We start from the raw sequence: 109,593 nt of genomic DNA on the forward strand, positions 1-109,593 counted from the left end.
GGCACCGCCGCGGGCCGTGGGCGAGAGCCTGCGCTGCCGCAGCGTGCGTGTGCCCGCGGCGGCCGTGAGGCGAGGATGGTGACGGGCGGGAGAAGTCCCGGCAGAGGTCTCCCACCGGCGGCGAAGCCTCCCTCTCGTCTCCTTTCCCCACCGTCCCTTCCGCACGGCCGCCCACCCCGCGGGGCTGAGGCGCTGGGGAGCATGCGGCGGCGGCGGGGACCTGTTGTGTAGGGGAGGCGGGGGTTAAGCGCGGCGGCGCGGAGCGTGAGGCGGGGGAGCGGCTCTGCGGGGAGGGGGCAGAGGATGAGGACCTGCTCTCCGGGCGCTGGTGTCTGTCGGGGACCGGCTCTGCCCTGCGCTGCCTCGGGCTCGGGAGACTCCCCTGCGGCGGAGCCGTGACGGGGCAGGCGGGCCCGCGGCGGCGAGACCCGCGACCCCGGCTGTGCGGCGAGCGGCGGCCGCTTCGCGCTGAACTAACTGCGGCTGCAGGGAGAAGAGCGCTTGAAGTGTCTCGGAAGCTGGAGTTGCAGCCTGGCTCCTTCCCCCACCCTCCCCCTTTTTTGTCGTTTTTTCCTCCTCCTTGCTGATCTGTTCCGCGCGTCTCTTGAGGGAACGTTTTAGGAATGGTCATTTTTAGCAGCGAAATCTGCTGCGAGAAGGAGGATTATAACAAATCTCTATGAATGCTAGACTCGATTGCTAAACCTTGCCTTGGCCAACCTTCTGACCCTCGGAGAGCTCTCTCAGGGTGCGCGTGGGAAGGAAAGAACAATCTTCCCATTTGAAAATAAACTTGGAAAAAAAAAAAAAAGACTAATTTTTTTTGGACAGACTAACTGCTTTATAATTTTTTTTATTTCCTTTTTCTTGTTTTGTGATAAGTTGTTTTAAAAAGGATTGTCTTGGTGGTTTTGTAACTGATGGAGGAAGCTGAAGGAAGGATCCCTCTCAAGCGTTTCTGATGTGACAGCTTTGGTTTCGGAGGAGTTAAGTGGTGTTTGCATGATACACCTATTGCTAGCCTGGTAGAGACTCTTTTTTCATCTTTTTATTTGCTTTTTTTAATTAACTGGGGCTGGTGGAGAGGGCTGTCTTGGGCAGAAGACTGTTTGCACACGTTTATATATTGTATATATATTTTTGGTGGGGTTCTCCCCACACTTTACTCTCCCTTGATGACTCCTGGAGGTAGTAGTGGGCCCATGAAAGACTGTGAATACAGTCAGATCAGCACACACAGCTCTTCGTCTCCCATGGAGTCTCCCCATAAGAAAAAGAAATCGGTTCCCAAGAGAAAATGGGAGGTTTTTCCTGGAAGAAACAAATTCTTCTGCAATGGGAGGATCATGATGGCTCGACAGACTGGAGTCTTCTATCTGACTCTTGTTCTCATCTTGGTCACCAGTGGACTCTTCTTTGCATTTGAGTAAGTGACATTAAAGTCTTTGTATCTTCCTTATCTTTCTCTAGTTACCTGTTTTCTGGCTGAAAGGAAACTAATCATGTTTATCCAGATACCATGGAGAATGCTGACTGAATTCAGCTAATGTTGGTTTATATAATTGAAAATATTATCTGGTAAAATGCTGGGGGCATAGGATCCAGTTTTGGTTATCACACTGTGGAAAACTGATGTTTGTGGATTAAGGTTGTAGGGTTTTCATGCCACAGGTTTCCAGCTCTTGCTGATGTTGCAAGAAGAGTGTAAAACAGCAGGTTAGGGATGGTCAGGAAGTTATGTAGCTTCTTGTCTGTGAGTAACTCTGCTGAGAATCAAAACTGGCAGGTGCAAAAGTACTGACCTTTTGTAGCAGAAAATGCAAGGAAAGCGGTATCTTTCATCAGTTCATGGGTTAGGCATGGTTTTAACTTAGAATGAAAAACAAAACGCAGTAAAAACTAAAACCGAAAAGGAGAGCATATACCTAGCATGTGCAGTTTTGCGTATACCTAGCTTTCCACCGCTAGGTAACAGCATTACTTTCTGTTTGTGATGGTAACTTGTACGTGAGTTTGGTCTTAGTTTAAGCTGTATCTGTTTTGGAAGTTTTGGTTTTTCTTTAAGCAAGGTTTTGATGTCCTCCTAGGGTGTTTTTCTCTGTTGCTCTGAATCTTAAGGAGTCCTTTTCATTTATATAAAGTGGACACACAGTGACAGCAGATCAGATATACTGATTTTTGCACTTATGTTGGAATGGTTAAATGAAATATGTATGGCAAGAAAGAATTAGGCACATGATATGAACAATATGGTTCAACTTAACTTACTTTGTTTAAAGCACAGAGTTCCCAGATGCTCACACTGCTAAAACACTGGCTATAGTAATAATTGAATTATTTTTAAAGTGTTAATGCTATTTTACCTGTTCTAAACTATAGTAGCTTGGCTTGTGGTAGGAAAAAAAAAGTCTTCAAATTATGTATTACAGCTCTTACTATTTTCTTGACTAGAAACTATTATGTATAAGTAAGCTTCAGTGCTGCTTTCAGAAATTCTGTTCACTTTGATGAGTGATAAAGTTGAATGACAAAGGTCATTCATTACTTGGTGTCTTCCAGGAAGATGACAGTGATGTTAGCAAACCCTAAATTGTACCAGTTAAATGTAGACCATGTTAGCATACTGGTAGTAGTAAAGAAGGTAAAAATGCTCAGCAGGTGACCAGTTGCTAAATGTATCTGTGAGCTCAGCAAACGAATTGTCTTCAGTGGGCTTCAGGTTACTTTAGAGTGATGTTTTAATTATAAATCTTATGCAGATATTACAAAGCTGCTTGAATATGCTTTGAGTAGCTGAAATAACAGTCAATACGATATCCATATACTGCTAATGTGTTTACTTTACTGGTTTTAAAGGGGTATTAAAGGTGTAACCTGATAGTATTGCATCAAGACTGCGTGCTACTCTATTCTGTGTGTCATGATTAGGCTTAATTTTGGAAAGCTTTTGTGTGGGGGCTGATATCTGCATCTCTGTGCAGCCTCATCACCTTCAGCAGAGCCTCTGAAGGGAAGCGCTGGAATGCCTGCAAATACCAGAATGTAAACGTGGGATCAAAACTGTAATGTTTTATAATCATGATTGTGAAACTTATTTAGCTACAATTTATAGCTTATTTATATGTCTTAACACTTGGTTGCTTCAGAGAGAAATACTCTCTGCAGCTGCATGATTCAGAACTGCTAAAGCAGGATGAGCTTCTAGCAGTTCATCACCTTCCAATTTCATTACTACTGTGAGTTATGTGTTCCTACCAAAGTTGAACATTACAGCTTCTGTCATGTCTTTGAGCTTATTTGGAGTGATGGATGACATCTTTAGTCAAGCTGCAGCATTTTTTTATATATAATTGGTGCTTATTCTAACTGGCAGTCTTGAAGCAGGGAAAAATCTTCGGCTTTATATAACTATATAAATTCTGTGTGTGTGTGTACTGGTCTTGAGTCATTCTTGTATCACTTGCACTCTCCTTTTAAGGAAAATCAAAGTAGAGGGTGGCAATGATAATTCATTTTTATAATAATAAGGTAGACTTTGCTTTTTAAAAAGTACTTGCACTGGAAAATTATTATTCATTCTCCGGAGGCTAATTAAAAAAACAAACCCTAAGACTATGAGAATGGTGTTGAGCACGTTTGTGACGTTTGAACCGCAGAAGGCTGTTGATTTTACAATGAAAAGATATTTACAATGAAAACAGGTCATCTCTGACTAAAAGGTGTTCTTTTGAAGCATTTTCTAAGTAGTAATCTAAAGTTACTATTTATTGATCACTTGATGGCATCTCGAGGAGTTAGTGTCACTTCCATTATTTGGCTGACTTGGTTATGGTGCTCCTCATTAACCACCAGAATGACAGAAATGTGTTTCAGTCCTTTGTGTACAGGTGGGTCAAAGTGATTTTTAAATGGGCATGTGCTCAGAGTGTCTCAACTGTAAGGTCAAACTGTCACTGACGAGGAAGGACACCCTGTATGTTCTTGCAATTGTTTGGTCTTTTTGCTGCAGTTGAAATAAATGATTTTATTCCTTTGGTTTTGGAAACCGAAAAATAGGTATTCATCAAGTTCCAAGTCATTCCCCGGTTGCAGCCTGTGAAGTAGCGGTGTAGGAAAGATAGGACTTTGACGGTTAATTCCTGGGGAAGCATCGTTCTAACATAAACAGGTGTCTTTTACTCTTTTGGCTTCATTCATTCTTCCAACATGATTTCACCCCCGACCCTCCTTCTTTTATTTTACTGTTGACACCCGTTCATCCAGAGCTGTATCTCATGTGCTGTGGAATCCTGTCCAGGGGAGAAATACATCTCTCTGAATCAACAAATCCTAACTCTCAAAAAGTAAACATATGTCATACATCTTGACCTGTATAGCTTTTGACATTGAACCATACCTTTGCAATCTTTTGTATTTCTGCTTCTGTTCTTTTTTTTCCCCTGCCTACTCTTTCCAGTACCTGCTGTTGGTTGGTTTTATTCCTTTCTCTCTGTTGACTTTTATCTCTCATATACTCCAAATACATCACTATTTCTCCCTTTTTTCACTGTTCTTTTTCATTTTCAAAGAGGTAAGCCAGAATTTACTGAAAAGAAAAACAACGATCTAGGAGCTTTCAAGCAGATAAAATATTTATAATTCCTGCCTCCCTGCCCTTCCAAAAGTAAAGAATGGAAATAACAAAGAGTTTTATTTTTGTAACTTATCTATTAAATGTAACATGAATTATTGCAAGAACTTCTGGGTCCCAAGAGGGATGGTATTTGACTGGTAAATTGGTAAATTTGGGATTGAGGTATTTGAGGTATTCTTAAAAATGCCTATTTCGAAATGCTCAAGATGAGGCACCACGAATTACTTATTTTGTCTTTAAAATTTAGCTATGTTATTTTATTTTGGAAATATATTTCCTAACTCTAACCTTATGATATTTAGCCTTTTTTCTTTTTTTTCTTGCAAATTTGGCTTTGTGTTGCACTTCCCTTTTTTCCTTTGCCTTGCCCCGTTACACAGACATACATATTTTTTTAAACTATTCAGTGCTCATGTAAAAGTAGTGGCATGAAAGCTTGGAAAACAAATTCCCTTCCCTAGAGCAAAGACAACATCCATAACTGAAGGGCAGATCTCACTGCTGTACTTAGCCAGTTCAACCACTGTATTTACATAATTTAAGTCCTTTATTGGTGCAATAAAGAGAGGCAAAACTGAGGCACTTCATACTGCTTTTATGCAGCTAGGTATGCATAGTCAAAAGAGAAAAGAACTCTTTATGCCCATGGTCATTTGGAGTACTATTTTTGTAGGTTACAGTAAAGCAAAATGGAGGCTGAATGACATATTTATCACAGCAGGATATGTAAAACAAACATCTTGTTGTTAAATGGCAAATCTTAGATGAAATGCACAAGCTTCGCAGGTTCCAGAGCTGTGGTAGATGAGTTTGGCTGCATTACTACTGTGAGTTAACGCTGCTTCTGTGTGCCAGCTCCCTTTTTCTTGGACCTCATGGTGCAGGTAGCAGGAGAGAACATGTCTACACCTGAGCTGCTTCAGGTCAGGCAGGCAAATTGAATTTCCCATAAAAGGTAGGTTTAAGTGAAGATGCCAACTGAACTGAATTGACTCGGGCACAGTCATGTTTTCTTCTACCAATTCAGTTGCAGGGTGAGTGGTTCTGGAAGAAGGTTAGAGCAGATGGTGGGATGCCAGAAGGGCTGATGCAGTGCAGCTTTTTTCTCTCTAAATGTGAGTCAGAGCCCTATCACTTCTGATACCATTTGACACTCGCAGTGATTCAACAAACTGGAGGGTTTGGGTTGTTGGTTTTTTTAGCTGGTTAACACTTAATTTTTGTGTAATTGCAGTGTCTTTCAAAAAGGGATGCTGGAAAATTATTTAAACTGAGACTGTTCATGTGCATGTGCATACAAATCACTGCTTTCTATCTGCTCTTGCAGTCACTGGCAACTTGCTCCTTGCCTCCCACCCTGAAAACCAGTGTGACTGGAGAACATTTATGAGTCACACTATTGGATGCAGTGTAGATTGTTCAATATTGAACTTCTATACCACACACTATGGCGAAGTGGTGTAACTCGCTGCTCACTGTGACAAACCTCTATGTGTAAACGATTATGTCAGTAAGCTGAGCATCTTCACTGTGGTATCAACAATCATCATCATCCTATGGCAAATGTTCTGTGCTCTTGAAAGAGGTGGATTCTTAATGTGAGGTCCTATGCCAATTAGGTGGAATGTTCTTAATCTGATAAACCTCCTTTATCTTTCTTCCTCTGCTCTTAGGACAAGTAGCTTACTTGCATCTTTTGATGTCCTTAAAACTACGAGTTCCTTAGCAGGAAGCACTACCAATATGACTTCAGGTATTAAAGGGTGCTAGAAACATTTCCTGCTGAACATGTCAAAATGGATTTCAAAGCAAAAATTGTGGCATGTAAACTGGAATGATCATTTAACAAGAGAACCATGTCCTTTTCTACATGAAAGGCAGTAGCTGCCTAATAGTGCAAGTGGTGTAGGCAAGTGCACTGATGAATAGGTGTTTCCCCCCACCCCCCAGTTTTCTTTGTTTAAAAAAATTCTGTCATTAACATTAAACCAGAGCAGTGTTTCTCATTTTGCCATATTATACATCTCTGACAGTTTAGTGAAAAAGACATGGAATGCAGCAGTTCTAATTTTCAGGGTTTACTTTTTGTATTGAATTTATATAGATGTACCAAATAATATGGTAAATTCCTGAGGGATGGCATGCATTCCAACCAGATGTTGTTTATTCTTTGCACTTTAATTACCCAGAAAATGTTAGCTGTAGCATCTAATATCTTTCAGGTACAAAGTATATCTAATATTTTTCTCCTTTGTTAAGAGACTTTCCTCTGTCACAAAAAAAAAATTACATAATCCATCTCTTCTAAGTTTCCCAGTTATCTGTGCATGTCTGCTGAAGTTTCTCCCTGGCCAAAAGGATACAGTTTTGTACTACCCTAACATAAAGTAGCACTTCACTGAGCAGATACCTCAGTTTAAACTTTTAAACCTGCTTTGAATGAATTGCATGATATGAATTGAAATTGTTTCACCCAGAGATGTACCAGTAACATTTGATATTAGGTCATGCATCTCTACTTTTCAAGGCTAAGTCTATTTATGTGGAAATGGATAATGACTAAATGCTTCAGTTTTTCAGGGTGAAATTCTGTGAGGATAACCTCTTTTGCTTTTGGAAGTCAAACCTTCTTTAGTTCTCCTGAAACTGCAGAGGCTTTTTATGGTTTTGTAACACTTCACTTGTTTTCCAAAATAAATGTTAAAGAGTTTTTTTCCCAGTGTTGTTTTGTTTTGGGTTTTTTGTTTGTTTGGTTGAGGTTTTTTTAATTCAGCTTAGTTGATGGCCTTTATCTGCTGTTTCATGGAGAAGACAAGTTTTGAACACGATTTTTTGTCTTTTAATTTCCTGCTTTCTTCCCTATAGTTCTACTGGTATTTCCACTTCTCTTTTCTTTTTTCTTTTCTTTTCTTTTCTTTTCTTTTCTTTTCTTTTCTTTTCTTTTCTTTTCTTTTCTTTTCTTTTCTTTTCTTTTCTTTTCTTTTCTTTTCTTTTCTTTTCTTTTCTTTTCTTTTTTCTTTTCTTTTCTTTTCTTTTCTTTTCTTTTCTTTTCTTTTCTTTTCTTTTCTTTTCTTTTCTTTTCTTTTCTTTTCTTTTCTTTTCTTTCTTTTCTTTCTTTTCTTTTCTTTTCTTTTCCTTTCTTTTCTTTTCCTTTCTTTTCCTTTCCTTTTCCTTTTCTCTTCCTTTTCTTTTCTTTTTCTCTTCTCTTCTCTTCTCTTCTCTTCTCTTCTCTTCTCTTCTCTTCTCTTCTCTTCTCATTTTCTTTTCTTTGTTTTCTTTTCTTTTTTTCCTTTTTTTTTTTTTTTTTTTCAGAGGTGGGGGCCAATGGAAATAGGGAGTGTAATAGTGCAAGAAGTGATGTTGGCTTCTCAGATACCATGTCCTCTCAGGACCTGGAGGAAATCCCTGTGCAGTTTTGGCCCATTGGTACGTGCACATCTTCAGAGTGAGATGTGAATGTTCGTGCTCTTCTTTGCTTGATGTCATTCTGACCCCTTGGAGAAAGAGAGGAAATGTCATCACAGCCTGCTGGGTGATGGTTTTCTATGGTCATCGTAGCTCAGCATGGTTCTTGTAGATAAGTGTAGATTCTCACTTGGGATGTTTGATATCCTTTCCAGAGTGGGGAAAAAAGAAATTTTCAAAGTTTGTTTATTATCTATATAAATATCTTCAAATATTTGCAAATGCTAATGAATAATATTTATCTACATCTTCATTCTCCAGAACATGAGGTTAGACTTGTGATTTTGTGACACTTGTTTGATAAAATCTTAATTTGTCACTTAAAGGTTTGTGGTTTCTATTGTTGATATAATCTGTATAATATGCCTGTTTTCTTTTGTCTTTCCCTGAGTAGGTACTCTTGGCCCTTTAGCTGAATGGATGTGTGCCCAAGGTATAACATGTATCTCCTGGAAACTAGTGTAAGGGAGTTACATTAACTAGATTTATGCTATTGAAAAACTAATTTCTATTAGTTCTGGTCATTGTCATGTGACCATCTCTGGGACTCTTCTCACATCACCCTGCAGAAGTCTTCATAACAAGGGAGATGTTAGGGTTTTTTTTCACATATATTCTCAGGAATCATGTTACATGTTTATGTTTGTGTAAAGTATTCTTTTTACTTGTTTTCAACTTTGGACTAACAGTGCAAAAAATACCTTTGTTGATACGTGATTTATGTCATAGCTGCATTGTGTTATTAGTTTGTAAATGGCATTTAGTACAAAACACAAAACAGTGTTATCAGTGGATCTGGATGACTGAGAAACTATCTTGCTTTGCAATGAAAAGGGGAAATAGTCTGTACAGAACTTGTACCAAACTGCTCTGTTCATTCAGGGAGAGGAGAAGCATGGGGCTGAAAAGAAGTATTTTGTTAAAAATATCTGGGCATATTTGTAGCTTCAGTAGAAACTGGAATGCTTGAATTTGAACTGGGCATTAAAGACAGAAATTCTTTTTTAACAGTTAAATTATACCTTTCAGGTAGCTAAGAACAAGAAGACAAAACTTCAAATGGAAATGGCCTCTCCATTTATTGCAGCATTAAACTGATAGTTGTAACATTCAAATGTGAACTAATTAATGAGAAGGTGAAGAAAGAGGAGGAGAAAGCTGAGAATATTTTTAACTTTAGAAGCTGCGTGATTGTTTCAAAATAGCCCAGCCAAAAGCTTCACTGGCTTAAAATACTGGAACATCTTAAAAAATTGCTTAAAATGTTATAACAGCTTTATCTAGGAAATTTTTGCTCACCTGATTGGCAATCCTTCTAAGTGAGGCTGTAGTAGCTAATGATCACTGAAGTTACAGGCTGCCAATAAACTTTTGTACATGTCAGTGCTTCTTGTCTTTCATTTGGCAAAGCTGATGGAAAAGGGGAAAAATCCCCTGAACTCAGCTGGAACTACCAAAGTTTATTACACTTCATATAATCACAGCCTTTTTTTTTTTTTTTCCCAGAACTTCATACAAAAACTGTGAAGTGGTTAAATATTTTACAAACCAAAGAGACACATTAAAATCAAGAAATCAAGATGAAGCCTGTGTTTAATAGCCAGAAATAAAATTCTGTTCAGATTTTTCACATTGCAGAAGTATTGCATGTTAGTAACACAAAATGTATTTAGGGAAAGAGGCTGAACTGTTATGGAATTTAAGTTTTTTGTAACACTCGCCCCGTCCCTTTCCCTATTGTACGTGTTGATAGTCAAGCTCCTGTTCGTACTTCAGTCACTAAGCAAGGTGGGCTTTGTATTTGTGAAGCCCGACCATGGGCTTTCTGCAGTGTGCATTAGCGGAGATCTTGCCCAGTTGCATTCCAGATCTTTAACTGCTAAGTTGATAGTGTGCTGTGGTACCATATGATTATTCAGCCCCTGTATCACTGATCACTTCCTTTTCATCAGTGTCTGTAGGGTCTGTTCACATTATTGTGGGATGGTGGCTAATGAGGTCTTACATAATGTGCTTGGCTAATGAGATCACAGCTGGTTTTGTTTTATAGTTTTCCCCTCCTGCCATCCCCTTAAGTTGCTTGCTGCAATAATGCAGTTGCTTACCAGCCGCATGCATTTATTGTGGTGAATATGCAGTAGGGTCAGTTTCTTCTTTTACTGTTAAAAAAATGTTTTATGAAACAGAGATTGAATAGAATACTGAGAAATTGAAAGGTGAGAACCTGAACTCGGAAGTTAAAATGTACATAAAATTTGCAGTTTATGAATTTCATATTACAGTTTTAAGTGCAGGGTAACACTGTCACGTCTGCACTGAGTGAATGTATGAAATAGATTTGTGGGGTTTAGCATACGTTTATTATACATATCTATTCTATTCATATATTCATATGTATTAGAGCAAGGAACAGTTATGCTGGAATTTGTTACTATTTCAGCATAAACATTCTGTATTGCTAAAAGTTACATTAAACAACATTGGCAGGGATTGGAAGTAGTAATCCAAACCTTTTGTTTCTGATTGTGATAAATTTTGTGTGCTTTTTTTTTTTTTTTAACTGTCTGAACATCTGGAAATTGGAATCCTGGTCTTACATGTTCAGTGCACTTCTTAGATATCCCATTGGTTATGAATGTCATGTTTCAGGGTAGAGAAGCAAGTTGTCAGACCAGTACTTAAGTTTTGCTGCATGCTTGTTTATGCTCATGGTGTGGGTTTTTGTGGCACAACTATCTATGCCTGTTCCTTAGTGAATACTTTTTCATTGGCAAAAGGGCTTTCTAGTGTTGAATTAGAATATGGAAGGTATAATTTTTCCTAACTTGGAATTATTTGAGGCTGTTAAAAGCACTAAGAAGAAAAGTAAAAGCTAGAATAGCGTTGTCTTTTCTCTTATCAGTATTGCAACTCTTTAAAAGACTTGCTTCTTGTGAGTGTGGTTTCTTTAGAGCTCATAATGCTTTTATATAGTGAAAAAATGCAACTTTTGAGATGCTTTTATTATTCAACATGATTTGGTGGCTTGAGGGCTGGACAGGCATCAGGTGTAGAAATATCCAAGTAAACTTTGTAATTAGTCTGAATAGGCTGGTACATGAAATGTGTTGCATGGTGTGATAAAGAAAATTGGAGTGTACAGGCTAATTCACTGATTTGCCTCAGTGAACTGGCCTGGAGAAGGGAAGGCTCAGGGGGCATCTTATTAAAGAAGTACCTGACTGGGGAGGACGAGTCAAAAAATTAAAAAAAAAAAATTAAATTAAAAAAAGGAGCCCTGGAGGCAATGAGCACAAAATGAAACACCATTTGAACATCAGAAAGGACTTGGGGTAGCTTTTTGTTTGATTGTTTGTTTTGATTTTGTCTGTTTGCTGTCCTTGGTTTGGGGCTTTTTGCTGTGAGGATGATAGAACACTGGCACAGGTTGCCCAGAGAGGCTACAGGCGTTCTGAAAACCAGCCAGATGTAGACCTGAGGAGTCTCGTTTAACTGACTCTGCTTTGAGCTAGCTTTGGACTCGATCTCCAGAGGTCCCATTCTACCTCAGCCATTCTGTTACACGTGAAAACCTGAGAACTTCTTCCCATAAGATAGCAAAAGGTATATCTAGTGAGAATGTTTTAATAACCCGTTTATTACATTACCCATTTCACAAGAGCTTCAGTTTTACGTAGTCTTAGAATCTGAACCTAAAGTCTCAGTCCAACAGAACTTAAAAATTTGCAAGTGAAATAGACATAGCTGTTCTTTCTGTCCCCTCTCCTTTTCTCACCTTCAAATATGGCTTTCTCAGTGCAAAGTGCATTTTCCAAAATTTCTTGGAGGTTCTTTTTCTGCTTTCTTTCACTTATCTGCTGTTCCTAAACAAGCTTTGCCCTCTACTATTCGTCTGGTTTTTGCTGGACTATAGTTAGTATTTTCTTATCATGTAAACAGCAGCATTTTATTAAACATTGATTTGCTAAACAAACAAACAAACAAGTAAATAATTCCAGTTCTGGATTACAATTTAGAAATAAAGTAAGAGGAGAAAGCTTAAATGAAGCGGAGCATATTTTTTTTCAGTAAAATATATCTGAATCTTTACATCCTGTAGTAGCTATCACTGCTAAGTTTCTCTCAGGCTGGTGGAAGCCAAAGGGGCATTTCCCTATACTACCTATTCAAAGCACCATTTTTCAGAGTGAACTTCATGCCTGTAGACCTGCCTGTTTTTTTTCTGAGAGAACAGAGGTTGGATTATTACTGCTCATGAATTCGGACAAAACTTTAGAGTATTTCATAGGAACATCCCAGTTTCCTTTCTGTTTATCAGGCCTAGTTGCAGTCAGACCAATCTGATTGTTGTAGGCTGCTGAAAAGAATGGACCCACCTCTTCCCGTCTCCCAGGCCTTCTCCCTTTGTCTGGCTCTCTGTTTTTAGCACCTAGTGGTGAATCCCTTCAGGGAGTTCCCTTCCTGCTGAAAGCTAATCCTGCCCTTCTGCCTACACAGAGAAAAACTTTTTGCTGTTTTAGATCCCTGAGGTGAATTCCTGAAAATCCAGAAAAATGTTATTAATCGTGCAAGGGAGGATGTGAAAGGGAGGAGTTTGTTAGATCAGTACAGCTCTGATTTGAAATTGTATCCCAGCTTGAGGAAACTTGGTGTTATATAGTCTTGGTTCATTGTTTGGCATCTGTGAGGGCACAGACATAACATCTTTAGGCTTACCCAAATTACTATTTAGTTGCTTAATGAAAATCTTCAGAGTTCTGGCTTCTTAACCACATTTTATTTTGAAAGCAAGTGGATTGTAGTTTACAGAACTTGAACTGCAGCATTTTCCGGATAACACATTAGTAAGTACTCCTTAGTTGTTACTGTCTTACAGTTTTTCTGTATTTTTTTTATAAAGACATTATACCCAATTCTGTAACACAGCACAAGGGTGGTAACTGAAGCAATTCTTCCTGCATCCTTGCCTATATAGTCTGTGTTCCCCATATCCAGATTGCAGAGCCAGTGTATTCTAATACAGGGCCTATGAATACTTATTCACCTTAGTTTGTATAAAAACAGATGAGTTAGCTCAAAATACGCTGAACTGAACCAGGAAATGAGCATTCTCAGTCCTTGCCATTTCTCCCACACTTCAGCTGAGATAGCAAACAGCCCATGGAAATTGCCTGTTTCTTCACAGTCCTGTTCAGCTGCCCACTTGGGTGGTTTCTTGTTTTGCTGGTTAGTATGGTAAAAGTTGAAAGTTTCAGCATTGGGAAGAATCCTAAAGCAGTAAATGGAAAATTGAACAGCCTGCATGCAAGAGGAAGTTAGAGTGGATGTCTCTATTCACAGTGTGATAAAAGAATTGGCCTTTAAAGTGATTTTGTTAAATAAGACACCTAAAGCTAATCAGAGCAGAAGGAATTGTCTGTAGAGCAGAAGACTGGGAAGAAGTTGTGGACTGAAATCTGACAGAGATTAATCTAATTTACTGTAAGACGTTGAAAGGTTAATAATTCTTCTTTTACAAGGTACTAAGCTCAGAAAGCTCTCTTCTCTTTACCTTGGGATGTGGAGGCTCTGAGACCTCTCATCACTGATGTGAGTGTTCCTCTTCAGAGTAAAATATGCTGGGGTTTTTTCACCCTCTCTAATGTAATGAACCCTAGGACGTTTAAGTATCAGGCTGTGCTGTGCACTGTGTGTTTTTTTAAGTGCTGTTCCCTGGAAGCTGTAATCTTATTTCCAGTACTTGAGTATACCAAAAGAAGTGTGCTGGGGGCAGAAGGACATTTCAAAGGAAAGTGTATAGAGATTGGGTTGGATAAAATAATTTTGCATTTTTACTCAGCTCATACTCAAAAGTAGTGGGAAACAGGCAACTGGCTGTGAATGTGAAAATCAAAACAGTCTGATATGGTAGGATCCCACTAAGTGAAGTTATTGTGGGCTGACATCCAGGTCGATTGAAAGGTAAACATGCCCTTCCCAATGCACATACCTTTCTGTTATTGAATCCTAGAAAACTTTAACCAACAGTTGAAGTCTGGAGGTGCAGAATTAGCCAATGGTTGACTGTTCTTGGCAAAAGTAAGTTTATTTTCTGTTCTGAAACTTTTTTTTTTTTTAAGCGGTTTTTGGCACTAACCCTTTCTGTTGCGACAAAGAAATGGCATTTGTGAGAGCAGAGGTTTGTTGCTTCTTAGTTCAATACAAAAGAAGTGACACTTGTTGCAAAGGCAATTCACTGTTACTGAAATAACAATGTCACTGAAATAAGCTTTTAATTTGAGCTTTATTACAGGTATTCTTTCTGACTGCAAAATAGAGGTCAAAGATTTAGGGAGCATACCACTTGTCACTGAAGTTGATCCCTACAGATCAATTGTAGTTGCATAGTTTTGTTATTCATCCACAGTGAGTACATCCAGCTGTACTTGCCTTCCTAGTCTGAATGATTAAAAGACTGACAATTTCAGAAGATTGTTTGATGCAAGCAGAAGAGTTGGGGCAGGGTGATAAGGAGTGGGGAGGAACTCAGTTATCTGCTGTAGCATTTCCTTCTGGAAGTTAATTTCAGTTACTTGAGGGACAGTTGTACTCTGTCCATATTTGGTTAGTACCTATAAGCAAGCTAGTAATAACTTTTGATGTACAAGCTGTATTTTTCCATTACTCAAGGAGATACACTGACAGTTCTAGTTCATCAGCACAGAATTCAGAACTCTGGGAATGACAGCATGATGCATACACTTTGTTATTAGACTCCTTTTGGAGTTTGGTAATTTATGTGTTTGTTATAACAGCAGGCCAGAAAAAAGAACTGTTAAGAACAGTAACACCAGTAGCGCCGTAAGGTTTCAAAATACTTTTGTGTGCTTTCAGTCGTGAAATACTTTTCCCTTTTCTTACTGTTCCTAATTTTTCTTCTGCTAATCTTTGATGATGGGAAGGCTCTGTGGCTCTGGATAAAGTTGTTCTTTTTTTACTTTCAGTGCCATGATGGTGAGGGAAAGACCCAGCAGGCAGACTTGCGGGTTACATATGGGAGACAGAGTGGGTTATTCTGAATGTTATATGTAGGCAGGAGTCTGCAAGCGTGACAGTCTCTCAAAGACATATGTTGTCTTGTCTTCATAAAAGTATTGATATCTGCCCAAGTTTGAGTCTTTTGTGTGTGCTAGGAACTTGATGTTTATGATGTGAAGTCTCTTGAAACCTGTGCCTGTGCTGGGCATGCCTCTCTGAGGGCTTGGCAGAATCCTCACTGAAATTGAAGTTTGAGCAATGCCAGCCTACTCCTGATTTTGGTCACACAACTGTTTTGAGGAGCTAAGCTCTGCTCTGTGGGGATGCTTTCATCTGTGGCTACAGGCAGCATAAATGAAAAACAGTGAAATGGCTTCATTCACCACACATCTTCCAGTTTCTACAGCCTCCACTTCTGTGTAGTACAAAAGTCATCTTCACTTAAACCCCAGTTCATCTCCAGTACAGCCCCACCTACAGTTTAAGTAAAACAGGGCTCCTTGGTGGGTTGGGGGGTCTTGAAACTAAAAGCTGTGCCATAAGGCATATGACAGGGGAAGGAGAGCTTGGCAGAAGGGTATCAGATTGAACTTATACAGTCATGCTGGCATTTTATTTTGTTTTGGTAGTCTTCAATGTAGCAATCTTACAGTTTTAACAGAATTGTTCTGTGTGTGATTATTAGGCCATTAAGTTCACAACCAGGTTGTGTTTCTGTTCTTTTTCACATGCTCATCTCAAATCAGTGTTTCCCCTTCTCTTTCCAAATATCTTGTACGTGCTTGCTCTTTACCATTGGGTTCCATGGAATGATGCTTCTTTCTCCAGACCTTTTCAGGGACAGCATTGCCTCTTTCATCTGTTCAAAACAGCTTTTGAACTTGTTGCAGGGATGGGAGAGGTAAAGGCAAGGGGCTTCATTTTGTAGTGGTATTGTAGTCTTGCCTTATTTTCTTCTCCTTTCTGCAAGTCTTGCATGTAAGTCTTTTAAAGTTGTTTTTGTTTTTCCATGTGCCTCTAAGTGAGGAGGGAAGCACTTATCTTTCACAGTGCTCATAGTGTGGGTGACTGGGAGGAACTGGCGAAGGTTCAGAGATGGTCTTTGCAGGCAACGAAGTACAACCAGGAATGCGCAGAATTGGACAACCCAGGCCATGATGGAAATACTTGTGAACGGGGGGGCTCCTGCTCTGCTGTATAAACCAAGGTGGCTTGATGCATAATCTGTCTTTAACATGGTACAGAATACTTGATTAAGTAGGTCTAAATGTTGCTTGTATAGGACTTACTATAAGAAAAAGACTGCTTTGTAACCCTAAATACTCATTTTGCTTTTCAGTTGAAGTTCTAAACAAGTTGTAAAAGGGAAGTTATTGGATTTAAGTACCTGTGAATAGTCAAATTTGTGGAATAGAAAAGTGACCAGTGAAATTGCCTGGGTTTCAGTGAAATGGAAAGTCACAGCAAATTTGAGTTGGCAGAGTCCATGGTGTAATAGTATTTAATGTAGACAGTTTTAATTTTGTGACCATTTTACATTGGCTTTCTTTATGTTTCAAAAGAACAATCTTCTAACACTTAAGGCACTCCTTCTCACAAGCTAAGGTCCTGCAGATAATTTGGCAGTTAGGCATACCAGCCCTATATTGACCGATTTTAATTTTTCTATTGTAGTGCCTCAGAACCTACTTTTTTACTTTTGCAATTGCTTGTATTTTTGTATTTGAATTCCGACAGTCAGCTTTCATTTTTGCTTTCTGTATGTTAGCATTAAATATTTAATATTTTTTGTTTTGAAGGTGCAGGAAACTTATTGCTGCTTTAGCTTTGGTCATATGTTATAGATCTAAATTTATTTTCAGTTTGTAAGATGACCCCACCTTCTGATAGCTGTGTTCACTAAAGTGGGCTAAAGTTCATTTACCAGTGGAGGAAACTGAGGGAGATCAGCTTGGTTCTTCAGTGACAGCATTGGTCTAGTACACATGAAAAAATTATAAATAACTCAAAGTACTGTTTAACTGTGTGTGGTCATAATAAAAGGGTCAGAGGTCTGTGCCTGTGTGTGACAGACATGCAGGGTGATAACTTCTGCTCCATACAGACTTTCCTCAGCTGTGTTGAAAAGCAGGCACAAAAACTAGTTAATACTAAATGGCTGGCAGATCAGAGAAGTGAAATAACTTTCGCTTTGCTGTTTGTTGTAATTTATTATTACATTATTACACTATGGCTTGGAGTAGTGTTTTCTGCACTAGGTTTGGCACCGGCTGCTTCCTCAGCTAGTTATCAAGGCTCCCTGCCATCTCAAGTTTATTTTTCTTGCACAATGCCTGGGAAAAAAGCTGAACCCTGTTCTGAAGGTCACTATGTCCAGCCATCCTTCTGAGCAGTTGGAGCAAATGCATTTCAGAAGTACTGACCCTTCAGCCATTGGCTGCCCTCATTTAAAGCTGGGACCCTCAGGACCCTGGGGGGATTTAAGCAGCTGTGGAAATGAATGAGGAGGATGTCCCCTTAAGGTAGCCAAAGGCAATCTGCTCTTGTACTGCCAGGTTCCACTGTAATTTTCTTTAAACAAAAAGTCATCCACAAACAAACCTTTTTTTTTCCATTTGATGAAAGCAGAGTTTTAAAGGGACTGTCTTATTCTTATGGTAAGACATCAGTTAAATTTGAGTGTTATTTGTGACTTTGATATAGGAGAGCTTTGAACCCAGTCTTCAGTGTTTGTCTTTTGATCTCATGTTTGGTTTGTGAACCCAACTATGTCACCAGTTTAATAAAGGTATACCTGTAAGAGAACTTTGGTACACCGTGGAGTCTTTCCAAAGGAGAAAATGACCACTGACAGGTGTGTCAGTCCCAGTGATATGCTTGCTGTCTTTTTTTTGCTTTTCTGCTGGGGACACACATACTACATCCTTTCCCAAGAAGTATCTGAAATCTAGTTATGTTCTGGAGATGGGGTTTGTAGCACAGTTCATACTACAAATTGAAGACCAGCTCTAAGATCTTTTTTATTAAGCCAAAAATATCTTTTGGATAACACCGTGTTTTTAAGATGGTATCTTCCCAATCTTCAGGCATTTTTTTAATTTTTTTTCCCTTCGCATGCTTATGCTTTACAGTGTTCTTCAGCAAGTCTTGTTTTCAGTTTGTACTACGGTAGTCAGAGTAGCCCAGTCAAATGAAACTCCTCAGGATAGTGCATTTCTACTTGTAGCATCGCTTGGTTAAATGCAGGATAGCTTCAACAAATTGTGTGTGCTCTGTGTTGTGCAAAAGAACAATTAAAATTTCTGTAAAGAACAGTCTGTTGGGTGTGAGTGGTCGTCTTTCTCAGTGGCACTGAACTATGACAAACATGGTGTTAAGAATCCATGCAGAGACCAGATTATTCTTTTCAGATTTGAATGACAGTCTCTATTAAGTGAAATCTTTATATGTTTGGAAGAGATCACAGGCAATGCTTACGATGTGTACAAAAAATTGTGAAATGCTGTTATTTATTGTCAGTGTAAACTGTTATTGTAGATCAAAACTGGCGTGTGTTTAATTACTTGAACATGTTGGGTTTTCCATTGCTTTTACTGAAGAACTGGTCTCCATCTGTGAAGTCCTGATTGTGCTTGGGGTGATGTGTAAGGGCAATGTAATGAAAGGTGCTGTCTTCTCTTGGGCATTGCTTTCCTAACAGTAGGTAAATTAGGTTGTTAAATTGAAAAATGTCTTGGTTTTAATTTTTATTTCAATTTTCTGAACTTCTTGCCTTTTATATCTCTCAAAATTAGGGAACCTATTGGTAAAACCGGCATTTTCTTCCATTTCTTCCTTCTCCTTCCCTCTCACCACCCCAGGTACCTTAAAAAAGGTTGGAATTTCTTTTACCCAGAGAGGATGATGCTGAGTGAATTATGGTGATTGCCTTTGGGTATATAGGATGATAATCAATACTCCTCCACATTGTTTGGGATGCGACAGGAATTTCTGACTCTTAAGCTGCAGCAGGAAGTATTCAGGTTAGAGGTTAGTAGACATTAGGGAAAAAGAACCCGTTCTAAGCCCAAGGATGGATAAGGACTGAAATAAGTTTCCTAGGCAGATTGTGGAGTTGACATCGTTAGAAGTTTTATGCAAAGCAGTCTAGACAGTTTTATCTGAAATGGTTCATGTAGAGCTGATCTTCTCTTGGTTCCACTACTTTTATTCAGGAATGTATCTGTGAGATATTAGAAGGATTTTAGCTGAAACTGTTCTTTTTCTTGTCTTTATTAATAATGCAACTCTCTTGAGGGTGGGGAGAGGGAGGAGTGTACTGTATATTGAGCAGAGCATGATTAGGACAGTTACTTAAATTCTTAGTTACTTAATCCGTTTGTAACTTGCTACGTAGAAGTGATATTAGAAAGGACTTTTGAGCTTTCGAAAAGGGGAGGGCTATTGGTGCTTCATATAAAAGAGTTTTAAAAGGAACCTACAATCTAGAGCTTAGTTATCATAGTAGATTATTAATGTGGGAAGAAATCAACCTAAATACTCACTGATGTCTTAGGAAAGGTAGGTAACGAAGTGTGACATGGAAAATTCAGTAGGTTACCAAATTGACCAGATGATTCTTTGCAGTGCTACTGCATACCAAACAAAAATAATTTTATTGTAAAACATGCTCTTTCCTGTGTTCATGTTAATCAACTTGTTATAAATGTATTTTCTTGTTAGTAGGAAAAATCGTACTGCACTAGTACACACCAAATTTGCTTATTGCCTGCTAAGGACATTCATGAGCCCATGTCTTGCAAAGCTTGAAGGCTCTTTGGGAACAAATAGTACTATAGGCCTGGGCATCGTTTTTCCTTTTTTTTTTTTTTAATCTCATTGCAGTAGAGAAGAGTTAGGCCCCTTTATTCCCCTTTGAAGAAAGTGGCAGATGGAAACTGCTTGATGATGTCCACAGCTGCTTGGGTGGCTAGAAGTAGATGGGACCACGTAATCAGGAGGGGTGTTTAGCTTCTGCCTATTTTCTCAGATAGTGTAGAGTTTCTAGGAAGCCCTGGAACTGTAGTGTGTACACTTGCCAACTGTCTTTGCTACGTAAATATGGAAAGGGCTATTGCCTGTAGACATCTAATGCCACTGGAGAAGCTTATACAGTCACCTTATTAGAAATAGCGTGGCCTGGCATTTTAAATATATTGAACTAAAATCAAGGGTAGGATGCAAAACTTGCAGAACTTTCAAAGCACTTTCATGTGATACATTGAGTAAATACTTGAATTTACACTATGTGTTATGACCATCCAGTGAGTTTCAGCAGCACCGGTGAGAGAGATACTAAACATTAATAGTGTGTGAAAACATGAATGCTTGTTTTGGCCTACATGAAATAAGTACTCCTGGAATCCATTCTTACTGTTCGCATTACTAAACTTCTGAAGTCTAATGAATTAGTACTTATGATTTTTTTTTTTTAACATGTCTAAGGAGGTTTACTTGTCCTGTGTTACCTTTGAATTGGAATGAGCAATGAAAACCTCAATTTAACAAGGAAACTTTGAGATAGTCAAAGACAAGTGGTGAAAGCGTTAGCAAACAAATTACCAGAATGGTCCTGAATTGACTAGAAGGACACCAGACTAGTCCACAATGGCAAGTGGAGGGGAGTTTGGTTCTTTCAAACAGTTGAAGTATATCTGGGACAAGTTGTCAGAGCTTTTATGGGAAATAACCTCTTAAGCTGGTGTGGGAGCAATGTGATGGTGAGAGAGCACTTCTGGATCTTGTGGCATGGCTGTAATTACCATGTGTGATTTGAGTGTTTTAATAAGTAATTTGGATAGATAACAACCACCTCTGGACCTGTTGTTTTGCACATCTTTGAGATCTCATTTGTCTGCTGTAGCTAGGTGTTCTCTCTGTTACTACTGTTGACAGTCTCTTCAGCAGCTAATAAGCAAACAGCTGACCTGCTCCATTTAATTAGAGTCAATTTGTAAGTTGTTTCCCAACATGTGGAATCTTGCCTGCTTGCCACTCAGCCATACTATTTATCTATTTCTTTGTTAGCAAAGGAGAAAGCTGTGCTTAGCTTCAGATATATTGTGAACAAGCTAGTTTGTACAGGTCAGACTTGACTGTGAGTTTTTATTCTTTATGAAGAGCATCGTGTTAGTTACCCTCTCAGCTGGAGTCAGCTCCCATGTCTCTCTGTGACCCCAGCTGTAGTGAAGCATTACAAAGCGGGGAGAAGAGGTCTCTTTGGATAAGTGGATACCAAGCTATTTTAGTCTTTATTTGCTTCTATTTGTGGCTGTAATGTTTTGCATTATGCAAAAAGGCTAACATTTAATGCTAAAGGGACTATATGGGAATTGTAGGGAACAGTAGTTTCAAATTGTAAAGCTTTCACAGTTGAATGTTAAAAATCTGTGAGATAGGAGTGGATCATAGCTGCCTAGTATCATGTTCCCATTCTGTGCTTTCACACTAATTGTGCTTTTGCCTGTAGGGACAAAGACTCTAATAGTCTGTAGATTGTATGTTCAAATATATATATTCTTCTCCTCCACAACTTCACCGTGTGTCTACTCAAAGTACTGCTTTTGAGGCACTCTCTTAAATGCATGAGAGTTCAAAATGAGTTAACTTTAGGCCTAACATGGCTTCTGGCACTGGGACTTTGTAACTAATTTAATCTTTGTTCTGTTTTGCTTTGTTTTCCCTTTGGTTAGTAGTTTTCTTGTTTGGTTTTGTTTGGGTTTTTTTTTTTTCCCTCTAAAGTGTGGCATACTGTAGTAAAGACAAAACCTAATGTTATCTGTTTTCTGTTTTCAGATTTGGTAATGCAATTGATTGTAAGCTTTACTGAGGCAGTGTGTGTACTAGATGTTGTGCTGGACAAACCAATTGGTATTACTATGACCACCTTCAGTTGGGTCCTTCCAGAAGTTTGTCATTTTTTCTGACAAATCTAATTCCAGTCAATACTGTAGTTACCGCTTGAACATATTTGAGAATTAGCAAATGGAAGGGATAGTGCCATAATTCTCCAGCCTGTTTTGGAGACCTCTGTGTTAGGTATCTCAGTGCCTTTAAACCAGAAGGCAGTTGGTTGTAAAAACCTATTCTTTTTTTGTACTGTGAGATTTAAATAACCATCATAGCTCTGACAGGCATGTGATTTACAGCACATTCTTATGGTACACTTCAAGTCAGCTTTGTTTATTCTCTTTTGTTAACTGTGTTTTCACCTTGATTTATGTTACATTTAGTCCCTATTTTAGGTGTGTGTAGTGTGATTGGTAAAATTCATTGGAAAATAGGCTCCTTCTGTATCGTTTTGTAATGAAAGAATTGTGTCTGTCGTTTTAGATCAAAAATATTGTCACCAGAGTACCTATTTTATCTTCCTGCTTTGACAGCCCTTAACATACTTGGATTTTGTGTGCGAGATTTACCAACAGCACATAGTTTGATGCTGAAGAGTGAGTAGTGCCTAGACTGTTTTGTGTTTCTGAAGCACTGATTGAAAAAATAACCCAACAACACAACTAACTTTTATTCTTGTGAAAGGGACAATATAGTGTCACTTGAGTAGCAGCCAGTTTCATTCCTACTGAAAAATATGATAATACTCATGGATATATTTCAGTTATAGAATTTTGTGAGAAGAGAATGAGTCCTTTGATGTAAAACAGAAGGCTCTGAAACTAACAATATGTGGTGGTTGGCTTTTTATGATTTATCATTGCAACTTTTAAGTTTTTGATTAGATTTACACTGAGTAATCGCTGGCATATTCAAGGCAGAAATGTTTGATGAGGAAGTTCATTAACTCGTTCCATCTGCCTTTTCTTGCCTTCTTTTGAAATCCTTTGTGGATCTTTTCTAACTTTAAATGTTTTGCATTATCCTACACTTCTGTATGTTACCAAAGATTATTACTTTTTTAAATGCCCATTTTTTCTGATATTCATCTGCAACATAGTCCTCTCGAAATAACTGAAAAGTGCAAATTAAATACTTCTGAGAATTTTTCTGGCATAATAAAAACACTGCTGCAGAGACCGTGGGTTTTCTTTCCCTGCTTTTCCCAAGTTAATAAATGCTAGTACAAAGTAAAACTTTCTTCCATGTTTTTTCAGGGGGGGATTTGTTGTCTACTAATTTGTTGCCAATATCATGCGGCAAAATATAAGGTGGTTCAATCAAGGATTTCCCTTGTATAACTCTGTTTTCTTGTGTGCATTTAAGAGTGGAAGATGGGAAGACTTTGACATTAAACAGAATGGAACTCTGCAGAGTGTTCTGGAAATCTGAATCAAACTCTGCTTTCGATGTCTTTTGCAATATGGAATGTTATCGTGTGTTGTAGGTGGGGTTTGAGGAGATCTTGTACTTTGGATCTTGGCCCGCTGAATGAGATGACGTTGTATGGATGTTGTTTAAATAGATCTGGGCCTTCATTTCTATCAGATAATGAGGATAATAGTAAATCAACTCTAAAATCTCCTTTGCAAATGTCCAATATCTAACTTTGTTGTCAGTGTAAAACTAGGTTGGCTTCTGATTGATTGTTTTCATGCAAACTATTTACAATATAAGCAGCATAAATTAATCTTCCATTTCTGCCATGGCTCTTTTAAAAAGTTTCTAAGAAGAGTCCACTAAAAAAATAAAATAAAAATCTCAGAACTGTTTTGTCTGCCTTGTCAGCAGCTTCTGAATGCACTGTCCATGCTGTTTCCAGTTTTTGAGATAACTCAAAGAAAAGGGAGGGAAGGACTACAAGAACAGTTTGTTTCTAAACCTGGACAGAACAACCAAGGTATCTTAATGAGTCAGAGACAACTAGAAGTAAATACAGTCAAGGAAGACACAGAATTACATAAAGCCCACTGTCATCTTCGTGTTGGCAATTCAGATACATCTGCTTGTGCAGATCTTGACCTCTGGTGATGTCTCAGCCTCTTGCTCTGATACTTTTGTATGAATATCTTGACGGTCAGCTCAGGCTTGATGTGACCAAAACAAAGCACTATCTCATTTTCCCACTTCCTCTTTGATCAGTAGTAGCAGTAAATCTATTTCCTACAAATTTTTGGCTTATTGGCCATCACTCAACGCCACTGGACATCCAATGTCATAAATGCACTTCTTCAACTTGTTTTTTCTCATCTGCGATGGCAGTAACAGCAGGAGGTTTTGGTCTTGTGTATATGCAGGGAGAAATACTCAGTTGCTTGAGCACTACATGTGCATATAGCCCCTAGCTGTCTTGCTGTTTGCACAGTGATTTACTTTTGGTGGCCTGCCAATAACCTGCTGGGATTTAGACATTTATAGAGGAAGAAGGGTTTGTGAAATGCTTTCAGTAGACTCATTGAAAGGTCTACAGGAAATAAGACCTTTATAGATGACATTCGTTATATTTGTAGAAATGTTTATAGATGATACTGTGGTTTTGAGAGTTTGACTGTAAGGGTTACACCTTGGCACACGGAAGAAAACTAATTTGGGGATATTTTATTTGACTGCTGCCTGTAGAACCTGACATCTGGTTGTGGAGTCCTGTCCAGAGTTAATCAGTAGTGCATAGTCAGGAGAGTGAAGGATGTTAAAGCAAGTCTAGTTAAAGATCAAGGAGTGGATAAAGCGATTTCGCACAGCAGTTGTAATTTTTTTCAGTTTTTGTAAGCAGAGCAACTTTTAGTGTTGTTTTTCAGAGAGCAGGAGTCCAAATCCAAGGGTTCTTCTGAACACTGTAATTATTAAAATCTGCTCTTGGGTAGCTGCTTGCATGGGAAAGCAAATGTTTTTGTTAGTCAGCAGAGATGTGAACAACTCTTGTCAAAGTAAAAATTAACCCAAATTATGGTTTTGGGTGTGTGCTCATAACACACATACTCAGAAGAAGCATTGCTTCCAAGAAGGTGTCTGTTTTGGTTTGGTTTGTTGGGGATTTTTTGGGGTGGGGTGTTGTGGTTTTTTGTTTATTTGTTTTAAGCAAAGATGCTTAACTTTTGTCTTTGGCCTATTGAAAGGAATAATATTACTTGCTGTATATGTTAATGAAATTATTTGTAGAAGAGATTAGACAAAGTCTTATTAGTTAAGTAGTGGTCCAGATGGATGATAATAATTTTCAGAGTTCATTTAGTGCAGTATTTGTATAAGCAGATGTTTGCCTGCACAAAACAGTTTCTTTTTTTATTAAGATCCTGTCTGAGGATGGTAAAATTCAAACAAATGCAGTGATGGCCTTCTAATGGTTTGTAACTCTTCAACTTAAATAGAAAATATGATGTATTTTGTATGCAGATTTAAGTATTCACACCATTTTGGGGTAGGATTATGTGCTTCGCCTTTTTTATTGGCAGCTGCCTGGAGATACAGTTTAACCTCATTTTTGAAAGCTGTGTTCATTGTTCAGACAGTGAGCTATTTTCTTAAGTTATACTTACATATTATTAAAACTGAAAGAGTAAGACCAGTTGCAGGATGTAACAAGCATAATATTTGAAAGATTTGCAGTAGCTAGAGGAAAAATGCAGTTGTGATATTGCTGGTGATTTAAAAGTTGAAGGCTTTCTCATAGGAATTGACAGCATTTCCTATTATGTTTTTCCCTTTTGAGATTAAAAGCAAAGCATCTAGACAAATTAGGTTCTGTTTTTTCCTCTGTCTTTCATAAACTGCACACTTTGGCTGACTGTTGAACACAAGGAACAAATGTTAATGGGTTTTTGTAAATAGTACTGGTGACTGCTAGCCGAAGTTGCTGCTTTTCAACAGGATGGTAGTGCCTTAACCACTCACACTGTTCCCCTCCTGACTAAAGAATGAATATAGATACCAGAACTGAATTATTGTCAAGGTGGCTTCTTAAGATATTTATGCTTTTTAGTATTAAAGTGTAAAATGTACAGATAAAACCAGGTGGTGACTACTGAGAGTGACTTTGTATTGACAGCTGAAGATGTACAGCTGTTTAAAGAGGTTACTTTGTAACCTTTTGGTGCCCCATTTTTGGGTAGGGGAAAAAAACCTCTGAAGACCTGAGGTTTGCATAGGAGAAAACAGTTGTGCTGTCAAGAAAGCAGTGGAGCAAAGTAAGACTTCATTTTGCTACACATCCCAAGATACGTTTTTCTCTTGGGCCTAGAATCCAAGTATTTTTAGGCATTTTTGTTCAGCAAGTGGATCTTTATAAGGGGGAAGTAGTGAAGCTTTTTTCCTCTGCATGATCTATAAAATCAGTTCTTCTTCATGTTCCTTGTGTGGTAGAGTGACCACCAAAGTGTATTGAGGGATTTTTGTGAATATGTACATACTGTACCAGATTGTTCCCAAGTGAGGTGAAAATACACAAATAATACTTAGTGTAAAATGGAAGTGATGTGCTTTTGCATGTTTTCCTTAATTTCTCTCTGTTTAATTCTTTTCTGTGAGGGTAAATAATGCATAGAAACTTTTAAAAAGAGTTTTGAAAAGTAAGAGCCCAAATGTCATGTTTCCTCAATTTAGGCCTGTGGCCCAGTGTGAGTGGAAAGAGGATGTGCACAAAATCTTAGAAGTGCAGACTGTAAACAGAGAAGTGTAGTCCAAGTGAAAGAGTGATATGGTTTTTCCTGTATGAAAATGGTATGTCAAATGCAGTGGGGTTTATTTATTCATCACGTCTTCGTTTCCCAAATTTTATTTTTTATTTAAATAGCAAGATAATAACTGAGATACTTCAAGGCAATTGGTTAAAATCTCTGCAGTAGGCCATATGTAATGGTTAATACCTGTCTTTTTCTCAAAAAGATCTATGTATGCTTTTGGATGTTGTTTTGTATATACTCTAAATTATTATAAAATGTGTGAGAGAACTCTAATTGCCCATCCTGTTTGGCCAAGGAATTCTGTGGCAGTTCCAAAGAGTGGATCTGCAGCCAGAGACAGTAACTATTGCAGCTGACTGGCACGGAGTGTTTTCTTGGAGTTAGTTAGCTGGTTTTATTTTTATTATCCTCGTATAGGAGTTGTACAGAGACAGGTGATGCTTTGTCTGCAGCGTGTGCTTTCATGTGTGTTTGACTGAGACACATGCCTCCCAACTGCCACATTTTTGGTTTGAGGAGACCACAAGAGCTTTTTGAACTTGCATGCAAAATGTATTTAAAATTTGACTTAAATGGTAGCTAAGCTGTATCATACAGATTTTTGTTGCTGTTTTTCCCTGCTGCTTGGATTTAACAGTATTGAGTTCTGTAGAGGACAGAGGAATTGGCAAGTTTGTTTTCATCAAATGCATGTCATCCACTTGGCCTAAACAGGATGCTTGTACATATTTTTAGCATAATTGACTATCCTTCTGGTAACTTCAGATTTGTAAGCTCCTGGTTGGGATGTATTAATAAGATCTTTATTTGAAAGAAATAATCTCTTAAATTGTACTACTATTATTTCCTTTGTTTTATATAGCAACAAAACTATTATAACCTTCTCATAATACAATTGATTTGCATGGTGTTAGTGTACAAGTTGACTCTGGTCCACAGAGGTATTTGGATACCTAGCTTCATGCTGGAGTTGGTAGAAATTCAGAGACACATCTTAAATATGTTTCTGAACCTGACCACAAGTACTTCAAATGCTTTTTAGGTCTAATAAAAACTTCTCTTTAAAGTGATCACTTTACTCTTTAGAAGTGTAAGTTTGTAAGAGATATTGATATAATACTATGTATCACAGAGAATACCATAATGAATAAATGTCTTTCGTAATGATTATATAGATTTGAATTCAGTTTTTATGTTCACTGCAAAGGTTCTGTGCTGTTTTGTTCTTTAAGGGTAACTTGACTTCGCTTTAGGAGTTATGAGATGCAGTTACTGCTTTGGTTAGTATTGCTGGTCTGATATTAGATTAAGTTGTCTGCTGACAGAAAATACTGTAACTGAGCAAGTAATTGCAAAAACCCTAAACCTGGTCATCTTTATTTCTCTCTTAAGCGAGAGCAGTGTGTGTGAGGGAGGCTAACATGAAGTACGTAGCAAATTGTGATTGATTGAATATAAGGAATAAGGAAGGAGGATGCATAGCGGATTATTCTTGCTATGCTACCTTGTGGATAACATCTCCAAAGGTGGTCTTTCCCCCTGGCAAAGAGGATTTTGAGGGAGTCTTAGGTTAGTGAGTGTGGGCATGATTTAATTGATTATAATAATGTGTTTATTGCACGGTTTCCTTTGACACAGTTGTTGATACTGCACATGGCTAGAAGGGACCATTAAATGATCTAGTCTGCCATCCTTTACATACTGCAGGTCGTTCTTTCATCTAGTTCTCATGATAATGAAGCTTTTGACTTACCTGACTGAAATGCAGTTTGTGCTTGGCTAAAGTGCATTTGCTGGAAAGAAATCTTCATTTAAAGATATTAATACCTAGAGAAGACACTACTTTTTGTGATACTTTTGTTCTGGTAGTTACTTCACTTCTCCCTTTTAAGGAAATAAAAAAAGTATTTCTTCATTGTGACATTGACTTAAAATTGATCCTGACTTCCCATGTTGATAACATGTTTTACAGTTGCACTTCTGTAATAAAAATGTGTATGTACATGTGGTGCATACATAGGTCCCTACTCTTGGTCTTAATTACATTTATTGTATTCTTGTTTTGAAGAATTCTGCTATGTCCTTTGGTGTACATCTACTTAAAATGTGTAGATATGGTAAAAAAATCACAAATTGAGGATTATCATAAAAGTTTTACTTGTTTTTTTTTTGCATTTCATTTTTATAAAATGCAAATGTTTTATGAAATTCTGAAAATTAATGAATACCAACCATATTATTTTAGCTTTTTATGGATTAACTTTGCCTCTGGAACCATTTGCAGCACAGAGCTTCCATTAAACAATATCAGGGCTAGATTGCAAGAACATTTGCCCTTTGATTTTGAATAACTTTTGACTGGTATTTATCTTTTAGGACATGCTAATTGCATCTAGAACTCTTCTAGCTGAAGTTTTTTTGACAACATTCTGCAAAAGTAGTATTTTTTTATTTAAGTTTTTATCTCGGGTGTATGTGCCCATAGTACTCATCATTTTCCACACTGTGTGTGCACTGAAAAAAGCATTGCATTGGCCAAAATCCCTAATTACTTTTCAGCTTCCTGTTGAGATTGTTCTTTTCCATCAGGTTTTGGGTTATTGGAATCTGCCCCACATAGTATTAATAGACCTTCAAATATGGTGTTATTTTCCGTTCTCCTTCATTAGGTTGCTGTTTGGCATGCTATTGCTTTGAGGTGCAAAATTGCTTTCGCAATGTATTTTTTGGTATACATGACTAGCATTTTCTGTGTGGTGTGGTTTGGTTTTGGTTGTGTCGTGTGTGTTGCCCCTCCTGCCATAAAAAAATTTCAGCCCTTCATATGTAATCCTTTTATTTTTAGTATGGTGACCTATATTTTTCATCCAAGTATATATTTGAGAAGCTTGGGACTACCAGCCGTATCATTGACTTTGTTTTAGAATTCAGAGTACAGCTCAGTGCTGTGTTGAGAGCTGGATGGTGTTCCTTACCCAGGTTCCTTCTGATGATTCACTTAACATGAGAATTTCTGTAGGTAGTCACTACTTGTATTTTATTTTGGTTCAACTTAAGAACCTGGAATTTGACTTGGAAAAGTGCTGGGAGCTCTCAAATGCAATTGAATTCATGGTAATTTTCTGTTAAGTAAAAAATGACTTTTATGTGTAATGAAAATACTATGCAAGGCTGCATAGTCTGAAAAATATGTTGCTGGGTGTTTCAGTTTGGCACCCACAAGTCTTGAGCATTTTTTGCCTTTCTTTGCCGGGATTCACCTACCTCAGATCTTGGGGTAACACTTTATAGATTTTAGGGATGTGTTTTGAGGTGAGTGCTTAGGCTCACTCAGTTGATATGATAACGAGCCTTAGGGAATACCACAGCAGGAAACTGCAGAGTCTGCCTTTGTAGAAAGACTTGAGTAGTGCTCAGTATAGAAGCCCTCAAAGGTATATTTCAAATGCTGAGGACAAAATATTGAGTATTTGCCTAATAAATGTGTGTTGATTCTTCTTTTTAACTGAACTGGGGAACAGCCTTGTGGTGTTGAGGTAGGATTGTGATCCTGTAACTAAAAACTTGACCATAATGCGTGCACATGGGACAAGGGCAAATCAAGGCTCCCAGGCATCTTGCCCATTGTTTCTGGCAATGTCTTTGACATTTGCTGACTTTGGAGTGATTGATTTTTGCAGCTTGATATTTCTCTGGGCCTAGTGTCTGTGTTCATAACTGTGCAGCTCTAGGAACAGGAACCTATGACACGAGTGAGATATGGTACAGAGCAGCTTCTAAAAGTTTATTATTGACAAGGTCCATTGTTGAGTTGAAAAGGGTCATGCCAGAAAAAAGTCAGGCGGTTTTGAATTAAGAACAAATGGCTGGTATGCCAGTGTATTTGTAAACTGTGTTTAATCATTGCTGTGAACAATCCATAATTTATCTGCCACTAAGGAAAAGGAACATGAAATTTCCTTCTCAGAATGAGCAATCTAGTGTGGGAGCTATTCATCAAAGTTTGAATGTCAAAAAGGTCATGGGAAGAGATTTGTAAAATTTTCATAATTCCAGAAATAACTCCTTTGGCATCCAAAAAGAAACTTGAGTACTTAGGAGAGAACCCGTACTGTATCTGATACCATCCTGCAGTGGGGTGGGTCAGCTCTGTGTGATGGATGTTCTGTTCAGCAGAGCTGTATGTTTTCACATAAACCTCCCTTCCACCCTGTGGGAAGAAAGGGGGAGGTAACAAGCATATATTTTGTGTGTGACAAGCAGAGTTCATTCCCTTTGATGCTTATGTCTGTCTTGTTTTGATTTTACTACTCTGTATGAAAACCAACAGTATACTTCAGAGACCTTATATTAAACTTGCTGTTAATTAAGTTCTTCAGATCAGTTTTTCCCAGCAGGAGATTTTTTGAGTTGCGAAGATTTAAAATGGAGCTCTCATACAGAAGCTCTGCTGTAACATGCTGTGCTCTCTGAGAAGGCTCTACGTACCTAATATGTCAGAATAGCAAGAATTAATCAGCCTGTTTGTTAATATTTTTTCCATTCACTAGGCAGACATATCATCATAAAATAATTCCGTTTCGTAGCTCCAGATATTTTCTACCTCTGTTTAGTTTTCTCATGGCCCATAATTGTCCTTATTTCTAAACACGTTCCATGTCAAAATGGTTTTCCTAGTATCTTTTTTTCCCCAGTTCTGACTCTTAAGACTGTTAACATTATATGATTGCAGGTAAGACAGGAAATAGATTTCAGAGTTGGGATTTGGTGGGGTTTTTTTCTGGGTTAAGTATGTCCAGATGCCAAATACTCAGTTGCTCATTGTAGGTATGAACTGCCCTTGGAAAAATTTACTTTCAAAGAGATTAGTAGGAGGAATCAATAGTATTCACTTTTTATTCAGTCTTTCCTCCACTCCCCTGAGAGTTGAACTACTCTCTGTGATCAGTATTAATGCAGGTAATAGCAGAGACTATAAATCTTATTTCTAAAATAATAGTAGCAGGAATAACTTTTAATTTCTTTTCTTTAAAATTGAGGTATGTGACATTTTCATGCAAAAAAAGACATGGCATAATTGGAGCAAACTGTCTTCAATTTGAAGTGTTGTGAACAAGATTCACCTTACAGAAAAAAGCTGCTTGCAGAAATTCCCTGTATTTTTCCTTCTTCCTTATTTTTCTTTACATCAGTGTTGTATACAGGTCCATAGGGTATTATTCGGGCCGTGTCAGATAAAGGAACACTTGCTAGATGATTGGTAGTCCAACATAAATCCTTTAGGAAAGTATTTGATTGCAATAGGCAACACTGCCATAAATAAACCTCTGACAAATTCCAGATCAGCACTGTGCAGGTCTCCTCCTGCAAGTTTTTTCAATTAGCTTTTTGGGTAAGACCTTGTTGATGGCTGATGTAACAAGGTAGGCAGAAAGCAGAGGCAATTCAGGATCATCTTAGGGTCTTGTCTTATGGTTTTCACAGTTGGAAAAGAATCAGAATGTGTCAAGGCTTTTAAAATACTCTCTCATCAATGTTTGGAGGCGTTTAAAATAGTTCATGCAAAAATGTGAAGCTTTCAGGAAAGGCATTGGTTTTATGAGTTAAAATTTTCATTATTTTGAGAATAAAGGGTACAATGAAGAAAAATTTCATTTTTCTATATGGATTAATGCATTGGGTTTTGTTTGGAGTTCGGTTTTTTGTTTTTGTTTATGTGTGTGTACATATAGGATTAACCAATATTGCAGTCAGGTTTTAAATTATGCCTGTTTGGGCAACCATTTCATCTGTCTGAATCCAGTTTCATCTTCTATGTGATACTTTGTGCCATTTTTCCCTTTTTGCTTTCATAATCTGAAGTGCAGCCTGGCAATCTTGTTCTTGCTGTATAGTGCTTTGTTTCTGATATCTGATACCTTGTAGTAAAAGACTGGCACAAATTTAGCAAAGCCTTATCTGGAGAACTGCTTTTTTAGAGGAGTTGTGAATTTACAGTCGTATGTTAATGCTGTGTAAGTATACATAGAAGGTAGCTTTAGTTGTAATGATGTTTTGAAGTGCCTTGACTCTGCTGAAGGTGGCTTCAGAAAGGATTAAAACTGCAGTTCTTCAGCTGAAAGGAATTAACAGAGCCCAGGAAGTGCTGTGTAATGGTTTTCTTGATGATTCACAGCGCATTCATTTTTAGCCAAGGAAAAAAAACATACTTCACAACCTGGTGGTGTTTCCAGAAACTCTGAAAGAAATCAAAAGGTTTGTTCTGGAATGCATCACTCCTTTTACAAACTAAAAATGGGTTTAAATTCACTAATCAGAATTTATTTTTATACATTTTGTCTTTTTAATAATTCAATTCTAAATTTCATGTTACTTTAAAACAAAAAAAAAAAGATGGAATTGGTAGAACTTTTTTTTTTCAATGGATTATTTTGAGCCAAAGAATAATACGGCTTTTATGACTTGTGGAGTTGCACTGTCAGTTTTACTCCCTCTTACTTGTATCAGTGCCACTATGCAACAGACTTGTTGGTTTTAAACTATTTGCAGATTTGGAATAGTTGGTTCTGGTGAGACAAAACAATTACAGAAATGTTTCTAGTGTTTCTAGTTCTCCTTCACTACGTAATGCTTATGTCATCTTTCTTTGTTCTTCAGCATTAAAACTTTAAATTAGATTTGGAATGCTCCATAGTTATAGTGACCTTAGAAACACTTTGAAGTTTCTTGGGACATTGAGGGGCAGAATACACATGTGTGGATGTACACACTCATCTATATAAACATATATGCATATGAGTAATTGTGCATGTGTATACATATGCATATGTGCTTATGACCTGAAAAAATATGGATTTTGTACAAGACATTTGAAAGCAAAAAGTTGTCTAGCAAATTCCTTGGAGCTTATGAGATTTACGCATGCAGCTATTTTAGAAGATTTTTAGAGATGGTTTTAATTCATGTTTTGCATAAGGGGGTGAGCTTTTGTGCAAAACATGTTTTCATTCCCCATTTTGCCAACGCGGCTGGCCTATTACAGTGAGCAGTCAAGGTGCTTATCACTTCTTATACATAATTCAGTTATTTAATCGCAGTTGGAAGTCCTGTAATCTTGGCCATCACCTCTGGAAGCTTTAACAGAAGACCAGTCTTAACACTTCTGCCCTGAAGACGTTCTTCAAGGTTGGATGATATTTAGGTTAACATGTTATGCTGTACTTGGTGTCCGCTATTAATGTATCTGGTATGTGATTGCCAGGGTTTCTGATTGTTTTGGTTGTAGCGTGATGTAATGTATTATTGAAAGTAAAATTAGGGTTATTTATAATAAACATATTTTCTAAGCTCTTACTAGTTGTATCTAGCAATGCCATGAGTAAAAGCAATGTTTTGAAGTGGTTTTGAGGAAGCAAAATGAAATACTGAGAAATGATTACTTAATGGCTTGCTGGTTTAAAACAGTGACTGCTATTATAGCCGTATTTCTTCACATAAGAGTAAGACAGCAAGCGGAGTACTAGGAAAAAAAAAGCCTTCTTAAAATGCTCTTTGTGTTTTGTGTTGGCTGTCAACTTTCATGCTTGGTGAGAGACTATCAAAATAAGCGTCTGTAAAACCCCTTGCAAAGCCTTGGCAAAAGTTAAATATGAAGATAGGTATCAAAAGAATAGTAAAGCAATTAGGTTTGGGGGAAATCTAAGATGTTTGAAAGAGTGAGCAGTTTCTTCAGCTGACACAGCCTGCTGTTAGATTTACTGCTACCAGAAGAGAGAGATCTTCTTTCTAATCCACTCCCACAGCTGTCTGTATGGTACTTTTTTCTCCTATGCTGCAGTTCTGATGTTTCATGGACTAGTCCCTGATTTCCTCCAGTTTGCTAATGCAGCAGAAAGTGCCCTTCCCCAGCCCTTTGCTGGGTGATGGAACTGCACAGGGTGACACAGGGTAAGCAGTGGACGTACAGCTGCAGGGTGTGTGGGCAGAGCAGGACTGATTGATTCCTTCCGTTGCATGGAGTCCTACCTTTGTAATCACCATGCTTTTTCATACTACAGAGCAGTAATTTTCCAAATGCACCCTACACTCAAGTTCTAATTTTTCTCATTTCAAACCATATTGCTAGTCTCCCCTACCAAAGCTGCTTTGCAAGAGATTGGCCTTGACCTCTGGCCCTATCATAGGCTTTTTATTTCTTTAGGACTTGCAGATTTTAGACCTCACCTTTTAAACACACATCTTCCCACTTGCACATTTCAGTGATTTAAGATTGGTTTTACTGGAGTTGGACTTCATAGCCTTCATATTTTGCATACCTTATCAGTATGCTTATTGTAACTTCTAAATCCTCTGAATGAGTTTCTGAAAAGCTACAGAAATCCTTTCTTGTGAAGCTTTTAGTACAAAATGTTAGCAATTTTCTGTCTCTGCTCCTGGTTGATCTTTTTTTTTAATCATGTGCCCCCGTTAATCTGGGGATTAGTATCAGCTTCCTATAAATTAAACAATTTAGAAGAGGATAGTTCTTTTGGGTAGAAGTATGTAAGTGTGCAGCTTTAGTATTGTTATTGAGAGTTTCTTACAGAGAAAATGTTACTATTTTTATACAAGTTAATTATTACCAAGAATATTACTATTGAATATACGTGAGTTTTCTTCCAGGTTTTCAGGAATTCACAAGAATATATTCTTATCTTTTAGCAAAAATAAAGCTTAACTCTAAATAACTGTAATCAAGTCTAGACTTCCCTATATAATTTTATTTACAATATGCCAGTGACACTGACTTTTAAAATTCTTGGTTTGGGGATAATTTACAGGATCCATCACATTCTATAGTCTATAGCTTGGTTTGTTATTGTGTGTATGTTTGTGGTTTAAACCGATCCACACAGCTTGTCCACTCACCCACCGCCCCGACCCTCCCTGCTCCCGGAGGGATGGGGAGGAGAATCAGGAGAATGTAACTCCCACGGGTTGAGATAAGAAGAGCCCAGTAACTAAGGTATAACACAAATCACTGCTGCTACCACCAATGATAACATTGATAAGAGAAAATAACAAGAGAATACGATACCACCGCCGAACGAGTTCGACCCCCCCGAAGAGAGAGAGTGCCCTTTTGGGTAACTCCCAGTTACCTCCCTGTGCATGACGTGCTGTGGTATGGAATACCTCTTTGGCTAGCTTGGGTCAGGTGTCCTGTCTCTGCTTCCTCCTGGCCTCCCCTCGTCCCCAGCAGAGCATGAGACTCACAGAGTCCTTGGCCAGAATAAACATTACTTAACAACTAAAACCAATCGGTGTTACCAGCTCTCTGCCCAGGCTGGAAGTCAAAACACAGAGCTTGCACCAGTTACTAAGAAGGAGCAAAATGGCTCCTGGTAAAACCAGCACAGTGTTGTATATGGCTTGGTTTATATCGTGCATATGTATTATGAATCACTTAGTAATCCGAGAAAATATTTTTATCTATCTATTTTTTGCTTCTGCATAAAATTAGATTTAAATAGCTGTTTCCAGTGATGCTAATTTATGTGTCTGTTTAAATCAACTTTGTTTCATAACAGTCCTTTTAATAAATTAGGGTTATTTAGTGTAGCAGTAATCTAGGATCAGTAATCTGCTTTTAAGAAGTGTACCAATTTGAGACAGAAATCATTGAGGCAGACCATGAAATAGAAGGACAGCGCTTTACATTGGCTTTTGATTTATGCATGAAAAAAATGAACTGCAAAAACATCTATGGTCAAAATATGATTGTGTTGGCAAAAGTAACGGATTATGCTCTTCAGAAATATCTCACTCTCGTTCTATTCTTCTCTGACAAGTAAACTCTGTTGTTTAATTTTCATAGCTCGTTCTGCTCTTGTGAGCTCTTGTGATTTAGGTGAGGTAGAGATTTTTGGCAAGCCTGAGCAGAAAAAGGCTACTGTGCAGGTTTTTGCAAAGAATGTGGGATTTTGAACTAGGTCAGGTGAATGTGAACTGTAAATCTGGGTAGGACAAGAAGCAGGAATTTGTGTGGTAGTTTTTATGGTGAAAGAATCTGACTTAATATGTTTGCCACTTCAGTGTAATTGATTTTGCACATTTACTTAAGGATCATTAGTACACCTGAGTAAACATGGAAAGAAAAATGGTGGGAGTTTAAACTTTCATTGTCATGTTGCTGCTGTGGGTGCATTACACACTTGCTAGTACCATTCTGAGTAATTGGCAGTCTTTGTTTCAGCTCTAAGTCCTTGTTCTGTATCCACAGCTGGGTTATTGAGCATCTGAATATTTAAAATTTTGTGGATAGAAATAAAAACAAGATCCTCTTTGCTTGTAGCCTTGAATTTTGAATTTCTGCAGTTAACAACTACTATCTCAATGGTATTGTTGCTGTCTGTTTATGCTCAGTTTCATGAAGTTCTGAACTGAAAGGTTCTCTCAAAGACAAGCAGTTCATCTTTTGTTAGGTGTTAGCTGGGTGATCTGTCAGCAATGAAGGAAAACTGTTTTAACTGACTCGGTTACTTGAAATGAGGGATGTATTCCTGCTTCCTCAGATACATCATTTGCATTTTGGTGTCTCTAAGGCTGAACTTCATGAACTCTGAGCAATTTAAAAAATGTGAATGGCACTTTTCTGTTAAGTAAAGAATGACAGTAACACCGTTCTCTCCAGGTGGCATATGGCCATGGTATTATGCTAGCTTGCTTGCTCTGAGATGTAAACAGTTACAAAGACTGGCAAACACACACACACACACCCACCTGAAAATGAACACAGACACAAGATAATAAAATATACCAAAAGTACTCCAGCATATGCTTCCGTAAGTTCGTATCTACTTTTTAGTTCCAGTTGTGTTACAGTGAATGTTTGTCTGAAGCTACAACTCGGGTAATGGCTTCAGAATCTTCTTTCTTCAGATTTTGGGAAACGGGCTGCATTTTTGAAAAGATTTCATGTCTCCTAAGGCAAAAGATTCAATTCTTAGAAGGTACATATTAGACATTCCAGCTGTTATAATTTCATGAGCCTGTGACTGAAATAATACAGTAGGATTTCTTAATTAGATAGATAAAACTGTTAACTTTCTTTTTCTGGTTTCAGAGTCATACAAATGCCATTCTAAGGTTTAATTAATACTCAGACTGTCTAGTGCAAATCCTTTCCAACTATGTGAAATCTTTATTATAAAACTGTGTTAAAGGAAACATTAAATATGAAAAGTGAAAGATTCAGATAAACTGAAGTTCTGTTTTCGAATTTTCTTTACTGAAGTCCAGGTAGATGAGGTGGACTGCATTTGCTTCATTTTTTTTTTTGGTTCATTAAAGGCAGATACTGAGTAAAACTTTACATTTTGTCTTTGTTTACTTTGCATTTCTCCAGTTCTTTCTTTCAGAATGGGTTCTAAAGCTTTTTTTTTTTGTGGCACTTAAGGCAAATTCAGTGTTCTGTATTTGTCTGAATTGTTTTCACAAGTGCGGTTATTTGCTGCTTGCTAGTCATATGTTAACATATAAGTAATTTCATAGTCTTACCAAGAAAATCTTCCTACTTAAGTTCTACTTTAATATGCTGCATTTTTTAGTTTTCTGGATTATCATCCCCACAGTGGAGCATGGCATGCTGTATGGATTTCTTTCACATAAGGTTTTGGCATTTGCATTTCTCATCAGTCTTGTTACCCTTCTCTCCATGACTCTGATTTTTGCTCATCTATTGTTTCATGGAGACAGAGGCAAAACATCCTTTTGGATACTCACCTTACGTTTTCTTTGATTTCTATATGGCACAAATGTGCACTTCTTTTCCTGGTTCTTGGGGTTTGTTTTTTGGAGGTTGGGTTTTTTTTAGTTTGGTTTGGTTTCTGTTTGTTGGGGGGTAGGGGTGTTGTTGTTTGTTTGTTTTCCCTGGTTAAAAAGTGGAACAATAATATTTTGTCACTATTTCCTAATTCAAATGTGTGAGTAGTTCTCTTCTTACGCAAGCAATACTTGACTTTCAGGGTGTAAATGTTTTAGTACGTCTTCCCTCAGCATTCCTGTTGGCCTTATGTTCAGTCCTGGTGATTTTCTTAAGGTGTTTATTTATATAGTTCATTTTGGGCACCTGTATCTGTCTGTGCCCCCAGCTACAGACAGATGATTTTTGTGCTTTTTTGACTTAAGAAATGACAAAGTCTCCTTCAGATCCAGGTTCTTGTGTTCTCCAGTACTCCTGTCTTTGTCCTGCTGAGTTGGGATGGAGGGAGGGGTGAGGTAATACCCAGTTACTGACTGGTTTATCCTTTCATCTAACATCAATATTTAAAAAGTTAATTCATCCTAATGCCAGTTTATTTCCTATGACCTGTTCCTCTGTAAAGTCCTTCCTACTATCCAAAACCAGATTTTAATTAACATTGCTTCTTTTGTAGAGCAGTGCTTTTTTGACTGAAGAGTCTTTGTCTATAAGCAATATAGACTGTTGGGGTTTTTTGGTCTATTTGTGAAGATACTGTTTCCAAGATGATGAAATTTTTTGTTCCATTAACCTCTATTCATTTCCCAGCCCAATTATTGCAAACTCTTACTAGTACTGTAAATATAACCTCTTTAAATGATCATGTCCCTAAATGATCAGAGCTAATTCTGCTTTATCCAAGGAATCTTGTCTTTCTAGTTGGAAAGATGTTACTAATGCACTTCAATATATAACTGGCTTTACTTTTTGTTTTACTCTCCTGAATACCATCTGCCCTTCAGCTTTGACATGGATATTCCACTATTCTTTTTTTGTAGTCTCTTTAACATGTTGAATATAAGGTCCTGAACCAGTATTTCTAATTTTTCACATTGTGTCTTCCAGGCTTCTTATATACAGGTGAAAATGTCTGCTGTTGCTCTCTGGCCTCTCCTGAAGAACCAGTTCAGGTTCAGTTTTTTCACGAACTACTGCAGTAACTAAAGCTCAGATCCATATCAGACCCGCACCTCTGCTGTCCTTGTAGCTGGAGAATTCTTTAATCCTGTGCTGTATCTGTGTATCCAACTTCACTTGGGTGCAGAAACAAAGAATTCTTATGACTCTCTCGGAGTGCAAGGATCCAAAATTTCTAGGGTACTGACTTCATTCAAAAACAGGTTTAAGTTTAAGCTTGTATATACAGGGAGTTCCCATATTTCCTACTTTATGCCTCTGTTAGACATTTTTGCTTTGGTGTGCAGAATTACTGCACATAAATTAGATTGGGTGATTTACCTATAGGGTATAAAGCCGCTTCAACTTGCTTAAAATCCTGCCTTTAATTAAGATGATGCAACTCTGAGTGTGGGTGAGACCTGATTAAAATCCAAAGTGCAGTTGACAGTGTCCTTCCATTCTACTTTGGTTAGATCAAGCAAAAAATAAGTGGTAGAGGAACTGTTACCAAAGTCAAAATAATATACAAAGCTAGTCTGAGTGTCACCTGTATAGCATCTGTAAGTCACAGTCTGAGAGAGGGCGGCTTATGAGGCAGATTTTTCTACACTTTATCAACAAGATGGACCTCGCTGGTCATTTTCATTGTGTTCACCCAATTTACTCTTAACATGTCACTTACAAAATGGTAGTGGTGGTGTGCAGATAGTTACCAGGGATACTTAAAAGAAAAAAGAATCTTGGTAACAAAGGATTGCCTGTCTCTTGAATGTTTGCATTTCTTTAGGGATCCTTCTTTCCTTGTTCTGAAGCTTGAGGCCATACAAGGACATACATTTTTGTATGGCATTCATCATTCACTGCACTGTCGAGTTTTGGTTGGTTTTTTTCCCATTTCAGACTTCACTATTGATTGCACAGTCACAGAGTGAGCTGCAGGGCAGAGAGGGAAATGTACTTTTCTGTCACTCAGAATTTGCTTTTGTTGGACAAAGCAGCAGTGCTGAAAGGAAGAAAAATGAAGCATTCAGTGCTGCATCAAAAATGCGTTCTCCAAAAAAAAGATTCTTCTCTCTTGATTATAGGTTTATAACACTGGGATATAGTTTTTTCTTGCCAAATTGAGATCACTGAAACTGCTGAGTTAAGACATCCTCCTGTATAATGACTCTCTCAGGTGTAGTAGCCTATAGGTGTTTCTCTGTTGAGCAGAGGGAATGGTCCCCTGGCCAGAGTCTGCTGTGTTGGAGCACTGAAGTTTTTGTCAAGTGCTGAGGCAGGCTTGTTGCCTAACTAGGAAGTAAAAAGGTTGGTTACATTTTTATTTGTAAAAATTGATTCTGGGGATGCTTCCATGAACAGCTCTATTGTTGCTGTGTTCCAGAAGATGCATTTCACCATGAACACAAGGCAGTGCTGTTGCGGTTGCTGCCTATGTGTTGTGGCTGGTATGTACCAGCAGTAGAAGGGCAACACTCAGGACTCTTGAACCATTGGCAATAGGAAATAATCAGTTCACAGGAAAGGATTCTGAACTAAGGAAAGCTATTATCCAACAGTTAGGTTTGGAGGAAGGCATTTTGGTGCTTTCCTCCTCAGATGGCCAGTAACCTTCACTGCTAACTCCATTTGTAGTTCTCTCCAGTGCTGCAGCATTAATCTTTTTCTGATTCAGAGGTGTTTGTGCCATCTTAAAGATGATACTGAATGCTTGGCTTTTGGATTAGGATCATGTGATTCATTCTGTGTTTGCTGGAGTTGATTTAATCAACTCATACAGGCATTGGGAACTAATACAGATTTGCCCAGTCTCTGAAGTAAAAACTTCTGATAGTAAATGCCAGAGTGACTGACTTGGAGTTGTGCTTTTCTTGCAGATTGAAGGTGCAAAATGTCCGTAGTCAAGGTTTAAAGAAAGAAAGCAAAAACTGAGGGAAGTTTGACAATGTGGGGAATTTTTTATTATTTTTTTTTTATGTATGGGATCATGGTATTTATAATTTACTGAGGCCTAGAAATTGTCTAGTTATTGAAGTATCAATAATAATGATACACTGTAGTATGGAGGATATGTATCAATTCCAACTGTCAGTTCTACTTTAACTGTCATTTTGCTCCAAGATTTCAGTTCTACTAGGTAAATTCATCTTGGAGCAAATATTTTTGCTTGGCACAAGAGGAAATTCTAGGTTAAACAAATTTTATATTAACTATCAACAACTCCTGTGACACCAACATTTTTTTCAATATCTGGGAATCAGAGGACTGCTGTATAATAAAATCAACAAAAGAAAGTAAGGGGCAAAGTAAAACTTCCTTTGTTGTTACGATGGTACTGGTAGCATTTGGTTTGTAAATGTAGTTCACATACCTCTGCAAATTACCTGACCTATGTAAACTTAAATAATTATGTTTTGAAGAGACTGAGTGGAGTTGGGTTTCTTTCTGAAAATGTTTTTTATGTAAAATTTTGTGGAGTTCAACAGTAAAACGTTCAAAGGGCTGGGTATTTTCAGGTGCTTTGGACTGTTTCTGTAATCAGTCATCTCAATTCAAATGGGCAGCGAGTACTGCTTAGTAATGCCTTGTCATATTATCTATAAATGTCTGTGGCTTTCCTTTAAAGTTTTTCATTAAATTATTTGATTTCTTGCAGGTTCAGTGTTTTATGTAGAATACTGCCGAGATTATAGATTTAACTTACAATGCACAGTGCTACTTATGCTGTCAGGTTGGAGTAACTCCTATGGTGTGTCTCAAGTTAAATGGAGGCGTCTGATTTTCCCTAGAAATATTTCAGACTTTTTCTCTCTTGTAGCTGTGTTTACAGTTTAAATGAAGATGATTTTGGATCTTTGGTGGCTGATGAACAACTATTTATTAATAATCTAAAATGAGAAACAGACAAATCTAAACAATGAATCATAGAATTGGAAGGGGTCTCAAGGATCATCTGGTGCAACCTTTCTAGGCAAACCTAGACTAGATGTCCCAGCACCCTTCGCAGCGAATCTTGAAAGTGTCCAGTGTTGGGGAATCTGCCACTTCCCTGGGGAGAGTATTTCGATGATTGATTGTTCTCATAGTGAAAAACTTTGTGTCCAGTAGGAATCTGCCCAGGAGTAACTTGTGCCTGTTACCCCTCATCTTTTCCCTGTGACTCCGTGTAAAAAGGTAGTCTTTATAGTCTTTGTAGCCACCCTTTAAATACTGGAACAATGAAAACTCAACAGTTTTCAAAACAACCCGACGACCATCTCACCTCCCTCTCCAGCATGTTTTTTGCTCTTCATTTTTTCCTGAGAAGGGTGTCAGTCTGGTCTGTTTCCTCATTACCTGGAACATTTATGTCAGCACAAGGCAGGGGTGGAAATGACTGGGCTGTCTGATAGGAAGAGGAGCTTCAATTGGCGCTGTCAACAAAAAGTTACTCACTGTCAGGATGTTGGTGGGGAAATCACTTTGGCCCGGATGAACTACTGTTACTCCTCACAGTGACAAATAGTTAATACCTGACTGTTTCAAGGCTCCAATGCTGTAATCCAGGAAGTCTAAGGCTTTTTTTTTTTTTTTAATGAAGGTATTTTCTTGGAGCACGCATGTTTCTCAATATCACTCACTTTACAGAAAAAAAGGGGAATTCAGTTATCTCAAGAAACATTTTTTACTCAGGACTTTAAAGTCATTTCCTCAGAGTTATTGTCTAAAATTTGACAGACATGTTCTTGACTGTATTTGCAAAGAAACTGTTGCTAACATATCTGTCAACACCAGGTTCCTACTAACTGTTTTAAAAAAGCAGTTAAGTTCTTACCTAAAACTGAAGGTTGTAACTTTAGAAAACAAGATTTAAATGTATGAGGGACAAGCATTCTCTTTAGGAGGGGCTGAAATACCTCTGCTTTGGTATATTTCAGTTTTTTGTCATCACTGAATTTTTTTAATCAGACAACTAATAATCAGCATAGTACCATATGGAGTTACTATTTTAAGTAGTCCTCCTTTTTTTTTTTTCCCCTATTGTATTGTGTAAGCCAAGCTGTCTATCCTGTTAGTAATTATTTGTATTTCAGCATTGCCTAGAGATTCCAGCTGATTTGCTTGCTGTATAGACCATGGTTTTGTACAGTAGAGCATCCAAGACTATCATTAATGTTCACTGGCAGCAAAAAACCCCAATAAAAGTGTATAACTGGGGGGGATTTTTATAGTCATACAGATTTTGGCACATAATTATTCTGTCTTGATTGTGTCCTGGATAGGTGTACGCTCCAAAAAGCAGAGGAATAATGAAGAGGTGAATTGCCTTTGCTCAAGGTCACGCAACAGATTCCTGGCTGATCCAGGAAGACAACTCTACTGGTTCCGGTCTCCTGTCCTATCCCCTGAGCTGTTTCTGACCTCTGTTGTAATGGGCTTCTTTTAGGCTGATCTACCCCTTTTTTGAGAGAAAATAAAGCATTATTTCATCGACCAAAAATAGTCTGAAGCACACATTCACTGTCCTTCAAGAGGGACAAAAGAACCAAAATGGATTTTGTATTTAGCAACAGTTGGAGGACACAGTATTATTTGTGCAATACTCTCTAGGTCTCCAGAGATTCTTTCCTAAGCATAGAAGGGCTGAGGAAGTGGAGGCATTGGCATGGTGTCGAAGCAGCTGCAGAGGGTTGGCTAAGCTACAAGCATCTGAGTGCAGAGTAGGTCAAAAAACACGGAATGTTGCTTTGTTCTTGTGAAATAATATATAGTTTTAGCTAATTTTAGCATGGGTGCTGTAGTGTTATATACAAAATAGAGATGATTGCGATGTAGGGTTGTAGTAACACCTGGGAGGGTTTAACTGGGAGGGTTATGCCATGTATTTCCAAAACATTTTCAATTTTATTTTTTTTACTCTAGACGCTTTCTTGCACCAGTTTAATCGTCATAGGCCACTTTTGGCCAGAAATGCTGCCAGGGCTTTTGTTTATACTTTACTCTTGCTGACTTCCTCAGCGTAGAGATTTGTATTTTTTTTTCACTTTGGTCTTTAGTAAAGGAGAAACACTCCTTCAAATTATGAATGTTTAAATTGTATTTATAGATCCAAGGTTTAATTTAGCTCTCCGGTACCATATCAGAAACACCTTGAGAGGTTTTTGACAGGAGGAGTGTGCTAGCTCTTCAAGGAGAACAGTAAGGAAAAAGAGGAAAGAACTGAAGTCCTTTGTTCTGGATATTGAGCAGTCAGTGAAGAAATAGTATAAATAAAATAATGAAGGATTTTCTGCTGTTCACCTTTTCTTCTTAAAAACCTCAACAACTTTTTTGTCATTTTTGACTCTTCTATTTTAATATTGTTTCATTTATTGCACTGTTGTAGGTTTTAATGTAGTTTCATGTTTTTTTCTGTGAATATTATTGTTTATGCACTGATGCTCTTGACTGTAACAGTGGGAACTGGGCTTAAAGGAAGCTCCTCCTTAAAAAGTAACAGTAAGAACACAGATAATTACGTTTATAGACCTCCACGGTGCCTGAAACACAAGCCTTGAACCCATGGTTCACAGATGTGGACTGTTAAGTTTTAATGGCTGTTCACTGCTATAACAGACTGAAATTACATAGACCTCTTATCTTAATATTTCTCAGTGTCTGAGAGGAGTTGGACAGCAATAACAGGATTCACATGCATTCATGGCTATGAATTTCAATTCAAAGATAGTTCCATTACAAATCTTTTGGGGGAATGGATACTAGCTTGTATTTGCTAAGCTATTTGGAGATTTGTAGCTTTTCTGAACAGAGAAACTGCACTCTCTACTCTTGCATTTTTACTTCCATTTGCCTCCAGCCCTGGTATTTTCTGCATGTTTTAAACAAGTTAATAGGTGGTTAGTATGTATTTAGGACATAAAGGATATTGTTTATTTGCAATCTAGGACAAAATGCAATGTTTAGAATTTTAATTAACATACATGTGAAAGTAGATGATAGAGTGTGGGTTAGGATCATGTCAGTTCTTCATAAACCATCTAACCTTTAGACCTTTTTTCATCCTATCAGCAAAATCTTGTTAGAATCTTCTGTCTGTGAGTAAGAAGCTTTGACTCTCTGGACAGAACAGAAATGTATCTGATAAAGTGTCAAACTTAAGAAAAGAATGGAAGTGGTCCAGTAGTGAGAATTACTCGGTTTATTAGTTTAATAAGGGCTTTAAAAAATAAACAAGCATGAATTTAATACTTAGTTCATCAATAAGTTCAGTTGCCTGGCAGTGCTTTTCATCTTCAATTTGTGAACTTATTTACAGTGATATGATGAATTATTTGGTGTGTTCTTCATACCAGTGAACCTCTGAGGGTTTGATGTTCTTCAGGCTAATGAAACACTAGGCAATAAGTTACGGTTTAATGGATGTGAAAAATGAAGTTTTGTTTTGGAATGTAAGAAGGGAAAATAATTGCTCTTGGAGGAGTAAGTGCATATAATATTATTTAAGCTTGTAATGTAAAGTTCAATGGACCTGAAATTAGATTTAAAGCTGTATTTTGATTTAAGATTGCTTGCATACTGTCTATTCTTCATTGCTTTCTCCCCAACCCCCTTCAAACAAAGCAGAGTATTGGAATAAAGAATTCTGTACTTCAGTTGTAAAGCAGAGTGATCTCCTATGCTTTGAGAAGAACAGGATTTTTCTATACATGTTAAGAAACAGAATCTTGTGCTCCTGGTCTGTCTTTTATTTGTAGATAGCAATTACTTACTCTATTGCAATGTTGCATGTGTCTTTCATACACTTCGGCTTTTCACTTATTCATTGTGAGCATTAGCTTCATGTTTGCATTAGCTTCATGTTTGTAAGTAGGAGCAAGATGCATCAAGGTCTCCCCTTCCTGAACACATGTCGATAGAAAGCGCTAGAAAACCCCATTACATTGTACCTTTATATAGGAAAAATATTGAAAAATGAATCACATACCTGACATCTGAACTTTGTTGTCATGCTTGTAGGGGCACAGAAAAGGAAGAACACATTGGGCATTTATCCTTTCATTTAGCGTAACTATCTGAAATAACATACCAGCCCTCTACCAGTTACATGTAGCTCCTCTCTTTGAATGTAGCATGTTCTGCAAAACTGAAAGGAAAGCTTCTGCATGGAGAATGGATTTAAATCAGAGGACGAGCTAGAAGAAAATAATAAAGGCCGCAGAGCATTACCGAGCTCTAGATCTTCCTCCTGGTTAGGGTATGTGCCAATATCCTCAGATAAATCAGGACACTGGCAGGGTGTTGTAAAGGCTACAGCTCTCCTCTGGTGCTGTAAAACAGGGAGTGTGTTTGGAGCAGGCAGGAGGGCCTGGGCAGTCTCTGTTCCCTGGTGATCAGAGTGCAGCCAGGAGATAGCCTGAGAAACTTGGGAGGGACTGGCCAAAGGCAGCAGCAAACCTGATTAAAGGCAGAGCACTGAGGCAAAAAGTGGGGCTTGTGATATCAGTGCTTGAAGGACTTGATGAAATAGGTTATACATCACCAGTTTACCTTTACAGGTGGTGCACTGCACAGATATAAATGTTTTGTTCAGCCACTTGCCTTTTTTTTTTTTTTTTTTTGTAGGATTGTAGTCCTGTAGTGGTGTTGTGTTTGTTGCTGGAATTCCGGCTTTATTTTAGTTTCTATGCAATTGTTTCATGTATTCAAAATATTTCAATTTCTGTTTAACTTCATGGCCTGCTAATTTTCTGTTTGTGCAAAACTGCCCAAGTGCAGACCAACAGTCAGAGCGGTATTTGCATGGTTGAGTGTGTCTGGGAGAATTGTTTACATGTCGGCATCTGAAACTGGGAGGAGGACAGCAGAACGTGTTTGACAATGGAAAGATGGACTGCGAATCTTGTGTTGCAATTCCTTAGAGTATATTCTGGGAACAATGAAGTAACTGAGCTTTGCTCTGATTTTCACGTCTGGCTTGCCTTAGGGAGAGAGATCACGTTATTCCACTTGCAAAAACATCTACTAGATGTCCATATAAATAGTAGCAAAAGAAATGATCTTTCAATGGGGCTTGGAGTCATATAATATAGGCCATAACAGGTTGCGTAAAAAAATCTTATGAGAAAAACGTTTGAAAATTACAGTTGCAATGGATGTAATAAGGACCTCATTCTCCCTACTTTGCTTCGCCTTCTCATGACGCTTTTTTAAAAGGCTTTGGCAGTCTGACAAAACCAGACAGATGCTAAATTGAAGAAGTAAATTATACTTTTGAAGAAGGGTAGCAGTAATTCCCAGTGTTCATTATTCTCCCCTACCTGAAATCCTGGTTCAATTTATATTAAAATGTGAGGTTTGTGGTGATTACTGAACAAAATTGCAGTAAGAACACAACTGGGGAAAGGCTTGAAAATTCTGATGAAATGCGAGAAAGCGAAATTTGTGTATGAAAAATTTAAAACCGAGTAGGAATTTTAAATAAAATGTTTTTTAAGAAACAGCGTAAAGGCTGGGCATTTCTTTGTTCACCTTCCATTCAGGTCTGGTTTGTGCATTAGCAGTCAAAACATTTAGTTACTGTACAGCAGCTAAGTATAAAGTAACTGAATTTTAAGCGATTGACATTTATATGAAGAACTTAATTCTCTTAAATGGGGAAATTTTTTTGCTGTTGAGCTTGCTACAGAACCTTCTGTGATACTCTCAACTTTTAACTGTTAATATGGATGGTTTTCATCCTTAGTTTTTAATTTTCAAAATAACGTGTTATAACTTCCCTTTAATTGTATTTTTCTGTATTACATATTTCTTAATGTAGTTGGCTTAGGAGGAAATATGCTGGAATGTTTCCCTTATTTAAACAAATTATTTAAATTTTTGAATTAATGCATGATAGAAATAATTTTTGGTGAATTATACAAGTGTTCAGGAAGGGAATATGGAATTAGTAATTTCAGTCAGTGCCTTTCTCAAGAGGAAAGCTCTTGTGTGTGATGCCTTAATGGAACTACAGAGAAAAGCATAATACAATAAATCCACTGTTTCCACTTTGCATGTGCTTATCTGGGTTTCGTAAGTGTTGAACATAAAAGGGTATACAGAGCATTTTAGATGTCCTCATTTGAAATAAAAAAAAGGGTGGAATTCAGGCAAAAGTCTTTCAATGTTCAAACAGCACAATCTCTTCTGTACACACCCCTAAAGATAATTAAATGCTATGATATTGCTAATTCTGGTGATTCAGAAGCAATCTTCAGCGTAGGGTATTTTTTAGACTTTTAATGCCTGGATTTACATGACTTGCACCCAAATTCTTAGAACACCTCAGTTCTAATGCAAAACAGTGAAAGGCTATTCTTAGCTGTTTAAATTACATTGCCAATCAAAATATTCGTAGTGGTAGTGCTGTCTATGTGGATGAAGCACTGTGTGCTTTACTTTTCTCTATGAAATTAAAGATTTGCCCCCAGCTGATCTTGCATTTTAGTTAGATATAAACTGACTCATTTTTAGACACAGATTGCTGGCACTGCTTTGGCATGATGTGTGCCAATTAGTTGTTGGGGTGTTTTTTCAATCCAAAGTAGCCTGCAGTACGTCAGTCTGTTTGTCCAATGAATGCTAAGTCTGGGATAAGAGAATTCCCATGGTACTGTGAGGAGGCAGTAGGAAAAAACAAAGTGTGCCATTTCAGGTACAACTGTCAAGTCACTGAAAACAGGCCCCTCAGGTCTTTGAGAAGGGTGATCAAGTTGCTGAATTGGAAGTGCTCAGCTCTGCTTCTTTTGGGGAAGAGGAGGTTAAACTCTTGGGTTTATGCTTGCTTTATGTTCCCAGTTGTTATATTTATAAAAATGTGATGTACACTTTTGAGCTGTAGTGTGGGCAGGATCATCAGTTTTCCACTTCTTATAAGTAAAGGAACCCCAGAAACTGATGCATCTGTAAAGCTTAGCTCTGTTTTTCGGTGAAAGAGCAAAGGCTTGTATGGTGGTGGGTTCCACTGAGAGATGATGGTTTTAGTACTTTTTCCCCCGTGTTTCAGATTAAAGTTAATTTGTGTGTTTTGTGCTAAAGACTTGCAATATGGAGAATTAGGGAGGGGAAAAGACACAGTAAAGAAAATATAAATCTGTATAAGACACTGGATCTACTATTCCTAAACTCTTATGACTATGTGTGGGATTTCATTTTATGGCTAATCCCCATAGCAGTTGAATGCCTCTGGAGGTGACTGTTGAACTTCAACCTGCCCTCTGCTTGTTGACTGGGACTCATTGCCTCATACAGTGAGTGAAGTTATTCAGGAAACTGAGAATTAGTATTCTTTTTCAGAAAAGGGAACAAGTTGAGAGCAATTCCTTTGTTTTAACTCAGTGTTAGCCAGCTCACTTGTGCTTATATGAGGGAAGTGACAGTGGAGTGTGGTCAGGTGAAGAGACTGATTGCATTGACAGGCCTTTGTCCTTTAGTAAAAGCTAGGCTTTTACATCTAGCCCTTTGCCTTGTGAATTGTGCAGGGCTAACACAAAATACGGCTCATTGAGAGCTCAGAGTCCGCTATCTGCCAGCAGCATACTTGCATACATTTCAGTTTCCGGAGAATCCTGTGGAAAATCACCTAGAAGCTTGTACTCCTTCAGGGACTTGTTTGTGGCATAAGGCATTTCTGCTTGTTTTGTCCCAGTTTTCCTTTCTGTTTATAAGTACTTGGGATTAACCTGGTAGTTTAGTTCTAAAATCACATAACAGGAAATAATAAGAAATAATAAGGAAGTAATATGAAGCAGAACAGGAAAGTGTTCGATATGAGCTGATTAAAATAAATTGTGAGTTTATTAATTTAAGTGAAATTCATTAATCTGTAGTCTTTTACTATGGAACCCAGACCTTGCACTGTGCTTAAAGCGAGAGAATTAAAGTACAAATATATTTTTAGCTTTTCAAGTGATAATTAGTGAACAGAAATTGCAATAAAGCAAGCCTTCAATTTGCTGCGTGGTTGGAAGCCATGCCTTTTGCGAGTTTGCCTTTTGAGGATGCAAGTCATACTTGCATTGGCTTTTCAGAAAGAAAATTTGGTAAGACTCGAGCTCTTGATGTATAGGTATTCCCCCCTTTTCTTACTACCATGCTTGGAAATTTCTGCCCAACAGGCAATGCAGTCAAAGTTTTATAAATTGTATTTTGTAAGACAAAAGTTCATTCTCTGTGTAACAAGGCAAAATTTAGTTGCCCTAGTAGGATTTTAGTAACCACATCTGTTCTGCAGATGGTTTCTTTTTGCATAATGTATTTTATCTATCCCAACCTTGAAGTTTGACAGTGGATCATTAGAGTTAATTCATGTTCCAGTAAAAATTGGGAGGTTCACGCAAGGCTATTACTTTGATTGTTGCATATCTGTTACATTAAGCCCTTAAGAGCTTTACTTGTGGGAGGGAATTTGTAGTTATTTTATACAGTTTCACAGTTAACACTGCTTGCTTAGCTTCATCTACACTCCTACGTCCAAATGCAATGGGTGTAAATCTGATTTCAACAGTAATGCACTACAATTTAATGGAGTCAGTGCTGCAAGGAGTTCCATTGAACACTTGCTGGTTTGAGCAGGGCAGAGAGAGGTCCCTGCAGTCTTTAATTTTTGGTAGTTGCTCATGTGTTTTGACATTGTCTTTAAAGAGCAAATTGTGTTAGGTTTTCACATGAAACTTTGAAGACCACTTGTTGAGCTTTTGCTGTTCAAGGTAACATTAAGCTGATTTTACTTTGTACTAGGTTTGTGAGAACTTCTGAAGTACTTTATTTGTTAAGCTTAAAGAACATGCTGTTCTGTAATCTGTGTGATTTTGTCATATTAATCTTCTTTATTTCAAGGAATAATTTCTAAGTGCTGGTAGAGGCTGGGATACTTACGTACACAATATAATTACTGTTACCCTGTATGTGTTCTCACTTAAAAATTATTTTTAATTAGACTTAATTTTAAGTGGAGTTATTCCCAAGAAATATAACACATGCAGAAAAAAATATGTATACGGTATGATAACATATCAGATAAACTTGTAAAGCATTCAAGCAAGGTTAAATGCTGAAACCATTCCATAAATCTGCATTTATGATGAGGGCATAATATTTTAGATTATTAAACCGAAGAGGTGGTAATATCCTGCCTATTCTTTCCATTCCTGCTCTCATTCTGCCTTTTGTTTATTAGCTATTGTGTTTTCCATAGTCTTCATGTGTTTGCAGCATTCCACATCTTCTGGATTTGAAATTAAGCAAGGTATTAGAAGGGTGATTTTTGTATTTTATCAGGTAAGTTCTTGAGACTGACCATTTTGAAATGTGGGAGTGTATGATGTTAAAAAATATTTCAAAATACAAAAAAGAATAATGATTTTTTTTTCTTTTTTTTTTTAAGCAAATTTCAAATCCCATGGAAGTTAGTCTGTGTTTTCCTTAATTTTATTGAAAATTTTTATAGGAGTGTTAAAGGCTGTACAAAAGAATCAGGCAGATGTAGGAAACTAACGCAAACTTTCCTACCTCATCTTGTTAAGCATTTCATATAACATTACTTGGACTAACCTATATTTACAGCACAATTTTTGTGTGCCAGCAGCATGCTTGTGAAAAATTAGCCATCAACTGGTTGATGAACTGCAAGTTGTTTATTGTTGTAACATTTTTCTTGTGTCAGACCTTTCTTAAGAGTTTCTTCACCTTAACTTTAAAAAAAGGTCTTCTCAGAGGTAGTTGTAGGATGCTGGGATATGGGAGTGGAAAACGCTGTCTGAAGAACCAATACATTCAAACATTCTCTGATACTATTTTTCTTCTAGTCTTTAAATTCCTGTGGCATTGATTTCTGCAGTAGCTATACAATTGGAAAACTTACACCATTCTTTTTGCAGTTCTGAGTGTATTAAAACTATGTTTTAATATCATACATGCGGTACCTTTGAAGTAATCTGTAGCAGGTTGAAGCCTGCATCTATGTGAGAATCCATGGTGCAGTCTATACAAATGCTTCTGTGATTCTTTTTATACCTCCTTGTACTTCATTAACGCTCTTCTGAATAGCAGTGTAAAATGTAGTGTTCTCCAGTTGAGATTCTGTTACAAAACAAGTAAAAACAGGCAACCCTCCAAACTCTACAACAGTGAAATTTATTTCACTCTTGAGCCTTCTCTTTGTCCCATTTATCTTCCTGCAGTCTTTGTCAGGCAGCAGCCTCCAAGGCTCTTGCTGTCCCTCACATTTTGCCCATCCTTGCATCTTCCACTGTCTATGTTGTGGTCTATGTGCATGGTTTTAAATGCTTTCTTTAAACCGGTAAGTTGTCATTAGAAAAGTAAATTATAAGCCATTTTTGTTCTTCTAGCCCAGAGTCTTGATTTGTCTTTAATCTGTTTGTATGGGTATTCTGCTGCTGTCTCTAAATTTAAAGAGATCAAGGTTAGAATGTGGTTTCACAAAAGGCAGTGGTCTGAATGAAAGCCCTACTGACAGCCGCTCAAGTGGAGGTCTCCTCCCTCTGTTCCATGTTCCCTCTCCCTCTGGTTTTGTCTGTGGTTCTGTCTCTCTTGCTTTGTGCTAATATTACTGCTCCTTTCCAAGTGCATATTCAATTTGTTGAAAAGGCTGAAAGAGAAGTCAACAAAGTGGTATCATTTCATACAGTTTAGTAGACTAATTTGGCTCACAGAAGAACCTGATCAACATTTTTGTTGGTGTAAGGGCAGAAGTTTGGGGCCAAATGACTTGAAGCAGTGATGTAGTTGAGAGAAAGGGGAAGCTGAGAGGAGCTGTAGGTAAGAGTGGGAGGACAAACAATAAACCCTTTCATTTAGTTTAAGGAAGTTGCGCAGTCTCCTTCGGGTGTTGTAACATGTAGAACAGCATCCAGGGTTTGCAGTGCGTGCACTCTCTCTTAGCATTGGACACCAGCTGTGCACCAGTAGCTACTGGTATGTCAAACAGGCAACACTTGCAGAAACATAAATTAAATTGATGATGTAGGGAAACGAACAGTATTTTTTTCCCTTGTTACTTGGTTCAGCTATACTTACATAGAGTACAATATACAGAAAATGTACTTGTAGAGTACATTCTTAAAATATCTGCTGCAAAGAGTTTCATGCTGATGAAAAGCTTGACATATAGTATCCTATTATCGACCTTGGCAACCAAGCTAGTTAGGGGGGGAGGTTTTTTTGTTGGTTTGGGTTTAATTAGTGTAATTAAGTATGATAGCTGGTACATCTTTGCATAAAATCCGTACTTTTATTGCTTTCTGCCTGTCATCTTAGCAAATATTAAGTGAGATCTCAAATTTCTCGCAAGTATAAAACCCTGTCTTTTTTTTATACTCTTAAGTAAGTGGTTGTGTTTGTTACTAATGGTTTTTTGTAACTACAGGGTTAGCCTCTCTCCAGGTTAGACACTCTCCAAATCTCCATTATCCCCACTGGATAGGTTTGTCATTTATTGTATCTCCCATCAATGAATAACAACAACTATCAGTGAACTGTTTGAGAAAGCCTTCATCTTTCCAGGAAAGGCCTTAAGGAGGCTTCTTTTTTTCCCTCCCCTTTTCTAATGAAGGGGTTGAAAGTTGTAGGATTCTGACTGTGTGTGCTCTGTGTGTCCTCTTCAGTAGAGTTACTATGTGTATTTTTCTATTGATCTCACTAGCCACAGGGAGCATGGTTGCACAGTTCAGAGGGCTGCTGGGTGATAAGAATTACTTTTGTTGTTCTCCTGCATCCTTCATTCCTAGGGTAGATACTTGATAATTATCTCTTAAATGCCAGTGTGTTGTTATTTTTATCTAGCTGTGACAGACTAGAACTTATTTCCCTCCTACGCTCATGGAGACTTTCACATGGTGCTTGAAAAACACAGCTGAGAAGCCAAGCAAAAAGCAGGGCTGATTTGTATAAAACCCCTATATTAATTCAAAACTTCAGGTTGTGTTACTTATTGCTGTGTGCAAATCCAAACATTGTTCTCTGAAGAAGCTATTTCCACAATAACAATTTCTAGTGGGATCTATGGTCAATTAATACTTTTAAAAACTGTTTTCTGGGATGGACCTAGTCAGTACTTGCTATCATTACAGATACTGGTTAAGATAATTTGCATTACTGTGTGTTAAGATGTAAACTGAGGATGTCACTTCACGTTTATAGTTAGCAAGTGCTAATTTAAAGATACTTGTCACTACTTGCTCTGCAGTAGGACAGAGATTGTTCTGGAGCTCTCTGCTGTGGATGGGCTGTCCTCTTCATGGGGTTCCATCCCTCTGTGTGAAAGTTCTGAAATTTGCTGTTGGGAAATACCTGCTAATATTTACTTTAAAAAGACACCAAAAGTGCCATCCAAAAAATATATTTCTTGTAACATCTGAGCAAAGCTGATGCCTGAAGGGATGCAAACTGATAATTTGAGCAAATATTGGGAATAATATTTTTCTGCGTACAGTATTTGACAATTCTAAGAGGAGTGACTCTAAAGTTGTTTAAAATGATATCAACATTGACTTAATGTAGCAGTATAAACACATTTGTTTTGTAAGTATGAAAATTATCTAAATATGCAGTGGTATGTCTACAGATGTGTTGACAATTTTGGGCTAAAATCCACATTTTTAATTTGAAGCCATTTCAAGTGGACTTTTTAGTAACTCAGGAGAGACTAAGATTTTATTTTCCCTCCCTTTTTTGTTTTTTCCCGCAGACATGAATGAAAAGTACAAAGTCCTGTGCAGTGTCTGGGGGTTTTGTTTGGTTGAAGTTTGTAATTATTAATTAGTAATTATTTTGTAATTATTAATTTAATTGATAGAATTTTGAAAAAATGATTGGGCCTTTCTAAAGGATGGAGATCATTGACCTCTGCAGGTCTGTGCAGTATTATATGGTCTGTTCGTACATAAATCAGCCTGGATTGAATAGTCCTGCCTAGGCTTATGATCTGACTGGTTTCTCAGCTTGAAATAGTTTCTTAATTGGTGGAATGTTAGCTGGTTATTATTGCAAAAAATGACATCTTCAGTGTTTTCTACATGACTGCAAGTCGAAGTTGTTAAAATACAGGTCATTAAATGCTGAAAACAGCTTTAAGTGAAGCAGATTACCTTACACTTGCCTTTGGTGAACAGTGTACAAGCTTTGAGAGTGTTTGGGTGGGTTTTTTTCTTCTACAGATGGACTTGGTTCAGCAAGGCAGAGGCATTTTCGTGCTTTTTTACTATAGTGAAGTCATCACTTTACAGCAGTGCAAGGTTTTCTCAGTTTTATCAGCACAGGAATTTGTTCTTTCTACCAGTTCCCTGTAAAATTACAGTTAAAACGTGTCAGTGGTATGATGGCCCTTCAGTTTGCATTCTCTGAGTATCACTGAGAATTTGTGTAGGCAGATGCCATTGCAGTTCTTGTGTTGGCACCTGTCTAAACCGTGTTGCACCTACTGTGCTGCCCTGAGATTATCTCATGGTACCTTTCGCACACATACAGCTTATTTGGTCACAGGCTTCATCACAGTTGCAATTTCTCCAGTATGTGTAATGAATAATGTAATAGAAGAATAGCAGAACTGTGCTATATTTAGTGTTCATTAACGTACATGTTCCCTCTAATCCTTCTAAAACTATGTTCTTGCAGCCTATTTGTACTCCTCTCTAAGCATATTATAGTAGTTTTGATTTCAGTAATCCTTTATGGCAAGAAATAAATTGAGCAGTAGGACGTTTATGTGGTATGAAAGCTTCTTTTTGGTTGCTCATTCTCATTGACTTTTCTGACGGGAAGGGAGAAAGGCTTATGTCTACCAGCTGTCTTGCTGCTGCTTCCTTTAGTTAGCACTGATTTCATAAATCTGGGTCTTTGAAACATATTTTCTGAAAGTGTGCATTTGAAGTACGTTTCCTAGTATTTAAAGAGTTTATTGATTATATGAAACTGCAGATTCTCTTGCCCCTCACTGTTGAATTTTTTATATCCAGTTGTCTTTTTAGTCTTTCATAAATTGTTACACCTGTAATATCAACATTCATGTAGGGTGAAAGAAGAATTCCACTCAGCGGTGGTATGATGCTCTGGGTAACATGCTTGGACTCACTGCATCTGTGAAACCTGTGGTGTTCAATGAAACAGCCAAGTACATTTAACAGAATTATGCAGCGAGATAAAAGCTCGGTACGTGGTAGCTGGTATGAAAAGTGTTTCCATTCTCTCCCCATCCTGTCAGCAGAAGTGATGGATGATGAAGCTGACATTGTCATCACTTGCTCAGAGTGAACATTCCAGTGAGGTTAACTGGCTTGCAGTGCAAAAGCTTGCACATCTGAATCATCATTGAAAGCAGTCAGCAGAAATGGGGAAGATGATGTTAATTAAACTTGATTGATACCTGGAAGCTTCAGCTGAAGCCCTAAGGCCTAGAACTTGTTGGTTTTCAGCTTATGTTGGTTTTAGTCTTATTTTAGGACTTTTGACACACATCAGAAAAGGATGAAACCATCTCTGTGTTTTGGCCACCTCCACTTAATATGAGAGCTACAAAGATAGTCTTCAGCCTGTGTATTTTCTAAGATGATCCTGCAGCGCTTATTGTGTGACTCAGATTGACAAGAGTGATATACTGTGTAATGTCCAAGTGTCCATATGCCTTCTTTTTGCACAGCTATAAAGAGATACATATTTTTTTTTGTGTGTTGTTTAGATTCCGGTGCTTCTGTCCATTTTGATTTTATTACATGGAAGATTTGCTAAAACTGTGATCCAGTCTTAAGCCCTGCATGTATATTGTAAACCTGATAACCACAGAGCCTTTTGTGCTGGGAAAGGGCTGTTCATGTTGCCCTAGACCCCTCTGGATTGTTTGTTTCCAGATGTGCTGCATTGTCTTTTGCGGTCATCTTTGTAAATTAGTTAACAAGCATACCAAGTTACCAAAATCTGATTAAGAAAGAATTAGCGGTGGTGTTACAATATTGATGTATACCAAGGCTATTAAAGGAATGTGTCACAGCTGCAAGTTCTTGAGCCATCTTTGTGATGGATGATAAATTCATTTTATAGACTTAATTACATTGCTTTTTATTGCTGAGTATCTTCAGGTTATTTTGCTTTTCCCCTCACCCCAGTTTACTTTATGTAATTGGGCAGTAGATTAGCAAATATATGAGCTATAATATGCTGTAATAAATATTTTCTTATGAATATTGTATTTATTGAGATCATTGTTATGCTATTTGGACCTTTATTATAGTAAACAGATTATAAGAAATTTCTGAAGTGTCGTAAATACCTAAATAGAAATTTCAGCTTTACTAAACATTTTGAGACAAGTCGTGTATCAGTAGAAGAAAGTGAATTCCTCACATGCATTTATAATGGTAATCGGAGAGCAAGTTGCACTGTGTTATTGATTATGTTTAATCTTTTTTCTTTTTCCAGTTGCCCATATTTGTCAGAGAAGATTACACCTGCTATACCTGCAATTGGTGGGATTCTTTTCTTTTTCGTGATGGGGACCCTGCTGCGCACTAGTTTCAGTGATCCTGGTGTCCTCCCACGTGCAACACCAGATGAAGCAGCAGATCTAGAGAGACAAATAGGTAACACTGAAGGTCTGTTGTCTCTTCGCTTTCCTCCCGAGGGTGCATGTACTGTGTGAAGGCAGTGTTCTGCTCTGCTCATGGGAGGAGTTACTCCCATCTTGCCCATTGTTCTGGAATTGTAATGTCTGATGACATTGCAGTGATTCCTGTGGAAAGATGGTTGATCAGTTCTTCACCAACAAAGATAGTAAACAAAATCCTGGCCTTGGAGAATCAGTTATTACTGTAAATACTTTTCAGCAAGTCTGATAGAAGTCTCTGTAGTGCACAAGAGAATACTTCCTAAAGTGTTTTTGGCAAGAAAGCTGATATTGCGAAAGTTTTACAGTTGTGCCTCTTTTAATGTAATGTACCCTCAGAGTTTATCTGCATTTAATTATGTTGTTATTCGTGTCGTGAAAGAGTCAGATAAGTCTCTGTGTTAATATACAGTCTTGTAAGTTGATGCAGTCTTGGGAAGATTTTTCTTCAGTAAAAGTAATAAAATGTTACTATTTTTATTTGAGTAAAGCCAGCACAATGAAAGTAGAGTGAACTAGATTTTAATCAGCCCCACTTATCAAGAGACTTGTTAACTAAATTCTGATTGTGGAATTTCTACAGCTACAGACATGCTGAATAGCTAAAGTGTGCTACCTGGATGAGAAACACCGGATGAGTTTGCAGAACTGCTTCAAAAACAGTGGAGGTTTTTGCTTATTTTTATGTAAGCTACTAAAGCTTACTAAAGGCTACATCTGCTTTAATATGAGAGTCAATAGAAATCCCATTTCTGAAGCAATTTCAGAGGAACACTCATATAATTGAAAAGACAGATAACAGGTTTATGCAGTCACAGGAGAAATACCTGCAGTGTCCTTGATGTTTAATACTACTGTAGTACAGTCCTAGGTCTTGTTTACTGTGACAAATAATTTAATGCAGCATGAGCAAAAGCTGTTGTTGTAGGTGCTTCTGCATTTATAGAGTGTGAATTTGAGCAGTTAACTTCAGACTAGGTTTTTTCTGGTTCTCTAGATTCTGTGTCCTCCACAGAGCGCTAGTGAAAATGTCTGAGGGGCAAAGTCATTGATTTAGACTAACACCATAGTATGGTGTACACATGAACAGAAGTTCTAGTTTAGTTTCCTCAGAAAGCAAATGTAGTTTGTACACACCAAAATCACACTGTGAACCATGCCCAAGGAAGTGGGAATGATACAAGAATTCGTGTCAAAATAGCAAAATGTTAACAGCAGTATGACCTCTTCCTACATAGCTGTCAAGAGACTGAAAGGACATCATGCAGCTATATCTTCCATTTAAGAGATCTGTTGGACAAAGAAATATTGATAAGGTAGAGCAAAAAAAGTAGTTATTTGTATTCACTCTTTTAGGCCTTAATAAGCATTTAGCAGAGGAAAGGTAAAAAGTTTGGTTTTAAATGCATATGTACTACCAGTTGGTTGAATCTAATGGTTTCATTGTGATTAAAAGTCTTGTCAGAAGGACTCAGTTTCAGAAAACTCGTGTTGGAAGCGGTTTTATTTTCTGGAAGCACATGTTATCTTTGATACTGCTCAAAAAAGCAGCAGGATTTCAGAATACAGTGATGAGTTCATTGATCGTCACTACAGCGAGATAATTTTTTTTCACCAGGTTTAGAAGTTCGTGACCGCAGCTGTTTTACTATGTTATGTGTTCTGCTGAAAAGGTGTCTGTAATAAGCATCATTTTGTGTCTTTTAAAGTGTTTGGGTTTGAGTTCTGAAGTGGAATCAATGCATTTGCAGCATGCTACATTTAGCAGCTAGTTATGTTTGCACTGTATGTGCTTTGTCTGAAGGTTTTGAGGCTCTTAGAAATGTATGACCATGGAACAGGGTCCTCAAATTTTGTGGGAATGAAATTTTATAGACCTGGTATAGCATTCCAAAAACAGTGTATTCTGCTGACATTCACATTTCAGGAAGAAGACCTACATTGCTCTTTTACATTGTTTGGATTAATTGTGTATAGCTGGGAGCCAGCTGTCATTGCCATCACAGGAAGGTTACATTTAGTCAGTCAGGGCTTAGCTTTGGGCAAGGACCATACCGAACATAGTATACAGGGAAGAAAGCTATTAGATCCTAGATGACCCAGATAGCTCCATCCCAGATGGATGCATTTCAATTCATACATATTTCTTCTGTTTGCTTACTTTTGGATACGGCACTCTGGATTATTTAAAAAGGTAATCTTCAGTCGGCCTGCCCTTACATGCCATAAAGAAATTTAATATGAAATGGAGGAGTGTTGTGAAGCCATATTCTCACTGCAGTCTAAATAAACCCATTAAAAATGGATATGGAATGTTTTTTTACCGAGGAACAGAAATTCTCTTTGAACACAATAATTTCAGTCTTTGCTTGTGCAATAGAAGAATTCCTAATATTCACAGAATCCAGATCTGTGAAAAACAAATGCCAAAGTTCAAATTTGTGTTGTTGGGAAAGCCAGCAGGTTTCTTAAGATGACTGATTTTAGAGCTCGTTTTAGCTTTTACCAGTGCTGTCACTGCAAACTCTTTTCGGAATCAAATACTGACTATGTAACGTGCTGCATAGATGTGTGTAAGTTGCTATAATGGGTAATGGTGTATTTTTCTTATAGCTGGGAAGGAAAGGATGGAGAGTGGGGGAAAAACACATCTCACAATTATTTGAGGAAGTGTAGGAAAAGTTACAATTTCCCTTCGTTTCTCTTTTTTGCCCCCATCTCTTTTCTAAAAAGCTGTTCTTTCTGTAAGAATGATGTGTGGGAGGAGGATGGAATTCAGACAGGTATCTTCCTTAGTGTTGCCAAAAAGGGATGCTCCTTTATATCATAAAGTTGTGTTCCAGTTTGTAGATAAATAATTGTTTACAATGTAAGAGTTTTCCAGGGAGAGCGATTTCAAAATAGAGATTCCCATTTAGCTGTTTTATTGCTTTTGTAGTTACTGTGGCAGCTCGCCAGTATTCTGCTTTTTTAAATTGAGGTATTTTTCAATTTTATTAATGCAAGATTTAGGGAGCAGTGGATATTTTTTGCCTGTTTCAGTACTGGAGATCCCAGTAAAATGTCTTGTGATTGGAAGGTAAATATACTTGTTAGAGATTTGAAATCATAAGACTATCATTTTAATTGAGTAACCTTTCGTAAGCCTTACTTGAAGAACTTAGATTGCTGTTAAACCTTTACATTTCATAAGCCTGACATCATGACCTCTCCTAGCTATTTCACTCGAGCAGTCCCAGCACACTTATTTTTTTCTCCTCTTGTTGTGAAGCAACAAGCAACAACTTGTTGAAGACAAGTAGTCTTAATTTGCCAGTCATTAACCTGGTCTCTGCTGTCCTAATGATAAAAAACAGAATGTAATCTGTTTCCAAAGTGTAAAAGTAGGTCTTTATCATATGTGGTATGAGTTATTTGAAACACTTAATAAAGGAAGCAGTGCTTTCTAGATAAAACATAAGTGATACTTTAGAAAGTTTAAATTAGGAAAATAGTGTTGTACGTTTTAGTTAAATTTAATTTTTTGCAAATTTAGCATTTTAAAGCAGTTTAAAAATGAAAGCTTAACAATTGTTTAATGAGTACCAAGCTTGTTTTTAAATAATCACTTACTTCTACGGAACAACACACAAACCATCTTACTTATATGCATAGAAGCAACCCATTTGTGTTAGTTGGTCTTCTGCCTTCTCTGGAAAACAGCACTGTGTGTGTCACTGCTGTACCTAATCAGAAGTTCTCATTAGGAAAAGGCTGGACCACCATAGGAGGTCACTGTGTAGAAATCACACTCATGAAGCGTATTTAAACCAGAACTAGGAGAACTGAAGACATTTGTGTCCAGTCCTCTTGACCAGCCATCTTTCTTTCACTTATTATATTAAAAGATTCCTTTAAACCCATTTTTGGCTAAGGATAGGATTTTGAAGTTGGTTAGAAGTAGGATTTACAGAAAAATCTTCAGGCTTTTTACTGCTGGTAATCTGTTTTGTTTCTTTTTCTCTGTAATGAGATAAGTATGAATGATTGAGAGAATAATATTCCTACTATAACGTGGGATAATTGCAAACAAAATCTGAAGCATAACTGTGTATGAAGAAAAATGTATTTGAGGGAAGTTATCTTAGCTCTGGTTAAAGTAAAGGATATACTTGTTGCTTCCCTTACTAAGAAGTTTGCTGAGTGAAAAAAAGGGTCATCAGTTTAGACAGAAGGGTAGGTATGGTGTTTTGAATTGTACCACTGGTTGCTGATAGATCAGCCACAGGAAAATCATAGTTCTAATTCCTTGAACTGTTTGAAAATTAATTAAATAAAATCTTCCTAAACACTGGGAGGCTTTCACACCTATGTTTGAAAAGGGACAGAGAGGAGGTTAAGATGGTGAACAGATTAGTAGTATCCATCTAGGTACTGTCGTATGTTCTCTATCATCTCTGTAAGTACTTTTCAAATTCTGTGTTCATTTCTTTGAATTTATTGAGTCTCTTAGGCAGAAAATGAAATTAAAATCCATTACTGAAGCTGCTACTGAAATTTACTTGCTGATTATCTACCAGTAATAAAGGCAGTGCAGTTGGGAGAAAATTTTTCAGAACAAAAACTAGGATAACTTATTCTTTTTATGTAAAACAGATGGTCTTTCTAATGGGAATTTACCTTTTCAGTAATTATGTGTAAAGGTGATAGTGATGATGGTCTACTAAATGATATTGCAAGTGAGCTTTTGAAGAGTAGTTATTACATTTTAGTTCTCTTGCTATGACAGTTTTTTCACCACTGTATCCAACTACTTGGTGAAATCTTGAGTGTTCTGTAAATCATATTTTAAATACACCTTTAGTAAAGGATTTTCCCCAATTTAACCACAGCAAATAAATTCCTCAGTTTTTAAATCCAATATTCATATATGTGGTATTTAATTGTATCTATGTTTTTGAAATGCATGTGGTGTAATAGTCTCTTTAGAGTTTAAGACATACAGTTTAATTCTCTATTCTTATAGAATGGCGGATGTATAAGTAGGCTATAAATTAACTGTCTGTGTTCTTGGCTCCATTTGAAGGATGAGGTATTTTGAACACTTGCTAATTGGCATAGAAAGTGGGTTAGATACGTTATTTTCATAATCCAGAGGTTATAAAGACGCACATGTGTGCACACACACACACACACACACACACAAATAATCAAAAGGAGCAGTGAAGTTGTTCTTTGGGTAATAACCTAGACAGGCAAAGCAGAAGGCAGCACTGTAAGAATGTACTTCTGGTTATTGTGGCCCTGACACAAGAAGTTACTACAGTTTGTTCTGGAAAGTTGTTTGGGTTTTGGTTCTTATTTCTGGAGAATCCTGTGCTTTCTGGTGTTTAGAGTCCATTCTGGGCTCTTTTCTGACTCTTATTTGCACGGCATGCTAGGTATATACATCCTGCGTTCTGCCCTGTCTTTCCTGTGCTTCTGTTCAGCCCTGCCTCCATGGCTCTTAGCTAGATCCTACTTGGTTGTATCTGGTTATTAGCTGTCACTCCTTCCTCTTTTTCTGATCCTTCCTCCTACTCTGCTATTTACTCACCTTGTGTTCCTGTGGTGGATTTACTCAAAGCTTTTCCTTTCTCTGGGTTGGGCAGGTGCCATCTCTTTCTTGTGGAGGTGGTAGGAGGTAGAGTCAGATTCCTTGACTCTTGATTCCATGCAGTGCTTGACTGCAGCAGTCTCCAATAACCCAGTTCTGCTGAAACGTGTCATCCTTGGTTTCTCTGCAGTGATGGAGTGTTCATAACCTTTTCATAAACAGGTTAATCTGTGCTCTGCGGTAAAGAAATATGAAGTTAACTCCATAGCTCTTAAGATGCTGCTGAGGATAGCTAAGCTGTGACAATACCAACACCCTGCCCATCTTTTTTCTACCAAAGTTTGTGCAGAAAAAGTTGCATGCTAAGCTCAAGGCTACAGCATGTACTAGGTTTCAGCTCCTTCTTCAAATTTGTCTAATATGATAAAAGTGTTAAAATGTTTATAATTAATCTTGAGTTCCAAAGGGGTTGAATCATTTTGCTTAAGCATCTGAAAACCAGGAATTGGTATCTTAGGAAATTCTCCCAAAACCCAGGTGCTTGTTTGAGTGGAAGAATCCTGGTGATACCTATGCAAAATGCCAGCCTCCGAGTCTCATCTAAATAGCACCTCCCATTTATTTTCGATGTAATCATTTGAGAAATCTAGGTGGAGTTTGTTGTCACATTGGAAGGTTACTAGACTGTGCTGTATCTCCATTAAGTACTTGGGGTGACTTCCTTATAGCAGTTCAGGTACCTTGGTCCTGCAAGAATATGGATTGTGTGTTTGGGGGGTTTGTAGTAGGGTAATGAAAATGCTGGAGCCCCATCTAGTGCATGAACATCTAGCACTGCTAGAGAAGTTATAAAATGTGTCAGAGCAGAGAGGATGGAAGGCAATCCCATTGGTGGGAAATTTTTAACTTTTTGTAAAGTAACTTGCATTACTACATCAATAATGGATTAGAAGAGAAAAGTGTAAAAAGTAGTGATTAAATGCAGGTTCATTTGGGGAAGGTGGTTCTGTAAAGGTTAATCTTAATGTGCCTTAAAGGGAGTGCGTATATTAAAAGATTTAACTGCATTAGAACCCAAGTATGACCAGTCCAAGTGAAGGCTAATTACAGTATGAAAAAATCACTGAAACACCAGGACATGTTTAGCACATTTAGGTGAGATAAATCGGAGTAAATCCAAGCACATTTGACCTTGCCCTGTTGCTTTGTTAAAAAAAAATAGAATTGTTAATAAACATAAAGGCTGGGATTTCAGGTTTGATCATGCAATGTAGGATTGTGGGTGAAAGTGTGACTCCATGGAAAGTCAGTAAGGCTGTTGTTGTTAATTTCACTTTCATTAGCATTCATCCTCGGGTTTTGAGATTTATTTTCCTCAGAGAGCTAGGATTTGCTGTCTCCGTGTGAACTTGAACTTCCCTGCAAAGGTTCGGAAGGAAATCCTCTTAGAAAACCAATGTTGTAAGTATAATGGGCTGGCCAGTAGTCTCCATTTTGTGCCAGAGAAGAGGGAAGTTGCCTTTGAGAATTTGCCAGAGCTTATTTTAAAATAAAATAAATACAATGCACTTTTTGAAGGACTTAAAAAGTGGGAAAATACTGGTTTTAGTTATTGTACATTTTGGATGCATAAATGATTCACTGGGAAAAAGAGCTTTTTTCTTCTAAACAATTCACCTTGACTGGTTTAAGTAGTTTTGTTTCAATGATCATATTCAGGAATAATAAGATTTTGTAAAAGAATATGTGAAATATCACTGTTATTTTAGGAATTTAAATGATTCAGTGATTGTAGTAGTATAGAAAGCTACAAGTATAGAAAATTCAGGCTTTGTGTGCATTTTTTACAATTATGCACCTAATGTGAGTGTGAGTGTCAATTGGTCATCATTTGTTTATTAATGAACATTATATGTTCACGTGCTAAATGCTGTTTTTGATAAATACCTAATTGGTGCTAATGACCTACATTTCTGTTTGCAATTTAAGTCTATTTTGACCAGGCTGTTGTCAGAAATGGGCATAACAGTGTGTTTTGTAAGGCCCATGAATTTATAGAAGGGCTAAGAATATTACAAGCCTACTGGGGATGTTATCACCCAAGTACAGTGTATTGAAATATATTTATCTTTTTCAGTGGTAGTGACTAATATCAGCCATAGAGGATTTTTAGTAACAAAAACTTACTATGGTGATTTTCTTCCCTAAAACGCGTTGTCTTTTGTAGATTGGTACTAGTACAAGTTATTTATTTCAGCATTTCATGCAGCCTATGATAATTTGTTTTACAGAAAATAAGTTTTCACTGCGAACAGGGAGGCTTTTCTAAATGTAATCTCTGGATGATGAGAGATTCTTCCCTGTTTTCTGGATTTAGGAATCATACATGTCTCTGTAAAGCTTTAAATAGTGTAAGCACAGTTGTCCTGTGCTCTTCAGAGAACATCTTTTCCGCTTAGTGCTGAATTAGAATTCAAAAATCAAAAGTTACCCAGCTCAAACTGATGTGTCATGAGGACAAATAAACTGTTATGCAAGTAAATAAAAAAATACGGTTTTTACTATAACCTGAAGAAATTATTTCTGTTGACCTCATCAAATTCTTGTACCTGCTGGAGTGCTTTAAAATCACAGTCGTTAAATCAATTAGGTTTTTTTAAATAACATAACTATAAAAAACAACTAAAAAGGAAACTCAAGATAATGCCCATGTTGCACATGAAACAATTTTATTGTCTAGTTGTGCTTCAGCATGTTAATACACTAGTAGCTTGTAATGCAATACTTACTTAGTCGAAAGTACTGTCAAGTAGTATTGGCCTTAAGGTTAAAATCAGTAATTTGGGTTGTTACGGGAACCATACAGTAATCTCTACTCCCACATGCAGACCATAGGACCCTTTTCAGCATAGCGGGAACATTGCAGGAGGTAGTTTAAATACAACACAAGCAAATGCCTGTAGGTCATCAGGGTCTAGTAGGCTATTTGTAAGCTGCTGTTTCTTCAGTATTCACTATTTTGTTCTCGTAAGAGACGTTCAGGATCTTCAAACCCTGATTCTACCATTCTCAGCTATTGCTCCCCTCCTTCCCACTCTCTTCTCAGGAATTTTCTGAAATCCAATTGTTTCAGTGGTCATGTATACAGTGGTGTCCCACAAATACTTTTATTGATGCATATTTATGAAGTGGTGAGCATGTTGCAAATGGGAATTTCTTAAGCTCAATTTGCTGCCAAATCTAGCAAATTGTTTTATGACACCTTTGCTAGCACAGCTATGTTACTGCTGATTTGAATACCCTATGAGGTAAGAGGCTTTTCAGTTGCCCCATTGGAAAATGTGTAGTTTGTAGGCTGTTTAAACATGTCTGCAGACCTGTCAGAAATTGTGAGTGATACTTCCAAAATTTGAGCTCAGATGCAAGTCATGGATCTTTTAGTAACCTGTCATTACAGCTCCACATTTGTCCAACATGAAAGTGAGGGGGACAACTTGGTACACAGTTGTGCAGGTGACTGTGACTTCGAAATGTAGTTTCATTCATATACTGGAAAGTAATTTATTTTACTTACCCATTGTTCTTGCTGTTCAGCCTTCCAAGAGTAATGATTCAGGGTTCGTTGGGGTTTTTTTTCACTTCTGTGGTTTGATTTGATTGTGATTACACAACAAACTGGCAAAAAGGTACCACTTTTACATGTTCAGCTTTCAGAGTATAGCTCAGCTTGCACACATTTAAAGGACAAAATCGAACTTCAGTGATTCAGCCTAACCAGTCCTTTAGTTGCTGGATAAAATGAGTGCTGATATTCTAAAGTAAAGCAAAAGTAAGCAAGCAAACAAAACTCAAAATCCCACCACTTGCACCAAATGAGGTAGTTGGAAACTATTTTTATGCAAGAAACTTCAAGATGTGTAAAAGTAACACTGGGAGTTAGATATTCAAACTTAGAAACAGCAGGAGCTGTGAAATACTATTCTGGATGTGCTCCATTTTATCACAGCATTTAAGAGACCTCAAAGTCATGACTGATCTTGTTTCTACCAAATGCCAAGGTCTAACGACAGATCTGCTGTTGCTTAAGTAAATGTGCAGATTCTATATTAGGTTGTAGAATTTCTGCATCACTTCTAGAGAGTGGTTTTGTTATTATAGGAATTCTAAAAAGTATTAATTAAAATCCTAAAGATAATTTGTCCAAGTTTTACCATCCTGCTACAGTAGTCATAGTTTTTAATGTATTCTCCATGAATTATTGAGGGTGTGAAAGTATAAGAGTTTTGTGATCAAGGTTGATGTCAGCATTTGAGAATTGGGTTGGGTGATTTCTTCAATTCACCTTGATTGGCTACAAATGCTATTTGTAATTAACTGCCTTTTTGCTACATGTTATTTTAGGAGAATACGAATGGGGAAAAAAGGTTGTTTATTTTAAGTGTGTTGATATCAATTTAAAACTTACTATAGGTAGCCATCAAAGACAGTTCTGTGCATACACCAAAGCTCATGTGAAAAATGCAATGTGTTCTATTTCCATGTTTAGATATTGCAAATGGCTCCAGTTCAGGAGGATATCGCCCCCCTCCCAGAACAAAAGAAGTGATCATCAATGGACAGACAGTGAAATTAAAATACTGTTTTACTTGCAAGATTTTCCGCCCACCTCGTGCCTCACATTGCAGCCTTTGTGATAACTGCGTAGGTGAGTAAAAAAAAGATATGGCGTATGTTCAATTTAGTAGCTTATATATTGTTATGAATACTTTTGATATGAGAAAGAGTTAGTGACAAGATTACTCAAGAGATCACTTGCTGTGTTCATCTTTCTTTCCTATAAGCTCTGTTAAATGTAAAGAATTTTAGAGGAGTTGGGAGATTTGACCTAACAGATGGTTGTTGCTAATCTAAGGAAGAATATCTTGTGGTGCACACATCTTTCCTAACCTGCTCTGCCAGACAAAGAACACATCCAGTTCAAACAGAGTGGCATAGTACGTGCAGTGAACTTTCCAGTGCAGAGAACAAAGCTTTATGGGAGTCTCTAGTTTCCTTCACCAAACTACACTGAGGGCAAGGAAATGTTTTCTTCACTTCATTATAGGCCCCATAGGGCACAGGTCAAATGGTTAGAGCTTGCACTGTGACCAGAATACACATGGTAGGTGATTCTTACCTGTGAACAGTTTTAAGACTAGAAATCTGAAAGTCAGAATCCATAAGAAATAGCTGGGCAAACATACTATTTTGAGAGTAAGTAGATGTTGTCAAGACCTAAGGATATTTTGTAATGATAGGTTGAATTTTTTTCCTCTGAACATCTTGTCTTTTTTCATTACTCTCTTCATTGGAGGGCAGACAAGGTGATTAAGATATGCTTGGATTTAAAAGCAAACAAAAAAACCCCCACCAATCAAATCTGAGTAGTTTCTAGTTAATTAGATCACATTTAGAGTTCAGTGCAGCTGATTAGCACACTGTTGAGCCTGGATCTTATGCATTCAAGAAAATAATGTAGAAAGATGTCTCCAGCTGAGAAATGTAATTGCAGCATTCAGGAGTGTTATTTTTATAAAGCAGCCATTGGAAGAATTACAGTTTCATGTTTAGATGATATTCATTTAGGGGAGTACACTTAGATCAGAGTGAGAAGTTTAGCCTTTTGGCCTTATGCAGTTGATTGGTATCTGTAGATGTTTCCTTCAGTAAATAAATTTTTCTGATGTGTTAAAATTGAGTAAGTGTTGTAAAAGCTGTTGAGCTTGGCAAATAGGGATGTTTATGAATTGCAGTTGACGCATTTTCAGAAAAATATTTTATCAGATATGTAGCCTGGACATAAAATTGTTGTATTGCACAGCAAACCTGATAATATGAAAATGACGTTGTTGACCAGTGCAGTAAGTAAAAGTTGAAGGCTCTTCTCTTTACCAAGAGTGCATAAATAAGAGCAACTCCCACACACACGTCCTGAAGCTTATTTTAAGATAATGTTTCAGGTTTTTTAATAAATTGGTGTGAAGGATTTTGTTACAGGTTATTCTGTAATCTGATGGTGTCCTTGTCATACTAAATTTGGAAAACATACTCTATGAAACAAAATTAGTGATGGCAGGGAAACAACTCAGTCCTTGCTTTCTGCTTATGTCTGTGCCTGAAGCAACAGATGTGAATTATTATGAATGTAGATCAAAAAAGTCTGAGCAAATGACTCATAAGAGTGATAATTGTATCCAATATTAGTCTTTTCTGCTCAAAAAATAGCTGTGATCATTGTAATATCCTCTTGCACATTTTTTAATTTGAAGTTGTTTGTGTTAAAAAAAAATCCATTCATTTATTGGAATGAATTTGCTGTGGTTTTTCTCCTCACCTCATTCTGCAATGGGAATTATAGTCAGGGTGCATTGGGTAGTATTTCTGTTTCCTGATTGAGTACAGGTATTTGTCATGTAACTATTCAGGTCTTTTGAAGGAAAGAAGTGAAAGCTACGAGTACCTGCAGCTAATTTTCTGTGAAAAATAGATGTCAAGAAAATAATTTTGCTCACATACTTGTGGAGAACTAACAGAGCATACACTTAATCAGAACGTGTTACATAGTTCACCACCACTCTTAAGTTAGGATTGTCTATATGATGATGCTTTTGTTTAATTTTAGTTTGAGAATAAGTCTTGTAATAGCAATGACTGTTCTTCTGCCACTGTCATTTGCTAGTTCCTTACTGGTGTAACTAAACCAATGCAAAAATATTCCTACTTCACACACATACAGATACATAAGTAACTTAATATTGCAACTCACTACCAATATGACTGTGCATTCCTTTCTACCAGATAGTTTTGGAAGCTTTTTGCTGCAGTTGTAAATTAACTACAGAGACTGTGTGATACAGGAATGGAATCTTTTTTCAAACCAGCACTCACTACTTAGAAAAAACAGTATGCTATTTTTTCCTAAAGGTGTTTTATGGTACTGAGCAAATGGATGCAGTGTTAAAGAGAGGTTCTTTTGTTTCATATTTTCTATTGATGCTTTTCATTCTGTAAGGAATCCTTAGCAACATTTTAAGTATGTGAGTACAAAAATTATTCATTGTTGGTATTTTCCCTCGTGAATTGATCCTAACATTCTAGTTGTCCAGTAAGCATATCTGTTACTTACCTTGTTTCTAATTTTCATTTCCTCATTATTTTTTAATAAATGACATGTATATTTAGATAAAAACATGAAGAAATAGCTTTCTGTTTAAAAAGCAAACAAACCACACCAAACTGAGTTCTACCCATAATAATACTTCAAACTCCTTTAGCTTTACGATATGTTCATAATAGTATCCAGAAAAATCTAGATTTTTATACAAATGTAGTTTGTTGCATTTTTTTGCATTTGTTGCATTTTTTTGCATTTGTTGCATATTTGATCAAGTAAGTGTTCCCTGAGACAGATACTTTGAGTGTATTCCTGACATGCTTTCTTTTAACTGCCTTAGTGATTGGCAGTTGGAAATTAGCCCTTCAGAGTTCTTCTGTGTACCATTATGTTACTTAAAAATTATAATTGAATTTCAAATAATGTACACATAAACACAAGAGATAAAGAAAAGAATAACAACAGCAGACAAATTGTGAGCTCAGGCTAGTTATTGCGGGGTTTTAAAAAGAGGTTTTGATTGAACTGTGTGATGCTAGTAAGAAGCCATTGGTTGACTTTGGTTCTGAAATGACCAAATTACTTTTAAATTCATTTATTCATCTATTTATGGTCATTTCAACACTAATGCTGTATTTTTTTTTTGTTTGATTTTAATAAGTAACTTTTGTCTTTTTTAGTTTAATTTCTATAATAGAAGCATCTGACTATTTCCAAGCAATCTGTTTAAATATAGTACCAAATGACTAATGAGAAAAAGTGAATAATAATTAACAAGAAGTAAATTAGCTTAGTCCAGTAATCTGTCTAAAGCATTCCTGGTATTTGCATGCCACGGTTTTGCTTATCAAGTGAAGTAACTGATACAGACTAAGGCAAAAGTCCAGTATGATTCAAGAAGAGATCCATTTATAATGATCTAAAAGAATATGGCCTTTTTATTTCTTTCAAAATCTGTGTGTCATAAATTTGCGTGTGACTGATGGATGAAAGTAACTTCTTTTCTCCAGTTCCACTATATTTCTTTCAACACATGACTTTTTTTCCAGAGGATTCAGAGCTCAGATTCTTGAAGTTGGATGTCACAACCTTTAAACGTTTAGCTTGATTTTTCTGGATCACCAATGAACATGAGAATGGCATACTAAGTTAGACCAAAGTTTCAGTTTGTGTAGTAGCCCATTTCCCACCATGGCCAGAGGGGATCCCTGGTGAAGAATGGGAGAAGAGGGCAAGCACTAAAGGATGCTTTCTACTGAATATTCTTATTTACACTATATGCCTTCTTGAGCCCTGAGGAGACATCCCTTTTAATAGCCCTTGATAGATCCTGGTTGGCCTTCTTTGTACCTAATACAAACTTCTTTAGATGGGGAACCATAATGCCAGTAGTGCTGAGGCACACATACCATACTGGTATTTTATATCAATGTTTTTGGTTTCTGTAGGAGATAGGTTTCCTTTCACTTGTAAGTCTGGTTGCTTTTCTGTAGGTCCCAAACATGAGACCAAGTGGCAAGTTTTTGGCAGAAATTTTGACAGAAAATAGTCTGTATTAGAAGTCAATAGACACCTTTTTTCTGGTTAAATCGTTGCTTCTGTAAAGCACTTCTACCAGGCAACTGTAGGTATTGTCTTTTGGTTTTGGTATTGACTGGACTACATCAATTTATTGTTTTGAAAATACAATAGGCTAGCACTCTGCTTTCGTTACCTTATTATCTCCCCTCTTGCTTTCAGTTCCTTTTCATGACGTTTGCCTACTTCTTTCCTTACATTTCCTGCAATGAGGAGAGTACAGTTTTCACTTCATTTTGGGGCCTGAGTTTTGAACCTGTTGAATGTTGGTTCAGGATGTGCAGAAGTGACTCTTTGGCTGAAGAGTTAAAACCACAAAGTTGGTTGCTATGTCCTTTTTTTCTTCTTCTTTTGTATACTTTTTTCCAAGTTTTTACATGTGAGAAATGACTTTGGCTCTTTCTATTTGTGCTACCTTTTTGGGCACCCAAGAAGCTGCTGAATGGAGTATGCAGCAGCACTTACAGAAGTGATATTTGTTTATGATTGTGCCATCTGTAGACTAGATGTGCGTTAGAAATTCAGGGAGCATGCCATGTTTGTCAAAGAGTTTTTAAGTCTAAGCCAAAGCAGTGGTAAATATGGTAGACAGTCTCTTTAAAAAATACAGTAGTATAATAGGTTACTTCATTGAGAAACTGCAGCTTTTATATACTGGTCTGCATGTAAAAAAAAAAAGCAGAGACGATCATAATGCCCAACTACGTAAATGATGTTGTAAGCCGCAGATGTCAGACAGTAGTTACCAAGAAAAATTAGGAACCTAAGACAAAAAATACTTACATCTGGTGCAATACCAATTTGAAAGATGGTTAGGAATTCAAAGGCAGAAACAGAAGTGTGAATAAAACCCTGTGCTTTCATGTAGAAAAGAGAGGAACAAGTCCATAAACTTTGTGGATGCTGATACCTGGTAGGGATACTATGTGTTCTCTAGTGACAAGTTGGGATTTTTAACTCTCTTCCTCCATGGTTGGCTGTGTGTCTGGCACTTGTTTGGTTCCCAATGTGTGAAAGTATTGACAAGAATAGGTATTTAATTAGAGATTGCTAAGCAGTGAGGTCCTTTGCTGTGCACTCTTTGTACCTTTCAAAGTCGTTCTAAACTGCTGCTGCTGCCTTTGAAAATGTCACCATTAATGTGCTTGCAAAGGGATTTGTTGTTAATTAGTCAACATTTATTATTGGAGATAGCAGTGAAGTGGGCTATGTGACAATATAGTTCAATTACTGTGATCTATCCTAGGGCAATGGATAGATCTTCTCCTAATAAATCAATTGCTATTTTTATTTCAAAAATGAAGCGTGTTTATTTTCTTTTGTTGATTAACATTAGCCTGCTACTATTTGAGCTGATGAGCATGGGAAAAGCTGACATTGCAACTGATTTGCTTAAATAAACCCCACCGAAATATCTTAGCTGTCTGGGACAGTATTTAAATGATTTTAAGAGTGAAATATTTGTTGAGTAGCCCTTGTGTTTGTGTTTCTGATTGACCTTTTGTTGTAGATATCCATACACGTTATTAATTCATTTCATTAATATAGGCCCATCTTTCCCAATGTTACATCTCTTTTTCAGTTTACGTCACCTTATAGATTAGTGTAGTGACCAGAATGTAATCTGGAGTAAACCTTTGGTGAGTATTTCCCGAAAGTAAATTTGAGGCTAGAAGGCTCTTTCTGTACAATTTGATTTTCTTCGGGTGTTTTTGATTTGGGATCAGAGTACACAAGTACTGAAGTTTGGCGATTTAAAAGATCCATTGTGCATTGTCTATAGCAGATGTTCTAAAATAACATCAGCATGCATATAAATGTAACTTGCAATCAGTCTTTTGTTACTCAGCCTCTTTTTCATATAAGTTTCTACTCCAGTTTCATTCCACAAAAGTAACAGCAAAGGCATTTTCAGGGGAATGACTGTCACACAGGTGAATGTCTAAGTTAAATTGGTCCATGTATTTGACTGCTGTTGGCAATGGATGGCAAGTCCCATCAGTGTTTTTTTTAAATATGATTAAATAAATAATTTTCTAAGGAGTGATGGCTTAAGTCAGTGGAACTGAACATCTGAGCTAAGGATAGGTTTTGTGAAGTTTGCCATGAATATCAGATACAAGATTTTTTACTAATTTAGTTAAATTATTAGACATTCTGAAGTGACTGTAAGGGATTTAATGCTATAGTTATATTGGCTTTTGTGTATGCATGCATGACTCAGCAGGCTGTTGGATTGGACTGCTGTATCTTAGAAGAAAAGAAATATGTTTTGTAATAAAATGTGTTCCTTATATGAACTTTAAAAACCTCATTTGTTTGCCTAAACATTTTAAGAGCACCCAGATTCTGAAAGTGCCATTTGTCTTACAAAATGTCAAATCAAGAAGCCTGAATAGATGTGATCATATCATGACATCATAGTCCTACAAAAAGCTGTAATTGTCATCATTACAAATCCATGCAGATGTGTCGGTATCTCTGCATAATTGTTCAGTGTGCATCCACGACAATGGACTCTGTAGTCCTATGTTGTGCTGCTCCTATCAAAAGTAATTTTGAGTGATGCTGGCCCAGTTGGTTGAGCTGTAATGTGATTTTTCTTTTGACAAGACACAAGATTCAAATAGCAGGCTCTTCACTCTTTTCAGTCCTGGGATGCATGTTTGCATGTGCTCAGTAAAGGTGGTAGCATTTGGTGAATGCCTTAGGTTTGTGTCTTTCTTTACCCTACGATGCTTTACTTCAGTGGGATGGAAAAATTAGCAAGTGAATTCTAACCTGTGCTCATTGGAGTCTGCAAGTAGTTTGACCTAGATATTTTTGCACCAATACACTTTCTGTCTTTGGGACCTGCACTGACATTATGCTTTAGAAAAATGTACATTGATGTGCAGTGATCCAGTGGAGCAAAGGAAGAAGAAAGCAGTTCATAAATAATAACAAATGTTTTTGAGATCACAGTGTGAACAAGCGGGAAAAGCTGTGAGCTGAAGGGCCAGGCTGGCCTAAAAATGTTCCATGCAAAAATGCTTTTTTGTTCACTGTAAGTTATAAAGCTTTTACTAAATGTTTTGAAAGAATAAATGAAGCATTGGGGTCATTTTGTCAATGGTTTCCTGGAGCACAGTGATTGAAAAAATGGAAGCTGAACATTTAAGGATTTAAGAGTTTACATGCTGTGCTGTGGAAAAGTAGAGATTTGACTCTTTCGTTCTGGGCAGAAAGGAGCATGCTTTGGTTTGGCTTCTGAGGCAAACACTATAAACGTTCCATATACAAGAACTTGGCTTATTAAAATGGGAAATGTTCTCTTTTAATCTGAGCTATCCAGCAGTTAATGTTTCTTAATTTTTCAAATGTAGATATTTTTGGGAAGGTAAAAACTGAGAAATGTCTAAAGTATGATGTAACTGGTATGCTGTTCTGTCATCCACTTAGCATATATTATTAGGTAAGTGTTAATGAGACCAGTGAGTCATGTTGACAGTTTGCTGCTTGAACTTCATCCTCTTTTTTTTCCCCACCTGTGTGATTCTCTCCTTTGTTCCTATTCACACAGCCCTTGTTAACACAAAGCCATGGGTATGTCAGGTTTTCTCACTAAGCAAGGAACAAAAATGTTCTTTCCTTTCCTGCTAGTTCAGGGAACTGACCTGACTGATTCATCAGCAGCTTAGACAGTTAAAGAAGAAAAGGGGGTGAAGTGGCAGGGAAGGCAGCATGTCATCATCTCTTTCACTGCTACTAAGCTTTTAGATTGGCTCAGTTATCTGATGAAGCCTCACCTTTTGGATTTGGTTATGGGGCTGCTGGCTATCCTCAGGACTTACTACCCAAATTTGAAGTTGCTGATCACTTGGGAAAGACTAGTAAAATAAAGTCACTGGTGCAGGTTTGCTAACAGCTCTTGAGGTTTCTTACCTGTTTGGTTTTCTGTGGTCATTACAAACAGCATTTTTAGTTTCTGTTTACCCACCTCCTGTGTTCATTGATACTTCACTTTATAAACTGTTCGTACATATTCTTTTTTGTATGCTTCAGCTTTTGTTCTCAGACCCTGAAAAATTAATCAAAACTGGATTTCTCCTGCAGTCCTAATAAGCGTTAACCTGTAGTAAAGTTGGTGTTACAGCTAAGCTAATCAACACTTAACTGTGTCTGAAAGGATCATTTCATCTGTTTTCTGGCAGTGTGTTCTCACTGCTTCACGTGGGCCAGCTTGGTGTTTGATACTGTGATGAGCTGGTCGGGGAGCTAGGCAACAGAAAATTAACGATAGTTTTAAATTCATCTTGCTCTGTCAACCAGCTCCCCACAGGGTAAAACGAACACCAGGCTTGGTGTAAGGATGGAGAGCCATAAACACAGAGGCAAGAGATTGGTTCACAGGACTGCTAAATGGGGAGAAGCTGGGCCATTATTTTAGATGTAGTTCTCGATTACATAGGTATAGCTGTCATGTCATACCACATCCTGAAGGCAAACACATTAACAATACGAATACCTTGCTGCCTTTGCTTAAAATTGAGTGCAGGAGATGGTCTATTGCTACTTTTTTATCCATGGGATGCTTCCATAGACAAACATTTCAGCCCTTGCAGCTTGCTTCCTCCCTGATTGAGAGTTCTAATCCATTTTTTATCGTCAATAGTTTGTATTTCCAATGTTTTGATTCTCTTCATTTGCCTCAAATATTTTTACATTAACTTTGTCATCAATGTATGATTAATTTCAGCAATACATTAACTGTACCCTGTGAATTTAAACCAGAACTGCAGTCATCACCTCACAACAGTCTTATTCTTCATAACAGTCAGTTGCATTTGTATTTGCTATGCATTTTAAATTTTGGAGGGCTGTAATTGCCAGGTTTTCTCCATGTCAGTGGTTTTTCATTTCACAGTGAAGGTAAATCTTACTTTTGCTGCCAACACTGTCCAAGCCAAGTAGAGATGTCAGGCAGAGCTTCCTTTTTCAAACTGTTGGTGGTTCAGTTTGCAGGCATCTGGAGTGCTGGAGGTGAACTTTAAGTTAATGTATTATTTGTTCATTAATACTTATTAAGCCGTGTCTATTGTAAGAAAGAAGGAACAGCTCTAGATTTAAGAGAGTTCGTATTTCTTAATAGCATTAGAAGTTTCTGCTTAGTTGTCCATTTTGACAGGATTGGCTGTTTTCTCTTGCATTAACAAGCAGAGCAGGTCACAAGCTGTAAGGCTATTATCTTTAACTTGCATTTACATATTTATGCTCTTCTGAGTAGATTAATCTCTTGCTCTTTAATATGCTTTTGAGGCATATAACATAAATATCACATCCCTTTCTATTTTATGACTGAGAAAACTGAGTCCAAGTTTATTAATTCACAACAACCATGCAAACCCTTTAATACTTCTTTTTCGTTAGAGTTGATTCAGATTTAACACTGCAGCAGTGTATTTTATATTCAGCCTTTTCTGTCCATTTTGCTTTACAAATGTCTTAGGTAGCTACTTAGCTTCACAGTGATTGGCAAGGTATATACTGAGAAAGGAGAGCCTTTCAGTTCACCACAGAATTTAGAAGGCAGAAATTGGAGAGGAGTGGCAAGTAGGTTAAAAATATAAAGTCGGCCTTTAGTAAGAAATATATATGCATATATCAAAGTATGTATGTTTATAGACAGGGGGGTTTGTGTATGTGTGTGTTTTTCTTTTTGCATTTATCTGAATCCATCAAATAGATGTCTAAGGTATCTAAGTAGTTTCGTGGCTAGAGACTGAGCTTTATGTCAGTATAACTTGTTGATTCTCACAATGTCAGCATGGAATAGAATGAATATGTATATACAGAGTTTATCATCCAAAGCCATGTCATACTTTTTTTTTTCTGAAGCAGTAACTTCAGATTATGCTCTTTAAAAGGCTCTGTAACAGTATTTTTCTTGGTGTCATTATTCGCTCATATGTGGTATTAGGTGCCCATTAAATAAAGTGTAGTGGTTATCAGAACATAAGAACTCATTCAGAAGCATAAATCTAAAAATAAGCTTGTTCAAATGTGATGTCAACTTATTTTTGGAATACAACTGTATTGCACTGAATAAAGGTAGTGTCACCTGGCCTTTTAAATAGCAGAGTGTTTAGTTCTTGGTATTCTTAGCAGTACTCATTGAATCACTATATTTCTGAAGCCTTATCCTAAGAAAGTTCAGTAACTTCACCTTGTATATATATCCCCACTGGAATTTGAAACAGATTTAGGGCAGAAAGATGTGGTCCAAACAGGTGTCATGCAAAGCCACTTTAAAAAACCCTGAAAGTCTCGTGAACTCAGAAATCTGTTGTGCATGTTGTTTTGACTTTTTTAAGTGAAGATAATACTAAATACATCCTTCAAGGAAAAGCTGAAATGTAGGTCTTTAACCTAAAACCACAGCTAAAATAAACTGCTGTGCATGGACAGATGTGCCTTTTAAACATAGGGATTAAGGACTTCAAATTTATAGCTTGCCTTTACTGTGGTTTTACGTATAGTTCGATATCGTACATCAGTGGAGGCATAAAAGTCAAGAAAACAAAACAGGATTTGGACAAGGATCAGAGAGTGAGTCAGCATGAGAGCATCTGTCTGTCTGATGATCTTGGATTTGATTGAAAAATTCAAAATTCTGTTGTTCTGTCAGTGTAATCTCTCCAGTTCAAAGTTAGGAAATGCCTGTTTGTTTCCATTTCCCAGCATACTGGGATGGATGGGGAGGGGAAGTCCAGGCTGCCTAGGGAGAAGCAGAGTGAACTGTTCCCTCTGCGGCTTTCCAGCTCTTGAGCATTTCCCCTGTGTTGGGAACACTCATTTCTGACCTACCCTGACCTTTTCCTGTCTCGTGAATGAGTTAATCTCTCAGGCAAATAAAAGGAAAGGGTTTGATTTACTAAAAAGTGGGAGGCTGTAGCACAAAGGGTAACAGAGCATTCAGATGACTTCTACCATTTCTTATACCATGTGGTTTACAGAAAATTCCTGCAAGACTGAATAGATTATTTAAGGAAATAATCAACCCCAAAACCAAAAAAAGCATAAGCAAATTGTACAAGACTGCCTGAATTTAATTTAATTGATAAATAAATAGCTTATGTGAATTATTTTGTTATTTATAATAGTTCTGTGTGGCAGTGTCAAATCTTAAGAGGAAAAATAGGTGGTCTGGAATGGACAATATTTTGAGTGAAGCAATAAAATGAAGTGGGAGGGTATAAATATTTCATATACTATAATGGATGGATGAGATGATAGTAGACATAAGTCAGAAGTGTGATCGTGACAGATATAAATAAATCAACATCAAAACCTCCAGTTTTGAGTAGAAGAGTCACTGGAAGAAATAAAACCAAACCTACTTTGAAAAGATAAAATACAGTGTAGTTGTACTGATCAATATGACAGTGGATAAATACATGCTTATTGGTCTGCACAATTTATAACAATGATATTGTTAGTTTAAGAGGAGCTCACCTCAGCCATGCTTTGACTGCTTTGAAAGCTGTAAGGTTTTCCTTAAAATACTCCCTTTTTTATTCTTTTTCTATTTTTTTCCTTTCTAAATAAGAATTTCTCTGTGGCTAATTTGCAAATGCCATTCAAGTCATGAGTTTTAATATAGTATTCAGAAAGCTTTTTCCAAATAAACAGCATTTTATTAATCGTTTTCCATTTTTTTTTCTTCTGCCTCTCATTTCAGAACGGTTTGATCACCACTGTCCCTGGGTAGGCAACTGTGTGGGGAAAAGAAACTACAGATTTTTTTATATGTTTATTTTATCTCTGTCCTTTCTGACAGTCTTTATATTTGCATTCGTTATCACCCACGTCATCCTTCGTAAGTATGCTGGTGAAATCAGATTACGTATGTAGCCATTTGCTTGAGTTTTTTATTTTTAAGTTAATCTTTTGATCATTCAGGGTTTATTTCTTTATTTATTTATTTGCCTTTTCTCTGAAGCTTCACAATCCCCAGTAAGTCCCATTTCCGGTCTGTAGCAGATCCTGGTCATAGTAGTCATTGATCTGGCGCTGGCTGTATCTTAATATAGTGTTAACTTTCTCAATTTTTTTTGTCCTTTTATGGGTGACTGAATGGAAAAGCAGCACACATAGTGTATGTCTAAGGATACAGATTGTATTATTTTCTCAAAGAATTTTTGTGTGCTTTTTAAAATGTAAGCATGGGTCACTTGCCATCAGAACAAACGTGAAAATTACTAGGAAATAGATTGGAGCTATTTTACACATTTTGTTGTTTGCTGTTTAGTTTTACATCTTTCTCTGCCCTATTTTCAACACAAGTTACTTTCATTTGCATAGACATTCTGAGAACAGCAAATTCATAATGGAATGAATAAGCTATAGGAAGATGAATATTCATAAGTTTAAGATTGATTTTTATTTGTTTTCTGTTTTGGGTTTGAGGTCAAGACTCTTGTGGGTACTGTCTAATTTTTTCCACAGGTCTAACAACTTTGTTAGCTGGTATATGATGACTATGATCTAATTTATGGTGGAGAATATAAGACTTGTCTTTGAACACCTTTTGTATATTGTGGGGATCTCATAACTCTATCTCTAGGAAGCTTAAGTGTTGTATCTTTTCACTAATTACACAGGATGTTGCTTTGAAGAGTATTTCTTGAATCATTTTGGAAATGTGATCTTTTTATTTCTTTGTGTTCTGTATTATAGTGGAAACCTGATAGAACTAATAATTTCAGCTTACAACACATTTATAAAGCAAAATTGATAACGGCAATATTTAGAAAATGTTTTACTGAAAAATAAGCTGGGTAGTGCTCAATTTCCTACACTGCTTACATTGTGCAGAGGAAATTTGTATTTTAAAAAGTAGAACTTCTGCTTTTATTTGTGCTTCACAAAAGGAGGATGCAAAGCACTGAGTGGCCCTCCTATACCTCAGAAACATAGCACGTAGGCTAGAAGTACGGGCACCTAATTCTGAGGGAGTCTGGAACAAGTTGTTCTCACTGGCAGATACAGCATTTCTAATACCGGTTGAAAGAGCAGAGATAAGATGTACATATTGTTTAAAAAGGGAAAAGTAATTTTTGGAAGAGAACACTTTCCATTAATACTGAAATTCTTGGCATTTATTTGGGCATACTTGAGTGTATATATATACATACCTTTTACACTGAAGATGGAAGCATGGGGTTTTTTTTGTCATCTTACTTTGCTAGAATTCAGTAGTTGAAAACATCAGTCTGACAGTGTAAAGCTACTTTTGAAGCTAACCTACCTTTATTTCACAAAGACTACAGTGATTTTTTCCCTTAGCTTTCAGCATATGAATTACCAATATTATGCCAGGATTTTGTGTTCTGTATGTCAAGTGCATTTATCCAGTGGATTTTAACTTCACAGTGTCCATACCTAATTCTAAGTATGAATTAGACAAAGATCAGAGAAATTAATTGTGCCTCTGTGTGGTTGAGGAGCACTTCAGCATTATGTATGTGTTACAGATAATGTATAGTAAATGTTAAATGCCGAATTGTCCGTCAGCTGTAAAATACTCTTGCTGTGGAGGTTTATCTGCCTTGGATGAGACAGGAGAAACCTCTGTAGTTCGATAGACTGGTTGGTCCTCTAAGGCAATGGGAGCAGGTATGAATTGTGATTAGTTCCTCACTGTTTATTTACTACATCTGAGCTTCAATCCTGGCTTTCAAATTTGTCTACTATAATCTTGATTATATCCCAAAAAAGAATTCTTTACATGTGAGGTTTCCTTATCATATTGATCACTCCAGTCTCTCTGCGCCTACCATGCTTCCAGAAGTCCTCATATCTACCTTTCTAGTAATTACCACTCAAGCATTTTTGCTCTGTTTTCCAGCTGGGCAGTTCTTCAGCTGATGCTAAGCAGTAAGCAGGATTCTCAGTTCTTTAACCTGAACCTTTGTGTTTGGCATAGACTGCTTTCTGTTAGCGTGTCTGAATAAAGTCTCAGTTTTAAATCCTGGGACTATGATCTTGCTGCTGTTTCAAAGTCATCCATATGTATATGCATAAGTCCTGGCAAAATTCTTGGTTCTAGAGGAAATCCTGCAGGCTTAATAAAATCTTGGTTTTAGCTTTTCCAAAGACAGTCTCAGCAGGATTACCTTTAGTAGCACTTGTCTTCTGACAATAGTCTTTTAGGAAGGGACTGAGGGATATTTATAGCAACTTGTAGGTATTGATGTTAAAATAAAATTAAAAAAAATAAATCTGTTTGGTTCATTCCCTAATAGGGAAGTTCTTTCTGTGACCTTCTTGATTACATAGAAAATCTGGTTTTAATGCATCTTGCAACCTGGCTTTTTTATAATTTTTGTTTGGCCTAAGTGGTGACAAGATGGGAGATACATCTCTTTGTTTTGTGTGGCCGCCTGGGCATTCATTGGACATCTTCCCTTTCCAGGATTAAAAATACGTGTACATATTATTATTGAAGATTATAAAATGAATATATAAATTGGATGCTTTAAAGGTATTGTCTTGCAAGATTTTATTCCATCTCCCCAAGCTTAAGACATTTACAGTAGTGGTGTCTGTCGTCACAGTCACTCAGCTCTGTTTGAAGCATCAGTATTTCAACTGTTTGTTGCAGTGAGGAGCCATCCCCTTCTGATGTATTGGGAACTGCTTGGACGAGTGTGACCAGCAGTAGGGAATAGAAATCAAACCTACCTGCTGCCATTGCCATTAAGGATCGTAAAAAATTGTAAGAAGGTAGGGGAAGTTCTATTAGTCTTGCGCTTTGAGGCTAAGAATCAGTTATGAGAGTCTGAAAAGGCTCAGAAATACAAGGTAAGTAACCATTGCTCTTTAATGGCAAACAGTAAAATTGACCATGCAGGCCTAGAGAATATATACGTGTGTACACACACACACATACATGATTTTTTGTTTTAAAGACAAGATTCTTCTCTCTTCAACAAATCTTCACGTGAATTTAGCTAAGGGGAAGCTTTTCGTTGAGGGAAGGACCTTTGGCCTGATGCATTTAAATAATCTAAGTAATACAGTAAAATGCAAACTATGTGGCTATAGCTGTATGACATTGAGTCAGTTTCTACAAAACTTGTTGCAATCCACAAATTGTCATGTTATCCTTTTTGGTTAGTATCTCATGGTTGTGGAATCCAGGTTGATGCTTCTGCATCTCTAGTTTGCTATATCATGCTGCTCTTGAGCTTTTTTTCAGCTACTCTTTTCTCTTACTTGCCCAGAGGCAGCAAGCACTTACTAGAAAAACCTGTGCAGGTGGAATAGGAGCAGGATTATAGTTTATAGAATTTGTCTGCTCCCAGAACAGAGGAGGGAAAGTTGACAATCTGGGTTAATAGAATAAATTTTACAAGTCAAAAAAGCACTTTGAAAAACAGTATTTCAAAATAAAAAATAGCTTTTAATCTTTTGTTTCCATATTAGGTCTGAAAAGAACAGGGATAATCAGAAATCTTGTTCATGGGAACGTATGCGTTTATTGATTTGTGGTATGACTGAGAAAATACCCTGCAGATGTCACCCTGATAACTTACCCAAGTTTTTTTCTAATGTTGTTGCTGATGAGCAACATATTCTCAGATTCATATTAGTAAATCTATGATTATTTGGTTATCTTCATATATTACTTGTGTTATCTATGTTGAAAGCAGCCTGTAGTCCAATTTCTCACTCAGCTGGTAATTTTGGGTTCTGTTTCTACAGGTTCTCAACAAACAGGGTTCCTCAATGCCTTGAAGGACAGTCCTGCAAGATATCCTTTCAGTGGAACAAATTTTAGATCTTATTGCGAAATAACATATGAGATGTGTTTTTGCTTGTTTTCTTGCTTTGTTGGATATGGGCATTTGGGACTTTTCTCAGTTAGTGATTTCATCACTTCTTGCAAAGCAGGATTTCTTGCCACGTATTGGAGGTAGGAAAGAGACTATAGTCTGGGGTGTTTTCTATTCTTTATCTTTTGTAGAGTATTACAGACAAAGGTCTGTAGTTGCCATTTGTGATGGAAATACACTCCATATGTTTGTGATGGAATTCGTAAGTGTATCTCACAGTATATATATCATGCTGTGGTTTCATTTAAAATATTCAATAATTATTCTGCTTTTGCAGCAGAAACTATCCAAAATAGCTGATTCTTGTCTGGATGGAAAAAGTAGATTGTGGAACGACTGAAACCATAACTTGTCCCTGAAGAGTTTCTGGAAGTATTCTTACATCAGTTTACTGTTTTTTACAGAAGTAATTTTCAAGTATCAGCTTCTGTTAGGTTACATAATGGTATGTACATGCATATACACAGGGACTACTCTTGTTTTCAGCCTGGGAAAGAGAAGACTCTGGGGAGTCTTACTGTGGTCTTTCAATATATAAATGAGGCTCATAAGAAAAGGTGGAGAGAGAGACCTTTTATCAGGGCCTGTAGTGACAGGACAAGGAGTAATGATTTTATACTGAAAAAGAGTAGATTTGTGTTGGCTATAACAAAGAAAGTTTTTGACAGTGAGGACAGTGAGGCACTGGCACAGGTTGCCCAGAGAAGTTGTGGCTGCCTCATCCTTTGAAGTGTTGAAGGCCAGGCTGGATGGGGCTTTGAGAAACCTGGTCTAGTGGAAGGTGTCCCTGCCTATGGCAGGGGGGTTTGGAATTAGATGACTTTTAAAGGTCCCTTCCAACCCAAAGCATTCTGTGGTTCTATTCTGTAAATATTCCATGTTCTTTTTATCCCTTTACAGGAGCTTTCTGTACATTTTCTACTCGGTGAGGATGGAAAAGGCTCCTTTTGTCCGAAAGCAGCTAGCATAATGGCAAAACTGGAAGCTGATAGAACTACTGTTTAATATCTTCCTTATATTTTTGTACAGGCTGTAACCTTCCCACTCCTTCTATGTTTTAATAGTTTGTGTCTGAGTAAACAGTTTGCACCTCTCACAAAGATACATTAAAAGAACTATTTCCCATGTGCCTCAAAGTCTGCTGTTTTCCGCAGAAGAGTAACAACTCTTACTCTGTCACTTGTAGTTGTGCATAAAGACAGACCTCACTTCCAGCTAGTTTTTCCAAGTGTCAGATTCTCCAAATTCTGAAAATACAGTTTTGTGTGTATATGTGTTTGTCAGGTTGAGTCACTGAACTGTGAATTCCTTTGTTAAACAAAGCCGTTGTTTAGGGTTTTTTTTCATAGAAGACATTTTACAAAGCAAAACCAAACTGCTCTAAATGGCATAGTAGCTTCCAATTAAAACCATTGTAGCCAATTCCTATAAAAGATCATTCTTTTGAGCTATTTTCAAAGTGAGAATAGCTTTCAATTTTCCTTAAATCAAAAGGTAATTAAGGATTCTTGTACAGGAACAATGGGCTGCTTATTTGTAATTTGTATTCAGGGATGTGCTGCTTTGAAAGGCTGAGTAGTGCATCTTGTTGAAACAGCCGTGTTTGATAGTGATATGTTGGACAATTTAATAGCTTGGTTACAATTCATAACAGTAAAAAGATAAATTGTGCAAAGTAGTATTGGGAATGCTGCTTTGGAGCAAGCCAGTCAATTCAGACACAGAGAACATTGCCATTTCTAGCTTGCTAACAACACTGTGAGGGATACCAAGGGAGCGTGATACCATATTATGCTAGTAAGTTATACTTTATGTTGAGAAGATATTGCTTTTTTTGTGTTTGGTTTTTAATTAATGGAGTCATGGTAATCTAACATAAACCACCCATGCTGTTCTAGAGATCTTTTTGTGGAGAAATAAAAGAAGTCTCTTACTTGGGGAAAGAAGTCCTTTTCAGTGGGGAAATGAAAGAGGTTTTTAAGTGAAAGGAGTTCCCCTCTTTTGTCAGTAGGGATTACAGTGTGGATGGATAAACTTGCTTCTCAGGACCCTCTCAAGTGTAATCATGGTAAGGAATAGCCTGTTAATGCTTAGTCATCTGATGAGGTTGTGGGAGCTCTTCTTCCTCTAAGGTTCCCCTTTTCTGGCCCACGATTCTTCCTCTTAGTCTTGGTGTACAGACTCTACCCAACTGTGCTAATCTACAGCTGTCTTTAATACCTGTACCTCATCAAAGTCCTGTTTCTATTGTGCATAATGTTTTGGGGGTATTGCCTTCTTTTACACCTTTCTGAACCCTCTGCTAACAGTCTACTGCTTTATTCATTTTCTCTTACTCTCTTTGCTTTAGCTGTGGCTGTTGCATGGTGAACTGAGACTGAGTTTCTGTTTGTTAGACTATGACTCCCCATAGTTTGAGGAGGAGATAAAAGGGAGAGACTAGTGAACATGCTGCTCAGCAATGCATGTTGATCTGCCTGTTGCTTTTGGAGCAGGTTCACTTAGGATGCACATGGCTATTTTCTCGCTTTTAAACCATTTTGAGTGAAGTAGGTTCTAAGGGAAGTTATACATACAGCTCAGGTGTTTCCCAATTCATTAGGTGAGAATACCTGCAATATAAAACTTCACCGTTAGCTGATACTGGGGTTATTTATCACAAAAGCTTTTGTCCAACCAGTCTGTGTCTCTGTAATGGTGAGAAGCTGTCATGTTTCTCTTCTGTTGTTAGGCTGAGTGATTAGGCTGGTTTTGTATGTTTTAAGGCTGTGTCCTTGTTCTAGAATATTTTGAGTTGATGTTGTCTTGGAAACTGACTTCACTAACTGTTGATACATGGTTAATATACAGATTATTTTTATCGTATTCTTTTCCCATTGTCTTGTTCCTACTGATTTATTGTATCTATTTTTCTAGGAACCAAAACCTTTTCTGCTGTTGATGCGTGTTCCCGTACTGTTGAAGTGTTGTAGAAAATAACATTCTCAAAGCTGATGTAGTCTTCAGTCCATGGCTATTTGGGTGGAAATAAAAATACTTGCAAATAAAAAGCTATGGCAGCAAGCCTTCTATAGAAAGTTGCTCTTTATGTTTGATTATTTGAAGTTTAGAAGCAACTAGTGTTATTGCTGAGATGATGACTCCTTTAGAGTTAAAGGAATGCTGTAAACTGTAATAATGATGCAACACTGACTTTCTTAGTATACCAGTCTCGCTTTTAAAGCCTGGTTACTTTGTGGCATTTGGGTAATGCAGTTTATAAGGAGTGAGAACACAGATAGTTCTGGTGGTGTTCACACACATGCATGTGCATGCCTTCGCTACTTTCTTGGGAGGTATATGTTTACCCTCTTGCTGTATGAGTACCTTGCTGCTCCCTACAACTTGCAGGTGAGAAGGCACCCCATGAGGACACATATACGTGCCTCAGGTGTGGGTCCCTATAAGTTACACCCCATCCTGGCAGTTTGCTGTCTGTCTGCAAACAACATTTGACAGGGAGAGTGCTCTCTCTGAGCTAGCTAGATGCCAGCGGAGTGACTTGTGGCTGTGCCAAACCAAGTTTTGACTGCTGCTGTTCCCCTTCAAGTGTTATACAATTTTTTTGTTACTTTCTTACAATTTGGGCTGATGCCTCCTTCAAAAAGACTTCTTGTAGTTCCTCAGATACTGTTTAATAGCAGCACAGTGACTTGGGAGTTGATAATCTTCCTTTTTAGCAAAAGTTTGGGGCAAATGCTGCTGAGTTTTGAGGGTTCACCCCCACACCAAGAGAGCAGATGGACTTTATATTTTACTTGGATTAGTGCACTTTGATGCTAGAGTTAGGATCACTATCAGCATCTTAACTTCAGTAACAGAAGAGAGACAGGAAAAGTCTAGCAGTTGTGACAGAGATGCAGTTTGCTCAGTTGTTGCTGCTGTACGTATGAGCACAGATCTAGAACTCAGTCGTGGCTTCAGTCTTTGCTATTCAGCTAGCCTTGGGTTACCTGTCTAGTGTTTGAGCTTCCCCTCACCCCATCAGAACTGTTATTTACTGTAACATATCAATTTACCTGTCTTAATATTAATTGTGATGACTTTTACATGGTGAACATGAAAATCTGATTTTCAGCAGTAAAGATAAGAACCACTCATCAGTAGTTTCTAGGCTTTTTCCATATGCAGATTCTTAAATATTTGATGGGGTAGATGCCTATCAGTAGCTTGTACACTAAAGCCTACTGAAAATAATCTTTGCTGACCCCACTGAAGTACCCCAAAGGGACTTGTGTGCTATAAGTTGACAATCCTGAATTATGTGATTGTAACTACTTGTTACTTGATTTTTTATTGGGTTTTTTTTTTTTTTTTCATTTGTATGTATTTCCTTGACTTTAAATTACTGTGCTTGAAGCTGTGGTGTGTTTTTTCTCAGTATGGTCCATTGTTGGCCTCTCAGGTTTTCATACATATTTGATCAGCTCCAATCAAACAACAAATGAAGATGTAAGATATATTTCTACGTACATGTTTCTAAATAGTAACAAGGAGGTTTTTCTCTGTTATTCTTAGAGAGGTCACACCTGCATGCATAATACTGTGAATCCCTCAGTAAGAAAGAAAGAAGAAAACCTGGTCATGCTTGATTCAAAATAGCAGAAGACATCTCTTGGACTATATTTTTTGAAGATATGCTGGTTGCATAGCATGTTTACTGTGATTTACATCCACAGGACCTGTATCTTGAAATAGTAAAATATAGAGAAGGAATAAGAAAATAGAAGAGAGGAGACAAAAAACCCAAGTATAGTCTTTACAGTAGGAAATTACTAAATAATTTTCAGTATCTCTTTTTCACTGGGAGTCCTAAATATTCTTTGACTCAAAAATTGCTTACTATAAAAATGGAAAAGTGAGTTGAATTCTCCAAACAAAATTTTCATTCTTCATTTTTCCTTTGAAATTTCTATGCCAGTCTGAGGTCTAAAACCTCTGGCAAGGAGTATGTCATTAATTTAAAGGTCAACTTTCTCATTTCTACAGTCATACAGTTTTGCACATAGGTTTCCATTGTTTTGGTGTGGAGTAACTGTGTGGAGGCTTCCCGTGTCTTTCCCTTGCTAAAAGGAAAAATGCAAAACTAATGAAAGGAGAAAATAAAAAGTTAGGTGGCTGATAGTATAGAAAGCTTGTTGTAATTTAGCAAGTAATCTAACAAATTACTGCAGGCTTAAAGCTATTTTACTGTAATTTTCTGTTGTACCATCAAACGTGTTTTGTTATTGTTTAAGGCCACGGCTGAAAACATGAATTTTACAGTAAATACCAGTCAACCAGAAAAAAATTACCAAGCATGCTCAGAATGAATTGTGCCTCAGCATCGAGTATCTGAGCAAGTAGCCTGTCCTTGGAGAAGTGCCTTGTTAGTAAGACAGATGAGATACTCTGGTATTCCTCAGTTGTTAGGTTTAGGCCAACATTGTCTCTCTAGGTGGACCCAGTGTACTTCCACTATCCCTCTTCCCTTCAGACAGATGTGTCTTTTGGACTGTTGAAGGTCAGATAGCAGGGAAGTGCAGCTGTCTTACCTGTCTAAATTTCAAGGAAACTGGTCAGTAATTTGATCTAAAGCATACATTTCCAGTTGATTAAAGTAAGACATTTTACTCAGTCCTTTCAAGTATCTCACAAACAGAAAAGCAAGATAGCTAAACGAAATGTAATATGCACTAAAAGGTAGTAATGACTGCAGTTGCTTTATAATGTTTTAAAGCCATTTGTGAACTTTAGGGAAGATAATGTTTTGTGGTATTGCATAGCTGGAGAACTTACCCAAGAGTATGGGAAAGAAGTACTCTATTGCTGGCTTTAATGGTATGTTGCAGTTGAGCCTCTTCTGTAGAACATGCTGTAATACTTGTAAAATTAAGCTTAGACCATTATGTTTAGATACTGAAATTCCTGAGTTTATTGATCCTTTGAGATTTTGGGTTATCTAAATCTATGGATGTAAAGCATGTGCTTGCTTGTGAGATTTTAGGGTCCAGTTTTTTGTTACAGCCCAAAGCTCTAGGCTGTTGGGAAAGTGTGATCATGGGTTTTATCTGGTCTGCCTCTGATGTAAGTAGCATATTGCTGCTTCGGTAGCCCTAAATTTGTCTCAGCCATTTTCTTTATTGTATTATATGTGATGCATCTTGTTCATATCTCTTCAGATTAAAGGATCGTGGTCAAATAAAAGAGGTAAAGAAAACTATAATCCATATAGTTATGGCAACATCTTTACAAATTGTTGTGCTGCACTCTGTGGGCCCCTCTCTCCAAGGTAAGAACATCAAAAGCGTTGTTAGTATAAATGAAGCCATGTGATTATTGATGAAAAAAATATGCTTTCTGATTGCTTGAGTTTATTAAAAAAAATAAAAAAAAAGTTTTGTTTCACTGTCCATTAGAAGCTTTAAGTAAGTTTTTCTTCAGTAGTAAAGAGATAAGGTGATGAATTGTGGTTAAACTAAGCTACGGGTCAGACCCTGTAAAATAAGATTAAGAAAGGATCTATAAATAATCCAGGCTTTTCTCGCTTTTGTTAAACATTATTTCTGATTTTTAAATGCATGCTAGCAAATTCAGATGCATTTCACATGTCCTCAACAAGTAATTTTAAATCTTAATTTGATCCATACTTGTCAGCATGGACAGCAGTTTTCTGATATGAGAGTGCATATAACTCTTTTAAACACCTGATTTTTGAAAGAGTACTGTCCACATGGCAGATTGTCATCTCAGGTGGATTTCTAAGTGCTTTGAGTGTAAATAAAAACCTGTTTAGCAGATGTTCATGAGGAAAGCTTAAACCAGTCTCCAAGTGGTGAAAACCTCAATGGCTTTTGAGTGGGGAAACGCCTTAGATTTTTCTATGCATCCTGTTCTTATCTTTCAAAATTGAAGCCATCTTGACCCGTAGTGAATTTTGATACATAAGTCAGCAAATAAAACCAGTTCTGTTCTGACTTTAGCTCTCAGGCATTTTAAGGCATTCCTGTTGTTATGTGTTAGTAACTGGAACTATAAACCCACCAGTTACAATTTATATCCTGTGAAATTTATAGTTTTCCAGATGGGAAGTAACATTGTTCAGGTCACAGGAAAAAAGCATTTTGGCCTATGATTAAAAGTATGGAACTATAATTGAAAGCTAGATATAACTAAAAAATAAATAAATAAAACAAACAGAAAACCACCTGAAACTTTGAATGAATTGAAGCATAAACAAGTTTTTGCAAGCGATATGAGCTGATACACATGTAGAGTATAGTACTTAGGTCTCCACATTCAGTTTTTTATGAGTAAGCAGAACCTAAATGAGGTTTAGAGTTCTCAAATTGAAAGTACTATTATATGTGTAATTTTAGCAAAAATTTTAGTTAGGTCAGGTTATTCCATTCTCTTTATGTTTTTTTTAATAATCTGATGTAGATTTTTACTGATTAATTTCTCCACAAACATTTTCTTAGTTGGAAATAAGAAATTCTATGAGTGCATCACTTTAGTAAAAATAGTGGAGCACTATAAACAGTGTTAAGTAGCTGTCATGAAACATCTGGCAAGTAAGCTGTTCAAATAAAAGTTCCTCTCTCCCTTTTCCCTTTTTTTTTTTTCCCTTTTTCCCTTTCCCCTTTTACTTTCTTTCTAAATTTTGTGATTACGTAGCTTTAATTTAGAGGTGTGGAAACTGGTAACAAAAGAACCTTGAAAACAGATACTGACTCAAAATGCACTAATGAGGTTTTTGATTTGTTTTCACACCCATTGTTTAGAATTTTTGGGTTTTGTGGTATCTGCTGCTAAGCTTCTTAATCTTTTGTCTGTGGTAAAAATCCAGAAAAGTAGCAGTGGGTATGACTATGTGGCAGTAGTATTACAAGGAAACAATTACCTTGCTGGTGAGTACAAATGAAGTCTTGTTCTTCAGTTGAGTAAAAGGGGACATTTGAATGTATTGGTGGGATATTAATGTCTGTTGTATGATTGATAGAAAGTTTTCCTGCTTTTTTTTATTAAGACAAGGAAGTTACTGATCAGAAATATCTCTTAACACTTTTTTTGATTATTCCATAGCTTAATTGACAGAAGAGGATTTATACAGCCAGATACACCACAATTAGCAGGACCATCAAATGGCATTACTATGTATGGGGCCACACAATCTCAGAGCAACATGGTAGGAATCATCCCATAGTGTTGTTCATCAAGATTCCTGTGAATGTTTTCCTTCCCCACTTTCATGTGAACTAATCAAGTAATAACTAACTGGATACAGCTGACTCTGTGGGTGGAATGACTTGTTTATTAACAGTAAAGGAAAAAAATCAAGGTTCTTTTTAATATATGTTTCACGCAGAGTGATAGTTATTGCTCATGGATTCTAAAAAAAGAGAGGCTTTTCTACACTGTTGATTTATTGAAGGCACTGGCATTTGACTTGTACTGTTGACACCTGCTGTGTTTTGAACTGGAATATTCAAGTGTCATGGACTTGCTCTGGTTCATCATTTTCCAGCTAAATCTTGTTTTATATGGCACTTTCTTTAAATCCGATTTCCTCTTTGCTTGTACACTGTGGTTTTGCATAGACTACTGCATTTTAAAAAGCAAAGATGAACAAAGGAGGTTCTAGGGGAGAAGTATCTTGAAGAAAGAGCAGGAGGACACTGAACGTCCAATGAACAAAAAATGGAAACTGGATTGTAACAATAGGAGTTTTTAAACATCTTTGAAACCGTAACTGTGCCAATAGTTTTTACTTTTTTTTTTTGTTTTTTTTTTTTTTTGTTGGTTTGGATTTTGGTGGGGGTTTTTTGCAGGGGGTGTTTGGTTTTTTTCTTGTAGCTTTGGCTATCATAATGGAAAATAGCATTCCCAGTGCCAAGGAGAAGAGAATAACTGGAAAGAGATCTTTTTCCAAAGGAAAGCATCTTACATACGTGCCTATTTTTGAATTGTTGTCACATATCTTCATATTATGTGGGTTCTAAGACTTTGTCAAAGAAACCATGAGTTATGGATGCCCTCCCTCTGCCAAAAAAGAAGCAGCCACAAGGCCTTATGAGATAATTTAGCCTTTCTTTTGAACAAAAGAAGAAAAGACTCTTCCCAGACAGATTAGATTTTGTGTCACTGATAAACTGGTATAAAAATTTTGCTAGAGTTCCTAAGCTGGTTTTAGTTTTTGTTTTGAGGACTAAATAGAAGATTTGTTAGTCTTAGTGAGAAAATGTGTTAGAGACACAGTATTGACTCTGAATCTTCTGAAAGGTGTAGTTGAGCAGAAAAGTAATGCTCCACTGAAATTTAACTCAAAAAACCCAAAAGATATAACTCAGAAAAGAGAAAAGGGGAGGGAGGGGGAAAAGAAAGTGAACCTTAGAAATAGCTTGAGGACTTTCAGGCATTAGCCGAAGTTTCTGATTCTGTCAAGGCTTCTTACTTGTGCGGATTGTTAACCACAGTAAGTCCCGGCATTAAATTACTGTAGCATTTTATGAGTTGCACTTGCATTGTAAGAAGACACTATCATTATTACTAGGTATTAATGAGCAAATCTTGTGCCAGTTTAATACAAAATTGACGAAATTTGTTTTTAGAAATGGAGAAATCTGTTACAGTGTTACTTTACTTCATTCTTGAAAATGATCTCTCAGGAAAAGCTTGAAAAGTGTAATATATCCTGTTCAATATATAGGAATATCTTTAAGACTGTGATGCCGTTTTTCTCAGGGTATTAATCCTGGTCTGTATCCAAGACAAATTGGCTTCTAGTAGCAGCTGGCTATCAGCATTAAAATTTCTCCTGTGTGTTTTGTTGCAGACTGTTAAAGACCAGCTTAGTTTCTCAGTCTTTGCTGTTCAAAGTCTTGCAGTTTTTTTCCTGAGTTGTTTGAAGCATGAGAGATAATAAATTTATTTCCTGCTGGCAACAATGCAGTGGGACATAACTTTGCCTCTGATTTGCTCTTGTTTCATGTTTCCCTTTTTCTGTGTTTTAAGGTCAGTGGTTTTGTTCTTCTTAGACTCTGTGCCTTTCAGGTTCCTATGTCTCCTATCACATAAAGCAGCAAAGAAAACTGATATCCCTATTTCACAGCTAAGACCTCAATCTTATCCCTAACAGACTTTTTCCTACCAAAATTAATTCATCTTACTGCTAGCTTAGATGTTTTCCACCTTTCTGTTAAGTTACCAGATTTTCTGTTCTGAGTTAGAAATAATCAAGTACTATCTCATAATTCTGTTTAAACCTTTTTCCCATGAAGTGTGCCCTAGTACTTCTTCCAGGCTTTGCAGTATCTGTTTCTCTCAGCTTTCTTCCCAGTCCACAATCTTAGAATCTTCTGAAGAAGTCTGGGAACTGGAGTGCTGGGAACACCAGCCATTCACTTGCTCTGCCATACAAAGGACCACAGAAAGTTCTTAAGTGAAAGGCAGTAAAGTACACTTTATGGCAGAAGTAAAACAAGGCATGCAGCATTCCACTGTTTGATTTTTGATTGGTGGGTTTTTTTAGAGGAGGAATCTTAGCCAAAAGGATTCAAGAGAATTCTGCAAGAACTTCAGATGCAAACATGAAAATTTCCTTTGGTGATTGACAGTTTAAATAATAGACCATCTCAAGCCCAAGACTCCAGTGGAAGCAAAAAAGTAGAGGGAAAGTCTTTGTGGAAGAAAAGGTTTCCTTTCTGTCTTGTGTCCTCACTGATAAAGATTATGCAAAAGATGGAATATGATTCAGTCTTTCCTCCTGGAAGGTTGCATACCTCGTGAGAAAAAGGCAGAGGCATAAAGTTAAAAGCACATATTTGCAGCTGAGGCAGGTAGACAACAAAGAACTGCCAGGTTTGAAGGGGAAGTATCTGCTGCTGCAGGTTGTGTTATTATTATTTCAGATAAGATAGCCAAGATGAAATTCCTTGACTTAAAGGCATGTGTAGATAGTGGCCTTAGTTGATAAATATTTTTTAAATGGCAGAGGTTTAGCTCTTTGCATGTCATCAGAGATAATTACACTGTTTTAGCAAGTTTAATGCTTTGAGTATGGGGAATAAATTACTAGAAATCTGAAGTGTGTTCCAGGATCTTGTGTCTCATTGGATTTTATTCCAGAATGCATTACATCATTTTATGTCTACATTGAATATTAATGCCTAGATGCTATACTGCTTATTGCATATAGCATACTAAAATGTCTCTCCTGCCCATTAATATTAAAGGAAGATTTTAATGAGCATCTTCTCTCACGCTTGTCTTCTCTTATTCCTGTTCCTTTACCTGCTTTATCCTTTCCCTTCCCTCAATCCTTTTACTCAGTGACTGGTGTTCTAAGTAGAGTTCTTGTGCCTCACCCAACTAGCCTCTCGTCATTCTCAAAATCCCTCTGGGTTGCTTAGGATTATATTTTGCTTTCAATTATTTTAATACTTTATATAGCATAGTATCATATTTGCATTTAAGGTCAAAATAAATATCAGGCCAACTTTAAACTTTCCAGATATTTTTTTCCGTGCAATACATTATCTCTTGTTCAGGATACCATTTATGGAGCACTACTTTTGTATTTAACATGTTATGTGGTAATTTTGCCTTTGAGACTTTGTTTCATAGAGGAGCTACCCTACTCATGCTAGTGACTCCGTTTTTCGCAATCTCAGAAAGTCGGGGTTGTTGCTATAACCAGTGCTTCATAGACCCATACTATGATTTATTTTTTTTCTAAATCTTCATAACAGAGCTTTTTCTCCTGTTCTTTCCTTAGTATCTCCCTGATTTTATGAAAAGCTGAAGTTATTTACTTTTCTGAAGGCTGGAAGCACATACAACTTTTCTTAGCCCCTGTGGTTTTAATCTCTTTTCCAATACGTTTGAAATTAATATGGTAAATTCATTAGCCAGTTTCTTAATATCCACATGCACATGACAAGCATGGTCACTTGGAGCATAGGATCTGTAGACCTGATATTTCTAAAGTATTTCCCTATTGCATTTTATTATTTTTATAAGCTCTTCATTAGTTTGATTACCCATGTATCTCTGTTCTCATTCTTAAGAATTTTTTCACATGAAACAAAGTTTTTCACACATTATGAAATCATAATTTTCCCTGTATTTTTTCTTTTTTTTTTCTTTCATTTTAAGTCTTATATTCTTTGCATTCAGAAAAAAAGTTCTTTATTTCACCATAAACTCATCAGCTGCCATTACCTGGATCTGCATTTTTGTAGTACATAGCTTTCTCTTAAAAGCCTGCATTGATTCCTGGGTTTTGGTAAAGGGTATTTTATTCTTTAGTAATCCATTATGAAGAAACACAGAATTTCACTCCATGCATTTTTTTAGAGGAATTTGGTTTATTTTTACTATGATATACTGTGGAATTCTCTAATGCCTTATAAAGTAGCAGGTTTTGCTTTTATCTTTCTTTATGTCAGGACAGGTTTATTTCTTTGATTTTTTTAAGAAATTTGCGTGTTCTGCATTTCCAGGAATCTCTTCTGCAGTGCTTAAGTAGTTCCTTGTGTGACAAATTCCCTGGATGTAAATTCTTTAGTTAGAGTGTGTGTTTCTTACTTAGAAGTATCACTGAAAATTGTAGGAACTGTAATAGCATGCACAACATTCATTACCAGCAAGGGGTGCAAAGAAGCCCTCTCCAAAATGTTCTCATCAGTATTTCTAGCACTGATCTGGAAACAGGAATCCAGGTGATCCAGAGAACATTAACTCTGACCGTCCTAGTACATTTTTTCCTTTGCTTTTGCTATTGTCATTATTAGGAATAAATATTTCTATCATTACAGTAAAAAGGTCAGCAACCATAGGAGCCCCACTTTGCTGGGAATTTTATGAGTGTGTTTCCTTGTGTATTTGCTGCTGTACTTCACAAATGCAATTTATCATTGCCTGAAACAAAACTTAGTGCTGTTATCAATTCAACATTACTACAGTCAAGGTTGATAGAGGTTTTTCATTAAAGGGTTTTACTTCATGGTTAAAATGGACACAGGTAAAATATAGTAAACAAACCAGCATTTTGCTTTGGATTGAGGTATGGTTTAGAAACAATTCTTTCAACTGCATATTTACTGCTTATTTGCTGACACTGCAGAGCAGTATTGGAGCCCATGAGCTAGATTTCTGTCAGAAGATGTGCTTCTGAAATGCACCCAACATGCTCTAACCATTCACAAACATATAGTCGATAAGAGCAGACAGGAGCTAGTCTAGTAAAAGTAGAATCCTTGGAACAGGTATAATTTCCCATTTGGCTTCCTAAATGTTTCGCCTCATAGATCAGCTCCTGATGTACTGTACCACTTGGTAGTGGAGCCGTTGACTTGGTGGGTTTTGTGGCTCAGTTGTTGCACAGTATTTTCAATACCATGATTTCGAATGTGAAATCCTACAGCTGCTAGGAACAGTTACACAGCTCCATCCCTCCACTCTTTAGCTGTCTGTTGTATCCACCTAGGATGGTTTTCCAGCATCCTTTCTGTTACTTTGTAGCACTGTCATTCTGGGCTGACAGTCTCCTCCGAACTTGTTTTGTACTTTGTTCAGAGCTGCTGAGACAGTTCAACTGCTTTTCTCTATCTTCTGAGGACAATTCTTTAATGTCACTAAAGCTGAGAAAAATATTAACAAAGTTAATTTAAAATTGAAAGTAAATAATCTCTGACTTTGGCGTTAGGAATATGAAAAATATATCGTCATGTACAACAGCTGTGTTAACATGTATGTTTTGTGTAGCTTAGACAAAAAAAAATCATATTTTCTTCAGAAAAAATTGAAAAATATTGTTTCCTTAGTTGTTTATATTTATTATTTGTGAAATAAACACAGAATTTTAGGTTTTGTATGATTTGTTCTGATTTGTACCTTTTGATGTGAAAATAAATGCAGAGATGGCTTAAATTACTATGCAAATAAATAATTGAATTTCTGTACTTGCAGAGCTTATTAAACCTGTTTTACCTTCAGAATCTGCTGTTCCTCTGAAACAGTGGAAATTTTAAGTGGAAAATAAAATCAATAGATCTGAAGTAAGAATGTACTGGTGGAATAATTTCTGTGGTAGATTTTTAGCTATTTAGATTTCAGTGCTTGGCTTCCTTTTTGTTACAGTTACTGGCTTTTTTACTTAATTTGAAACACTGGCATGGAATAATTCACGTGAATAATAAATTTCATTTAGTTAACAGTGGAATAAAGAATCAAGGGAAAACCACCATGCCAACCCTATAAACAAATTTTATTTTTCTTGTTTAATTTTGTGTTGGCTGTTAGACTCAAGAGTATGTTAGCTGTATAGTATGTGTTGGTCTTGTCAGATGTTTTTGAGAGCTTCATAGAACACATAGAACACATAGAACGCATCTGCCTTTTCGAGTACAAACCCCGGTCTTTTTCACTTTCAAAAGCTGTTTACAGCCTGTATTTTCGTAAGATACTTCATGTTGATCACTGTTAAATAGAACAAAAAAAAGAGAAAACCTGAAATGTATCTAAATAAGAGGAGAGGCTTTAAGGAAGTGACAAGTGCATGCAAAATGAAGAGGAGATATGCAGTGCCTGAAACATTTTTATAACGCTCTATTCAGTGGAGCTTTATGAGGCTACTTTGTCTTTTTAATTCAGTAAAAATACTTTGTCTTTTTAATTCAGTTGAAATATACTTGAGTCTGGTAAGAAGAAAATTAATTCAGGCTATAGAATGAGTTCAAATAGATTACCTTCAGGTAATTTAAAACTATGTATTTGTATTGCTTGGATCACATTGATGATTTCTTTATGAAGATCAGTGTTGAAGCTTCACTAAGGCAACCAGTCAGATGTTAATGTTATTTGTTTTCAATATACCCTGGTGGGTTTAGGCATTTCTTTGTTATTTAACACTCTCTTTGGCTACTGCATTTCAGAGAAGATGAGTTTTGTTGGTCTTTTTGAAGTCTGAAAACTCAAAGATTTTTTTTTTTAGGTCTGCATAGTAAGGCTGGTTGAAGGGTTGTAATTTAATTGAAATAAGCAGGCGTGAATAACAGCATATTAATCAAGAAAGAGTTATTCACACTGAATTACTAATTGAAAGCTTGACTTTAAAAGATGCTGACAGTTTTCTTCTTAGTAAGGTACTTATGCAATGTTTTGGCTTTAAGCCTGTGAGTAATCCCTCTGAAATGATACAAGACCACTTACCAAGTTCTTCGTCTGGGGCTGTATGTTATTTTGGGGGGGGGGGAAATGGTTTGCAACATATATTAATTCAATTTATGTAACAGGATATCAGTGCATTTATCTTACTGAAAAGTGTTGGAAAATAAGTAATTGAGTAAGGATCGGATTTCTGCCTGTCAAAGTATTTGGTCTGGGAGTCCTAAAATGCTTAGACATGTTTAAAATACTATCTGTCTACTGTGACCAAGTAGTCTGCATGCTTTCTACATGTAATGTGTGTGCATCCGTCATTAAGCTATTCAGTGGTGGAATGCGAGAACCTAAAAATATCAGAGTGATGGTTTTCATCATGCAGTAAAGTAAGCAAAAGTCTTTCCGTGAGTTTGAATAGAGTATATTACAGTGGCTTGTTAAACTCAAATGAGCTTTTGGGGAATTGCTGTAATGTTAGTAGCAATGGTAATGATTCAGAATATATTGAACAGGTGTTGGATTTGTAACATCTTTCAGTAATTTGATCTAGACTAAATAAGTTGAAAAGCAGAATATACTGCTTAACTGAACCCTTGAAATAACAACCGTGAATAGGCATATCTTACCTCTGGATATATTTTTTTATTCTGCTTGCTTGCTTCCAAATTTTCTTTGCTGCACTGAATTTATAGATGTATTCATTAACTGTAGTGTTTCTCTTGCACAGCAGAACAGTAGTATGGCAAGTGAATCTAACAGGGTTTTGAAAATCTGCAGATCTTATAGCTGATCAGGCTATGAACTAAATATATATTGTCCTTGGAAGCTTTTAAAAATCATGCTAGTTTGTGTTAAAGAAACTGAATCTGGCAGTAGGTGTACTACTCAGCTAGCTGGACATCATTGAAACACCTACCTGTCTTGTCATCTCAATGAATTAATGATAATTTTGTATAAACCGTTCTTAGGAATGATGTAGAGGAAAAGTGTTCCTGGTAATACTCATTGAGCCTAATCAGATTTATATCATGCTGAATTTGGCTTTTTATTGTGAAAGTGCTTGCCAGAAAACCTGTGGTTTGTACCTTGATTCTTCACATTGTCAAGAAACAGCTTAAAAATCATTGAAGTTGATATCAAATTAATGCATCTGCAGTGCTGCCAAATTTCTACACATCCTCCTGAGTTCTGAGTATAGTATGGTATATTCTTTAGAGTGTATATGTAATGTATTAAATTGGAAGGGGGGGGGAATTTTTGCTCATAGAGGCTGTATTGTTAGCTATATCTTTATAAAACTTCCTGCATCAAAAGGATTCTCATGAAAAACTTCTACAGCACCTTACTTCCTGCATGTGAAGACCAATTATGAAAAGATAACTTGCCTACTGTTTATGAACTTAGAAAGATGCTTTGATTATGCCTTTGGGTACCTCTCTGGACTGCTGTCTACTTTAGGATGAAATGAGTAGTGTGGAAGTGATTCAGCTCACTTGGAATTGGGGAGGTTTTGAGATGCCCAATGCAGTTAGTTACACATGGTCTGTGCAACTAGATTTTCCAAACCACTTAGAACAAGAATATGCAAAGCATTTGAGTTACGGTACTCACAGAATGCTATTTTCAGGATTACCAAAACCCTCAAGTGAACACGTAAATGTTTATCATCATTTACTGTGATAGTAATCCAAAGCACTGGCTCAGTTATGCATGCTTTTATTTTATTTTTTTCCTGGGCAGCATGCAATGGGATTTTTTGGGTGGCTAACCATGGAATGATACTAATGGCTTTCTTTTTTTCTTTTCTTCTCTTCATATCCCATTCTTTTCCATATGTTTTTGTCCATATTCTCCCTTTTTCTCTGTTGTGTTTGCCTTATATGATTTTGACACTCTTCCATTCTACAGTGTGACCAAGATCAGTGCATTCAGAGCACTAAATTCGTTTTGCAGGCTGCTGCCACCCCCCTACTACAGAGTGAGCCAAGCATAACTAGTGAAGAGCTACCTTTACCAGGAAAGACTTCTATCAGTGGGCCTTGTGCAACTTTAACTCTAGGGCAACCAACACCACCATCCTCTATGCCAAATCTCACATCAGATACAGGTTTGACAGACATGATACCATTAAAAGAGGAACATGAAGGTCATCAGTTTCTCACTCCTGAAGAAGCTCCATCACCCCCTGGGATGCTGCCAAGTGGAAGTCCTATTGCACACAGCCATACAATGCACGTCCTGAGTCTAGCCAGCCAGGATTCATTGCATGAAGACTCAGTACGTGGTCTTGTGAAGCTTAGCTCAGTTTGAACAGCTTTTTTGAATATTGCACCGTTTCTTGGTGGCTATATAAATATCTTCTTAACAGGAATGACGCTGCAGTACCACTGTAAGACTTCATAACATGCCTACAACGGAAACTTTATTGCCTAATGGAGTGTACTAAAAAGACAAGTTTTATTTTTTCAGTGGAGCTATGGCTTTTTTTTTTTTTTTTTTTTTTTGATCAGGTGGTTAATGGTTGTGCTATGATGGTGGCTGCATTTTATTTTTAAACAAAACCAGAAGTGGTCAATAATCTTGTTTCCTGAAGCCTGGGTACAGCAAGTTGGAAGTCAGCCTGTAACAAACACCATATACAGTATAAAAGAGAGAGATTCTTGGATGTAAGTGTCATGCTCTGTGTTCTATGCTCTTGTAATACACACTTGTTAAGGCTTACCACACTTGTGGCCAGAATGATCTGCACTTACATGTTATGTTATGCTACTAATATTTGAGATGATAGAAAATTACCATTCCATTTGTTAATAAAAGAAAAAAAAAAGACTGCAGATATGGATTTGCATGCCACGCTACAGTATGTGTTACAGTGGTGTTGGTATTAAGAGAAAGTGCTGCTTTTTTTATTTGTGACTTTCAAGTGCTGTTTCACTTCAAGACAGTGCAACAAAGGAATTAACGGACTACACGAGTTTTCTTTTTTCAATTTATGAAAGTTTATTTTAAATTAATCAGTGGTGCCTAGAAGATGCAGAATTACTGATTTGATCATGTTGCATATCATTTAACCCTCTGTTTAAGTGTTTAGAGTGAGGTATTGTGTTGTGCCATACCACGGAATTCTTCCACTCCCTAATGTGATACGATTACCTGTGGACCTCCAATAAAGTGACATCCTCTATTTCTTGGACATGTGTACAGTTATCCTTGCACAGTTTTCCTGGGGAAGGAGGGGAAAATAATGACTTGTTGACATAATTTGTAAAATTTGACTGGAACATGTTTACATAATGAAACCAGAGCTATGAAGGAAGAGCTGGTTGCGATTAGGATTGCTTCAGCATCGCTTATGTTTTTGTTTGATATGTGTATTTGTTCCCATAAGTCTTTATTTAGAAGCAGTAGAGCTAGCCACTGCTTGGACTGTAATTTTATGTTCCTTATCATATGGTTAAGGGTGAGGGGCTTAAGATTCAAGGTACAGACAAACAGCTGTGTGGACAGTGAAGTAATCTTAAATGGCTAACAGTAGACTGTAGCTGCCCCCAGCCATCATCCTTCATTTGCATTTGTCCTTTATTTTAAATAGAAACCTTGATTTCATAGAATTGTTCTGTGCTTTTCTGTGCTGTTTTGTTTAATTAAAGCGCAATATTTTGTTAAAGCACAATATTTAATTAATTGAAAAATATTTTTCCTTCAATATTTTAAATAGGAATCTTGATTCCATGGAATTCCTGTGCTTTTTTGTTTGTTTGGTTTGGTTTGGTTTTCATTAAAGCACAATAGAAAGATTAACGATATTTTTTGTGACAGCTGAAGAGAACCTTACTTAAACTGAGAAAGTTTAATAGCTTTAATATTGTATTATTTACCATGGTTTTCAGGATCTGGAACCTAGATTCTTCTTTTCTCAGGACAAACTAAATGCGGAATGTGCTTTATCTGATGCTTCTACTGCACAAAAGCGTTCACCATTTAAGCAGTGTAACAGTTCTGTGTTATTCACTGTGGTCATTTACTGATACCAAGCTAAAAAGTCTCTTGGTTTTACTTTCATTGTTGAAATTGAGGGCAATCAGCCTGCAGAAAATCAGTCACCCACGCTATTGAAGCTTCGGAAAAGATACTGACAAAACCCCTGCTACTCTAAGATTTCATAAGCAATCTATTTCTATAATTGATGATGCTAGCATTGACCTAATTCAGCGTGGTTAACATAGCAATGCTTTCTGTCTATAAGTGCCATAATGGGTCCACCAAAGAAGCTCTGGCAGACAAGTCCGTTCCAGCTGTTGGAGCCACCCACCCAGCATTTTCCTGAAGCTAGGGCAGTCTCGAATTCTTTCCAACAGTAAAACTGTAGTGACTGATGTGACCCAATTGGCTGGTTTCCCAGTAAGCCCCAAGTATCGGCCCTAATTCTCTGCTCTTGAAGAGTCCGTGATGCTTATCTTCTTGAATTCATCTTTCCCTGATGTGTCTTCTCATTTGTGAGGCCATTTACATCTGCATTAAAGCAAATGACAGTTGATGGCTGGAGATACTTGTCTCATAGGCCTAGGTAAACTGCTTTAAGTTTGTAGACCAGTACCTGATGGAATCATTATCTCACAGGTGTTTATATGTAGTTAACTGTGGGTGCATTACTCACTACATAGAAGGGCAAGCCAACTGTACTATCAAACCTTTCCAGTTGTAGCCGTAATGATGAGGATCACTATTTTAAGAAGTTATTCTTTTTAAGGCTTCCTGAAATACCCAAGAGATTTTGTGCTTCCAAGAATATCAACTTCGTGACAACATTTATATGTCATTGCCACTGGGGAGTAGTGCAGAAAGCTGCACTTCAGCTCTGTGCATTCAGTAGAATTAGTGTCAGTTTTAACATGAAACAGAAGGGAGAAGGGCAGGCTTAGAGTCTTTATGATACTTTCCTTGTGCCTACATGCTTTTCACCATCATTTCTTGAACCTTTTATTTATAAGTAAGATGTGAAAATTACTTAAATTGGAAACAGATGTGCTGCTTCAAATATGTGCTAGTTATGTACTTGTTCAGGTGACTTTTCTTCCTTTAGTTTTTAAAATGTGAGCCTTATGTTTTTTAACATGCTGCCTATGTTTTTAAGTTTCCCGTTTGAGAAGAAATTAAATACTGTGAATTTGTTTATATATTTATATCACCCTTACTTCAAGTCTGTTTCCCCACCCATCTGTCTGGTTTTTAAATGGTGACTGCCTTGTGAGGACATCTGCTGGAAGATTTCAGAACTAAGTTTATTAACCCATCTGGTGTGGCAATTCCAGTCTTTGATTGACAGCAGGCAGTGATTTAGCAGAAGGTTGATCGAAGAGGTGCCTCTAACAGGGTTTTTGGTCCATTCCCCTCACCTCCATCACTGCTGTCTTTCATAGCAGGTGCTCCCTTCGTTGGAAATTGTATGTACATCTGTAATGAGTCAGCAAAGTAACTCTTCAGCATCTGCTCTACAGATTTGATTATTTTGTTTTACTTTGTTTGAACTTTGATTACAGAGCATGCACACTAGGGATTCAAAATTATAATCCTAGTGAATGCTGCCAGGTTTTTTTCCCCTTGAAAGTTAGAATATTAATACTAAATAGCTCTTTCTATGTTTGTCTGATTTATAAATACAGAATTAAAGTGAAAGTTGATACTTTCAGAAAAGAGTTTTTTTCTTAAAAATCTAAAATGTGTAAAAAATGGTTAGTTTACCAAAAAAAAAAAAAAAAAAGACTTATTCTGCTGTGGCTTTTTTAAATAACATTTTTCTCTTCTAGGTTTCTATATAGTATTCTATGTAGAATGAAATACAGTGCTTCATAAAGTGTTTTTAAGGGCTCTTTGTTCTTGTGACTTCTCAAAGACTTTTCTGTTTTAAAAGGGGGGATTATATTAGTATTGGTTAAACAGTAATGTAATAAATGTCACTATTACTGTATTTTTGTATTACAGTGCATCCTTTATCAACTTTTAATCTCTTTGTGTTAACTGATGATATAGGTAGATGTATTTCTGCATAAAGTAGTTAATGCATTCATTAAAAATAATCTCTGGATGGAAGATTAGCTGTTTTGCAGTTGATCCTAGTGAATGATCCTAGAGGAAGCAAACCAGTCTCATAAACACAAAGACCTGTGGGTTAACAGTAGGTGTTACAAGGGATGTGACCAACTTGTGATACTGCAGATTTTGTATTTGTTTAAATCTGTGCAGTGAGTATAATACTACACGGTAAGTAAGTTATTGCCTAATGTTCAAAATACTAAATGAAGAAACATCTCTGCAGAACTAACCAAATGGGGGGCTTCTCTTTGTCTTTTACTTCCCAAATTCAGTGGAGTTTGAAGAACTCAGCAATGTTATTGAGGGATCTACTCTTTACTTTGATTCTCTTCTGGTTTAAATTATATGTGGGAATTGTCATCACAGGGTTTTCTTGTTTGGGGATTGTTGGTTGATTGGTTTTCCCTTCCTCTTACCAGCAGTGGTACCCTGAAGATGAACATGGTGTGCCCGGCCATGGGCCAGCCTGACTGTTTTAAAATCAGTTGCTGCCCAAGTGATTTTAATGGCTGAAGTGAAACAAGGTAGTATATTTCAGCACACTTTCAGATACTCTTAGGCCCAAAATATGAATGGAATGTGTTTTAGACAGTTGCATATAGATTTAGTTCACTTAAACTGTCCTAGTTTTTGGGATCCATCTGGGTCAGGGCTTCCTGGGTTTGAGCGTCTGCCTGTGAAGACATCTGGCTGCGTGCACTGCCTGAATTTACAAAGGACATGTGGGATTAAGTGAGCTGCTTAAACCTGCGCAAATCTAGATTAATTCTGAGCTGATGGAGTAATATGGTTCTATCATCAGAAGACAGGTATCTTCTAACGTTCAACTAAAGCATTTGAAAGGTCACCACAGACAGTGCAGGGTGAGGAGGAGAACAACTTTCCCATGTTATCAAAAGAATAAATAGGAGTTTGTTTCTGAGGTAGATCAAAGAGGACAAGAATAATAAGATGAAAGGGAGAAGACTGAGTGAAACCAGAAGAGAGAAGATTAGCGGGTGACATGGAGGAAAAGAGGAATTACCTGTAAGCTGTGGAAGGAGAGGGAGGGGGTATAAACAAAAAAGCCACATGGGAAGAGGGGAAAGAGGACAGCTGTCAGTCAAGCAAGATTAAAAGAAGAAACAAGCTGGTATTTGTGAGAAATTTCTTAAAAATCATTCTGGAGAAAAAAATAAATAAGGTCAAGCTTTGAGAGAGAGTAACTGTAAGAAGATGATAAGAAAAGTGGGAGGAGTTGATCTGACCTCATGCTCCTCTCCCCCAGTATCTTTTCCTACTTCTGTTTTGAAAATACTTCTGTAAATATTAAAAAAGTGAAATTTTGGTCCGTTTGAACTTGATGGGAAGCTTAAGATACTGACCATGCTAAAAATGGTAATTGCTTTAGCTTTTTGCATTTCTATACTGATCATTGTTTTAGCATTCTATATTTCCATACCTCAATGCTATTGCACTGAGAAAGTTAATGGTGTAGTACGGTTCTGTCTTTCTTGGTGGTACCTTCATTAAATTTGCTCATCTTTAACTAAGAGTGTTTTCCTAAGGAGTATTCTCACCAATTGGTCATGAAATCTGCAGTTCAGCCACAGCTTCTGTGACTAGTGTACAAATAGGTACTAAGACTACAGGCTACATAAACCTTGTAATTTACAAACCAAAAAGATCTGTCCCACAGAGATACATTTACTTTGCAGTATATACTGAAGTCAGTTCCACTGACAATAAAACATTAATGTCGGTGTTACCTTGATGTATTTTTTGTCTTTCCCAAGTTCAGCTACATTGCCTCTTCTGAAAACTTGGAAAAACAAAGCTAATTTTAACCCCTCTATAATTAAAATCTTCCCAAACCTGAAGCTGGTAGCAGCTGCTGGGACTTAACCTGCACACATTTAGGTGTTGTTACAGAAAGGATGCAGAGGGATTGCCTTAGTCAAATTGGCTGAGTGGTCTGTGGTGTGAGAATGCTTGGAGCCTTTCTTGCGCTCTTCTTGAAAGCATCATGTACAATTGAGAAAAGGGTATGAATTTAGGAGGCTCAAAAGTATTGTGTGACATTTTGTCATGCTGTAGTCTGTCCATAGCAAGCTGCAGGGATCTGACTGCACTGGGGACCGCCAGTTGGGAGGTGGAAGATAAAGTGGATAATGTGGGTGTTGTACTTGTTAGGGAATGAACTTCACAGAATGATGGAAAGTTCAGGCAAGGTGGTGGCACTGTAGTTAAAGCAGTGTTTGTGTGAAGGGTACAAGTAGGTGACTCCTGTTGCATAAATGTTCGCTAAGCATGAGGGTTTTGGTAGCAAAGTGTTAAAGTTCTAAGACTCATTTCCTGAGCCTCCTACCCTGTCAGAAGAGTAAGCAGTAGGGCGCAAAGGGTTGCCACAGTTTGTCACCAGGGGTGGCAAGCAGAAAAGGCCTTGACTGTGTGCAAGCACTGTGCAGCAATAACTAAAACATCCCTGTGTTATCAACACTCTTCTCGGCACAAGTCCAAAATAGCCCCATACCAGCTACCATGAAAAAATTAACTCTACCCCCGCCCAAACCAGCACACATAGTTTGCAGGTGAGCCACGCTTTTGTTGCAGTAAAAAGAAAACTGGTTATTGGCTTTTTAATTTGTCAGCCCTGCTACATGCCTCGTTGTAGTGTGGCAGCTGATTGTGGCTGTTGGCTGGAATAGGAAGGGTGGAGTTCCTGGCCAAAACCACAGCAGGGTGGGCTTGGTTTTTTTCTCTTTTCTATCTTTTCACAAAGTGTGAAGTTTCCTTCTAGGTAGGTCACAGCAAATTAAAAGCATGCTCAGCAGTGCTGACCAACTGGCTAAGTTTCTAGCACTCATTTTTATGTATTTGGTTTCCTTCCTGAGTTGAAGTGAAAAACAAGGTTCTGAAGAGTTTCCACAGATTATGAAAACTTCAATTGGAAATCCTTTTGGAACACAAATGGTGTTTAATCTTTAAATCAATAGCAGGTTTATGTACTTAGTATTATTTTATTAGCTATATGGCTTTTCATCTCTATTGAAATATTTAAAGAACAGTGCAGAGCGACAGTTTTCATGTTCACAATGTCTGTCTTTTATTATAGTTACATTTGCAGAAGAAAACAAGGTTAAATGATTTATTCCATAATTACGTGAGTAGAAGCTGTTTCTGATATTGTTTTACTCTTGAATATTTTTCTCCTATACCAAATATTAAAATCCTCTTCCATCCCTAAATCAATATTCTGTAGTACATCAGACCCTTTTTTTTTTTTTTTTTTTTTTTTTAATTATTTGTCAAACTTCTGATGGAATGAGTCAGGAATGCTAAAAACAGTTGACACAAATTGGGAGAAAGAAACCAAACCCACACTATTTTTTAGGACTTGTGTCACAAGACTTTACTGCACAATAGTAATAGAACTGGTGCAGTTGGTATGAGATGACTTGCTCTAGATTACAGATTCTGATATCAAAGAGAAGCAGAGAAATTTCCTGTTTTCCATTTTAGGGTGACCTTTCTATTCCATCCTCCTGTTTCCTCATCTCCTCCAAAAATGCTGGGGCAAGTGAGTTCAGGATCCTCCAGTCTGGCAGGCAGATGTATCTGACTCAGCCTTTACCCCCTTGGTCACCCCACTCCTCTGTGATTACCAGCACCCTGATGTGCCGCTTCCCTTCCTTCTGCGGCTCCTGAGAAACCCTCAGCCTGCAACAAAACAAGCCCAGCTTCCTACTGCTCTTTCATGTGGGATGTTCTTGAAACCAAGGCTGTCATTGAGCTCACCAGGGAGTTTTCCTGGAGGGCATGGGAGGCACACAGGAACAGGAGTGTCTCAGTTGCTCCTTTACATGAAAAGCACAAGATTTTTTTTTTACTTTCAAGACC

The 109,593-nt window shown here is 37.2% G+C and overlaps 1 protein-coding gene across 4 annotated transcripts; it reads left to right on the forward strand.

Moving 5' to 3' along the window:
* Positions 1-273: 273 nt before the first annotated feature.
* On the forward strand, positions 274-102,814 carry ZDHHC14 (zinc finger DHHC-type palmitoyltransferase 14). 4 transcript variants are annotated; one of them, XM_065680619.1, is made up of 9 exons: positions 274-1,426; positions 58,070-58,242; positions 68,375-68,533; positions 80,280-80,417; positions 84,308-84,356; positions 88,827-88,929; positions 90,639-90,748; positions 92,542-92,644; positions 101,530-102,814. In XM_065680619.1, the coding sequence occupies exons 1-9, from the start codon at positions 1,176-1,178 to the stop codon at positions 101,929-101,931; spliced, it is 1,488 nt and encodes a 495-aa protein (XP_065536691.1). In that variant the 5' UTR covers positions 274-1,175; the 3' UTR covers positions 101,932-102,814. The 4 variants fall into 4 exon arrangements, with proteins under 4 accessions (XP_065536691.1, XP_065536694.1, XP_065536692.1 ...); XM_065680622.1 differs by having other exon boundaries at positions 275-1,426; positions 101,575-102,814; XM_065680620.1 differs by having other exon boundaries at positions 275-1,426; positions 58,070-58,230.
* Positions 102,815-109,593: the final 6,779 nt, after the last annotated feature.

This window comes from Lathamus discolor, chromosome 5 (assembly GCF_037157495.1).
Source record: "Lathamus discolor isolate bLatDis1 chromosome 5, bLatDis1.hap1, whole genome shotgun sequence".
NCBI classification, from domain to species: Eukaryota; Metazoa; Chordata; class Aves; order Psittaciformes; family Psittacidae; genus Lathamus; species Lathamus discolor.

What these genes read in the sequence shown, in the direction of transcription:
- ZDHHC14 (XM_065680619.1), top strand. Translation starts at nt 1,176, where the DNA reads ATGACTCCTGGAGGTAGTAGTGGGCCCATGAAAGACTGTGAATACAGT. An exon ending in GGACTCTTCTTTGCATTTGA is followed by an intron (nt 1,427 to 58,069) that starts GTAAGTGACATT and finishes TTCTTTTTCCAG; the next exon opens with TTGCCCATATTTGTCAGAGA. An exon ending in ACAAATAGGTAACACTGAAG is followed by an intron (nt 58,243 to 68,374) that starts GTCTGTTGTCTC and finishes TTCCATGTTTAG; the next exon opens with ATATTGCAAATGGCTCCAGT.